At 48.8% G+C, this 143,458-nt stretch overlaps 6 protein-coding genes across 7 annotated transcripts; 4 read left to right on the top strand and 2 right to left on the bottom strand.

Annotated features, from left to right (window-relative positions):
- Positions 1-8,625: 8,625 nt before the first annotated feature.
- CYP8B1 (cytochrome P450 family 8 subfamily B member 1) lies at positions 8,626-10,161 on the top strand (the record flags this gene model as incomplete). The annotated part of the gene is made up of 1 exon (XM_079712612.1): positions 8,626-10,161. One exon carries the CDS (start codon positions 8,626-8,628, stop codon positions 10,159-10,161), a length of 1,536 nt encoding a protein of 511 aa, XP_079568738.1.
- Positions 10,162-16,105: 5,944 nt separating this feature from the next.
- Positions 16,106-62,279, bottom strand: ACKR2 (atypical chemokine receptor 2; the record flags this gene model as incomplete). The annotated part of the gene is made up of 2 exons (XM_079712707.1): positions 62,160-62,279; positions 16,106-17,295 (listed from the first exon to the last, which is right to left on the bottom strand). The coding sequence occupies exons 1-2, from the start codon at positions 62,212-62,214 to the stop codon at positions 16,106-16,108; spliced, it is 1,245 nt and encodes a 414-aa protein (XP_079568833.1). The 5' UTR covers positions 62,215-62,279.
- A 5,360-nt stretch (positions 62,280-67,639) lies between these two features.
- HIGD1A (HIG1 hypoxia inducible domain family member 1A) lies at positions 67,640-74,749 on the top strand (the record flags this gene model as incomplete). 2 transcript variants are annotated; one of them, XM_079712853.1, is made up of 4 exons in its annotated part: positions 67,640-67,712; positions 72,189-72,303; positions 72,926-73,060; positions 73,741-74,749. In XM_079712853.1, the coding sequence occupies 3 exons, from the start codon at positions 72,207-72,209 to the stop codon at positions 73,788-73,790; spliced, it is 282 nt and encodes a 93-aa protein (XP_079568979.1). In that variant the 3' UTR covers positions 73,791-74,749. The 2 variants fall into 2 exon arrangements, with proteins under 2 accessions (XP_079568979.1, XP_079568978.1); XM_079712852.1 differs by lacking the exon at positions 67,640-67,712 and having other exon boundaries at positions 72,171-72,303.
- A 17,029-nt stretch (positions 74,750-91,778) lies between these two features.
- CCDC13 (coiled-coil domain containing 13) lies at positions 91,779-120,525 on the top strand (the record flags this gene model as incomplete). Its single annotated transcript, XM_079712980.1, has 15 exons — positions 91,779-91,999; positions 93,865-94,013; positions 96,370-96,512; positions 98,098-98,187; positions 102,241-102,357; positions 103,596-103,700; positions 105,847-106,008; positions 106,621-106,797; positions 108,650-108,856; positions 110,396-110,535; positions 111,025-111,108; positions 113,324-113,446; positions 117,537-117,691; positions 119,694-119,808; positions 120,366-120,525. 15 exons carry the CDS (start codon positions 91,779-91,781, stop codon positions 120,523-120,525), a joined length of 2,148 nt encoding a protein of 715 aa, XP_079569106.1.
- Positions 120,526-127,691: 7,166 nt separating this feature from the next.
- Positions 127,692-134,802, top strand: HHATL (hedgehog acyltransferase like; the record flags this gene model as incomplete). The annotated part of the gene is made up of 11 exons (XM_079714013.1): positions 127,692-127,797; positions 128,191-128,258; positions 128,807-128,920; positions 129,052-129,246; positions 129,617-129,826; positions 130,057-130,228; positions 130,709-130,853; positions 130,970-131,005; positions 133,745-133,946; positions 134,352-134,493; positions 134,678-134,802. 11 exons carry the CDS (start codon positions 127,692-127,694, stop codon positions 134,800-134,802), a joined length of 1,515 nt encoding a protein of 504 aa, XP_079570139.1.
- Positions 134,803-135,131: 329 nt separating this feature from the next.
- Positions 135,132-142,691, bottom strand: KLHL40 (kelch like family member 40; the record flags this gene model as incomplete). Its single annotated transcript, XM_079712469.1, has 6 exons — positions 135,132-135,663; positions 136,536-136,682; positions 138,900-139,085; positions 139,268-139,375; positions 139,646-139,806; positions 141,534-142,691. The coding sequence occupies 6 exons, from the start codon at positions 142,689-142,691 to the stop codon at positions 135,552-135,554; spliced, it is 1,872 nt and encodes a 623-aa protein (XP_079568595.1). The 3' UTR covers positions 135,132-135,551.
- Positions 142,692-143,458: the final 767 nt, after the last annotated feature.

The following is a 143,458-nucleotide window of genomic DNA, read 5'->3' as shown; positions in this document are numbered from 1 at the left end:
TGGAAATAAAAAAGAAAAATAAACAAATGGGACCTAATGAAACTTCTTATAATTTATAAGACTTCTTATAATTCCTAGCCACTGCTTCATTCAGGATCTCAATCTCCATACTACGTAGGGGCCAATTCTGGTCCATTCCCATCAGTCCTTGCCCGGCAATGTTCTCACAGCAACTTCCCCAGCATTCCAAGGCTCAAAGACTTTGGCTGGCTCACTTCTGCTTGCCTAAAAAAGTCCAACTCCTCTGAACTGCAGACAATTCCAGTCACCATTCAGGGACCCAGCTTACTTCCCAAGGATCATCTCCTGCAAGACCACCCTCATGCCCTATACTGTCATGGTTCCGTTATGAACCCAAACCCTTTCCTTGCCCAGATCTGTATCCTTGGACCTACACCGCCCCCCGTCCCCACCCCCCCTCCACCCCTGGCCTGAAGATCCAGATCCTTCCTCCTACTCCTGCAAGCTCATGTTCTTCTTAAGACCCACCTCAAACAAAAACATCTCTGTAAAACCAGTCGTGGAAATTCTGGCCATTCGTCGCCGCGCACAGCGCTCTGTGCTGGGACACCTCTGCCCCAGAATTGGCTCATGCCTGTGCATCTGCACGTGTGCTTCCCCTGCCGCCGCAAGCCTGGGGGATGTCGAATCCACTCTGCCCCTACCTGTTCCTCCGGGCCTTCCACTCTGGGCTGTACCCCGATTTATCGGTAGCCACACTGCCTCCTCTCTGCCCCTCGTGTGGGCCTAGAGCCCCGGGCAGAGCCGAGCCAGCTTCGTGGCGCCGGCTCAGCGCTCACCGGGCCCGACCGGGGACTGCCCAGGGTCAGGGAGGGACGCTCCAGACCCGGGCGGGCCTGACATAGCGGCCCCCGACCCGGGAGCCGCCCGAACAAGAGCCAGACTCCAAGCTCCAACCAGCCTCAGGCCCAGCTCCCTACTTTCTGCGTGGGCCCGGTCTCCGCATGCGAGAGGCGGAGGCTGCAGCACTCTTGCCATTCCGGCTTCTCTAGGACGGTGGAGGGCTCCGCGTCTCCATGGTACTCCCTTCTCGCCATGCAAAGTCGGGAGGGGAGAGTGGTCCAGCTCTCCCAGAGACACAGAGGGCTCCGGGCGCTGCACAAATCAAGGAGAACGGTAGGGGGGTGGGGGTGGGGGGAGGCTGGGGAGGAGGCTTCCTCTGGGAATCCTTTCCTGGCCCTTTTCTTCCCACTGACCACTCTTATCCACCTCGTTGCACCTTTGTAGGATGGATGCTGGTATAAGGTAGCACATCCTTCACTTGACTATGCCTGTTCACATATCTGCCTCCTTTTACTAAGTTCTACATTCCCAGAGAGCAGACTATGTCCTTGATATGTTCATCTTTGTGCCTCTAACATCCTCCCAACGTCTAGCACCTCTTAAGGCCCAATTTCTTTAAGTGGCATAGAATGTTTGTTGAATAAAAGCATGATTAAATGTTGAACCAGTTTTTCAGTTGAAGAAAGTAAGGCCCAAAGAGAGGAAACGACTTACCTAACATCACACAGCATGTCAGGAAGCTATGCGTTTAAAGAAAGTTGTGGAAATAAAGGAAGACCTCCCAACTGAGAACAAGCAACGGCTATTTATTCAGAGCTTATTATAGCAAGGAAGTCATCCACCATACTTGCATTTGGCAGAGAAGTGGGAAAGCTCTGTAGTAGGAAAAAAAGGGAGGCTTCAGGTATGCTCTGATTAAAGACTATAGGCATGAGGGCTTACTAGAAGCAAAGCATCTTATGTGATTGGTTGGGAAGCATTATTCAAATTTTGGCTGTTTGAGGCTTATTACTACCGGGGTTATTTTGGCTTCCTGGACTGACTGCTACAGATAGTAGTTTGAACTCTTGGACTGGTTACTGTAGATAGTGGGTTGGTTTCCTGGACGGGCTGCTGCAGATTGTGGGTCAGAGTTCTATTTTTCTATATGGTTTGGCCATTGTTCATTTGTATATTCAGTCTCTTGGGTGAACAAGGTAGGAGGATGATGTCTGCTTCACAGTAATTCAAGTCTACAGGTTCAGATGTGTTATAGCTACCCAGGTACTGAGAGCTTACAGATACCATACCTATGAAAAGTCACAGAGCAAAGGAGACCTCAGATGAACTCCCAGGCTTGTTGGTTGGTTGGTTGGTTTCTAAGAGGATACTGGAATAACTCATAAAGGGACACTAGCTGATAGTCTGTGAGTGCTGAGAAGGAAGCAGAGACTCTTAACTTGGGGAAGATCACTAGGAAGGTTGAGCATACAAAAAAAATGTTCCCATGATTTTCTTTGGGACCAGATGGAGAAAACTGAACTGGTGACAAAACAATTATGGGAGTTTTAGCTCAGAACAAGGAGCCCTCAGATAACTGATGACTAAGTCATCGTCCACCTGAAAAAAGGTCTCTTATGACTATGATCAGCGTTTGGTTCAAAATTTTTTAGAAAACTAAAGAGGAGAGGAATAGTCTATCATAATTAACCATATATTTTTACTCTCTCTATTGTTCTTCTGTCAAACACACAGCAGCAGGCAAGGCCAAGGCCAAGGCTAACTCCTAACTGATCTGACCAGTAAAGATACAATATGCCATTTTTAGATTCATATAATATATTACTTACATAAACAGCAAAGGGAAGAGTAGCCAAATATCCCAGTTCCCCAAGTCCTTGTCCCACACACCAAAAACAATGACACGGAAACAAAAGGGGGCTGGACGACTGCAACGTGGGTTGTGGAATACGCCTTGCTGAGGAGACAATTTTAGACTGCAGCTAAACAGCGTTACAGTCTGCAGTTATAACCTGAGGAGAGTGGGGCGGAAAGCCTCATACCTCATCAGAATCTGGGAGGCAATGACAAACTGTCTCATGGCAGCCTCCCACGGGGATAGGGACAGAAGAGGGAGATGGCCTCAAAATCTTGTAAAGTTCCTCTCATCCTCTCATGTTCTGGAATGATCACAAGATGATCTGCCAAGACTCAACTTAGCTATTGTTCAAGCCTATGCCTGCACGGCCTATATAGATATGCGTGAAATTGCCAGGGCACCATGGCAGACACATTCCCCTACAACTTTACCTCCTAACTTCTAACACAGAAAGAATTCTCAGGAGCATAAGTCACCACATAGGTCATCAGATACTCTAATTAATTGTACAGATAGAGGATTGGGCCAAATATATTCCATTTGTCTTAGGTAGCATTGGACAAGAGTGACCAGGATTACGACTCACAGTAGTATAACCAGGCTCACTGGAGGAAAGACCATGTCAGGCTCCACATCCAGAGCCAAGCCAACTAAATGTGTCATTAATCCAGGTGAGAGAAGAAAAACTAGCAATGGCACATATCCCAGCTAAACTGGCTAGCAAAAAATCCAGGTCAATACAATTGTCCATTACCATTCATGCTAGAGAATTTAGAAAAATCACTGATCTGTGAAAAATGTACAAGAGAGTCCAACATAACAGTATGAGGCTAAAGGGAATCACATCAATGTCCATAAAGTTAATCCTGTTCTATTGTTTCTTGATGAGGCTGTTCCTTTCTGGAGTCAATGGCTGTTAGGAGGATTCTGAGAGTTTTTAAACTAAGATCATTTGCTGGCCAGTAGTCAAACTGAGGGTAGTGGCAAAGCCTGGGTTAAATCTGCCAGATATCCCACAGACAAAACCTAAGATAGATCAACGATCCCTCCCTCTGCCCCTGACTTCAGAGTCTGAGGTGTTTTCTTTTTCCCAACCAGGGTTGTTCCTCTCCTTCCACAGCCACATGATCATTACGACCAGTCTCTGCCACAATTACTTCACCTTTTCCCCAATCCTCCCCATGTCTTCCCACACTATACACTTCAGCTCATCCCTAGTTAGCTCAGAAGTTCCTACTTATAAAACGTGTAACACCCTAGACCATCTCCCACCCTCTGACATGTGAGTCATGCCAAAATCACCTTAGGAGTTACCACCTCGTAATTCATGATCATTATAATCATTTTCTATAATTGCCTAAATCCAGCTACAACTATAATTTCCTATCTGAGTACTGATTTCACTATATGCCATAAGTTTTGGTTTTCATTTTCGTTCATGTCAAGGTATTCTCTAATTTCTCTTGTAAATGCTTCTTTCAAGAAAGCATTAGGAAGCTTGTACATGGATTCTTGCAGACTCCATGTGTGTCTTTTTCCCTTATGATTTGGCTATGTATCCTTAGTACACCACTCTAGTAAATCTTAGTCATGAGTAAAACTATATGCTGAGTCCTGTGAGTTCTTCTAGGGAATCTCTGAATGTGAAGATGGTCCCGGAGATCCCTGATATGGGTTATGAGAACTAGATTGCATAAAACATGTAAAGCATTTGGTGTAATTCTTGGCTCATGGTAAGTTCTCAAAATAAGAATGGTAAAATTCTTAAATGGTAAAAAATAAGTGGTCACGGTGGCAATGGGGATGACCAGCACAGGGCCATGAACAGAATAGGCACTCAATGTCAATTATTCCAATCCCCATCCTATTCCTTCATTCACTTCCACTATATGCCCTCATATCTCTTAGCCTCTTAGTGAATGAACAGCCCAATACCTTTAATAATGGCATCTCATTGCCAGCAAGTACCTCAAGTTCAGCCTCTTGTTTGATATAGCAGAACAGCAGGGCCCAGAAAGGTGAAATGAAATGTCCCATATCATGTCGTGAGTTGGTGACAGAGTTGAGACAAGAATCCAGGTTTGCCCTTTAAGTCCTACACTGGCTTCACTGTCACCTGGTACATGAGATGCAGACTAGGAGTAAGGTAATTAACCTGGGGCCAGGCTGTCAAGAACCCAGGTGCTATGGATGGGTTTCCTTCTCTTCCTGGAAAAAAGAAAACTTGAAAGCTAGGGAGGAAGAGGAGCCATAAATAAGCCCAGCTCTAAGTTAAATGAGACTACTTTCTGATCTAAAGGTAGAGTGAAATAATTTTTTTCCCTGCATCTCCATTTCAAAGGTACAGCTGTTGACTCCGAGGGGTGAGGCAGTGGGCAGGAAGTGGCTAGCACTGGGGGAGGAGTCAATATCACCCAGAATTGGAACAAAGGGCAAACAAGACTCAAGGGATAGCCAGGGTATCCGGTCTAGAGCATGCCCAGAGGAACCACAGCAGGTAAAGGAATTCTTTGGCCGGTGCACAGTTGCTTCAAGTTCTGGCCATGTATGGAATGAAAAGACATGAGATCTGACGGCACCAGAAACCCACTTGAGCCCGGTGGGTCAACCCACTCAACCCAGGGACTTCCCTGGTGGTCCAGTGGTTAAGACTCCACGCATCCCTGGTGGGGGAACTAAGACCCCACATCCCACATACGGCGCAGCGCGGCCAAAAAAAAAAAAAGAACTCATCCCACCCTCCGGCCCACCATGTAATGTGCAAATGAGGTGAGCAACAGAGGAGCACAAAAAGTGTTGAAGGATAACAGAAAGGACGGACTCCTATAAGAGGAGAATTCCCAGGCTTGTGGCCTTAAGTGGTGGCTTCTCTCAGCGCGCGCGCGTTGGAAAGAGCAGCGGTCTAAGCAGATAGGTTAGGGGGTCCCCTGAGAAAGAGAACAAAGAATGACTTTCTTGAGAACTCATTCTGGCCTAACCCATTTTGTGATCTAAGCCTGGCTGCAACGCTTGCCCTTGAACAGGTCTCAGTAATTAATGATCTTAAAGGAGGGAATGCAGAAACACGGGAGGACCAGTCAAGAAACCATAGTGCAGCCCTGGGGCAGCCTCCTGGTTCCTCAAGGGATATACATAATAACATATCTTTGAGTTCTGCAGGAACTAAGCCCCCACCCCCAGGTGGAGGATGGAATTAAGATGTCAACCCTCCTGAATTCAATCAACTAAAGCTTGGACTCTGTCAACCTTTGCCCGGATTCTATGCTAAATTCTGCTCCCCTCAAGCCCCCCTCATGAATATGCATGGTAATATGCATGTATCATTAGCTTAAACCTTCCCCAACTTTGCTGTTCAGGGTGACACTGCTTTGGGAAAGAGCTCTGGTGTTCTTACTTGCTGCAAGTAATAATAAAGCCTTCCTTCTCCCGATCACAGTGGGCGGGAAGAAGTCAGCCCTCTCCGACAAGTCTCTCCCCACCCACCCCCACCAGCCCCACTCCATTACTGATTGCTCCGCAGACGAAATGAGAGACACACAGCCCTCTGCGCAAAGATCCGCCGACTTACGGACAGAGGGCGCCTCCGGACTGAGAACTGCCTGCGGCGCCTACCTGAAGACGCCTTTACGGAGGTGGCGGGGGCGGAAGTACGTCATCGCCTTTCCGGCCCTCAGGCCCCAAGGCCGCTCTAGCAGGCCCGGAGGTCGCCTATGCTGATCATTGATCCTCCTCGACTGCCCCGCCCACCATGGTGACTCCGCCCCCACCCTCACCCGGAGGTGCGGTTGGAGTGGGGAAGGCTGAGACTTGACGCCGGCTTGCGGTCCTCACTCTGCCCCGATGGGCGCCGGCCATTCCGGAGGACTGGGAGGGCAGCCGCGTGGGCCGATTTCCCAGGGGCAGGCCATCCTCCACCTGCTGGTATATCTGGCCACCCTTCAGTGGCCCGGACCTAGACGAACGGGTGGCTGGACCTGCTGGCATGGGAAGGGCTCAGTGCAGCGTTATGGGTCAAAGCCGGAAACCGCAATGAGCTGGAGACTCTTCCCCCTCCTCTGAGCACTCCGGCCACATAGGCTCCCTTGGGACGACCCTGCCAAATGCCTTAGAAGCACGTCCCCTACACGCACCCTTACACACAACACACGTTGACCTGGCCTTGTCCTCCGGGTCTCCACTTAATTACCACCTGATCAGTGTGGCCTCCCTGCCTCCCCACCCTCCTTCCCGCTCTGCCCCTTTTTTCTTTTTTAAAATTTATTTAATTAATTAATTTATTTTTGGCTGCGTTGGGTCTTTGTTGCTGTGCGCAGGCTTTCTCTGGTTGCGACGAGCGGGTGCTACTCTTCATTGCGGTGTGCGGGCTTCTCATTGCAGTGGCTTCTCTTGTTACGGAGCACGGGCCCTAGGCATGCAGGCTTCAGTCTTTGGGGCACGTGGGCTCAGTAGTTGTGGCTTGCGGGCTCTGGAGCGCAGGCTCAGTAGTTGTGGCACACGGGCTTTGTTGCTCCGCGGCATGTGGGGTCTTCCTGACCAGGGCTGGAACCTGTGTGCCCTGCATTGGCAGGCGAATTCTGAACCACTGCACCACCAGGGAAGTCCCGGGAATTCCCTTTCTGACCATATTCTAAGGCTAAGGAGAGTTGGTGGAGCTGAGTACTTGCCGTGGTTGCCATGAGCAATCAGAGAGGACTTCATGGAGGCAGAGTAAGGATGTTTTCAGCTCCCTGCTGGGAGGAGCTGCACAAGGCAAAGGGAGCTCCCTCAAGAGGGGATGTAGGAATCTTATGGTCGTCTGAGGACACAAAGTCCCTGTTAGCCGGTCATTTAGGAAGTTAAAGAGTAACTTGGGGGTTATCAGAACTGGTTGGATCAAGTCTGAACCTCATCACCTATTGCAACAATGAGCTAGGCTGCTTGACTAAACCCTTAGAGTCAACGGCACAGCTTTCTCCTTCTTGGGCCTGCTGGCAGGGACCTGGCCTGACATCTCAGAGGTCCCCAGTAAACTGTCAACTCACCTCACCCAAGCTACAGCAGGTGTCAGAAAAAGTCCCTACTACACTCTGAACCTAGATCCTTATTGTAAAATAAAACAGTTTGTTTGAACTCCCTATCATCTCTGACATTTCATAATTCCAAGATTCCCAGTCTGTATTTCTTTTTTTTTTTTTTTTTTGCGGTACGCGGGCCTCTCACCACTGCAGCCTCTCCCGTCGCGGAGCACAGGCTCCGGACGTGCAGGCTCAGCGGCCACGGCTCGTGGGCCCAGCTGCTCCGTGGCACGTGGGATCTTCCTGGACCGGGGCACGAACCCACGTCCCCTGCATAGGCAGGTGGACTCCCAACCACTGCGCCACCAGGGAAGCCCCCCATTCTGTATTTCTTGCTAGAGAAGTATGCAAGCCAGTTGGCGAGAGGCTTGGAGACTGAAGTCTGAGCCTGTGCTTGAAGGGTCCTCTGTCTGGGAGGTTCTGTGGGTCTTTTAAAGATAAGGAAGGGGTGGCTGTGAAACTTAGTAAGTGCTCGGTGCATTTCTGCTGAATGAACTAGCAAATTAATGAATACATGAATTCATGAGTAAATAAAGGAGTGAATAATCAGTAAGTCACGGGGGTGAGGATGGAGTCAAGGAAGGCTTGGCAGAGAAGATGCTGGAGCTGGGTTTGAAAAGGTCAGAACAAAGCCTGAAGCTGGTGAGGGGGCTGTGACCATAGCTAGAGGTTTCCTTCTGGGCTTTTTCCTAGTCCCGCCTCCTCCTCCCACATGACAAGGTCCTAACAAAATCCAGGGGAACGTTTTGCTCCCAGGTACTGTCTCGCCAGGGTTATTTACTGTAACTTGCAGTCACCGGGCAAGGTCCAGGTGGACAGATTTTTCTACCCTCAACTTGTCAAGACCTCCCAAACTCTCTGGCACCCAGAGAACAACGTGTCCAGAGCTCAACCTGGAAGAGCACAGCCATGGTGCTCTGGGGTCTGGTGCTGGGAGCTCTGATGGTGGCCACTGTGGGATACCTGTGCCTGAAGGAGCTGCTCCGGCAACAAAGACCCAAGGAGCCCCCTCTGGATAAGGGCTCCGTGCCCTGGCTGGGCCATGCTATGGCTTTCCGGAAGAATATGTTTGAATTTCTGAAGCACATGAGGGCTAAACATGGGGACATATTCACGGTGCAGCTAGGGGGCCAGTACTTCACCTTTGTCATGGACCCTCTCTCCTTTGGCCCCATCCTCAAGGACACGCAAAGAAGACTAGACTTTGTGGAGTATGCGGAAAACCTGGTGCTAAAGGTATTTGGATACCGCTCCATGCGGGGAGACTACCAGATGATACACTCAGCCAGCACCAAGCACCTCATGGGGGATGGCTTGGAGGAGCTCAACAAAGCCATGCTGGACAGCCTGTCCTTGGTTATGCTGGGGCCCACGGGCCCCAGTCTGGATGCCAGTAGCTGGCGTGAGGATGGCCTCTTTCACTTCTGCTACAACATCTTGTTCAAGGCCGGCTACCTGAGCTTGTTCGGCTACACAAAGGACAAGGAACAGGACCTGCTACAGGCAGAGGAATTATTCGTGCAGTTCCGCAAGTTCGACCGCCTGTTCCCCAGGTTTGTCTACTCCCTACTGGGACCCCGGGAGTGGCTGGAAGTAGGCCGGCTCCAGCGTCTCTTCCATAAGACGCTCTCTGTGGAACACAACATGGAGAAGTACGGCATAAGCAACTGGATCACCTATATGCTTCAGTTTCTGAGGGAGCAGGGAGTCGCCCCAGCCATGCAGGACAAGTTCAACTTCATGATGCTCTGGGCCTCCCAGGGTAACACAGGGCCTACCTCTTTCTGGGCCCTCTTGTTCCTCCTGAAGCATCCAGAAGCCATGCGGGCTGTGAGGGAGGAGGCCACCCGGGTCCTGGGAGAGGCCAGGCTGGAGGCCAAGCTGTCCTTCAACTTTGATGTCGGTGCCCTGCAGCGCATGCCGGTGCTGGACAGCGTGATGGAGGAGACACTGCGGCTGGGGGCCGCGCCGACCCTCCTCAGGGTGGTGAAAAATGACCACAGCCTGAAGATGGCCAGTGGGCAGGAGTACCTGCTCCGCAATGGAGACATCCTGGCCCTCTTCCCTTATCTCTCAGTGCACATGGACCCCGAAATCCACTCGGAGCCCACCACCTTCAAGTACGATCGCTTCCTCACCCCCAGCGGCAGCCGAAAGGTAGACTTCTACAAGGCAGGCAAGAAGATCCACCACTACACCATGCCATGGGGCTCGGGCGTCTCCATCTGCCCCGGGAGGTTCTTGGCCCTCAGCGAGATGAAGCTCTTTGTCCTGCTCGTGGTCACACAATTTGACCTGGAGCTGGTGGACCCTGACACACCCGTGCCACCCGTGGACCCCCAGCGCTGGGGCTTTGGCACCACACAGCCCAGCCACGAGGTGCGATTCCGCTACCGCCTGCGCCTGGGGAGTGGCCTCTGCCCAGGTGGCCGCAAGCCTGGCTAGGAGGTTCCCTCGGGGTCTCCAGCTCCGCTCAGCCTTCTGAAGCCCCAGACCAGCCCTTCCTCTGACCTGCTTTGCCCTCTCTGCTCTTTGGCCTCCTTCTAGGCACCTCACAGGCTTCTTCTTCTCTCTTTAAAACACTGTCTCTCACAGTGGATTCTGCAGAAACTGCCTCTCACAGGAAGTCCAGGGAAGGGGAAATATCTGTGGGCAACTCAGATTGGGGGCTCATACATGCCTTGACAACTCCTGCAGTATAGACACTGGTTACGGTGGGCAATGCAGCATCTTGCAAACGTTAGTCTCCACCCTCCCACTCTGCTTTTGTTTTTTTTCCTCAACACTTATTGTGGAATTCAGGGTTTAGAACAGTGTCATCCTATAGCAGTACGAGGCATGCCATACGCATAATTCTTAATTTCCTAGTTGACACATTTTTTAAGAAGAAAGAGGTGAAGTTCATTTTTTATGCTATATTTTACTTGACCCGATATATCTAAAATATTAGCATTTCAACAGGGAGTCAATATAAAGGTACTAATGAAATATTTTTACATTTCTTTTTCCCTTCAAAATCTGGTATGTACTTTTTAACCCTTGATACTGAGCACATCTCAGTTCAGACTAGCCCCATCCTAAGTGCTCAATAGCCACGTGGGGCTAGTGGCTTCTGTACTGGATACAGCAGCTGTAGAGAAGGGCTATCTTTCATGTAGGAGTTGTTCAAGGTCCCTCCTCCGTGCCCTCCTCTCCCCTCTGCACCCCTACCTTGGGGTGATCTCAACCCCTCACTTGGTTTCCACAACCATCGCTGGGCTCAGAACTCTCTGCTACCTCCAGACCCCCAATCTCCCCACAGGGATCTCACAGCACCTCTGACTCAGTTCGGCCCAAGCAGAACTCAGCATCTGTCCCCCCCAACCTCCGCCCTGAACCACCTGCTTCTCCTGATTTCCCTGCCTCTCTTTGCTCGGGACACCACCATCCACCCCATCCCCCGAGGCAGATACAGAGGAGACACACTGGCTCCTCCTTTTCTCTCCCCCATAGGGAGAGAGTTCTGTCAGCCTGACCCCCTGTGGTGCCACTGAACCATGTCCCCTCCTTCCCCCCGCATCCCCCACTGCCCTTCTCATAGCTCAGAACTCGACATTTCTCTCCACGTGGGGCCTGGGGGCCCTCCATTTACCCTGCTGCCAGAGACTTTTTTTCCAAAAGCACTTCTGGGTGTCCCCCTTTTACTTTTCTGGCTCCCCGTCACCTCCACACACCTGACATTTAAGCTTTGCCACAGTTGGCCCCCAAATTTTCAATCCAATGCAATTCAACTTTGGCAACTTTCTCCAATGGAACTGTCCGTAAAGTACAGGGCTCTCTTTCACTGTTAACCCTGGTGCGAGCTACTCCCGGAAGCCTTCTTGAACCTCGCCCATCCCATCCTCTGACCAGAAATGGCCTCCATCCCCTGGATCTCCCCTACCACCGAGTGTATCACAGCACATCTGTTATGTCATTGCTTTCTGTGTCCTGGTTTCTGCCTCCTGCCCCCTGCTCCAGACTGGAGCCCATAGGGCTTGGTATCTTATTCCTTCATCTCTGACCCCAATTCCCTAAATGTAGATTAAATTACAGAAACATGACTTCCAGACTCGGCTAATTTACTTCATGTCCTCAAATAATTTCCTTCCCCTCCCACCTTCACTCAGCTTTCCGGTCTGTGAAATGGAGACAATCCCTGTTGCCAGGCGTGCTTACCAGGGCTGGGAGAGAGTGAGAGGGTGCTACTGCCAGAGCTGCAGTGGGCTGACGGCAGGGCCCTGGCTGGGGCTGGATAGGAAGGGTAGTGACTGTGGGAGCTGATAGAGGGTCCTGGAGAAGGGAGGCCCAGGCAGCATGGACCCCCTGCAGGGACCACCCGGGGGGCTTCTCTCTGCTATCCCAACCCTACACCTCTGACTGGCCTCTTCCTTTGTCTTAAGGTTGCCTGTTTTGCCCAGAGTTTGGCCAGGATAACAGGCTGTTAGAGTGGGCAGGGGCCGGGCCGGGGACAGGAGTCTGTCCTCACTAGCTGTGTGACTCTGGGCTGGTGCCTGCCTTCTTCTGGGTCTAGCTGCCCCCAAATGGTGACATCTGCCTGGAGCCTCATAGAGCTCTGACTGGCTAGGAGAAGCCAGGCGTCTGACCCCCTTCCACAAGGGCCAGGGGCGCAAGGAGAAGAGCCCCATGGGGAGCACAGGAGACGGAGAAGGGGCCTTGGAGGCCAGGAGGTGTCTCTGGGCAGCTTACCAGCAACCTCCTCCACACAGCCAGGCCCTGTGCCAGAGCAGCTGTGGGAACAGGGGTCAAGACACAGGGCTTCCCCACACCTCCTTGGCCCTGCCCGGACATGGGTGCTGCATCCCTTCATTTTCCACACACCCAGAGGACTGTGGACCAGGAGCCAGGCCTGTAGACAGGCTGGAACAGGGCTGCGGGCCCAAGCCCACTAAGTCAGGACAGAGAGGCCTCAGCTGAGAGTGACCACGTGCAGATGTCCCGGGAACTTCATGGATGCTGTGATCGGTTTGAGGGTCTGCCTGGGACCGAGGGAAGGCTCATGGGGGTCGGGTGTGAGGTGAAGATGAGTGTGCCATCCCACAGCCAGGGATGTCCACCAGAACAACAGCCCCCTCACCCCAGGAATTGGCGAGCAGCCAGGATTAGCCTGTGCACGTGGAGGCCCATGCCCACCCGCTGGCAGAGGAGGGGCCCGTGGCACCTGTAGTTGTATTCCCCCTGGCCTGGGGACTGCTGGACACACCCTCCACAAGGGCACCCTTCCTGCCCCTGCAGAGGCCTCGGGGCAGCGAAAAGACTGAGACCCACAGGGACGCATCTAGTCGCTGCCTGTCCTCACCCAGCAGTTCTGTCTGCGAACCCCTCATTCCTGCACCAAATTTTTTCTCCCTCTGTGTATCCTCTCTGAGGTTAGCTTATAACAAAGCAAGATCAGGAATGACATGCCAGCGGTGGAATTGCAGGCCCCTAGGAAAATAAAGAGATATTTTTCTATAGGCAGTAACTGCTGTGAACGCTCACACCACACTTCACAAGGTGGAGGGTGGGCAGCCCTGTTCCCAAGCAGAGCCATGCCCGCCCTTCTCCCTGGCTCAGCCGGGCGGGAGAGTCTCCCTTGCCTCAGAGCCTGAGGGCCAAGAGAATCCTGGGGGCTTTCCTCAGACCTCAGGTAGGAAATACAGGTATGTTGGGCAGTGCAGACGGGAAGCCAAGCCTCAGGGTGGACAGAGAGTGGCAGGAGGAACCAAGGTCCAGGCTGAGAAGTCAGGTAAGGATGGAGAGGGCACTGTCCTGGCTCTCTCCATCCTGACCTGTGTATGAGAGCCAACCTCCAATTCACTCCCTGACCAGTGCCAGCGAGCCTTCTCGCAAACTGCGCCACACTCAGAACCCTCACTGTGGTCAGCTGTGGTGTATGGCAACTGGACAGTGAGAGGGACCAATGGGCCACCTGCAGCCAGGCCTTCTCCTCCACTTTAGGCACAGGCTTCAGGGCACTACGTGTTATACACCTGTTATTTACAGAGAGCACACACCCACATTTACGCAGCCAGAGAAAGGCACATAGGAACACACGGAAAACCCATGGGCACATACTCAGACACACATGGACACAGTGACACATTCATGCTAGATCCATATACACAGCCATATGTGCTCCACACGGCCCCAACGGCAACACAGACACGCACACAGACCACCCACAGGCACACACGCAAATCCACCAATGCTGGTGACAAGCCCTGCTGGGTGTCCCTTGCCTGGCATACCTTGTCCCATCCCATCTGTGTGTCATGAGCACCCAAGTCAGAGACTCTGGGAACCTAGATCCTACCAGTATGGCTCAGGCTGTATCTCACCAGTCAGGCTGCCATGTGGGCAGGACTGAGGTCCCCTGTCGGGCAAGATTTCAAGAGCTCTAAAATAGAACGTCACCACCCTATCCTCAAACCAACCACCACCTTCATATCCAGAGGATCTTCATTTCCCAGGGGACTGAGTGGGCTCACAGTCCTTCCTGATAGTGGGGAATCTGGGGCCTTGGGGAGAGAGAACCAGAGGCACCAGAGCTGAGACACAGAGGGAAAAATCAGCCAGGTCAACTCAGGCAACATCCAGGGACAGCCCTGCTCATGACACATGTGCTGTGACCAGACCATCCAAGCTCAGGGGAAGAGAAGAAAGAGTGGGCAGGATACTGACCACCGGCTCAATTCTCTATCCATCCAGCTATTCATTCAAAAAAAAAAAAAAAAGGTAGTGAGCACCTACTACATTCCTAGCACTGACTGAAGCATGGGGGATGCAGATTTTACACCAGGCAGAGTCCCTGTTCCCCTGGAGCTTACGTTCACCCAGCCATATGTCCTCCTGGTCTCCATTCTATCCATCTAAATGTTTCCTTCTGAGCACTACTGTCTGCCAGGCTCTGTGCTGGGTTTTGCAGGACAGACACGGCAGGACATGGCAGGTTGTGCCAGGTGGCTCTGGGAGGTAGGAGAAAGCAGTGATGCTTTAGAAGCTCAGGAAAGAGAGATGGCACTGTAGGCCAGGGGCTCCCTGGGGAAAGGCTTCTCAGTGGACATGTCATTGGGCAGGAAGGAGGCCGACCGTGGGAGACATGAAGCACCCAGGCAGGGCATATCCGACAGGAATCCTTAGATCGCAAGTAACAAAACACCACGACCCCAAACTGGAAAGGAATTTATTGGTTCGTGTCACCGTCAAGTCCAGGCTTGGGATGAGCTTCAGCCGTGCCTTGATTCTAGGGCTCGAGGACTGCCCCCAGGATCTGCTCACTCACTGCTGTCACCTCACCTTCTGAAGTTCGAGCCAATGAAGGAGCAGCGCCAGACCTCACCATCCCCTTGGCTTCAGTTTCATGCCTCTGTTCTAGCACGCTCGTCACGTTACATTTCACAAGCTCTGCCTGGGTCATGTGCCCAGCCATAAATGAACCACTGTGCCAGGGAAACACAAGGTCGTCACTGGTCAAAGATCCGTGCTCTACCCGACCTCCACCCAAAGCACAGGGCAGAGTGACTCCGGAGTGGTTTCCCAGAGCAAGTAGGATTCAGTTACACGACAAGGGTGAGGGGATACCTGGCTGGAAAATGATCCTTGTTCCATAAGGGAGCCGGAAAGTGCAAAAGCAAAGACGGGAACGTGCAGGAAAGAACAATGGGTGTGGCAACCAGGAAATGAAAAGGGAGGCAAAGGGGTACAAGGGTGAAACAGTGTATGGGATTCTAACTGTGAAAGCTCCAGCCTTAAATTGGACAAACGTTCTGGACTTGATAGTGCAGAGTCTAGGGAGCCCTGAAGGCTCCTGAGAGGGGGCGTGGGAGGCAGAGGGAGGCAGGTGCTCCTGGACCACCAGGAGTATGTGTTCACTCTGCCTCCCGCCTGCAGACTCCCATGTGTGGAGCACCTCCAGCCCCTCCTGACTGCCAGACCCTGGATCCACCTTCAAGGCTGTGATAGTAAACAATCTTGCAGTAATATTTCCCCAGCTGAGCCACAGGGAAGGCGGCAGTCTGGTGGGTGGCAGGCCTCGGGTTACTCTGAGGGGGATGGGAGAGATGGTGAGGGTGTTGTGGTTACTCTGGCTGCTGGGTGTAGATTAGAAGACCGGAGAGCACGAGGATAGGAAGCACAGAGGTCAGCTGGGCAACTACGGCAGCCATTCAGGCCAGCGAGTATGGAGTCCTGGAAGGCAGTGGAGAAAGAGGAGGGAGAAGACAGGAGACAGTGAACGCTGCTGATGGCTGAGGACCAAGAAATGACTGGTTTAGCAACATGGCAACTGAGAACTCTGAAGGGAGGACTTTTTGGTGGATGCGCAGCTGAGCTGGGTCCCATCTGCTCTCATGGACTGTGGTGTGGCCACTCAGGCTGAATTTTTCCCTGCGTCCCCCTTGTTGGGGGAGTCCTCAGCCTTCCTCTCCCCGAGGTCATTCATGCCAGTTATATCTTCTTGGCCACTGAGCCTACTACTCTCAGAATAGCTGGACGGTGGGGCCTGGGCAAGGTAAGGAGCCTGGTGTCGTCTGAGCACAGTGGCCAGGAAAGCCTTGAGGTACTGGCGGAAGCGGCGGCTGGAAAACGCATAGAGGACGGGGGTGAAACAGCAGTGGAGGAAGGCGATGCTCTCTGTCACCTGCAACGCATAGTCCAGGTGCTGGCTGACCTTGCAGTCCCCAAAGACTCGCAGGTCCAGCAGCGAGTGCAGAAACAAGGTGATGTTGTACGGGAACCACAGCACAAAGAAGGCCACCACCAGGCCTATGGCCATCCTCAGAGCCCGGCTCTGGCCTGGGGGCCTCAGCCTGGCCAGGACAGAGCCAATGCGGGAATAGAAGAAGATCATGGCAAGCAGGGGGAGGAGAAACCCCAGGAGGTTCTGCTGGAAGCGGAGGAAGAGCTTCCAGATGGTCCCATGCCCCCCAAAATCCGCAAAGCAGTCCCACATGCCTGGGGCGTTTTCATGCATCCTCACAAAGACCATGTCGGGGATGGAGACAACCAGGGCCACAGCCCACACGACAGCCGCGAGGAGCAGGCTCTTGGCCCGGGTCCGCAGCCGGTGGTAGGGCTGAGCGCAAACAATCTCCAGGTACTTGTCCAGGCTCATGCAGCTAATGAAGAAGATGCCACTGTAGAAGTTAATGGTGTAGAGGGTGCTCACCACCTTGCATAAGAAACTCCCAAAGACCCAATGCCAGGCCACAGAGATGCCCCAAAAGGGCAGTGTCACCAGAAACAGGAGGTTGGAGATGGCAAGGTTCAGCAGATAGATCTCGGTCATCCGCCTTCGAGGCACATACCGGAGCAGGACCACTAGGAGAAGGAGGTTCCCGCCCAGGCCCAGCACAAAGATCAGGCCATAGAAGAGTGGCAGAAAGACTCTGCCAAACGACAGCACCTCGTCCTTCCTGCAGAGCATGAAGGCCACGTCGCCCAGGTAGTACTCATAGTCATAGAAGGAGCTGCTGTTCTCAGAACTGGCCACCTTGGTGCTGGGTGGCAGAGGAGAGGCGGTGGCGGCCATGGCGGGAGGACACATCCAGTGCTGGAGCTCTGTGGGCCAGAGAGCAGTGTGAGCAACAGGAGACGAATCCACCCTCTCTCCAAACCCACTTTAGCCAGTGCTCTGGGGTATCCAATAGACTCTTCGCATTCACGCCAGTAACCCATAGGCTAGCAAGTACGGGAACAAGGATGAGGAGCCCAAGGCTACCACTTAATAGTTATGTCACCTTGGGTAGCTGACTTAACCTCAGGTGTTCTCACAGTACTCACTTTTTTTTTTTTTTTTTTTTTTTTTGCGGTACGCGGGTCTCTCACTGCTGTGGCCTCTCCTGTTGCGGAGCACAGGCTCCAGATGCGCAGGCTCAGCGGCCATGGCTCACGGGCCCAGCAGGTCCGCGGCATGTGGGATCTTCCCAGACCGGGGCATGAACCCGCACCCCCTGCATCAGCAGGCGGACTCTCAACCACTGCGCCACCAGGGAAGCCCAGTACGCACTTCTTTCACGATGGTTTCTCTTCTTTATTTTCTCCCTTATCATTTATAAAGATTAATAATGTCTTTCATGTTTTTCTTTACTATTTAGGGATACCAATTCACTTATTTATTGTGTACATACTCTTCCTCATGTGTGGCTTGAAATTATTCTTCTTTGTGTGGCTTATAATTTTTTCTTTTTAATGAGAGCTTCTCTTCAGTGGGGCTTGCTTTTCCTATAAATACCTAGTGTGTCTACTCTGGCTTTGAACTCTCTTTACTTCTCTCACTTGAGGATTTCCCTTCCTTTGGTTATTTTAAAAATATTTCATTTATACATATTTAGTTTTATGTCAATATCTTTATTTATAAATATTTAATATTTTAAAAATATTTTATCCACCATTTCTAGGTTTGCAGCAGAAAGGTGTGAACCAGCATGTCGATAGACTCAGAACTAAACCTACTAATCCCTCAGTTTCCCCATCTTTAACATGATATTAATTATAGTGCCTTTTCGTGGAGTTCTTGTGAGGCTTAAATGTTATAATTCAGGCAGAGCATTTCGAGCTCTATGAAGAATGCCCAGAACATAGGAGGCACTCAATAAACATTTGCTTAAATTATTGCTTTGCCCAGAGCTGAGTTCATCATCTTCCAAACCAGCCTCTTCTCCTCTCCTTTGTCTATCTAACTGAACAGTGCCACCAGCTATTCGGTCACCTAAGACTGAAACGTGGGAGACATCACAGACCCCTTCCTCACACCCCTCGTCATCACCCTGTGTGTCTCTACCTCTTTACTGCTATCTCCAGGTTCCATAAAAATACATACATGATAAAAATATTTACATGATACTCTTTTAATAAAATTAAGACAAATGAAATATATATATATATATATATATATATATATATATATATATATATAAAAATAACAACCACCACCTCAGGAAGTATATAAATATATGCTGTGAAGCAGCTCAAAGAGATAAAAGACAGGGGAAAGATAGGCACAAGACTGAAGATGTGGCTGCCTGGGCAGGAGAAGCCAGAGACATGGGATGGGGCAGGTCACTGTCCATGGTCAAGTTCTCTCTGGGCAGCAGTTTCCCAGGTTTTAATTGTATTATTAAACATAATTTTAAAAAGAGAGCCTCACACAAACCAGTGAAAAATGTGTCATGAACCAAGGATTATGCTCAATCCTGTTCTGTGTTCTAAAAGGAGAGAGACTTCATGTTCAGCACATTAGATTGTTCACCAATGGGGAAGAGGGTTTGGGGAGGAGAGAGGAAAGAGATAAAAAAGAATTTGTGGCCCAAGCAGGCAATCATGCACAGCCACCAGAATAAGACCTGTAGGCTGGTGATGATAATGGGCCACAAACCCAGAAATACAAATCAACTCCACCTTGTACCTCTGTATTTTAGTTTTTATTCCTTGATTCAAATGAGGTTGAACTTTTAATACACTGAGTGTATTATTTTGTATGTATGTCTTCTGTGCATGATTTATTGTTTTAATGGGTGGGATTCTCATTTTATAAGAGGTTTTATATAGTAAGGATTTTAGCTTTTTACATATATATTGCAAACATTTTCCCCAGTCCTTTCCTTCCCGGTAGAAGTTTTGTCTTTTTTTTTCCAGGTAGAATTTTGAAAGAAATGTTGACTCAGGTCCTCAGCTGACCCTTCTAGTATCCATGACACCGTGACACTGTGATGGAAATATGCAATTCTGCTGAGGCAGAACCTCTCTCAGGAGAGCCCTGGAGTCCTCCTACTCCTTGAGCCTCTGTCCCACCCTTGGGCTTCTGTCAACTGGTTTCTGAGCCAGATGTTGGGGAAACACAGATATCCTATCCCCACCCCAAGACCTCAGCTTGGCAGGCTTTAACTAGGGCTGGGCTCTGCTCCTGACTGGCCTCGAGAACTTGGCCCTGTGCCTTCCTTTCTCCGTCCTTCACTCCCCTCCTGTGCATCTGGGCTCTCCTGTCCCTGAGCCCCTCTTTCCCGGGCACCAGTATAGGCACCCCCCCACCCCCAGCACATGGCTGGTTTGGGAGTCCATGAGCTGCTGGCGTTGGGAGGAGGGAGTGCCCTTCTGCACTTGGGCCTGATGAGGGCTTATTAGTCAGGAGTTACCACTAATTAAATACCAGCTCTTCTGGTCTGTTAGCACTGACCTTGATCCTGACCTAGCTTCTGAAAGTCTCTGACTTTTGCTTTAACAAACAACCAAGTCTGATAATTGCTTTGATCAAAGCCAGAAGTCAGGGTCAGCAGGCCCCAGGCTGGACCAGGGCACCTTTACAAGGCTCCCTTCACCTGGAACACTCCGTTCTTTTCCCTCTCGGGGCCTCTGGCCTCCTGATCGTTCACCTTGGGAATCTTTCCACATTCTCCGGACCTCTGGGGCCACCAGCCCCTCCCATCACTTTCATCAATAATACCAACAACGATGACAACAGCAACCAGCATGTGTCATATGCACATGACAGTTGGCCAGGCACTTTCATATCAACTCTGGTAGTCCTGGAAGGCAAACCACAAAGGAACTGTCAGCCCCACTTAACCCAGGAGCAAAGTAACTTCTCCACAATCACGCAGGAAGTCACTGGCTGAGCGCATCTGAGCCCCAGGTCTTCAGACTCAGAAACAGTGCCTTGTCCCTGGTCCCATCTCATTCTCGGCCTCTGTTCTGCCCTGTCTAGCACTTATCAAAAGGGGCCACCTGGGGCTTCCCTGGTGGCGCAGTGGTTGAGGGTCCGCCTGCCGATGCAGGGGACACGGGTTCGTGCCCCGGTCCGGGAAGATCTCACAAGCCGTGGAGCGGCTGGGCCCGTGAGCCATGGCCGCTGAGCCTGCGCATCCGGAGCCTGTGCTCCGCAACGGGAGGGGCCGCAACAGTGAGAGGCCCGCGTAACACACACACACAAAAAAGGGGGCCACCTGAGAGAGGTGTGATTTGAGCTCAGGAGGTCTTGCTTGCCCAGGTTTCGCCCTCATTGGCTGGTCCAGCCTTGGTAGATTCCACCATTAATGCCCCCAAGGCTTTATGGAGCCTCCTTGGGAAACGTAGTCTCCCTACAGGTCAACAGAGTAGCCTCCCAAAAATATCCATATCTTAATCCCTGAAGCCTGTGGATATGTTACCTTACATATCAAAAGGGACTTGACAGAAGTAATTAAGGATCCTGAGCTAGGGAGAGTACCCTGGATTATCCCGGTGGGGCCACTGTACTCACAAGGTCCTTTATAAGGAAGGCAGGAGTATCCGAATCAGAGAAGGAAATGTGACGGTGGAAACAGAGGTCAGTGGGATGCGGTTGCAAGACAATGGATGCAGGCAGCCTCTAAAGGCTAGAAGAGGCAGGGAACTAATCCTCCCCTGAGCCTCCGGAAGGAATGCAGCTGGGCTGACCCGTTTTAGACTTTTGATCTCTAGAATTTTAAGATAATAAATTTGTGTTGCCTTAAGCCACTGAATTTGTGGTAATTTGACACAGTGGCAATAGGGTCACTTCCTGTGACCCTTTGTGCCCTCCACATCTCACACTGAGGGAGTGAGAGTGCATGGTGTCCACCTCCTCCAACTTACAGGTGGGGAAACGGAGACTCAAAGAAAGGGAACTACTTGTGCAAAGCATACAGTGAGTCATCTCTGTACGGCTGCACTGAGCCACAAACCCCATGTTTGACTGCCCTTCAGGTCTCTGTTATCCCACCCCTAACAGTCCATCTAGCCCTGTTCTGTTTTCCCTTTTTTTGTTTTTTCACTTTTCCTTATTACCGGAATTCATTTATTTGGCTTACCCAGAAACACCTTGAGAGGAATGAATTGCAGTGTCAGTTATTCACATCTTAGCAGATAGTAAGGCAACCCCGAATGAAGCTCTGTAGTAGAACCTCTGGGGAATCCGGAGAACTAGATAGAGAGGAGGCTGAAAGGAGCAGGGACAGCAAGGGCAAGGTCAGCTGAGCTTCCCGTACAATGAAGCCAAGGGCACAAGGGCAAACTACAGCTTGTCTCTGGGGCAGTAGCATCAACCTGAGGCTGCTGGCCTGGGCTGGCTCCAGCTTTAACTTAGCAAGAATCTGGCTGGAGATTAATGTCTTCTCCTGAGGATCCAGGCCTCCCCTCCCCAGGCCTCTCAGAGAAGTCAAAGTTGAGGCAATAAGAGAGAGGATACTGCTATGTCCATCTAGACAGGAAGGTAGCTATGTTAGTTGAGCTCCTTCTCATTTAATCTTCACCATAGTTCTGATAAGCAGGACCATTATGATCCCCATTTTCCAGATGAGGAAACTGAGGCTTGGAGAGGTGAAGCCCAATTGCCCACAGCTTAAGATCAGCAAATGATGGGCCCAGCATTGGATGGCCCTAACAATACAAGGTAGAACTGTAACAGAGACGAACAAACCTGACTCCACGTTGGCTCTGTTGCCTGGGCTTAGCCATGCAGGCTCTGTACCTTTGTCTCATCCAACAGTAAAAGAATGAGCTTACAGCCTGAAATATACATAATAACCCTTTCTCAAGACTCTGCCTCCCAAGCTTGACCATTAAAGGTGTTAACACTTTTCATTCACATAGAGATAAAAATTTGCAGAACAAAAAATAACATTTGTCTTGTTGAAGGTTTACAGGAACATCTGACCAGTCCCACGTGGTCAGCTGCAGGAACAAAGGATTATCACATCCCCACCGAGGTCTGGCTGGTACCCAGAGGTCTGCAACAACCAGCCACACCCCGCTTCCCTTTTAGTATAAAAGAAGCCTGAATTCTAATAACTCAGGTAAGATGATTCTTTGGGACACGGGTCCCCTATCTTCTTGGCCTGCTGGCTTTCTGAATAAAGTCGCTATTCCTTGCCCAACACCTCGTGCCCTGTCGTGCAGGGGAGCAGAACAAGCTTGGACTCAGTAACAGAACCGGCCCTTTTCCCCCAGCTCCCCTTTTCGACATGAACCAAACTTGAATTTGAAGGATGAGCCTCTGATAGTGGGACTTCTGGCCTCATCAATGGGTGGCAGAGAAGACTCAAAGTCAGCCATATGCTGAGGCTGTCTCGTACCGGCTGGCGAGAGCCAGTAATGCAACATCTGGGAGGCATTCAACAAGCAATCATGGAATTAACCAATTCCACATTCAGTGATAAATCAGTAGCCTGAAATTGATCATGGTGGGAATATTTACACCAAGGCAAATGCTATAAACTGGAGCTTCCCTTCCCTCGCCCACCGTTGCTGAGAATCGGTTGTTAAACCTTTACCACGTACCTCTGATCAGGACCCCATGGAGCATGACCAAACCTGCCTGTCTTGCTGTCACCCACCACCTTCCCTTTACACCTGTCACATCTACCCCATGGCTGCCCTCCTCCCCAGCCAAGAGGCCTTGAGGACAGGGTCACGTGTAGGTCCCCTCCTAGTTGACCACAGCACCCCCATGCTGAGTGTGCTGCCCACAGTGCAGCTGAGACCAGTGAATAAACAAGATCAAATGTGACCCTAAGAGGCCACACCAGCTTTTGTAATATAAAACAAAGAATAACATTTGAGATCACTTTCAGTGGACGATAATTTTGCTGGCTTCCTTGAAAAAAGATTTATATCCTTTAAAATGCAACCTCAATCCTCCCCTCCCAGGCTACCTGGGCCACTGGCCTGGTGAACCCCCTGCCCCAGCCCCCCAAGCACTCACAGAAGGTCACTCCTGGGCTTCCCTGGTGGCACAGTGGTTGAGAGTCACGGTTCGTGCCCCGATCCCGGAAGATCCCACATGCCGTGGAGCGGCTGGGCCCGTGAGCCATGGCCGCTGAGCCTGCGCGTCCGGAGCCTGTGCTCCGCAACGGGAGAGGCCACAGCAGTGAGAGGCCCGCATACCACACACACACACAAAAAAAGTCACCTTTTGAGGATCACTTGCCTCCTCTGCTAGACTGGGGATTCCCAGGCGTTGGAACTCCCCGACACAGGGCTGACATCTGAGAGGCATTCAACAAATGACCACGCAATTAATCAGCACAGTCACCCTCTCCCTCCCTTCTTCTCTCGCCTCCTTTTTCCCTGGCCTGATTTTCTCTCTCCCACACTGGTGCCCTGCACACAGCTGAGCCAAGGCCCTCCTTCTGTGAGTTATTTCCTCAGCTTGGGCAAGCTCTGCCTCAGCAGTCTTGGGAGCCCGTGACCATGGAGTGTGACCGGCCCAGAGCCCCCACTGTTTCCACTTGAGCCAAGTTCAAGGCCACTTCCAGCTGTAGCAAGCCTCCCTGTGGCCGCCCCCTGCTCCCTCCCTCAGAAGGCTCCTCTGACTGCTTTGGGAGGACTAGGGTGGAGACAGAGTCCCAAGGCCTGGACTCCAACCTGGCTCAGCTAGTGATGGGCCCCCCGCTCTGCCTATAATTCTAGCATTCCCATCCTGTATTCCCGGCCCAGCTGTGGCTGGAAAAGTTGAGGCAGGAGTTATAAAGTGACTGACACTCCGACCACAGTGTCGGGCTGTGGAAAGTGCTCTGTTGGGGCACAGGTGGCGGACCTGGTAACAGCATTGGGATCTCTCTTTTCTTCCTACTGGGTTTGGGAAAACACAAGATATTAAACTCTACTGTATGTATAACAATAACAACAACAATACCCACCACTTACATAGCACTTCCTATGGGCCAGGCTCTGTTCTTAGAACCTTACATGTATTAATTCATTTCATCTTTGCAATAACACTCTGAGGCGGATAGTTATTATCTCTATTTTACCTGTGAGGAAACTGAGTCATAGAAGGGCTAGGGAACATGCCCAAAGGCACATAGCTAGTAAGTAGCAGAGCTGGGATTTGAACCTAGGCCCAGAGTCTAGGCTAGCTCATTAAAAGATAGGGGTGAAGGTTGGGGACTAGAGATGGAGAGTGACAGGAGACCAGGCTGCCATTGCTCAGGATGCTTGAATGGAAGGCTGCTTGTGGGACTGATGGTATGTGAATAGAAAACAGGAAAAGGAACTGGGAGCCACACAAGGACAGGAGGAAAGAGGTCCAGGGCCATGGGAATGGCACGCAGGGAGAGAATTCAGGAATGACCAACTCAGGGGGGCAGAGGTGGGTCTCTGCTCCACTGCTCAGTTTGGGATGCTCTTGGGCTTAAACCTTCATGCAGCCCCAGGACAAAGTCAGGGCTTCCATCCTAAACCCTTGAATTCCACGAGGCTGTTTTTTCATCATAAAATAAATAATACTACAGCAAAGGATTTCGTGGGATTAAATGTGGTGCAGTTATTATAATGGCTAACACCATGGAGCCCTGACAGTGTGCTGGGTGCAGGGACAAGGAGCTTCACATATATTATGTAATCCTCATATTTACCTGATAGAAATTAAACATATCATTAGTCCCGTTTTGTAGCTGAGAACACTGAGGCACAGAGATTAGGGAACTGGCCCAAGAGCAAGTGAGTAGTAGACCAGGAACTAAAACCCAGAGTCCATTTCCTTTTTTCCACCATGCAGCATGGCTTAGTTCCCTGACCAGGAGTTAAAACCATGCCCTCAGCAGTGAAAGCGCAGAGTCTTAACCACTGGACCGCCAGAGAATTCCCCAGAGTCCATGCTCTTAAACACTAAATTACGTTGCCTCTCAAAGAAAATAACAAGTGAGTTGTGGTCCCTCCCCCCGCCACTCCCCCACTTGCCCACCAAGCTTTATATGTGTTAAGGTACTTACTGCTCTCACAATGACCTTTTGAGACAAGCACTATTGTTATTCCCATTTTACAAGTGAGGAACTGAGGCTCAGAGAGGGGGAGTAATGTGCCCAAGGACACACAGCAAGTGTACTGCAGGATTAGAAATCAAGTCCCACCAGTTGGCTCTAGATCTGGAGCCTTGAACCACACACTGCGAGCTGCTGTGAGCCCTCGCAGACTCACAGGACCGACAGCTGCCCCCTGCACGGTCCCCCTTGGGAAGCATGGCATTTGGATTCCTTGTGATGATAAAACACAATGCAAACAATACAAACCAGTCCTGACATTTACATGAGGCTCTTTTATACCCTGGTCCTTGCAAGTCTTCCTGGCTTCCCTGTGAGGAGGGGAGCAGGTGTCCCCTCCCTGGTTTCACAGGAAGCTCAGGGCCTCACCACAAACCAGGCAGAGCTGACCCTAGAGCCCTGATCACTGAGTCCTGGACCACTGCACACACTCTCCCTCTTTACTTTTTTAACATGTATTTTTCCTGATTACAAAAGTAATACATGGTCAATGTAAAATGTGAAAATACAAGAAAAAAAATAGAAAAGAGGCTAAAAATCTCCCCATAATCCTACCTCCCTCCAAAATAACCCTTGGGAACATATTGGTGTATCTTGCCTTTTTCATGCCCAGAGCCCCCATCTCCTGCACTAACCTTCCCTAGGTTTGTGGAGTCACAGAGCCTGGCTGGAAGAAAGTGGCCTTGTCCGGTCCCCACCAGGCAGGGGGCCCCTTGCAGCCTCCTGATAGACAGGCTGCCTCCTACTCCCTGGGATCCCTGAGGCCCACCCACTCCCCCACTCCCTGGGATCCCGCATTACTCCATGTTTCCTGGCTCTTACCAGGAAACAGAGATGTTTGTGACATTGATGAAATCATAAGAGCAACCCCTCCTCCCAAAGTTTGTTTCAATTAATAAAAATTAAGCAATTTTAGAGCCCGACTCTTCAAGGAGCTGCTGCTGAAGATTTTCACAACTTTCCTGAATTATTTTTGCCTTTTTTTGGGCCTCTCTTGTTGTTGCCCAAAATGTCGCTACTCGAGCTCCTCGTGTTTGCATTTCAGCATTATGCTGGCGTCAAAATGAAATACCCACTCCACCGCCACCACCCCCAGGGAGGGTGGTACACTCAGCATGGTGCAGCATGGAAGAATAGACTATAGATTGGTCCAGTTCTTAATGGCTGAGTAACCCTGGGCAAATTACTTAACCTCTCTGAGCCTTAGTTTTCTCACCTATAAAATGCTTCCTGGTGGCATTTTTATAATAATTAAATAAGTGCCTAGCACATAACTATTGGTTCCCCTCCAGACCCTAAAATGACACTTGGCTCAAGCTGGGATGAATAAGAGGGGATCCTGGGACTGTTTGGGGCAGATGGAGGGGCTGAGAACTTGGCAGGAGTTGGGGGTAAAAAGAGAGGATGGGGGGGTGCATAAGGAGAGAGTGTGGATGTGTGCTGGGAACCTCAGCCCTGGGAGGGGGACCCTTAAAGGCCATCTCATCTGTCCCCATCACAGTACAGCCCAGAGAGGAAAGGGAATGCCTGAGGTCACCCAGCCATGTAGGTACCAACTCGCAGGGATTTCCAGAATCCACGAAGCAGATTCTCAGAGCCGGAATCAAGGGGGCAAGGGGCCAGCAGACCACCTTACTCCCCAGCTGCTGGGGCAACTGCTCCAACAGCTGCCCTAGAGACAGAGCTCCACACTCACCCCGCTTAGCACCTGCCTCTCCCCACACTGTCCACACTCTCCAGGCCACTAGATCCAGTCTCAACCTGTGGCCCCTGCGTAGGGCCCACCCCATTCCGAGAGTTTCAGAAACCTACCAGAGCCAGCCCCACTTGCCTAGGGATGTCCACCTCGCACCCAGGAGGAGAGCAGTAGCGCCTGGGTCCTTCTTCCTCAGGGAAGTGCAGAGGGAGTGATTCTTCATAAGCTCTTCCCCTCCCTGGACAGCTTCCTGCACACATCCTGCCTTCCGGCTGGAACAAAGTACCTCTTTGCGCCTGCCCCAGACCCACCTCGGCTGCACAGCCACAAGCTGTTTCCCTCACTGAATATGAGTCAAGCTCAAATGACTGCCCCCATGAAAGAACATCTCCCCCAAAGATAGACTAATTACTTTGGAAAACACGTGTCCCCAACCACACTTCTCTGGAATGATTCCCCTGCAGCTGGGCCAAGGACATGAACTGCCTCAGTCCAGACTTTCAGGCTTTCGCTTACCCTGTCCCCTATCTAGGTGGCCTTCCCAGCCTCCAGCTTCATTGGTCCTGGATACCTCCCCAGCAGGATTCTACCCACTCCCTCATTCACCCCCAACTCTCCTTCTCTGACCATAACTCCCTCCATGCAGTGCTGTGTCTGTTCCACCCACAGTGTCAGCGATATTCTCATCTCCTAGACTTTTTAGACCATATTCCCTCTTTCCCTTTCCCTACTCCCCCTGCCACTCCCATCATGGCATGAATCTCCGCATAGCTAGCTGTCTGTTCACTTGTCTGCTCCCCTACTGGGTCATGAGCTCCCAGGGCAAGGACCATATCTGACCCACCAGCCTGAGTCCAGGGCCAGGCAAGAGCAGACTGAATGAACGAATATGTGTGCGACACACTGCCTGCCATATGCTTGGCAGTATGAGGGTACCTCTCCGCTAGGATGGCACCTGTGGTCCAGGGTCAATGTCTCAGCCACCTTCACCTCCAGCCCCACTGCCAGCCTGACACACAGTAGTTGCTTGGTGAATGCTCATTGCCCCTACCTGAATTGAGCAGTAATAGAATAATGTCAGGTGGTTACAGGCACTGGCAATAGGGTTACACAGAGCTGGGCTTGAATCTGGCCATGTACCTGCTGTGTGACCTAGAGGTGGTGGCTTCACCTCTCTGAGCCGTGGTTTTCAGATCTTTTGGCGGTGTGGGGATGGTGCCTCCCTCAGACAGGCATGAGAACTGAATGTCCCTAGAGAGGTGGACAAAGGCAGACATCTGCCTTTCTCTGGCATCGACAGGCCACAGGAGGCCAAGACCGTGATGGGTTCTCACTCCCACGGAGGGAAGCAGGGGACCTTCCTAGTGGGTGGGTCTCCAAGTCTCTCCAGGCCAAATGCTAGTTACCAATAGGGAGAATAAGGCCATAGAGTCCTGCTTCCATCTTGGGGAACAACTAAGTTCTAGAACCTGGGCTCCTTCCTCACCCCCTTTTTAAAATTTTTTAATTTAAAAATAATTTTTAGACTTGCAAAAATTGTGCACAGAATTCCCGTTAACATCTTACAGAGCCACAATACAATAATCTGAACCATGACACAATACAATTAACTAATCGGCAGACCTTATTTGAATGTCACCAATTGTCCCACTAATGTCCCTTCTCTGGTCCAGGATCTGAAACAGAACCCCACCCTGCATTTTGCTGTTGTGTCTCCTTGGTCTCTCCATTCTGAGACAGTTCCTCAGTCTTGCTTCATCTTTCATGACCTGACAGTTCTGGAGAGAACTGTAGAATGTCCCTGTATTTTGATCTGATGCTTCTTCATGATTAGATTGAGGCTATGCATTTTGGGCAGGAACACCAGAGAAGTGATGTGTCCCTCTCAGCGCATGATACCAGATGTACCTGATTTTAATATGGCTCATTACTGGCAATGTTAACTTTGATCACTTGGTAAGGTAGTGTCTGCCAGGTTTTTCCACCATGAAATTACTACTTATTCCTTTGTAATAAGCATCTTGTGGGGAGGTACTTTGAAACTATGCAAATATCCTGCTTCTTATCATACATTTACCACTAATTTTAGCATCTACCAGTGATGCTTTCTGACAACGATTATTACTGTGGTGTTTGCCAAATGGTCACTTCCTATTTCCATCATTCTTTATATATATATATATATATATATATATATATATATATATATATATATATATATTTTTTTTTTTTTTTTTTTTTTTTTTTTTTTTTTGCGGTATGTGGGCCTCTCACTGTTGTGGCCCCTCCCGTTGTGGAGCACAGGCTCCGGATGCGCAGGCTCAGTGGCCATGGCTCACGGGCCCAGCCGCTCCGCAGCATGTGGGATCCTCCCAGACCAGGGCACGAACCCGTGTCCCCTGCATTGGCAGGCAGACTCTCAACCACTGCGCCACCAGGGAAGCCCTCTATAATTTTTAATTGGAATTTTACTGTAAGAAAGTTAGCCTTCCTTCCTATTTATTTATTTATATCAGTATAGACTCATGAGTATTAATTTTATTTCATTATTATCATTATTTCTTTTGCTGTTCAAACTGTCTCATTCTCTTTTGAAATATCTCAAACCATCTGCTTCCTGCTGACTTGATTTCCCAGCCACAGCACATCAAACACTCCCTGGTGGGCAGGGCAGGTTATGGGGGCAGCTCAGAGTCTTTGCATGAGTGGTCAGGTTTCCCTGGAACCCACTGAGGCAGCTTTCCAGCAAGAGCTGGGCCTTTTCCTGGAACAGGCATGTTCCAGTCAGGGGAAGTCAGTCATGGTTCCAATGCCAGGGAGTTCCAGGAAGGGCTGGCCAGGTAGGCCCAGGTCCTTCCATTCCTCTCCAGTCTGTCATCCTGCTCTCCACCCCAATCCTGACCCGGCCCATAGCTACACCGGCCAACCTCATGCCCTGAGCTTTTCGTTCTTGACTTCCCCTTCTCTGCTCTGCTGCAGTGACAGTTGCTGAGAAGCCCAGGTGGCAGACAGTTGGGCAACACTTACTCAAATTCATACAGAGGAACTGCTCTCCACCCAAGAGAGAGCTACCAGCTGTCTTCCACTGGCTCCAAGGGCAGCCAAAACAGTGACTGCAGTGCACTGCAGCAAGAGAAACTAGTCAGGGGGCAGCAGGACTTTCCCATGTGGGCTGCAGGGAGAGGGCTCTGAACTCATCTTCTCTGCTCTCTTTAAGATGTGCAAAGATTATCTTCCCTGGGAAGGGAGTAGACCCAGCCTCTGAAGCCACTCAGCCAGGATACACAGGCCTCTCCCACAGGACACAATGCCCTTAAACTACAGGGTAGTGACCTTAAAATCTTTACTATTCTGGCATACTCCTAACTCACAGGGCACGTTTACTAATTACAGTGAAAAGCAGCATCACGTTTTCAAAACACCTGCTTCTCTCTTCAGCCAAGGACTGACTGTGAATCTGTCAAGCTTTTGCCTGTAGTCTGTCCTCCATAAGCCAGCTCCAGGCCTGTCTCCCCCCAGAAGCCTCCCCAAGTCTCTCCAGGCCTCCCTGATGCCCTGCCCTGAGCTTCCCGAGTCTGTAAGGGAATTATTATTCAGGGGCAAATCTGTCCATCATTCTGAAAATTCTCCAAGGTCAAGGGCCTTGTTCCTCTGCACACAGAGTATCCAGTGCTACCCACACAGAATAGGAGCTAGAGAGGCGGCCAGTTGATTTGCTGATGGAGCCGACCCAGCACTTGACAAAGTGGCTTTTAGATGAAAGAGCCCCGGGTTGGCCCTGCCTCAGCCTCTGTCTCACTTGCTGTCTCTTTCTTTCTATTTCTCTGTATTCCTTGGGCAAAGTTCACCCCATTCTGGGCTGAGCCCACAAGAGGGTCAGTCTGGTCCATCTCCAGGGTCTTAAAGTTGGAATTCCTAAATCAGAAACTTGCCCCACAGTTTAGAAGTTCTGTTAGTGCCTGTGTCTAGTCACTTTGATTAGACGTGTCAAAATCTCAGACCGTTTCTTCCTATTATTCTCCATTGACGGCACAGCAGGAAGGAAATGTTCATCTCACCTCTTCCATTACCTCTTTCTGCGCCGCCCCTGCCAGCTGGCCCCCTCCAGCCACCCCAGACATGTGTTGTCTCCCCTTTTGTACATCTGCCCAGGGTCTTGAGCTCAGGGCCTTGGGAAGGGGCTGCTTTCAGCTAAGGTGGCAGGGGGTATGTAATCTTTTTGCCACTTACCAGTCCCTTGCTGTGGTAAAAACATACCTGTTTGAAATCAACATATTTATTCATTTATCAAAATACCTTCAACCATATATTACATGAGCTAATGTAGTGGTTCTCCAGATGCCTTCTCTGTGGGTTAGGCCAAGCTGAGGTTATCACACCCATTTTGTAGACAGGATTGCCAAGTGTCAGAGAGGGAAAGTCACTTGCCCAGAAACCCCCAGTTGATAGGAGCCCCTGGACTGTCTGATTCCCATGGCAGTGCTCTCTTGTCCATAACATATGTGAATATTCTGTTTAATTCTTCGCTCCTTCCTTCTCCCTTCCCTCCAACTCAGATCTAGTTAGCTATTCTAGGACAGAAATTATTTCTTACTCATCTGCGAATCCTTCACGGAAAAGCCCAGCCAGGGCTTGACATGCAGCAGACATGCAATACAAGTGTACTGAGTGAACATATGCTTCAACATTGAAAACTCCACAGAATTACTTACTTTTACCTAAGAATGCTCCCAGTGCTGCTTGGACACAAAGACTCTACTCCCTGGGGCTTCTCTGGAGAGCAGTTGTAGAGGGTTGGACCCGATGACGTCCATACTCCATCAGTTGGCACACTCTGTTGTTGGCTCTGGGACTTTGCCCATGAGGACATGACTGAAGCCAGGATGCCTGGCCAGCCCGAGGTCAGGGACGGCAAACAGCAGCAGCTTGCATGTACCCTCAAGTTCCAAGCAAAGACGACATCGTGTAGGGCTTGGAAACTGGTGCTCACAACAGAGCCTGTAAGTAGGTGGGAGGCATGGATGAGCTGAGCAGCCAGCCTTCTGTGGCCAATTTTGTTTCTGTGGAATTATTTTCTTTTAAACACTTGTAAGGTCTTGGAAACTGAGGAAGCTGACTGTTAATCAACAGTTGCGAACTGAAAGGCTTGCCAACCACTCCTTCACCTTTTCACCCCATCTGCCCATCCAGGAGGCCCTCCCCACATGTGTGTCCCAGGCCCAGGCAGCCTGACTCCTGCACTCCCACTCTCGGCCTCCAGCCAGTTGGCTGATTGCACCTTCCTTCAAAATCCAATGTTTTCTCCTCACCACATATGTTTTATAGTCTTATTAAGTTTTTTTTATTATGGCAATTTTCAAAAATACACTTTGAGAAAGTGCCAGAATAGTATAAAATAATTCCCATCATCCAGCTTCAACGATTATCAACTAGTGCTCAATCTTTTTACTTACACTCCCACGCACTTACCCCTTCCTGGGTTATTTTGAAGCAAATACCAGACATCACACCATGTAAGCTGTAAATATTTCAGTGTGTGTCCTTAAAAAATAGGGACTTTGACCACTGTCACACCTTAAAAAGTTAACATTAATTCCTTAATATCAAATATCCAGTCACTGGTCTCATAAATTTTTCCCGTCACCGTTTGTTTCTTTGATTCAGAATCCATATAAGGTCCACGCACCGTTAGTGGTTGATATATATTTTAAGTATTCTTAGATCTGTAGGTTCCCTCTCTACCTCTATCATTTTGCTTTTCCTTGCAACTTGGTTGCTCATCCTGTACGTAAAGTTCCCAGCATCTGGACTGTGCCGGTTGCATTTCACGGTGCTGTTTAACACGTTTCTCTGCTCTCTGTATTTCCTGTGAATTGGAAGTCAGAGGTGTGATCAGATTCAGGTTTGCAACTTCACAGGTGGTTCTGTTCTTCCCTCAGGAGGCAAGCACTGTGTGGTCCACTGCCTTTCTTGCGAGGTGAGCAGCACTGATGCTCAGTGCCCAGCCCCATTCATTCTTTAGCACTTGTATAATGGTGCTGGCGCACCTGTGACAACTTACAGTCTCCTCCTGCACTCCTGCACGCCCCTGACCTTGTTCAAGCGTCTTCCTCCTGAATGGCTTCTTAGCTCCTGGCATTCCTTGGCCCTTGGCCACCAGACTCCTGTCAAGGACATACAGTATCACACAGAGCTGAGCATAATAAGCAAGGGACAGCACAAATTCCACCTGAAACATCCCAGGTAGGGGGATGTTCTTGGGGGAAGGGAGGCCGAGCTATCATCACAATGTGAACCCTGGCTCCTCCTACTAAAATAAGAAAATTCTCAGAGGGCGGACAGCAGAAGCAAGAAGAAACACAATCCTGCAGCCTGTGGAACAAAAACCAGATTCACACACAGAAAGACAGACAAGATGAAAAGGCAGAGGGCTATGTACCAGATGAAGGAACAAGATAAAACCCCAGAAAAACAACTAAATGAAGTGGAGACAGGCAACCTTCCAGAAAAAGAATTCAGAATGATAGTGAAGATGATCCAGGACTTTGGAAAAAGAATGGAGGCAAAGACTGAGAAGATGCAAGAAAGGTTTAACAAAGACCAAGAAGAATTAAACAACAAACAGAGATGAACAATACAATAACTGAAATGAAAACTACACCAGAAGGAATCAATAGCAGAATAACTGAGGCAGAAGAACGGACAAGTGACCTGGAAGACAGAATGGTGGAATTCACTGCTGCAGATCAGAATAAAGAAAAAAGAATGAAAAGAAATGAAGACAGCCTAAGAGACCTCTGGGACAACATTAAATGCAACAACATTCACATTATAGGGGTCCCAGAAGGAGAAGAGAGAGAGAAAGGACCAGAGAAAATATTTGAAGAGATTATAGTCGAAAACTTCCCTAACACGGGAAAGGAAATAGCCACCCAAGTCCAGGAAGCGCAGAGAGTCCCATAAGGGATAAACCCAAGGAGAAACATGCCAAGACACATAATAATCAAATTGGCAAAAATTAAAGACAAAGAAAAATTACTGAAAGCTGCGAGGGAAAAACGACAAATATCATACAAGGGAACTCACATAAGGTTAACAGCTGATTTCTCAGCAGAAACTCTACAAGCCAGAAGGGAGTGGCATGATAGTGCCACTTAAAGTGATAAAAGGGAAGAAACTACAACCAAAATTACTCTACCTGGCAAGGATCTCATTTAGATTCGATGGAGAAAGCAAAAGCTTTACAGACAAGCAAAAGCTAAGAGAATTCAGCACCACCACACCAGCTCTACAACAGATGCTAAAGGAACTTCTCTAAGTGGGAGACACAAGAGAAGAAAAGGACCTACAAAAACAAACCCAAAACAATTAAGAAAATGGTCAAAGGAACATACATATTGATAATTACCTTAAACGGGACTGGATTAAATGCTCCAACCAAAAGACACAGGCTTGCTGAATGGGTACAAAAATAAGACCCATATATATGCTGTCTACAAGAGACCCACTTCAGACCTAGGGACACATACAGACTGAAAGTGAGGGGATGGAAAAAGATATTCCATGGAAATGGAAATCAAAAGAACGCTGGAGTAGCAACACTCATATCAGATAAAATAGACTTTAAAATAAAGAATGTTACAAGAGACAAGGAAGGACACTACATAATGATCAAGGGATCAATCCAAGAAGAAGATATAACCATTATAAATATATATGCACCCAACATAGGAGCACCTGAATACATAAGGCAACTGCTAACAGCTATAAAAGAGGAAATCAACAGTAACACAATAATAGTGGGGGACTTCAACACCTCACTTACACCAATGGACAGATCATCCAAACAGAAAATTAATAAGTAAACACAAGCTTTAAATGGCACAATAGACCAGATAGATTTAATTGATATTTACAGGATATTCCATCCAAAAACAGCAGATTACACTTTCTTCTCAAGTGCGCACAGAACATTTTCCAGGATAGATCACATCTTGGGTCACAAATCAAGCCTCAGTAAATTTAAGAAAATTGAAATCATATCAAGCATGTTTTCTTACCAAAACGCTATGAGATTAGAAATCAATTACAGGGGAAAAAAACGTAAAAAACACAAACACATGGAGGCTAAACAATACATTACTAAATAACCAAGAGATACTGAAGAAATCAAAGAGGAAATCAAAAAATACCTAGAGACAAATAACAATGAAAACACGATGACCCAAAACCTATGGGATGCAGCAAAAGCAGTTCTAAGAGGGAAATTTATAGCTATACAAGCCTACCTCAAGAAACAAGAAAAATCTCAAATAAACAATCTAACCCTACACCTAAAGGAACTAGAGAAAGAAGAACAAACAAAACCCAAAGTTAGCAGAAAAAAAGAAATAATAAAGATCAGATCAGAAATAAATGAAATAGAAACAAAGAAAACAATAGCAAAGATCAATAAAACTAAAAGCTGATTCTTTGAGAAGATAAACAAAATTGATAAACCATTAGCCAGACTCATCAATAAAAAGAGGGAGAGGACCCAAATCAATAAAATTAGAAATGAAAAACTAGAAGTTACAACAGACACCGCAGAAATACAAACCATCCTGAGAGACTACTACAAGCAACTCTATGCCAATAAAATGGACAACCTGGAGGAAATGGACAAATTTGTAGAAAGATATAACCTTCCAAGACTGAACCACGAAGAAATAGAAAATATGAACAGACCAATCACAAGTAATGAAATTGAAACAGATTAAAAATCTTCCAACAAACAAAAATCCAGGACCAGATGGCTTCACAGCTGAATTCTATCAAACATTTAGAGAAGAGCTAACACCCATCCTTCTCAAACCCTTCCCAAAAAATTGCAGAGGAAGGAACACTCCCAAACTCATCCTATGAGGCCAAAATCACCCTGATACCAAAACCAGACAAAGACTATGAAAAAAAGAAAATTACAGACCAATATCACTGATGAATATAGATGCAAAAATCCTCAACAAAAAACTAGCAAACATAAACCAACAACACATTAAAAGGATCATAGACCATGATCAAGTGGGATTTATCCCAGGGATGCAAGCATTCTTCAATATACGCAAATCAATCAATGTGATACACCATATTAACAAATTGAAGAATAAAAACCATATGATCATCTGAATAGATGCAGAAAAAGCTTTTGACAAAATTCAACACCCATTTATGATAAAAACCCTCCAGAAAGTAGGCATAGAGGGAACTTACCTCAACATGATAAAGGCCATATATGACAAACCCACAGCCAATGTCGTTCTCAATGGTGAAAACTAAAACCTTTTCCTCTAAGATCAGGAACAAGACAAGGATGTCCACTCTCACCACTATTATTCAACATAATTTTGGAAGTCCTAGCCATAGCAATCAGAGAAGAAAAAGAAATAAAAGGAATACAAATTGGAAAAGAAGAAGTAAAACTGTCACTGTTTGCAGATGACAGGATACTATATATAGAGAATCCTAAAGATGCCACCGGAAAACTACTAGAGCTAATCAATGAATTTGGTAAAGTAGCAGGATACAAAATTAATGTACAGAAATCTCTTGCATTCCTATACACTAATGATGAAAAATCTGAAAGAGGAATTAAGGAAACACTCCCATTTACCATTGCAACAAAAAGAATAAAATACCTAGGAATAAACCTACCTAGGGAGACAAAAGACCTGAATGCAGAAAATTATGACACTGATGAAAGAAATTAAAGATGATACCAACAGATGGAGAGATATACCATGTTCTTGGATTGGAAGAATCAATATTGTGAAAATGACTATACTACCCAAAGCAATCTACAGATTCAATGCAATCCCTATCAAATTACCAATGGCATTTTTTATGGAACTAGAACAAAAAATCTTAAAATTTGTATGGAGACACAAAAGACCCCAAATAGCCAAAGCAGTCTTGAGGGAAAAAAACAGAGCTGGAGGAATCAGACTCCCTGACTTCAGACTATATTACAAAGCTACAGTAATCAAGACAATATGGTACTGGCACAAAAACAGAAATATAGATCAATGGAACAAGATAGAAAGTCCAGAGATAAACCCACGCACCTATGGTCAACAAATCTATGAAAAAGGAGGCAAGGATATACAATGGAGAAAAGACATTCTCTTCAATAAGTGGTGCTGGGGAAACTGCACAGCTACATGTAAAAGAATGAAATTAGAACACTCCCTAACACCATACACAAATATAAACTCAAACTGGATTAGAGACCTAAATGTAAGACCGGACACTATAAAACTCTTAGATGAAAACATAGGAAGAACACTCTTTGACATAAATCACAGCAAGATCCTTTTTGACCCACCTCCTAGAGTAATGGAAATAAAAACAAAAATAAACAAATGGGACCTAATGAAACTTAAAAGCTTTTGCACAGCAAAGGAAACCATAAACAAGACGAAAAGACAACCCTCAGAATGGGAGAAAATATTTGCAAACGAAACAACGAACAAAGGATTAATCTCCAAAGTATATAAACAGCTCATGCAGCTCAATATTAAAAACAAACAAACAAACAAAAAACCCAATACAAAAATGGGAAGAAGACTTAAATAGACATTTCTCCAAAGAAGACATACAGATGGCCAAGAAGCACATGAAAAGCTGCTCAACATCACTAATTATTAGAGAAATGCAAATCAAAACTACAATGAGGTATCAACTCACACCAGTTAGAATGGGCATCATCCGAAAATCTACAAACAACAAATGCTGGAGAGGGTGTGGAGAAAAGGGTACCCTCTTGCACTGTTGGTGGGAATGTACATTGATACAGCCACTATGGAGAACAGTATGGAGGTTCCTTAAAAAACTAAAAATAGAACTACCATATGACCCAGCAATCTCACTACTGGGAATATACCCAGAGAAAATCATAATTCAAAAAAACAGGGCTTCCCTGGTGGCACAGTGGTTGAGAGTCCGCCTGCCGATGCAGGGGACACGGGTTCATGCCCCGGTCCAGGAAGATCCCACATGCAGTGCAGCGGCTGGGCCCATAAGCCACGGCCACTGAGCCTGCGCGCCCGGAGCCTGTGCTCAACAACGGGAGAGGCCACAACAGTGAGAGGCCCGCGTACCATAAAAAAAACAAAACAAAAAACAAAACAACACATGCACCCCAATGTTCATTGCAGCACTGTTTACAATAGCCAGGTCATGGAAGCAACCTAAATGCCCATCGACAGAAGAATGGATAAAGAAGATGTGGTACATATACACAATGGAATATTACTCAGCCATAAAAAGGAACGAAATTGGGACATCTGTAGAGACATGGATGGATCTAGAGGCTGTCATACCGAGTGAAGTAAGTCAGAAAGAGAAAAACAAATATCATATATTAACGCATATATGTGGAACCTAGAAAAATGGTACAGATGAACCAGTTTGCAGGGCAGAAATTGAGACACAGATGTAGAGAACAAACGTATGGACATCAAGGGGAGAAAGCGGTGGGGGGTGGGGGTGTGTGTGTTGAACTGGGCAATTGGGATTGACATGTATACACTGATGTGTATAAAATGGATGACTATCAAGAAGCTGCTGTATAAAAAAAATTAAATTAAAAAAAATTTTTTAAGAGATTTAAAAAGCAGAGGAATAAACAAATAAGAAATAAAATAAGAAAATTCTCAACCAGTGAGGTCAAGTGTAACTCAGAGTCAGCTGAGATCACCCTGTCCTTTGCAATGGAATGAAATGGGCTTGCCTCCAGCAGGGAACTGCCCCTGCTAAAATTCCCAGGAGCGGGTTTCCCTGGTGGCGCAGTGGTTGAGAGTCCGCCTGCCGATGCAGGGGACGCGGGTTCGTGACCCGGTCCGGGAAGATCCCACATGCCGTGAAGCGGCTGGGCCCATGAACCATGGCCGCTGAGCCTGCGCGTCCGGAGCCTGTGCTCCGCAAAGGGAGAGGGCACAACCCGCATACTGCAAAAAAAAAAAAAAAATTCCCAGGAGCTTATGTTGTCACAGTCACTCCGAGCTCTGAGTCTTTGTATCCTTGAACTCCCCAGCCCACTCACAGGTCACCTCCCACAGCTGTTCCCTGCCCCAGCAGATCCAGGAGTGGGACTCACCCCTGTCATTCGACTTTGTCTCCTCAAAATCACTCACATGACTCATTTGTGAGCATGACAGATATTCCTTAGGTTTGGGGCAATGGTTGGGTTTCAAGTTGCCATGTGCCTGGGCCATTCTTCATCCTCTGACTCCCCTCCCCACAGACACACTCCCCTCATTAGTGAAGATCAGCGTCTGTAATGCCTCAGGTCTCACCCAACAGCACAGAAGACCTGGCAGAGGCTCTGAGATGCCACCCTACCCTGTCCCCATTCTCACCCAGTTCCTAGGGGTAGAAGGGAGTAATGTGGCGATACATATTCCTCCCCCTTAGAACTTCATTTTTTGTGACGATAGATTTGTGGGCAACGTGGCAAAGCCTTGGACTCCCTCTCAGAATAATGTTTTTAAAAACACAAAACAAGATATGTTAAAAATGAATTGTAGCCCAGAACTAGAAACAATCCTAATTGCCCTTCAGTGGGCAAATGGTTCAACTAATTGCTAATGTGTCTACCATGGAATACTTCTCAAGGACAAAAAGGAACACACTATTATCTACACAATTTGGATACATCTCAAGGGAATTATACATAATGAAAACAAGGCAATCTCAAAAGGTTACACACTTCTACAAACTTTTGAAAATATGTAAACCTCAAAAGGGTAGAGATTTCATTACATAACATTCTTGAAATGACAAAATTGTAGAGATGGGGAACAGAATAGTGGATGCCAGGGCTTGGGAAGGGAGAGGGAGGCAAGAGTCTGCCTATGAAAGAAGAGCATGAGGGGTCCTTGTGGTGATGGAGTTGTCTGGGGGCACACATATCTACACATGTGATAAACTGCATATAAAACTGGTGAAATCTGAATAAGGTATGTGGGTGGATATAGCAATGTCAATTTGCTGGTTGTGACAATGTACTATAATTTTGCAACAGGTTATACGGGGAGAAACTAGGTGAAAGGTATACAGGATCTTTCTGTATTATTTTTTGCAAATGCAAGTCTACAATTATGCTAAGATAATTTTTTTTAATGTAAAAAATTATTCTGAAATGCAGTTCTTAAAGTATTTTAAAAACACATTTATGATATAGTAATATATGCATTTCATTATTGACACATTTAAAAAGATCTAGCGACAAATCTTACAACTACCATGACAGTGATGAATATAAATGATATTTTAAGATACCTGTGACAAGGTCCTGCTAATACTACTGTTTTGTTGCTTACATTCACAATCAAAGATGTTAATTTTGTCAGAGGTTAATGAAAATAAAAACGTAAATTTTCTTCCTATCCAAATTCAGGTTTCCCTGAGTCATATCATGGGCCCCCAAGTTAAGAACTCCTGCCTTGTTTAAAATGGCAACTTGCCTCCTCCGTTTTACAAGCTATAATGAACACAGAGGGCAAAGAGTAGCAGAGGGAGCATCTCTGGAAGAGGTGGTGGTCACACCGCATTGGTCATGGCAGGGTGGGGCATTTTTGAAACGTTAATTGATGTTTCCCCCTATTGACTTTCCCTCCACTCAAATAGCCAGAACTTAGGAAAGATCTTTCAATTTTCCTTGTCCTTAGGGTACAGGAGTTTGAGGAAATTAAGGTTCTCTTTGTATCCTACATCAAACTAAAATATTATTCCCCAGGCTGGGGAGAAGATGAGAGGCCTGAGGGAAGCACGTCAATCTAGACACTAGACTGACCCTGTGCCCTGCCTCTCGGTCAGAGACCCGGGGTTTGTGCAATCCAGGGGAAGAGAGACATGGCACACGGTGAGTCCAAGGTGAGTACGGCCACAGGCAGCCCCATCCCATTCCCTAGCTTGGCACAGAAGCAACAAAATGAACTGCCAGGCCTGAAGGTGCTGGTGGACCATACTGAGTGTGGACGTATAGGGCTGGTGACCAACAAGGAGGCAGGAAATGATGTCTAAGTGGAGGCCCATGTGGACAGATTCTACCAAGAACCACGTGGCACAGTGCTTGCCTGGGCCTTGGCACTGACTGAATCTCTTAGACCTGATGCAATTCTGGGCAAAGGGTGCCCCTCACACTGACTGATATTTATTTTCCATTATCCTGTGGATCGGAGTCTCAAAACAGAAAATAAGTTGTTCTAGAAAATATAATCCTATTTTCTTATATACTTGAGTTTGTGGTCAAGAGCTAGCGGCATAGCTCCTGCAGCAGGTGCTGTTGCTGGTGCTCCTATACTCTACCCTCACTTATACCTACTTAGTATACACTGGCTGACTCCCGACTGGAAACACCCACGCTGCTTTGTCTGAGGGCTTGCTCTGTCTAACAAAGCCTGTTTCACCCCTGCCCACCAGTGCCGCACGCCAGAAGTTCCAGGGAAGTAGTGCCTCTCGCTGCTTCAAGAGCCCTCAACCAATGGCTGTGGTGAGTTGTTACAAATATAGCCCACATCCCTTGCCCTTTGGGTGAAATAACTCTCAGGTGTATGGTCCATTCTGTTTCTTGAATTTCTCCAAAGGGATTACACTCCAGCTAGCCACAGATGTAACTGGGTTGATAACACATCCTTTAGGTGACCTTCCCTCCCCTGCCTCACTTCCCCACTATCCTGTCTGTGTCTCCATCTCCCAAATAAACTACTACCTGAACCACATGACATTGCCAATGGCTGACCTTCTTTGCCTTATTAAAAAAAAAAAAAGGCAACTTTATATAGTTCAAACTAAAATTTAGCTCAAATCTCTGTCTCTGGGTCTGCTAAGACATTTATCTACATACTCCATCCAAGAACTGTCCCCTTGAGTTGCCACCCAGCCACCTCTGTGGTGGATCAGTGGGAGGAAACTGCTGAACCAAATCCAGGAGAATGAAACCCTGAGATCTAGAGAGGACTAGTCTGCCTCCTCAAGTTCCAAAGGACAGTGGGTCTCGGGAGAGGTGAGGCAAAACAACACAGAGGTTGCTTCAGGTTGGGGATATGCTCCACCCAGATATTACATATCATAGTGGGAAGTGTAGCCATAAAATGAGGAAACCATGAGATAATAAAATGCTATAATTGGAAATGTGATGAAGTGTTTGGAAGCAGAAGACCTGGGTGTGGGCTGAAAATCTGCAAAAAGGAACATTTGTATGATCTCAGGAAGGCAACTGTGAAAAGTACCAGGGCCCTATTTGGCCTGATTCCAGGCCTGCCTCCTAGAGAACTCAGTCCCTTGGAGGTGGAGGGCTCTGGGCATATAAATGGTCTGGAGAACACTTTGGCTAAATCAGAACCCCGAACATAGGGACTTCCCTGGTGGCACAGTGGTTAAGAAACTAAGCCCGTGCACCACAACTACTGAGCCTGAGAGCCACAACTACTGAAGCCTGCGCGCCTAGAGCCCGTGTTCCACCACAAGAGAAGCCACCGCAATGAGAAGCCCGCGCACCACAACGAGAAGCCCGCGCACCACAACGAAGAGTAGCCCCAACTAGAGAAAGCCCGCGTGTAGCAACGAAGACCCAACGCAGCCAAAAATTAATAAACAAACAAACAAATAGAGCCCCGAACATAACATAGCACGTTAGCCACCCAGCAAAATTAATCTGCCTCCATGGCTCAGAGGGTGTGGGGACCACCCTACTAGGTAGCAGGGCAGGAGCAGAACTTGGACCAGAAGCCAGGCCTGTTTCCACCTGAGCAGGTGTTTTTGCCTGTAACCCACAGGAGGAAAAGCATTTTACCTAGCAGTCCACTGCACAAGTTACACAAAATAATAATTACCCCGACTACCCATAATGCGCTTTGATATTTTCAATTCTATTGTTTCACATTTCTTAAATGCTGGACATGACACATTAACTGATTTCACAACTCACTTCTGGGTGGTGACCCACAGTTTGAAATACTGCCCTTGAATGTATCCAGAAATGAAAGGATGTGGACAGTAATGCTAGACTTCTCCTAAATACTGTGTATTTACCATCAGCCTCCATGTCCCATTCAAGGCTGCAGGGAATGCTGGGCTGGGCCACGAGAGCCTCTAAATTTCTGTAAAGTGGACATACAGAACAGACTTGTGGTTGCCAAGGTGTGGGGGGGGTGGATTGGGAGTTTGGGATTAGCAGATGCAAACTATTATAGATAAACAACGAGGACCTACTGTATAGAACAGGGAACTATATTCAATATCCTGTGATAAACCATAATGGAAAAGAATAGGAAAAAGAATTGTATACATATGTATATATACATACATATATGTGTATGTATATGTATGTATATACAGCTAATCACTTTTCTGTACAGCAGAAATTAACACAACACTGTAAATCAACTATACTTCAATAAATTACAAAAAATAAAATTCCGTAGAGTTAAGGTGGTTCCTATTTCCTAATCCAGTGATTCAAACCAGGCATTGCCACTACTTTCACATTCTTTGCCACATCCCATACCACCTGTATTTCGGCACTTTTTAAAACTTAAATACTCACACTAGCCTTGTCTTATGGAGTACTACTGGTGAAATCAAAGGTTTGAAGTTATTCCCTGATGCAAAGTAAAACAAAAACACAGTGATGAAAATAAAACATGCCTTCTGTGTTCCACGTTAAATCATAGAGCTAGTGGCCCTCCCTCCCCTGCTCTTTTCACAAGAAAATAATCCAGCCTCTGTATAGTTCAAGCTGTCCTTAACCCCTAGAAAGGCTTTGTCCTTCTGTCTGTCCACCTCTCCAATGATAATCAGCACTATTATCATGGCTAATGACATTTAAACTCATTTAATCTTCACACCAGCCCTATGAATTTCTCGGGTCACTCCACTTTACAGATGAGGAAGCAGGTATGGAGAGATCAGGCAGACTTGCCCATAGCTAGGAAGTGATGGAGCCAGGTTTCGAACACAGGTCGTCTGACAGCAGAGCCTATGTGCCTAACTACTACGCTGTACTGCCCCCCTCTGAAGGTGCCCATCCCTAATGTCAGCCCTAGTGTTGCCTCTTACAGGAGAGCTTCCTGGACTACCCGTCCCAAAATATTGTTCTTCCTCTATTCCCAAAGCATTCACTTCTTGCCTGTTTAATTCATTTGAAGGTTAATCATAAACTACTTGGAGACACTGCCTCTACCAGGCTGGGAGCCTTGAAAGGATGGCTACATGTTATTCTTCTGTGTATCTCTGCGTCCAACAGCCTGTCTGAGGCATTGGAGGCCTTCAGTGTCTCTTGGGCCCTGTGATCTCTCCTTGTTATTTAACAAACGCCCAGCACTCTTTGCAAGTCTCCAGCTCACAGGCTGGTTTCCAGTAAACCCTGGGAACAGTCAAAGGGTAGGGAAGATGAGTCAGAGACAATAGAATCAAGGGGTCTTAACCTGGGTCCACAGATTCCCAATGGACCCACGCCTAGTACGCAGGAGGTCTCTGAACTTAAATGGGAACAAGATAACATCCTTATTTTCACTGGCCTCTGATGGAAATTCAGCATTTCCTTCAAATGGAATTCGACCTGTGACTTTGTCACCAGTAAAGTCACTGATAGTTTCATTTCACGTCACTATTATAGCAGACAATCTCAAAATATTTATACTCATAATTTCCTGGAAATTCTGGTCGTTTTCAGACTCACTGCTATATCTTGTATTTAAGACATCAGTAAAGAAACACATATATAGCATATACCATGCCACAGTAGGAAAAAATAGCTTAGATCTGTATTTTAATAGGATTGGCATTTCTTGGCAATTTCAATAGGATCAGTAATCTTATGTGTTTTATTTTAGACTTTTAAAAACATTACTTTGAGATGGGCCCATAGGCTTTACCACACTGCCAGCGGAAGCCACGGTACAAGAAAAAGGTTAAGAGCTGGGTTTGGAGCAAGACAGATCTGAGTTCAAACCTTAATTCTGCCATTTACAAACCAAGTTACCTGGGTCTCAGTTCCCTCATCTGTATAATGGGGATTACTACCTACCTTACTGAGCTAGCATCTAGCATCTGAATAAAGGTGATATCCAAACCCAGCCTAGACTGCCTCGTGAGGCAGACAAAGCCTGGGGATAGTGGAGCCCTCAGCTTCCCACCTCTCCTGTCAGAGAAGTCATTTGTCCCCCTCAGTGTGGCTGAGACCAAATCCCTGTGGCATCACAGAAAGGCTAACTTCAGACCCTTCTTAGATACTCTATCCCATTTCTGAGCCCAGAATCTGCACCCCACTCCCCAGTTTGGCTGACATTATGAGACTCACTGGAGGGGCCAGTCACCCTCCTTTAAGCACTGACATGCATTTCCACACTTTTCCACTGGGTGGGGCTGGTTCACACTCTTAATCTGTCAGCAGGACCAGGAGCAGAGCCAGAACATTTCAGAGTTGGGACCATCCCCCAACCCAGCCCCTGCTTCCTGACGCTCCCCCCTCCCCCGCCCCCAACCACCCTAATTGAGCCTGACGTGCAGAAAAGTGCCCCCTCTGTGCTCCTTTCCAGTAACCCACTACTCTTAGAATGGTGGTGATTATCCTTTTAATATCATAGATTAGTTTTGCCTGTTTTTAAACTTTATTTAAACATAGTCATATTGCACATATTCTTTTGTGTTTGATTTCTTTTGCTCAACATTATGTTTGTGAGAGTACATGCCACTGTAGTTCATTTATTCTCATTGCCCTATAGGTTCCATTGGGTGAATATTCAATAATTTATTTGTCTGTTTATTGTTGAGTCAGCATTTGAATAGAGTCCAGTTTAGGGTTTGCTTTGTGGTTGCTCCCTGGAGGATGGTATGCATGCCTCCACCCATCCAAAATTGGTTTGGAACTGGAGACTAATGACACAATACACTCACAAGAGGATCTGAAAGATTAGTCACATAGCAAAGCTTTCTGGGGAGAGCAAGGCCCACATTCAAACCAGCCCGCTTGGCTTAAGCAGAAGGGGCAAGTGGCTCTAGTTTTTACAGTGGTTGGGAAGAAGACTCCCTCTCCCACTGGCTGAAGTTTGAGTGGTCTTAATATCCCACTCATGTCAAGGAAGCAAGTACCCGGGTTTTCTTATTGGCATGTCCAGGAGTGGGGCAAAAAAAGGAAAAGGGGAGTGATGGGGCTTGCAGGCTGTCATGATCAAACATCAAAAATAGAATCAGAGGGCTTCCCTGGTGGTGCAGTGCTTAAGGATCTGCCTGCCAATACAGGGGATACGGGTTCCAGCCCTGGTCTGGGAAGATCCCACATGCCGTAGAGCAACTAAGCCTGTGTGCCACAACTAACTGAGCCTGTGCTCTAGAGCCCATGATCCACAACTACTGAAGTCCGTGAGCCACAACTACTGAAGTCCGTGAGCCACAACTACTGAAGCCCGCTCGCCTAGAGCCCGTGCTCTGCAACAAAAGAAGCCCCAGCAATGAGAAGCCCATGCACCGCAACAAAGAGTAGCCCCCACTCACCGCAACTAGAGAAAGCCCACGCACAGCAACGAAGACCCAACACAACCATAAATAAATAAATAAATAACAAAAGTAAAATAAGGTACTAAAAAAAAATAGAATCAGATTCTTTATTACACCATTACTACAAGTAGTACTGCTATGAACATCCTTGTAGAAGCCTTTTGGCAAATATTACTCGTTTCTCATGGGTGTCTCTAGGAGTGCAGTTGCTGGGGAATGTGTTTGTCTTGGGTAAATACTGCCAAATAGTTTTTCAAAGTGACTGTACCAAATTACATTCCATTCAACATGCCAGTTTGTCTATCCATTCTGCAGCTGAGGGACATTTGGCTTGTTCCCCGTTTTCTGTGATTACAAATAAAGCTGCTATAAACATTCATATGCAGGTTTTGGGGTGAATATAGGTTTTCATTTCTCTTGGGTAAAAACTAGGAAAGAAACAGCTAGGTTGTATGGTAAGTATATGTTTAGCTGTGTAAGAAACCAGGCAAATCGTTTTCCAAGGTGGCTGTACCATTTTGCATCTCCACCAGCAAAATATGCGAGTTCTGATTGCTCCACAATCCCCTAAGTACTTGGATTGGTCAGTCTTTACTTTTAGTCATTCTACTAAGTGTGAAGTAGTATTTCATTGTGGTATTTATTTGCATTCCCTTAAGAACTAATGACATTGAATACATATGGATGCCAACTTCCCATCCATATATCTTCTTTGGTGAAGTGTCTTTTCAAATCTTTTGTCCATTAAAAAAAAAAAAAAAGGCTGTTTTCTTACTACTGAGTATAGAGGGCTCTCTGTTTATCTTGGATATAAGTTCTTTATCAGGTATATTGTTTGCAAATATTTTCTCCTAGTTTGTGACTTGTGTTTTCATTATTGTAACAGTGTCTTTTGAAGAGCAATAGTTCTTAATTTTAGTGGAGTACAAACAATTTTTTTCTTTTATGGGTTGTGCTTTTCGTGTCTTATCTAAGAAATCTTTGCTTACCCTCAGGTCACAAAGATTTCCTCCTATGCTTTCTTCTAGAAATTTTATAATTTCAGGTTTTACATTTAGGCCTGTGAGTAATGAACCTATATTACCAAGACTTCATAAGATATTATTTGAAAGGGGGTTCTGATAATGGACATATTGAAAGAGGTCAGAGTTTATGTCCAGTAAAACACTGAAGATATATAAGGAGGGCCATAGTTTCTGTGCATAGAGTCAAAAGTTAAGGATTTCTGCTAATCCAGAGTTTATCTTTCAGAAGAAATGGCATGAAGCTCTAGGGGTGATGGGGGCTGCTTTCCTCCCTGTGTCCTCCCTTTAATAGATGTACCATCTACATGTAGTACATAGTTGGTAGCCTACAAATATGCCCTTTCAGGCTATAAATAATGTCAGTCTTGGCTTTGTTTCTCTGCTCCTCAGAGAACCATTTGTTTGGCCTTTCAAAAAGTTAAGAGTTGGGAGGGAGACTTGTTTAATGTAACATGACAAGCAAACCCTAAGTAGCATAACAAATACATAGAGAGTTCATCTTGCAATCAGGATAATTAATTATTTTTTTCCAATTCTTGGCTGCGTTGGGTCTTCGTTGCTGCGCGTGGGCTTTCTCTAGTTGCGGCAAGCGGGGGCTACTCTTCGTTGCAGTGCACGGGCTTCTCATTGTGGTGGCTTCTCATTGCAGAGCACAGGCTCTAGGCACACAGGCTCAGTAGTTCCGGCACACAGGCCCTACAGCATGCAGGCTTCAGTAGTTGTGGCATGCAGGCTCAGTAGTTGTGGCGCATCGGCTTAGTTGCTCTGGGGCATGTGGGATCTTCCCAGACCAGGAATCCAACCCATGTCCCCTGCATTGGCAGGCGGATTCTTAACCACTGCGCCACCAGGGAAGTCCCAGGATAATTTGTAATGAATAACTTTTAACAATTGTCTACCAATGTCCAGGATCTACCTGAACCAATAGAAGTATTATTCCTCTTATGGAGTGAAGAACCTGGGATACTTCTTTAATTTTAGAGGTTATTTTTTTCTATCTACCTTGAGCCACAGTTAAAGTTCATGAGCTATTTTATTCTTCCTTTATACAGGCAAAAGACAACTTGGTTTGTGAAGCCCCAATGGCATTAGTTGCATTAGGCCTTGTTCTAGAATTCCCATAGGTTTTACAATGGGCTTTGCAAGTTTAAAAAAAACAAAAAACAGTTCCAAGGATTAGCACTAGAAAAAGGACATAAAACCAAATGTTCCTATAGGTGAGTAGTTCTCTATATTACAAAGTAGCTAACCAGCAAACATGCTATGTCAGGGAGGATCCATGTCTTACTTAGGTAGCCTTTAGGTGAGGGAAATTTTTATAGCATTTAGCACACTGTGTCCCAAAGGTGGAATAAGCAGCAATCAGAGAACTTAAGAGACAATGTTAAAGTCTGTTGTGCACCAACTACCAGGTGGTCATGGGTCACCACTGAAAAAGACATTTGAAGGAGAAGCTATGATGGAAAGGGGCAGGGAAGAGGGACCCTCCTCATATGCAGCAGTAAACTATGGTGGTAAGCAAGGTGAGGACTGAAGAATCCTATAGTACTAGCCCGGCAGTCTTCTCTTTCACACACTGGACCTGAGGGTATTTATCTGGCATCTCCACACAGTCCCACACTTTGTGGTCTTCACTCAGTGCATCTTGAATGCCACAAAGTAACCCCCTTTTCTTTCTAGGCTAAAGCTTCCCAGGGCTTTGGTGGTCTCTATGAATTGTATCCAGATTTACCTTGTTTGCTATCAGTTTTGATGTAGTTGTGGCTGGTCACCCTTGCACCCTTGAGGATGGTCTACAGCCTCACAGAGCCGTAGGGGTGGCCAAGAGAACATCATAGGGCTCTTTCCATCTAGGTTCTTTATTGAAATTCCTTTTCATAGACCCTGTATCCTGCTGGAACATGCATGCTATATGGATTCTAGGGTGGCCTGGGCTGCAAAGGAACCCAGGACATAACTGAGTACTTGACAAAAAGAATGCAAAAGACAAGTAAGAAAGCTCTCAAGGTTGGAGTGACACTACTGGAAAACCAGCTAGATAACAATGTTGATATGGCTTGAGTCTCGAGATCTGGTAGACTGAAGAACTGCAGTGTCAGAGTTCATCTTGATCTTGGAAGGGTTTCAGGCCATGTAAAGCCCCCTTGTTGCTGTTTTATTTAGTTTTGCTTAGCGCCATAATTTTGCTTCTAGCTCACCAGAGCTTTGGAAGTTGGAAGGGATGTGTGGTCTGTAATGTATACACATTTGAAAAGTTGTCGCATAAAATGAGAACATTAGTCTGAGTTTAGATACAAGTCTATCTTTTTCCAGACAGGAATGCGTTTTTCGAGTTCTCCTGACTGTGGTAACATCTGCCTTCCACTAGGGGTCGCCTCACACCACCCAGAGAATAAGCCTAACAACTCAGATCCAGTGGACAACTCCTAACGATTGGATCATCTTTTTTGGGTGCTTTCCCCCAATACCAGTGACAGATGAAAGGCAGTGTACATAAGAAAAAAACCAATAAATTGGAAAACCCAAGTCAAACCTAGCATTTTTTATTCTATCATGCTCTTCATTTGATAGGCAGGGAGGAGAAGGAGGGACTTGCGACCACAGGTTGCCCATCCTGGTGGAGGCTATAAATAGGTAGCACAGGATAGGAACCTGCTAGCATGTGGGCAGCCTTTTCTGTATCAGGACCCCATTTTGTAGAGGCTCTTCGGTGGTTCTTACATTGGAAAGTGACAAGGGGCTAGAGATCAGAACAGCGAGCTTATAAATGTATTCACACAATGGCCTGCTTCATCTCAAGCATTTCCCTTTATGTACTTCAACTGCTTTAAATAATAAACAAAGCTTTCCTGGGGAGAAATTCATACTTATAAATCCAATACACTAAACTTTAAATGTTTAGGGATCTAAAGGTCTCTTAAATATTAATATATTTTATATTAATATATTAATTAATATATTAATATTAAGAATAATTTAGTAAGATTTCACCTTAGAAAAATGTATATTGCTCAAACATTTCAAACCAGTTACAAAGCTGTCATTCTACCAGACCAAACCCACCCTTCCTGTGACAAATATATAAAGCATCAAATATGTAAAGCCACTTACTTACTTCACACACAAAAAATATTAATGCTAATGGGTCTCTTCCCTTAAATAATTCGATGCTTTACTCTGAAGCTTCCCAGGTTAAAAGATGTTTACCTACCTAAGGAAGGAAGTTACTATACCAGTGTCTGCTAGCAGACTGCTGGGCTGGGAGGCTGAGAATCTTATTGAGAACCCCTGGGCAACACTAAACTCTATATATGATTATGTTAATGACTCCAAAATGTCAAAGTGGTAATAACTGGGTGAAATAATATAATATAATATAATATAATATAATATAATATAATATAATATACAATATCTTGGATTTTCTTTAAAATACTCTAGGAAAAAAAGGAAAATGTTGGGACTTCCCTGGTGGCGCAGTTAAGAATCTGCCTGCCAACGCAGGGGACACAGGTTTGAGCCCTGGTCCGGGAAGATCCCACATGCCGCAGAGCAACTAAGCCCGTGCGCCACAACTACTGAGCCTGTGCTCTAGAGCCTACAAGCCACAACTACTGAGCCCGCGCACCACAATGAAGAGTAGCTCCCGCGTGCCGCAACTAGAGAAAGCCCGCGCACAGCAACAAAGACCCAATGCAGCCTAAAATTAATTAATAAATAAATAAAAGAAAAAGTTAATACATAAATATATACCTAAATACATAAATAGGGGAGTGATCATCTAGTCCACTTCCCTGGGTTCAAGTTTTATGTTATGCATTTTTCTCCCTAAAAGTCCACAGCTCTTAGCCATGTTGATTTTTTGACTCAGTTTCAAAATCTTAAGATACATAAATGTATATATGTTAAGATATGTAAATACCTTTACATAAATATCTCTAGAGACCCTTGAACTTGAAGACCTGATGGAACTGTGCATTCTTTCATATTCATAGGACTATGTAACTCTTGAGGATCTTTAAAATTAGATCCAATTGGATTTTGGATATTTTATGTATATACATATATATATATATATATATATATATATATATATATATATATATATTTTGGCCGTGCCACGCGGCATGCGGGATCTTAGTTCCCCAACCAGGGATCGAACCTGTGGCCCCTGTAGTGGGAGCGCGGCGTCCTAACCACTGGACTGCCAGGGAAGTCCTGGATTTTGGATATTTCACATGGTTTTCTTCTGACTCAAGGACAGAACGTATAGGTTCACGCTACTAATATCCCCTTTGAGTCAGAAAATGTCACCTAACTGCTATTTTTAACAGTTTCTGTATTCTTCATGACACCAATAAACGAGTTAATAACATGATTGAGTAGCAAACTCAACAGTAATGCTCAACAGTGTTTCTACTTAAATTCTTGATTCTGTGATTGTACTTCCTTTTCTTTTATACTGAAAATCTTGATTCCTAAAATAATACACACAGTCACTAGTATGTTCATTCTAACACAAGAAAATGGTTTAAAAATACCATATTAATATGATCAATAAAGCTACAGAATAAAGTCTAAGAGTTTTTATGCAGTTTCTTTTTCAAACTGTCTCCGGAAGTGTCACTCCCATTAAGTATGTGTGGGTAAACCATGTTCTAGAGGTGTGCTGTCCAATACAGTAGCCACTGGCCACATGTGGCTGTTGAGCACTTGAATGTCCGAATTGAGAAGTGGTGCAAGTATAAAGCACACACTAGATTTCAAAGACTTAGCACAATGAAAGAATGTAAATATCTCATTAATAATTTAATATTGATAATATTTTCAATATTTGGGCCTTGACTGGCAAGCAGGACTGCCCCACAACTGGAGTATTAGTAAGCAGAAGGTAAAGAAACCACCCACTCATGCAGATGAAATTTGCCCTCCAGCACCCCCTACTGATAGACTTTACCCTGAGCCTGCTGACAGGAAGAAATGTTCTAATATCACAGGCAAAGCAATGAAGGGTGGATTTGGAATAAGGAGGCATCAAGTGACAACTGGGACACCTCTAAAGGTAGGAGGGCTTGATCTTTTGCTATCAAGGGCTTTTTACAGGTACATAAAAGACTTCCCAGAAAAGAATTTCACCAATAGCCTTAATGAGCTTTTGCCACTTCTGCTGGGTGGAAATTTCCTTGTTTTCTCACAGATCTCTGACTCAGTCTGGCAATGATGAGAGTTTGTTTGTTTTGCCTTAAACATTTCGGGAAATTATGGTCCCAGGATCAGTCTTGGAACTTCTGGGCCATCTCTGGTATAACCAATTCCAAATTATACAAAAGAGGGACCAAGATGTTTTAAATTAACTGACTGGAGAGTTGTTGGAGTTTCCTTCCTGACCCAGACAGGAGCATCCACAGAACATTTATCTAACCTAAGGGGAAAGAGAGTACACCTGATTTTGAGGGGTCTGAGAGGAGAGGGTTACAACAGACGTCAAACAGATAGACCAACAGGTTTCATTTATGATGCTTGCCGGAAGCTACAAAACCTTTCTGAAAAGTAAACCAGCCCAGGGACAGACCTTAGGTACAGAATGACCAGGAGTGCAAGGCAAGGGAGGAGAATATAAAAGTAAGACATTCAGGGATCTCATGAGCTGGGCACCTGCTGCTTCATCCTACATCATACCTCTGCTCTTCTGCTGTGTTGCTCTATATCCTGTTGACTATGCCAAATCGTCAGGGGTGGCGGAGTCACAGACAAAATTTCAAAGCAAGATGTTGTCACTTGTAGGGACTACATTGCAGAAGAAAAGAAGGGAGAATAGGGTCATGGTAGATGGGCCTCTGCCCCAGACTCCTCCTGCCTCTCCTTATGTTCCCTGGGGCACCTTATGGTTGAGGGACACCACTTCAAGTTTCTGCCATGTCCTGTTCTGTATCCCTTTTGCCTCTCAGTTGACACAATGGGGAGACGACTCAAAGAGGAAAGCCACGTGGTGAAAGGACAAAGTGCAGGGGGGCTGGTAGTCAAGAGGCCTTTCTAGTCCCAACTCTGAAATTGGCGTTTTGTAGGAATAAGGCCTCTCTGGGCTTCAGGGCTTTTATCTGTAAAGTTAGAGCTGTTCCAACTCCAGGGCCCTATCAGAAAAGTCAAAGGATGAAAGAGCTGACAGAGCTAGGATTTCGGGAAAAGGTGAAGGGAATAAACAGCAGAGACACAAGCCCTTGGCCTGATCTTCTGCTATTAGCATTGGGGAAGGTGACTCACTCTGGCCCACCCAGAATTGCCCATTATTCCTGGCTCACCACTCCCATTTTCTCCCCTGACCTCCTTGGGAAGAGAATTTCTGGTAAGTCATAGACAGAATGCCTTAGTCATCAACTCAATAGGTGCTATTGCCTAGAGCACAGTCACATGGATGACTTACGTGCACTTAGTAAGCTAATCTTGTTCAAAAGCTGTAAGACTCCTGACACACCTATGTGGACACGAAGACAGCAATTTTGCTGTGCCTTGCCTCTACCAAAGCCCAGGTTTACAGCCTCCTAGGTACTCTGCACTGGTCAAATAACGTGTCTTATACATCCAACCTCTGTGGCCCTCTCACCAACCCTCCTCTCTTCTCTCGTTCTGTCCACCCAAAGCTTGCCCATTCTTCCACCCTGCTCAAGTCTGTTATCCCCCAGACCAGTTCCGTCCCTTCTCTAATTCTCCAATATCAGGTGGCTTGAGGTTCCCCTCCCCCAGGAGTGTTCTGCCCAGCAGTGTTCTGACTAGCTATCAATAAATGGGACCGTGGGGCTTCCCTGGTGGCGCAGTGGTTGAGAGTCCGCCTGCCGATGCAGGGGACACGGGTTCGTACCCCAGTCCGGGAAGATCCCACATGCCGCGGAGCAGCTAGGCCCATGAGCCTGTGCGTCCGGAGCCTGTGCTCCGCAACGGGAGAGGCCACAACAGTGAGAGGCCCACGTACTGCCAAAAAAAAATAAATAAATAAAAATAAATAAAATAAATGGGACCGTGAAGATTGTAACAAAGATATTACTCATTTGGTCAACTATTACACACAACTATGGGCCAGCCCTTATATCATCCTCCTATTTTATTTAGTGTGCACCACCAAAATTGTAGGTACTTCATAATATAATTTTATTTTCTAATGTAATTCTATTTTCAGAGGTTTCTAGAGAAAACAGTTTACATTCTGGCTTGAAAACCTTCCTTACTACACTGTATTCCTGACAAGAAGACTCCAGAAATACCCTAATTAGCCCCTGAAATCATTGGTCTTTAATCCTAAACTAGACAGAATAAAATATCTAACTGGTCTGTGGGATGAATTCACCTCTCCAAATCTCGTAGCCTCAGACCTTCCCAGAACATTCATATATAGGTGGGCTCTGGGAAAATAATAGGCCTCAGAAAATAATTTATTTTGGTTCTGCCAGAAGTGACCCTTCTCGGGATGAACTTGATCTGACTTTCTTTACCTGACATCAAAATGTAATGTAAGTATCCTGTGACCTATCCCACTGAGATTAAAGCTTCTGACTAGAGCTCTTTCCCTTCCTTATTGACTTTACACATATTCTTTCAGGCTTATAGTTTCTTTTATGGGAAAGATTGAAGGGTGTTTGGTAGCTAAAAAGCAATTCAATTTCTCCTTGTTGCCCAAAATTGGCAAACAACCATCATCAAGTCCTTAGTGGGCCTCCTCCCTGTGGGTGAGGGTGTCCAAGTGGAAGCTGGGTGATCAGCTGCCAGAGGATTCCACACTGATCGACAACTGGGAATCAGGAGTCCTGAGGGTTGTTCCAACCTCACAGCTCTGTGAGTCTCTTTCCCACGCACAGAGAGAGACAGAGACAAAGTGGACAAGCCCAACTCCTAGAGCCCTTGTATTGGCACTTGGTCAGATCCTGTGTTAAAGGTTTCTCGTGCAGATATACTGTCTTCTTAACTAAGCTGTAGGTTCCCTAGAGGTAGAGTGCCCTGCCTTTCTTTTCCTGTTCCACTCTCTACAGTACACAGCCTAGGGTTCAATATTTAAAAGGTATTCAATAACCCCCAAATTCTCTCATCCTTTTAATGTCATGCTTTAAAGTCACTAATGAATACTCCATATTAGGGATATGGAGATACAGTTAAGACTTGGTCCCTGCACAAAAGAAACCCATAACATCAGCGTGTAGAAAGACTGACTTGTAATAAAGGCTATATCACAGTTATGGGTGTTGGCTTATCTATATATCATAGTTATGGGTGACAGAAGTTCAAATGAGGAAATTGTACATTTTCGCTGGTGAGATGGATGAAGAAAGACTTGACAGATGAAATCCTTTGGACCTGGGACTCAAAGGATGAACAGTGTTTTACCAGGTGAAAGTGAATACCTAAAAACTTGGATAGAACACTCCACTCAATGATAGCAGGATACACATTCTTCTCAAGTGCACATGGAGCATTCTTCAGGATAGACCATATGTTAGGCCGTAAAACAAGTCTCAATAAATTTAAAAGAACTGAAATCAAACAAAGTATGTTCTCTGACCACAATGGAATTAAATTAAGTCAACAACAGAAGGAAATTTAGGGGATTCACAATTATGTGGAAATTAAACAACATACTCCTAAGTAACCAATGAGTCAAAGAAGAAATCACAAGGGAAACTATAAAATACTTTGAGATGAAAGAAACCAAAAACAAAATACAAAAAACTTACAGGATACAGTGAAAGCAATGCTTAGAAGGAAATGTATAGCTGTAAATGCCTATGTTAAAAAAGAAAAAAGACCTCAAATCAAGGAATTAATCTTCCACCTTAAGACCCTAGAAAAAGTAGAGCAAACTAAACCCAAAGCAAGCATAAGGAAAGACAAAACAAATATTAGAGCAGAAATAAATGAAAGAGAGAACAAAAATACAACAGAGAAAAAAATTTTTTTAAGTTGTTCTTTGAAAAGATCAACAAAATTGAAAAAATTAAAAAAAATAGGAAGAAGGAAAAAAGGGAGAAGACTCAAATCACTAAAATCAGGAATAAAAGAGGGATTAAGAAAGGAATAAGAAGGATTGTAAGGGAATACTATGAACAATTGTATGCCAACAAATTAGATAATTTAGAAGAAATGGACAAATTTCTAGAAAAAATACAAACTACCAAAACTGTCTTAGAAGGAAACAAAAAATCTGAATAGACCTATAATAAAGGATTGAATTAGTAATCAAAAAACTTCCCACAAAGAAAAGCCCATGATCCGATGGCTTCACTGGTGACTTCTACCAAACATTTAAAGAACTACCACCAATCCTTTCAAAATCGATCAAAAAACAGAAGAGGAAGGAACACTTCCCAACTCATTCTATGAGCCATTATTACTCTGATACCAAAATCCAACAGACATTACAAGAAAAGAAAACTGCAGACCAATATCCCTTGTGGATATAGTCTCACACACACACACACACACAATTCAACAAAATACCAGCAAACCAAATCTAACAACATACACTACACACCATAATAAATTGGAATTTTTTCCACGAATGCAAGGTTGGCCCAACATGTTAAAATCAACCAATGTAATACACCATATTACTAGAATAAAAGACAAAAGCACATGATCATCTCAGTAGATGCAGAAAAAAGCATTTGACAATCTTCAACACCCTATGATATGATAAAAGCATGAAATAAACTGGATAGACACTTTTCCAAAGAAACATCAAATGGCCAATGAGCACATAAAAACATACTCAACATTATTAGCATCAGGGAAATGAAAATCAAAACCACAATGAGATACCTCTTTACACCCACTGGGATAGCTCTAATCAAAAAAGATGAACACTAATATGTGTGGATGAGGATGTGGCGAAATTGAAACCCTCATTAACTGCTGCTGGGAATGTAAAATGGTACTGCTCCTCTGGAAAACAATTTGGCAGTTCCTTAAAAAGTTAAACATGGGGGAATTCCCTGGCAGTCCAGTGGTTAGAACTCTGTGCTTTCACTGCCTAGGGCGTGGGTTCAATCCCTTGTCAGGGAACTAAGATCCCACAGCCAAGTACCATGGCCAAAACAAAAAAAGTTAAACATAAAAGTTACCATATGATCCACCTAGGTATAGGTATACACCCAAGAAAATTGAAATTATATATATGTCCACAGAAAAAACATGTACATGACTGTTCCCAATAGTTTTATTCATAATAGCCAAAAAGTAGAAACAATCCAAATGTCCATCAATTGATGAATGGATAAACAAAATGTGGTGTGTGTGTGTGTACATATATGTGTGTATACACACACACACACACATACCCACGCACTGGAATATTATTTAGCCATCAAAAAGGAATGAAACACCTATACATGCTACAACATGGATGAACCTTGAAAGCACTGTGCTAAGTGAAAGAAACCAGATACAAAAGTCCACATATTATATGATTCAATTTTTATGACATATCCAGAATAGGCAAATCCACAGACAAAGAAAATAGATTAGTGATTGCTTGCCTGGGCGGGGGGCTGGGGGGAGGTTGGGGGGAGACAGAGGGCGACTGGGCATGATAGTTAATGGGTATCACCCAGATTTGGCATGATAAAAATGCTGGTCTGGAATTAAAGCTGACCGTTATACAACTTTGTGAATATATTAAAAACCACTGAATCGTACACCCTAAAGGGGTGAATTTTTTGGTATGTGAATTACATCTCAATGTTTTAAAACTTAGTAATCTGAAGCAGTGTGATATACTTAGCATAGAACAAAGTGGAACTAAACTTTGACTTTTATTTGATCATTTGTTGCAATAATGTTAAGGAAGAAAAGCAGAGCACAAGATTCAATAGATTGTAGTAATTCATTCTGCAAACGTTGAATGGAGTTCTTGCCATCCTATGTAACTATGCTAGTTGCTTCAGGGTGTACAAAGCTGAATGGTGCTCAGCTCCTCTCCAAGTGTCTTAGAAGTTAATGGAGAGGTTAGAAGAGGATACAGTGGACTGATAGCCCAAAGAGGGCTGGTTCTGCTTGTCTACTCAAGCATTGCCTATGTCAGAGCAGGCCACCAGGCTTCCATTTCTGGGAGCCCCAGACAGGCCTCCCTGGAAAGACAATGACTGGTGAGATGAAGGCTAACAGGCTGCCCCAGAGACACCTGATGAAGTTACAGAATGAAATCACACCTTGATCTCTCAGATGAGAGAGAGAGAGAGAGAGAGGGAGAACGGGAGAAGGGAGCACAAAAGCACAGCTGTGGGCCCTTCTGTCCAGGGCCCTTGACTGAGAACAGGGAAGGATTGGGTCAGATTATTCTGACCCCTGACTTAGCTTAGTACAAGTTCCTCTAGACAAGTGGGTAGGGAAGGGGTGCTGTAAGACAGAAAAACTCATACATATGAGTTGTCACACAACAGGTTTTATCAGAGATTAAGAAAACAAGGGGAAGGGGTAACTTGTACGGGTTGTACTTGAAAAAGTACAACCTGGGTGGGAAGAGATGTCCTTCCTCAACTTCAACAAAGTGAAAAAGAACAGAGGCACAGCCTGGACTGTATGGGGCCTGATAGAATAATGGGGCATAGCTTAGCACCAAGTGATAGGAGACGGGACAGCATCATGCATAAACACGAGAGTGAGCATGACAGTTGACTCATGTCATGGGTACAGCAATGTGGAGGAGACACAGCTAAGATCACAGGGATGAAAAGAGATGTAAGACTGGCATATAGTGGATATAGCAGGAAGATCCTAGCTTTCTTGACGGGAGCAGATTGGAGTAATAACTCTTCTGTTACCATTTTTATTATTAGGTGTGCTTCCCTGACTCTTCATATCTGAGTGGGGCCCCGAGAAACTAAGGTTACACAGAATACAAAGCAAAGTGCTAAAAATGACTCAACAAAATATAAAGTGCTAGGGAAAGGGAGTGTGTTTCAAAATAAAAATGGGTAGCATCAGGGAATTCCCTGGTGGTCCAGTGATTAGGACTTGGCACTTTCACTGCTGTGGCCCGGGTTCAGTCCTTGGTTGGGGAACTAAGATCTTGCAAGCCACACGGCCTGGGCAAAAAAAAAAAAAAGAAAGAAACAGAAAAAGGAGCAGCATCAGCTTGAAGATCAGGAAAGATTTTTATTTACAAAGGTAGTAGCATATGAAGTTGAAAGGATACAAAAGACTTTAAAAAGTGTTTTCTGATCACAATAAATTTGGTTTGATAAATACAGAAAAGAAAAACACAGAGAAAAAAATGAACATCACAAATTATTATTCTATACTCAGATAAAACCAGCATTAACATTTAAGGGGTACTTCCCTGGTGGTGCAGTGGTTAAGAATCCGCCTGCCAATGCAGGGCACACAAGTTCGATTCCTGGTCTGGGAAAATCCCACATGCCGCGGAGCAACTAAGCCCTTGCACCACAACTACTGAGCCTGCGCTCTAGAGCCCATGTGTCACAACTACTGAAGCCCGCACGCCTAGAGCCCGTGCTCCGCAACGAGAAGCCCGTGCACCGCAACGAAGAGTAGCCCCCGCTCGCCGCAACTAGAGAAAGCCCGCGTGCAGCAACAAAGACCCAACACAGCCAAAAATAAATAAATAAAATAAATAAATTTATTTTTAAAATAAATTACATTCCCCTTAAAAAAAACCACACATTTGGGCTTCCCTGGTGGCGCAGTGGTTGAGAGTCCGCCTGCCGATGCAGGGGACACGGGTTTGTGCCCCGGTCCGGGAAGATCCCACGTGCCGCGGAGCAGCTGGGCCCGTGAACCATGGCCGCTGGGGCCGCGCGTCCGGAGCCTGTGCTCCGCAACGGGAGAGGCCACAACAGTAAAAGGCCCGCGTACCACAAAAAAAAAAAAAAAAAAAACACACATTTGAGGGGTACACCTTTCCTCATTTTATTTATTTATACCTCTATTTATAAATATCTGTAATATCTATAAATATAGATATACAGATATGAAAGTGCATGTGTTTGTGAATATATACATACATATATAGATATACTTACATACACACACACACACACATTTCAAAACAAAAGTTGTGATTGATAAGGATTCTAACAGGGAAAATGGAAGGTAAGAGAAAGACCAGGCACAGGCAAGGAAAAGAAAGCACAGAGGCAATGGAACCTTCCAGAAAGAGTATGAGCTAAACAGGACTGGATTCAAATCCTGCCTCTGCTTCTATGGAAACATAAGCAAGTTACTTAACCATGCTGAAGCTCAGTCTCCTCATGTGTAAAATGGGGATAATAATATTTACTTGATCGAGCTGTTTTAATGATCACTTGAGTACATTAAGTACGTAGCAGTGTCCCCAGAGAATGGGAGGCGCTGAGCGTGTGCTGGTGTTGTACAGCAGGCTGTCTGGGTAGCTGCATGTGGTGCTGCTTGTTTCTGATGTAAGATACTTGCAGGTAAGAGGGAGGGCCAGGGACACTCTCTCACTATAGCTCAGGGATCACAAGGATTCCAGATCCCAGCTAAAGGAAAGAGCGAACTGCCCTTAAGCAACAACTCACCCAATTTCAGGAGAAATCATGATCTGAGCAGGGCACTTAATGCTTAGCCATCTCATGGCCTGTCATTTCCCTCTAATCAGACATACTGTACTAGGCGACAGGCCAAGGTTATGAGGTCACTTTTTCTAGTTATTTTAATACTCATCATTCTAGAAACTCTTCTGACTCTCATAAAACAAAGTAGCAGAAGGACTTTGATGGTTAGCACTTGTCTGCTGATTCACTGAGTGAACTTGGGTCAGGCACGTAATCTTTCTTTTCCAGGTTTTCCAGAAACAGGGTAGGCAGGTTCCTGTCCCTGAGCAAAAGCATCAGCACACGGACGGTAATTCAGGGCCGCCAATTTGGGTGAAGTGTCTGCATAATCCATTTTTCTCTCAGAGTTACAGAAGTAATTGTCCATCCATCTCTGGCAAAGGAGACCATTATCCTGTCCTTATTGAGATATGGATCTAATTTAGATGTTGGCTACGTTTATGAGCCCTCAATTCATTAAGCCATCAAGACAAACAGATGGTGCCTCACAATCAGTGTCACGGCAAAATGACGTGGAGGGCCTGGAGATGTCAACAGAAACCTATTTGCAGTGCCATTGAGTATGGCAGTGCCTTCCGTAAGAGGCACCTCATTCTCGGAGAATTAGCAGGCTGTAAAAATAGCCCTAAATCATTTTTGGGAGAGACAGAGTGGGGGAGGCAGAGAGGCCGTCAGTATCCAAGGCAGTGGGGGAGAGGAGAGGAGGGTTCTGAAAGGGAGACTATCAATGGTGGGTGATCACGAGAATTAAGAAGCCACGGGAGCCCACAGTCCCTGCCCAGCTACTGCAGCCCCAGTAGCTGAAATGCAGCTAGAGTCCCTGAACTCAGGTACTCACCTCTGCAGACAGACAGTCTTGAGTCAACAAGTATTTTCCATGTGCAGCACACCATCAGGTGCTGTGGGCGAAAATGTTTAAGAGGTTCTGATGCCAGGGTGCTTGTAACCCAACGTTCATGCATAACCACGGTACTCTCCATCATACCAAGTACCAGGAGCCAGCTGGGGAGCCCAGATGGAAAATCATGTTTATCCTTTCTGGTGGAAAGAGCTGTTCACCTGTGGTGAACAGAAAGCTTTTGCTTCCAGTGATCGATTCTTTCTTTGCGCAATCTAGTCAAATTACCTGTACACATACAGATTATAAAAATAAGTCAATCTTTTCAGTTATATAGCTTATATAAGATTACAAATTCTCTAATTTTTAAAATCAGTATATAAACGACATAAAACTAAAAGACCAAATTCTGCTTACTCATTCTCTACTAAAAGACACATTTAATAAATTATATAGGATATAAAATTATATAAATTTTTTGGTCATTGTATGATTTGCATTACCTTTTTCTTTTTTAATTTTTATTGGAGTATAGTTGATTTAGTGTTGTGTTAGTTTCAGGTATACATAAAATTATATAAATTTTTAAGACGAGATGGTTGTGTTGTTAATTCCAAATCCAATTATCTCCAAAGCAAGGGAATGAGGCAGGAGGGCCTCAGCTCAGTTAGAGAAGTTCTGTGCCCACCCCCACCAAATAACTAACAGGAAGAACAAAAAGGAATTCTGAGGAGCTTCAGTGAATCCAAGATCCATTTTTTAGTGACAACCGCACAGCTTTTTGTTGGAAAATATTATCAGTGAACAGTCTTGCATCAAGCATAAAATGATGCAAATGTATTTCCTTATTTAATCTGTTTAAGTGCTTTCCTGTATAAATGATCCTCTCAACATCACTGGGCCAGTTTGGTCAGAGCACAGTACTATGAGAGTGAAGGCACAGTCTCACCCTGCCACCGATCTTCAGAAGGCTGGCCCCTTGTCATTCAGTTATCTGCCCACATGTCACTGGCTACGTGTGCACAAAAGTAGGAGTAGTGGGCTTCCCTGGTGGCGCAGTGGTTGAGAGTCCGCCTGCCGATGCAGGGGACACGGGTTCATGTCCCGGTCCAGGAAGATCCCACATGCCGCAGAGCGGCTGGGCCTGTGAGCCATGGCCGCTGAGCCTGCGCGTCGGAGCCTGTGCACCGCAACGGGAGAGGCCACAACAGTGAGAGGCCCGCGTACCGCAAAAAAAAAAAAAAGTAGGAGTAGCATCAAGGATTAACCCAGGTTTCATGTTCAGTTAGTGGGATGGAAAGCAGTTCTACCAACCAAGTCAGGGAATTTAAAGAGAAAGTACAGGATTATGAGGAAGGGGTGTCCAGAGCAGGGGGAAGGAGAAGACAGAGATAATTATGTTCAGTTATGGACGTGCTGTGGAGTCTGGAATTTTATGATAGCCTGGACCCTAGTCAATTCTCCCTGGAGACTGGACTGTATGGACTATTGCTACTTTAAAGCAGCAGGCCTTGTCAAGGTGGTAGAGGGATGACACTACAGCGTGTAGCAGCCTTCCCTATCCTTAAGACCCAGGATATGGCTTCAATATAAAGAATATAATAAGCTACATACTGAATAGTCTTGTTTTCTGGCAGAGAAATGCTGGCAGTCCTTTTCTAATGCATTCAACTTCACTACCAAGTACCTCAAATTCACTCCGCTCTTGAAACATCCTGCTCCAAAACCTTCAAGGGCCAACTAATATAATATTGTCCAAGTTCTTTGATTAGCATTTAAGGTCCTCCCCAGTGACCTTAGGCCTACTTTCCATTATTCTCTGACTCTGCTTTAGTCACAGATTTTTGCCTTTTCCCCACTCACTGTCCTCCATGCCAGAGCTACAATCCCATAGTCTACCTCTATTCCTCTGCCCACTGTTTCCTTTTTCTGGAATATTCTTTCAATTTATTTACATGCTAGTCATCCTTCAAAGCCCACTCATTCAAGCCCCTGTCCCAAGAAGCCTTCTTTGAAACCGCTCACTCACTATGATATCTACCTGGATTTCCATTCAAAGCACTTATCACAGACTGTTTTTGATACTTTTCTATACCTGTTCCTTTGACCTAATCAGATGATAAATTATTTCAGGGAAGGAACTGAGTCTAATTTCTGAGTCCTGTACAGGGCACAATATACATGTCCAGTATTTGCTGTGACTCTCAACTGTAGTTTGAAAAGTCAGAGATATTACCAATTTTCTCAGAAGTTTTAATATTTGTTTTAGACAAAATTCCACAAAGATCACACAGTATTTTTTTTTTTTTTTTTTTTTTTTTTTTTGCGGTACGCGGGCCTCTCACTGCTGTGGCCTCTCCCGTTGCGGAGCACAGGCTCCGGACACACAGGCTCAGCGGCCATGGCTCATGGGCCCAGCCGCTCCACGGCATGTGGGATCCTCCTGGACCGGGGCACGAACCCGTGTCCCCTGCATCGGCAGGTGGACTCTCAACCACTGCGCCACCAGGGAAACCCCACACAGTATTTTTTTAAGGATGTCAAAAAACAGATAGTGTAGCTTTAAGCTGAGCCTTAGCCCAAATCTGAGTTTAGAAGCCCATTTCTCTTATAGTGCATATGACCATGTGCCGACAGCTACTTGGAGCATGAGAAGTTACAGAGGCTCTCTAAAGAGGGGAAATTAGCAAAGCTGTCAGAGACTTCTTGTGCTGCCTTCCTATAAATTACAGGTGGATTAATTTAATACATGAGAACCCAAATAATTTTTTAAAGTCTTCTGCATCAATATTATACTTTGAAATAACACAAAGAAGAATGGAATAATATATGTTGTACATGTGTCACCAATGTCTTATGAAAATTTTAAGTTTAATCAGCTGTCACTGTTGTTTTCTTGTAACATGATACTGAATAAAGTACAGCAGAATAATCTTTAAAAAAAAACTTCTGCATCATCTGATACAGATAGGCATCATCACCATTTACCAAGATTTTGGTTTCTACATATGATCAGAAAGAGATCATTTCTTAAACAAATAGGGCAGGGTCTGCATCTTTCTGCACAATGCATGGCATAGGAATTTTTAAACTAATAGCTAACACTCTACATTTATTTCCCCATTAACCACCACTTTTTTTTTTTTGCGGTACGCGGGCCTCTCACTGTTGTGGCCTCTCCCGTTGTGGAGCACAGGCTCCAGACACGCAGGCTCAGCGGCCATGGCCCACGGGCCCAGCCGCTCTGCGGCATGTGGGATCCTCCCGGACTGGGGCACGAACCCGTGTCCCCTGCACCAGCAGGCGGACTCCCAACCACTGCGCCACCAGGGAAGCCCCACCACCACTACTTTTATCCCCACTTTACAAAGGAAGAAAGTGAAGCCCAAGGTCATGGCTAGTATGTGGCTAAGTTGGGACCAGCACTGGTCTGCCTGACCCCAAATCTCATTCTCTGGAAATTAGCAAATTAGCTAACATTAGTTTGATTCATATAAATCCTCTTCAGAAATGAACATGCTGTGGTCACTGCTGCAGTTAGCCTTTTTTTTTCCAGAATCAAGGGACTTCCGCTTTACTTTTTTTTAAATTAATTAATTAATTTATTTATTTATTTTTGGCTGCGTTGGATCTTGGTTGCTGTGCGCGGGCTTTCTCTAGCTGTGGCGAGCGGGGACTACTCTTCCTTGTGGTGCATGGGCTTCTCACTGAGGTGGCTTCTCTTTGTTTTGGAGCACAGGCTCTAGGCGCGCGGGCTTCAGTAGCTGTGGCACGCGGGCTCAGTAGTTGTGGCGCACGGGCTTAGTTGCTCTGTGGCATGTGGCATCTTCCCAGACCAGGGCTCAAACCCGCATGCCCTGCATTGGCAGGCGGATTCTTAACCACTGCCCCACCAGGGAAGCCCTTGCTTTACTTATGCATATGACTTTCATATTCAAATCTGTCAGGCTCTTTTCGCTTTAATTACTCTAAATGAGTTCCTGATCTTCCTACTTATCTTTTTTTCTTTTTTCCATTTTTTTTTTTTTGGCCGCACTGCCCGGCACGCAGGATCTTAGTTCCCTGACCAGGGATCTACCTGTGCCCCCTGAAATGGAAGCGTGGAGTCCTAACCACTGAACCGCCAAGGAATTGCCCCCTACTTATCTTTTTTAAGCCCTCCAGCTACTGCATCAGTTGTCACTTCTTTTTTTTTAATAAATTCATTTATTTTGTTTATTTATTTTATTTTTGGCTGCGTTGGGTCTTCGTTGCGGTGCGCGGGCTTCTCATTGCGGTGGCTTCTCTTGTTATGGAGCACGGACTCTAGCACGGGCTCAGTAGTTGTGGCTCGCGGGCTCTAGAGCACAGGCTCAGCAGTTATGGCACACGGGCTTAATTGCTCTGCGACATGTGGGATCTTCCCGGACCAGGGCTCGAACCCGTGTCCCCTGCACTGGCAAGCGAATTCTTAACCGCTGTGGCACCAGGGAAGCCCCTGTCACTTCTTCTTTTAACATTATTGAGGCCCTACTGAGCTCAAAGACAGCGTTCAAGGAGATACCTGCATGAACCAGACAAAATACGTGCCCTCAAGCAGCTGGAAGTACTCCACATGACTAAAGTAAAGGGTTTTTAATTTATCGTACTCAGCATGAATGTTTCCTACCAGTGTTTTAACTCAATTATGAGACAAAAGATTTTCAAAATCCTGAGCCTAAGACACTGAGCTTCTACCTGTGGGATAAAGCACTTGGCAGTCTGCCTCGTTTCGTGGTTATATCCAGAGATTCTAGTTTAGTTAGAGTCCCCACGGTAGCGCTTGATGCTCTGCACTAATTCGCCAGGTAGCTATCGATTGCTCTACGAACAAATTTGGGGCTCTGTCCCGGGAAGTTCACTGCCACAAGGGACCTCTGACACTTCTTTCCACCCCGATCTAGGTGGAGTCACCCGTACTTGCAATGAGTGGCTTCCTCCCACTACAGTGTAAGGGCCAAGCCGGAGGCCGACAGCGCACGTTCGTGGCGCCAGGGCTTGGGAGTGGCTCCAGCGCCCCACCGCCGCCGGCGCCCCCGAAGGCAGGAACGTGCTCCCTCCTCACCCGCAGCCCCCCAAGGACCTGCCGCGGTTGAACCCCCTGATCCGCGGCCCCGCCCGGCCGGCGCTCGGGACACCGCCTTCGCGGTGCTCGCTGCCGCCGCCGCGTCCCGAGAGGAAAAGGGCGAGAGTAATCTCAAGTACCACCGGGCCAAGGGCCAAGAATCCTCCAGCGTCCTCCGCGGAACCCCGGCCGCCGACCTCTCACCTCTGGCGCGATCCCTACGTCAGAGCCGGGGACGCGGAGTCACCGCCCGCGCACGTCGCCCCAGCCAATCCGGAGCTCGCTCCGGGCCGCCCCACCCACCGCGTACAGGCCCGCACTCACCCGCCGGCACGGACACCGGCGTACCAGCCACTGGCTTCTGATTGGCTGAGGCCGGCTGTGGGCGGGACCGGGAAAAGCCGGGCCGACTGCTGGTGCGCGAGGTGGGTCAGAAGCCGGTAGGAGCCTGCGACGTTGTGCAGTTGTCTGTAAGTGATGCATGCCGGGGTTTTGGGAGCGGGGGACGCCGGGCCGTGGGATGGGAAGAAGTGAGGCCGCGCTGGGCCTGGCTGAGAGCACCTTGGGAGGGTTGGGGATCGCAGGACTGGGAGTGGGGGCGATGCCTGGGTTGAAGGGGGCGAAGTCTGGTTGGCGGGGCTCAGGCCCCACCTCGCGGTGCAGGGGAGGCTGGTGAGGGCGTACGGAGCCTATGAGGGGATGCAGCAAAGGCTTGAGGAGCGAAGCCTCGCGGATGGAGCTGGGGAGGGACGGTGCTGGGGCCGACTTCGGGGAACTCGTAGAGCGGGGTGGGTGAGGAGGGATTGAGAGGGCGAGCGCTCCGGCCATGGAGTCCTGACAAGGTCACAAGAAGAGAGGGGAGGAAAGTTGAAGGGTTGAGAGGAGGGCGTAAAACCAAACGACCTTCCTGCCATCGGCTTCATCTTCTCCCCAGGCCGCTATTCCCTTCCACCTTTGGCGACCCCCTTCGGCCCTAGGAAGGTAAGAAGGACCCGGGCATGTATCAAGCATCTCTGACGTAATTTACATTTCTCCCGAAAAAGTAAACCTGCCAGATTAGAAATTACAAAACATAGCACGGGATTAGTATTGGGAGCAGCCGAAATGATTCGGCAGGTTTATTCGCCTCTTTTATTTAACCGGTGCGGGAAGCAGTTATTTCCCTCTTCGGGGTAATCCCTAAGGAAGGAATCTATGCTTTCGGAAGTACCCAGACCGGTTTGGATAAAAAGTTATGATGGATTGAAGCGGTACCAGGCCCCAGCATGATAATCGTATTTGAGTTTTGTATACCAGGGGTTCTCTTTCTTCCCTGTGCACCAGAATCTCGTGAAGGGGTCTTCTTAAGATACAGATTCCTTGGGCCCTGCCCCAGACCATCTGAATCAGAATCTTCGGGGTGGCGCCTTGCAGCCATTTTAAACAGGCTGACGGGTAACGGATGCAAAATCAAAATTTGAAACCATTGTCGTTAGATAGTAGTTCCAGTGACCAAAATGACGGGCTGTGAAGATCCTTAAATCTTTTACATCACGTGATGCTGAGCAGCTCCAGTTCCCTTATGCCTTTTCTAGGTTCCCATGCATTTGGAAAGGTCTTCAGTAGTATCTTACCAAGTTTACAGACTACTTCGTGTTTTCCAAACTGGCTTTGAGTATCTGGTTATAGGTGCCTCTTTTTGTACCTGTTCAACTTTCTGACAGAGATCTGGGTCAGCTGCTGCAGGTGGATGACAAAATGATAATAAAGGAAAATTCAGAAGTGGCACTAGGGAAAAAAAAATCTTCAAATCACACTTGAAATCATTAGATGAATTAAGTCACTGGGAAAGAAGGTTCCATTTAATTTTAGGCATGACTGACATTTTTTACAGTTCAAAGAAAGAGATGTGGGCTCCTGTTAAGGAGTGGATTTTAAATGTTTTTCAGATTAAATACATACCAGCATTATAAGACAGATGATTTGGCAATATATTGTCAATCAAAAGAACCCACAACTGTGTATCAGGAGAGCTGGGTTCTAATCCTACCCTGCCAGAGATGTATTCCTGTTGCTGAGCAGTTCATTTAACCCTTCATAACCTTTTTTTTTTTTTTTTTTTTTTTTTTTTTTTTTTTTTTTGCTTCTGTAAAATAAGCCTATTGGCATGGATTAATAATCTGGGTTTTTACTCTTTTTTGTGTGTGTGTGCGGTACACGGGCCTGTCACTGTTGTGGCCTCTCCCGTTGCGGAGCACAGGCTCCGGACGTGCAGGCCCAGTGGCCATGGCTCACGGGCCCAGCTGCTCCACGGCATGTGGGATCTTCCCGGACCGGGGCACGAACCTGTGTCCCCTGCATCGGCAGGCGGACTCTCAACCACTGCGCCACCAGGGAAGCCTTGGGTTTTTACTCTTAAGTTATATGATCTGTACTTACTGACCCTGATATTTTAAAAGTGAACCATTTTGTATTTAGGTGGCTATAAATCATGAATACTTGGGAAACTTCTAGGTGATCATTAGGAAGAGAATTATCAAAATCTTTTACTCAGGGAGTGTTGCAGATATATATTATGCTAGATATATAATTTGAACCATAGAGTAACAAATAACTTTGTGATATATTGGACTTCTAATATTCCCCTTTATTTTATCCTGAAATGTGCACACAAGGTGTTCTGGATCAGAGACAGATTATCATTAGTCACTTGAGACATAATGACCACATGGTTCCCTCACGCCCTGATTCTTTCCCCAGGGACTACTTTCTGAAAGCCAGATCTAATGTCCTGTCTGTACAAACTGCTGAAAGGTGATCCTCCTCCCCGCTGAAAGGAAGGAGAAGGGAACTTTTGCTCCATTGACCTGTTGGACAGTTAAAGTTATCCAGATGTGAGAGATTAAAGGAAAAACTACCAACTTTCTTGCTTTTAAAGACAATTCCCAAATGACTTCTTAGTTTAGGAATAATTAAGGCAGAGGAAGAAAACATGATTTTATATATGTAAAAGAAGGCGCTAGTTTTTAAAAGTGAATTGTGGTATATAATGGTTTTGTCTCTTGTGGTTGCAAGGATCCAAGACCTACTCAGGTTATCATGTGTTCTTTCATAGATACAATATAAGAATTAAAAGAAAAATAAGCACTTATGTACAAACAGCTTGACATTTTTATTACTGACTCTACAAATGTGTATAATTGTTAGTTTTCACTAAATATTCCTAATTACCTGAGAATAATTTTAATTGTTGAAAATATTACTTTAAAATTTATTCAACAAACATTTTGTGGTCTACTTTATGTAATAAGCATCATGCCAGGCTATGGTATAGACAAAAGCAGGACAGGTGTAACCTCCTGACTTCAAGGATTCTAGTGAGAAAAACAGTTAAACTTGCATTTATAAGAAAGAGTTATTATAGAGAAAGCATCGGGTCCTATGGGACTGCGTAACCAAAGCACTTATCATAAACTTGGAGAATCAGAGAAGAGTTTCCAGAGCAGGTCAGTTAAGGCAAAAAACCGAAAAATGGGAGGACTTAGCCCAGAAAGAGTATCTGAAGGAAATGAAAAGGGAAGAAACGTTTTAGGCAGAGGAAGTAGCTTGTGCAAAGGCTTGGAGGTTTAGAGAGCATCTCTAAGAAGTTTAATGTGATTAGAATATGGGGTTGGTGAGGGAGGTTGAAGGAGGAGTTGTGATAAAAACAAAAGTTTTTGAAACTTTTGCCTTTGGGAAGTTTAGATTGGTTATGAAGGAAACTAATAAATATACTGGCCTAAAATAAATACAGTATTTAATATTACCATCTATTACATTTATATAGTATCTTGTTGCTGGGGTTTTTTTTGTTTTGTATGGTTTTGTTTGCCACACAGCGTGGAGGATCTTAGTTCCCTGACGGGGGATTGAACTCATGCCCCCTGCAGTGGAAGTAGAGACTTAACCACTGGACCGCCAGGGAAGTCATCATTTATGTAGTATCTTGAAAGCCAGTCTCAAATATTTCTCTGAAACTTCCCAAACTTTTTTATCCAAAAGACATCACACTCTAAATTCTCATTTTCTCTGTTGGCAAAGTGATCACACTCTGGCATGTCTATTTTAAAGAATCTAATTTGTGAAACATTATTTCAGTGTTTACATTCTATCTCTTCACATATATAGTGAGCATCCTGAACCTTGAGCTTGTTGAACCTTGTATATAATAAAAGCTCAGAGAAAGTAAGGGTTTATTCAATTAGCAGGTAATGGAGCACAAAAAAGAAGAGAAAGTCTAGTCCTAATTTCTTCTATCTAGCTGTGTGATACTGTACAACTCATCTGGATTAAGGTTTTCTTCTCTGTCAGATGACAGAATTGGACTCTTTCCAATGAGGACGGGGGCTTGGAGGGACAATCTCACTTTTCAAACTAAGCACTAAGCCTCCCCTCTAGAGTTGGATTTTCTTTGAGGACCTTGACTATTACTAAACCCCTTGAATAGCAAAGTGTTGAATGAGAGCTATTATTACTGAAGGGAGTATGACGCACATGAAAAACCCAGAACCTAAGGTAGGACTATATGGGTAATGGCAGTTAACTTTTGAGTTTATTGTAATTGACGTCAATCAGAGACTTGTGCAGTTATATACTATGTTTGACTCCCTTTTTTATCTACGGGTAAAGTTTATAGTCTGTTCAGCTCAGTCAGAAGGAAGTATGTACATAGTTGCTGTGACTAAGGTGAAATTGAATTTGTTATTACTTTATTGTGATGAAATGCCTACTAGCGTCCTGTGTAAAAAAATTGACCAAAAAGGGAGAATGGAGCCTTGGTCCCTTTGTGATAGAAATGAATCTTTTTTTCTGCCCTCTAATTCATATAATCAGGCTTGTATCTTGCCTTTTTTGGTACCACTTAAAGGAATAATCTTATAAAAGAAGTATGCTTTTAACTGCAGAACCTCATGGAAATTCTGTTTCAGGAAGATTCTTCAATCACTATGTCAAGTGACACAGATGTTTCTCTTTCTTCATATGATGAAGATCAGGGATCTAAACTTATCCGAAAAGCTAGAGAGGCACCATTTGTCCCCATTGGTAAGTTTGACTTTGATGGTCTAATAAGCTATTGTAAGCTTTAACACAGTAGAAGTGTGGTAAACTTGTTTGGTTCATCAAGAATTTCCTGAAAGCATTTATTTTTGAATATTTTTTCATATCTTGAAATATGCTTAGATTGGTATGATGTAGCTCTCATTATAAAAATTCTTCTCTGTATTCAGACTTCTTGTTTTAGTGACTTATTTCAGTGAATGTGTTGGGACCCCAAGACTACCATCAGTCTCAATGATTTGCTGGAAGGACTCACAAGACTAAGAGTTGTTATACTCACAGTTGTGGTTTATTACAGTCTCTACTGTATTAACTGATTGCCTTTGGGGATGGAAGTAAGACAGAGAAGAGTTCCCCTGGCACTCTTAAAGGAATTTATTTACTGGCTTCACAAGCCCACATTTTAAAGATGATCTTAACTTTTTGGATCTGCTACTGTTTGCTTCCAATTGTGGATTTTTAGTTCTGAGGGGGAAAAATTAAAAATTCAATTTGTATGTTAGCCAGTTAATGGTCTCCTAAAGCATCCTTACAAAAAAAATAGAACGTTGATTGATGATACCCTGCCCCCATGCATCTGACATACTTGTGACTGTCTGTTTTACAGGAGTGGCAGGTTTTGCAGCAATCGTTGCATATGGATTATATAAATTGAAGAGCAGGGGCAATACTAAAATGTCTGTTCACCTGATCCACATGCGCGTGGCAGCCCAAGGCTTTGTTGTGGGAGCAATGACTCTTGGTAGGTTCCTACAGGACATTTCAAATTTGTGGTTCCCCATTAATGGATTTCTTTGTAAATAAAACAAGGTAGATACTTTTAGCTGACTTTGAAGCAGTTTGCAAATATCACTTATATTCATTTTCACATAAAAACTGAATTAATAAAAATAGTTCAAGTAGTGACATAGTTTTACTGTCTATGATATAATCTTACTAAGATTTTAAAGAAAGAAAAGATAGTACTGTCCATCACTGAGTTTATAATTTCGTTGAAGAGTCTAGATATGTAAATAGGGTTGGTAATAAGATCCATCATCTGGGAGAGACATGATTGCTGTTTTATTGAGTTTTTGAAGGTGGAAAAGATATTACATGCTTTTATAGGCTTTATAATTAATTGACTTTATCTGGTATTATATAGCAAGAGTAACTCCTTTTAAAGTTGCCAGATAAATATTGATATTTTAACAGTCTGAGCTAGTCATACTGGCCTTGAGATACTTGGGAAATTGTGTAAAAAGAATTTTAGAAATTTGAATTGTTTAAGAAAGCAAGAATGTAAGCAGCCTAGTGCCTTGTTCCCCTTGTAAATATTGTATGCTAGCAAGGGTGCTACTTTTAGCTACTTTATGAACTGTTTTTAATCCTTTAATACTGAAGAAAATATTTAAATGCTTAACTAGCATTCTTTTTCTTTAGGTATGGGCTATTCCATGTATAAAGAATTCTGGGCAAAACCTAAACCTTAGAAGAGGAGATGCTGTCTTGGTCTTGGTGGTGCTTGCTTTACTTAGACATCTCATATTGAGGTTATATGTTTATGTTGAAAATAAAATTCTGTGGGTCGGACAATAACATAGTAATTTGAATATTGGCTTCCTTTCTTGCAGGCTTGATTTGCCTAGTGACTAGTTCACTCGCTAGGTCATTCAGGGGAGTCGGATTAGCACAAAAACATGTCACTTTTAAATGCATTTGATAGTGGTACAGTGTCCACCTTCTTAAACTCTTCTGATAAAATTACTTGTAAAGAGGACAACATGCCAAACCTGAAAATGCTCCCAGTTGTTGCAGAATATCATATGCTTTTGATGTAATGTAGGAATCCTATTTACCCCAGTTAATTTAACTCTTTCTGACTGCCTTGTGGACTGAGTACTGTTTTTAAGGCCTGGTTGGCTCTTGAAGGACCTTTTCAGAACACTGCACGGAATAATTATAAACCTCCCAGCAACTATGTGTGTGTTTTTAAACCAAACCTAAAGAGCTGGTAACGGCTGCTTTGAAGTAGTATCTGTTTCAGAATCATAGTTGTAAAGATGAGAATAACTTAACTGTAGATCCCCGTTTAGCTGTTTTGTAATTGCAGAATTATAGTTTGCTGCTGTTATATTAGAATAATTTTTAAATGGCATTTTGAAATAGAAATGTGTATTTTAAGTGCTAATGCAAAGGTAAATGAAAAATACTTTTTAAATGTGTGCAGTCTGTTTATTTTCTCTGAAAGAATCATAAATGTTAAACTAAATAAATTGCCTGTAATGGAAGTGATTTATGAGCAAGCTGGTTTGGTCAGACACTATACAAACTTTGGTATACTACAGAATGCTTTGTTGTACTTGTGAAATTCTCTTGTCTAACCTGAATTTACATTCCATGGTGATAACATGGTAAATGTAGTGTTATTAAAGTAAGTGAACACATCAAATGTCTTGTATTTATTTCAATTTGGAAAAAACTATCATTCTTCAAAGTAGTACAAGTAGTTCCAAGAAAAGAGGGAGAACATTTTATGCCTTTTGTAGGAGCCATAGTTAAAGACCATTTAACAAACAGGAATAATAGCTAATGTTTATTGAGCACTTACTGTGTGCCACACACTGCTCTAAGCACTTTTCATGTATAATGTCATTTAAGTTTCCTAACAACCCTAAGAAGTAGGAGCTATGATCCTCATTTCATGGAGGAGGAGACTGAGGTATGAATAGTTTTAAGTAATTAACACAAGGTCACATAAGCTAGAGAAGGTTGTAGGTTTGGGACTGGAACCTGGGCAGTCAAGCAGTAGATGCCAACAGAGACTTGAAATGTTGGCCTTTGTGAAGTTAATGCTGAGTGGCAGCGGTTATCATAAATTAGTACTGTTAGACAAGAGGGTGCAGCATGGTCTCGGCTCACTGCTCCACTGACTATATAACCTGGACCAATCAAGGTTTTCTCAGTTTTCTGCTAGTTAGAAATGAGAGATTGGACTACGTAATTTCTATAGTCCTATCTAGTTTATAGATCATTACATGGGTCTATGGGAAATGTGCTTTAAAAATACAAGCTATTACTAGGAACTCTTCTCAGCCTCCAGTAGACATTATAGGAGTTGCTTGTAGGCAGTCCTAACAATTATTTCATGAAGGATAAGCCTTCTATAGAAGAACAAATTTGTGAACAAGTTTCAGAAACTTTCTAATGGATGAGTACATTATTGATTTTGTTAAGTAAATACTAATTTGAAAGAAATTGATCTAGACAAATGCCAGAGGATAGAAGAACAGGAGCAAAATGTTGAGACTGTAGTGAGCATGTTAAGTGATTAGGAGACAATAAGTAAGGGTGCTTGCCTGAAGAAGACAGTGGTAAATTAGGGTGGATGAAGAGGCTGGCATCGGATTATGGAAGTTCTTAAAAGTGGCTCAAGTGGATGTAACACTGCTTTTTATTGAGTCAGACCTGGGTTCATGGTTTTGCCACTTAGGAGCCGAGCAGCCATGGTTTCCTCATCTGTAAAGTGGGGACAATGTCAGTGGCCTAGGGTTGCTGGGAAGATAAAATGCAATGGTGAACATAAAAGGGCTTAGCATAGCACCTGATGCATTAGTAATCTGAATGGTTGCTGTTACCATTGTTACTGTTAGGCTTGGGAATGTGGCAGCACAGAAGGTGTGTGGGCCCTCCTCTCACAACTTACAGTTTAGCAGAGAAGGCTGGCGTTAGATCAGTGATTTCGAAGAGCATGATGAATACTAGGTACAGGATGCAGCAGACGAGGTACCTAACCCAGGGCTGGAGTCTGAGACGGTATCCCCAAGGAAGTGGTGTTGTAACTTAAGATGATTTTTCATCTTAAGTTAGAACATCACCTTAAGACACTGATGAAAGAAATTAAAGATGATACAAACAGATGGAGAGATATACCATGTTCTTGGATTAGAAGAATCAACATTGTGAAAATGACTATACCACCCAAAGCAATCTACAGATTCAATGCAATCCCTATCAAATTACCAATGGCAGTTTTTACAGAACTAGAACAAAAAGTCTTAAAATTTGTATGGAGACACAAAAGATCCCAAATAGCCAAAGCGGTCTCGAGGGAAAAAAATGGAACTGGACGAATCAGACTCCCTGACTTCAGACTATACTACAAAGCTACAGTAATCAAGACAATATGGTACTGGCACAGAAATAGAAATACAGATCAGTGGAACAGGATAGAAAGCCCAGAGACAAACCCACTCACCTATGGTCAACTAATCTATGACAAAGGAGGCAAGGATATACAATGGAGAAGACAGTCTCTTTAATAAGTGGTGCTGGGAAAGCTGGACAGCTACATGTAAAAGAATGAAATTAGAACACTCCCTAACATCATACACAAAAATAAACTCAAAATGGATTAGAGACTGAAATGTAAGACCAGACACTATAATACTCTTAGAGGAAAACATAGGAAGAACACTCTTTTTTTTTTTTTTTTTTTTTTTTTTTTTTGCAGTACGAGGGCCTCTCACTGTTGCGGCCTCTCCCGACGCTTAGGCTCAGCAGCCATGGCTCACGGGCCCAGCCGCTCCGCAGCACGTGGAATCCTCCGGGACCAGGGCATGAACCCCTGTCCCCTGTATCGGCAGGCGGACTCCCAACCACTGCGCCACCAGGGAAGCCCAGGAAGAACACTCTTGACATAAATCACAGCAAGATCTTTTTTGATCCACCTCCTAGAGTAATGGAAATAAAAACAAAAATAAATAAATGGGACCTAATGAAACTTAAAAGCTTTTGCACAGCAAAGAAAACTACTACCAAGACGAAAAGAGAACCCTCAGAATGGGAGAAAATATTTGCAAACGAATCAATGGACAAAGGATTAATCTCCAAAATATATAAACAGCTCATGCAGCTCAATATTAAAAAAACAAACAACCCAATCCAAAAGTGGGCAGAAGACCTAAATAGACATTTCTCCAAAGAAGACATACAGATGGCCAAGAAGCACAAGAAAAGCTGCTCAACATCACTAATTATTAGAGAAATGCAAATCAAAACTACAATGAGGTATCACCTCACACCAGTTAGAATGGGCATCATCAGAAAATCTACAAACAACAAATGCTGGAGAGGGTGTGGAGAAAAGGGAACCCTCTTGCACTGTTGGTGCGAATGTACATTGGTACAGCCACTATGGAGAACAGTATGGAGGTTCCTTAAAAAACTAAAAATAGAATTACCATATGATCCAGCAATCCCACTACGGGCATATACCCAGAGAAAACTATAATTCAAAAAGACACATGCACCCCAATGTTCATTGCAGCACTATTTACAATAGCCAGGACATGGAAGCAACCTAAATGCCCATCAACAGATGAATGGGTAAAGAAGATGTGGTACATATATACAATGGAATATTACTCAGCCATAAAAAGGAACGAAATTGGGTCATTTGTAGAGATGTGGATGGATCTAGAGGCTGTCATACAGAATGAAGTAAATCAGAAAGAGAAAAACAAATATCGTATATTAACGCATATATGTGGAACCTAGAAAAATGGTACAGATGAACCGGTTTGCAGAGTAGAAATTGAGACACAGATGTAGAGAACAAACGTATGGACACCAAGGGGGGAAAGTGGCGGGGGTTGGTGGTGGGATGAATTGGGAGATCGGGATTGACATGTATACACTAATATGTATAAAATGGATAACTAATAAGAACCTGCTGTATAAAAAAATAAAATAAAATTCAAAACTTAAAAAAAAATAAAAAGTAGGTTTTTGTATTTTTATATTCAGGATCCTGCTATTCCCGGAAAAAAAGTTATCAGCCTATTTCTAGTTAATGAGCAATAGTGACATCTGGTGGTGACAGCTGCAATTTGACTCCACACATAAATCCCCAAAGTACCCTCTGCTTCTGTACCACGGAGTCAGAACTTTGGAGCAGAGGACTGGTCATGCAGACCACGCCTCTTGCCTCACCGATGAGGAAACACTGCTCAGAGTTTCAGGAACTTGAAATTTAGGCTCTACCCCCATTAAATTTACAGCCCATCAAAACAAAGGCCAGAACAAAGCTGAATGAACATAAAGTATTTTAAAGTTCTCATGTGTCAAATAGTGGAACTGCCAATTATTTATATACTTAATCCTGTAGGAAAGCTCTTCAAATTGAACGGGAAATTGGAGAAAGGAAACCAAACATGCACCAACCATGACTTGATTGCCACTTTCTTAGTGAATGATTTACCTGCTATAAGTTCATGTAAGAGCCACTAATACTCATGCATCCTGGCTTTATTCTTAGATAAAGAGAGCTTACTTTCCCCTTAGTCACTGAAATGGGGCAAAATAATTTGTTTTTAGCAAGACAAAAGTTAGGAAATTTTCTCCTAAATTCAGAAGTGATAAATAGTTCCAGAGTGGAGGCCAGCATCCAGTTGGTCCCCGCAGAGGAACCCAGGAACAGGTCCTCTCTGTAGTATCCTGAGCTTCTTATAACAGTGGTGTTAGGTCTTTTTCCTGTCCCCAGTGTAACTCTGAAGTGTCACAGAGTGACTAAAAGTTTACAACGTGAGGTAGAAATGCCATCATCATACCTTTCGGCTAGAGCCCTATGACCTAAACTCAGCTTATCTGCAGCTATACTTACTGTCTTCCCTACTGGTGCTCCTTCTGAGATCACCCGTTCCTGTCAGGGATCTCCATCTCACACTGTCACACCCTGGGCTCAAACTCTGAAGTGTCTTTCCTTCCTTCTGTTCATTTATCACTATAAAGCCAGCCACCAAGTTCTGCCATTTTTCATAAGCAGAGTCCTTCATCACTCAGATTTGTTCTTTTCTTTTCCTTGTTGCCTAGGCCCTTCACCTCCTGTCCTGCCACTAGCTCCAGCAGAGCCACTGATGCAAAAGCCCTGTGCTCACCACTGCCCCTGACACCTCTGCTTGGACTCTAGTCCTTTCCTGAATGTTCCCCCTTCCTGACAATTCAGTGCACTCCTTAAAGACCCAACCCAATTCTACTTTTGGTAAACTCTGAACTCTCCCAGGCCATGGTGAACTTTACCTTTTTACAAATCTTGCTATATTTGAGTTTAAAACACAATGCGTGTTCCACTATGGTAACACTTTGTATAGTACTTTGCTGTATATAAAGTGCTTTAATACTCTTTAAATTCCCTCACAAAAAATGAAGTATGTATTATCCTGACTTTTTCCATGTGGAAAGCTGTAATTTACTCAACTTCACACAACTGAAAAGTGACAGAGCTGGGACCCAAATCCAGAACTTGAGACCCCTGGTCTCATGGAAAGACTGCATGATGGAACAGAAGGCAGGTACATAAAATAATGCCTGTCCAAGAAATACTTGTTCTTCCCTTCCCTTCATTTCCACCTTCCACTGCACACACATGCACACTTACTCCCCACTTAGGTCCCAAACCCAATACTTTTTTCCAATATACTGTAGCTGCTTTATCCTCAGGTTTTTTCATATATATAAATCCTCAGTCAGTATTAGTTTTGGTCTTTATATAAGAAGGAAGCTGAGTGGATGCAACTAGAGATTATCATACTAAGTAAAGTCAGAAAGAGAAAGACAAATACCATATGATATCACTTATATGTGGAATCTAAGATATGACACAAATGAACCTATGAAACAGAAACAGACTCACAGACATAGAGAACAGACTGGTGGTTGCCAAGGAGAAGGGGGCTGAGGGAGGGATAGAGTGGGAGGTTGGGGTCAGCAGATGTAAACCTTTGTATATAGAATGGATAAACAACAAGGTCATATTGTACAGCACAGAGAACTATATGCAATACCCTATGATAAACCATAATGGAAAAGAATATTTTAAAAAAAGAATGTATATATGTATAAATGAATCACTTTGCTGTACATCAGTAATTAAAAGAACATTGTAAATCAACTATACTTCAACTAAAAAAAAAAAAAGGAAGTTGCGGAGATTCCCACATAACCATGGTCTTACTGTGGAGGCAGTAATTAAAATTAAAAACGAGTAAGTACACAAGGCATTGGAGACCTAATCACCAGGGGAGAAACCAGTTACCACTGAGACAAGGTGACTTTCATCCAAGTGTTTTGAAAGACCATGATGTGAGCCAAGAGTGAAACTGAGAAATTTTGGGGGAAAATAGAAAATATATTACCAATCCATTATGCTTGGAGGAGACCCACGGTAGATCTCAGCCATCAGAGAGGTCCTTTGGAACTAAGGACTAATGAATCTTGGCAGAACACTGAGTCTTCTAATAAAGTCAACATATGATGAATGAGATCACCATATATACAAACACATCTTAGACAAAATTGCTCCATAGATAAAATAGGACTTGACTATAGCCAAAATGGTGTTAAGTTAAAAGGCACAGTGTGCGGGGAGCAGGGGAGTCTGAGAGGCTGGCAGCCAAAAAAGAAAGCCCAAATCCATGGGGATATGAAGAGGCAGAGCTGGCAGTGTGTATCCAGCACCTTTTAGCAAGAGGGAACTTGAACCTGGAGACCATGGACAATTTTTATCTATGGGCGCTTCTGACTGTGAAGTAGAATGTTTAATAAGGCTTAACCCTGGGTCAAAAATATTTCAACTCAGTTTGCTTCTGTTTGCTCTGAATCACTCACAATATCTTTCTGATGACTCTTTTGGCTTCATGGGTGTCTGATTCTGGGAAAGGAGGAGCTCTGGATATGGGTCACAATCCCCTAGTGTAAACTAGTGCCTTAGTGTTCTTGTTTACACATTAATCACTTAATACTATGGCTGGCATAAGTCTGGTCCCAAGAGACACTCCAGGTTTAATGACCAAATTAGATTTTGGACCTGCAAAGCTGAGGTCCATTAAGAGGAGAGCCCTGAAATGGGGAGAGCCAAATGGAGCCTTCGTTTTAAGCTGCAGCAAAGTTCACTTCCATTTTGAGGCAAAACAGCTAAGTCTGTATAATGCATGACAGCTGAAGAGCATTTCAGTTTACAAAGCACTTTCGTGACCTATTTGTTATCACAGGAATAAATTTACTATTGCTATTTTAAGAAGAAAGTTGGGATTTGTGACTTGACTAATGTGAGAGAGTTAAAGCCTAGGTATTCTTACTTCTGACAGACTTTAGTCAATTCAATTTTGCTTCTCATAGTAAGAGGAGAATCACTAACTGCTTATGTTATATTTACTTATTTGTGGGAGAGAGAATATTATTTCAGTGAAGGGAAATCCATTTGGTGATCTTATCCTCTTAAAAAAGATAAAGGTCCCAGTTTAAACTTGGAGCTACATTAAACTGTGGGAAGGACGTAATTTAGCGATTAGAAAAAAGAGCAGTTAGACCCAAACAAATATGCTCAACTGATTTAAAAATTTTTTTACTGTAAAACATACATAGCAATTTACTATTTTAAACATTTTTAAGTGTACAGTTCAGTGGCACTAAGTATATTTAAAATGCTATGCAGAGTCTGCCCTCGGGGCCTGGCGCTTGTCTGAGCCATGTGGATGACAGGCTCTTGGTGCTCCAGCCAGATGTCAGGGCTGTGCCTCTGAGGTGGGAGAGCGAATTTCAGGACATTGGTGCACCAGAGACCTCCCAGCTCCACATAATATCAAATGGCAAATATCTCCCAGAGATCTCTATCTCAACACCAACACCCAGCTTCACTCAATGACCAGCAAGCTACAGTGCTGGACACCCTATGCCAAACAACTAGAAACACAGGAACATAACCCCACCCATTAGCACAGAGGCTGCCTAAAATCATAATAAGGCCACAGATACTCAAAAACACGCCAGCAGACGCGGTCCTGCCCACCAGAAAGACAAGATCCAGCCTCATCCACCAGAACACAGGCACTAGTCCCCTCCACCAGGAAGTGTACAAAACCCAATGAACCAACCTTAGCCACTGGGGGCAGACACCAAAAACAACGGGAACTACAAACCTGCTGCCTGCGAAAAGCAGACCCCAAACACAGTAAGTTAAGCAAAATGAGAAGACAAAGAAACACACAGCAGATGAAGCAGCAAGGTAAAAACCCACCAGACCTAACAAATGAAGAGGAAATAGGCAGTCTACCTGAAAAAGAATTCAGAATAATGATAGTAAAGATGATCCAAAATCTTGGAAATAGAATGGAGAAAATACAAGAAACGTTTAACAAGGACCTAGAAGAACTAAACAGCAAACAAACAATCATGAACAACACAATAAATGAAATTAAAAATTCTCTAGAAGGGATCAATAGCAGAATAACTGAGGCAGAAGAACAGATAAGTGACCTGGAAGATAAAATAGTGCAAATAACTACTGCAGAGCAGATTAAAGAAAAAAGAATGAAAAGAATTGAGGACAGTCTCAGAGACCTCTGGGACAATATTAAGCACACCAACATTCGAATTATAGGGGTCCCAGAAGAAGAAGAGAAAAAGAAAGGGACTGAGAAAATATTTGAAGAGATTATAGTTGAAAACTTCCCTAATATGGGTAAGGAAATAGTTAATCAAGTCCAGGAAGCACAGAGAGTCCCACACAGGATAAATCCAAGGAGAAACATGCCAAGACACATATTAATCGAACTATCAAAAATTAAATACAAAGAAAAAATATTAAAAGCAGCAAGGGAGGGCTTCCTTGGTGGCGCAGTGGCTGAGAGTCCGCCTACCGATGCAGGGGACACGGGTTTGTGCCCCGGTCCGGGAAGATCCCACATGCCACGGAGCAGCTGGGCCTGTGAGCCATGGCCGCTGAGCCTGCGCGTCCAGAGCCTGTGCTCCGCAATGGGAGAGGCCGCAACAGTGAGAGGACCATGTACCGCAAAAAAAAAAAAAAAAAAAGCAGCAAGGGAAAACCAAAAAATAACATACAAGGGAATCCCCATAAGGTTAACAGCTGATCTTTCAGCAGAAACTCTGCAAGCCAGAAGGGAGTGGCAGGACATATTTCAAGTGATGAAAGGGAAAAACCTACAACCAAGATTACTCTATCCAGCAAGGATCTCATTCAGATTTGATAGAGAAATTAAAACCTTTACAGACAAGCAAAAGCTAAGAGAATTCAGCATAACCAAACCAGCCTTAAAACAAATGCTAAAGGAACTTCTCTAGGCAGGAAACACAAGAGAAGGAAAGACTTACAATAACAAACCCAAAACAATTAAGAAAATGGTAATAGGAACATACATATCGATAATTACCTTAAATGTAAATGGATTAAATTCTCCAAACAAAAGACATAGACTGGCTGAGTGGATACAAAAACAAAACCTGTATAAATGCTGTCTACAAGAGACCCAGTTCAGACTTAGGAACACATACAGACTGAAAGTGAGGGGATGGAAAAAGATATTCCATGCAAGTGGAAATCAAAAGGAAGCTGGAGTAGCAATTCTTATATCTGACAAAATAGACTTTAAAACAAAGACTAATACAAGAGACAAAGAAGGACACTACATAATGACCAAGGGATCAATCTAAGAAGTAGATACAACAATTGTAAATATTTATGCACCCAACATAGGAGCATCTCAATACATAAGGCAAATACTAACAGCAGTAAAAGGGGATATCGACAGTAACACAATCATAGTAGGGGACTTTAACACCGCACTTTCACCAATGGGCAGATCATGCAAAATGAAAATAAATAAGGAAACACAAGCTTTAAATGATGCATTAAACAAGATGGACTTAATTGATATTTATAGGACATTCCATCCAAAAACAACAGAATACACTTTCTTCTCAAGTGCTCATGGAACATTCTCCAGGATAGATCATATCTTGGGTCACAAGTCAAGCCTTGGTAAATTTAAGAAAATTGAAATTGTATCAAGTATCTTTTCTGACCACAACGCTATGAGACTAGATATCAGTTACAGGAAAAAATCTGTAAAAAATACAAACACATGGAGGCTAAACAATACACTACTTAATAACCAAGAGATCACTGAAGAAATCAAAGAGGAAATAAAAAAATACCTAGAAACAAATGACAATGAAAACACGACAACCCAAAACCTATGGGATGCAGCAAAAGCAGTTCTAAGATGGAAGTTTATAGCAATACTATCCTACCTTAAGAAACAATAAACATCTCAAATAAACAAACTAACCTTACACCTAAAGCAATTAGAGAAAGAAGAACAAAAAACCCCCAAACTTAGCAGAAGGAAAGAAATCATAAAGACCAGATCAGAAATAAATGAAAAAGAAATGAAGGAAATGATAGCAAAGATCAATAAAACTAAAAGCTGGTTCTTTGAGAAGATAAACAAAGTTGATAAACCATTAGCCAGACTCATCAAGAAAAAAAGGGAGAAGACTCAAATCAATAAAATTAGAAATGGAAAAGGGGAAGTAACAACTGATACTGCAGAAATACAAAGGATCATGAGAGATTACTACAAGCAACTCTATGCCAATAAAATGGACAACCTGGAAGAAATGGACAAATTCTTAAAAATGCACAACCTTCTGAGACTGAACCAGGAAGAAATAGAAAATATGAACAGACCAATCATAAGCACTGAAATTGAAACTGTGATTAAAAATCTTCCAACAAACAAAAGCCCAGGACCAGATGGCTTCACAGGCGAATTCTATCAAACATTTAGAGAAGAGATAACACCTATACTTCTCAAACTCTTCCAAAATATAGCAGAGGGAGGAACACTTCCAAACTCATTCTACGAGGCCACCATCACCCTGATACCAAAACCAGACAAAAATGTCACAAAAAAAGAAAACTAAAGAGCAATATCACTGATGAACATAGATGCAAAAATCCTCAACAAAATACTAGCAAACAGAATCCAACAGCACATTAAAAGGATCATACACCATGATCAAGTGGGGTTTATCCCAGGAATGCAAGGATTCTTCAATATACGCAAGTCAAACAATGTGATACACTATATTAACAAACTGAAGGAGAAAAACCATATGATCATCTCAATAGATGCAGAGAAAGCTTCTGACAAAATTCAGCACCCATTTATGATAAAAACCCTTCAGTAAGTAGGTATAGAGGGAACTTACCTCAACATAATAAAGGCCATATATGACAAACCCACAGCCAACATCGTCCTCAATGATGAAAAACTGAAACCACTTCCACTAAGATCAGGAACAAGACAAGGTTGCCCACTCTCACCACTCTTTTTCAACATAGTTTTCGAAGTTTTAGCCAGAGCAATCAGAGAAGAAAAGGAAATAAAAGGAATACAAATCAGAAAAGAAGAAGGAAAGCTGTCACTGTTTTCAGATGACATGATACTATACATAGAGAATCCTAAAGATGCTACCAGAAAATGACTAGAGCTAATCAATGAATTTGGTAAAGTAGCAGGATACAAAATTAATGCACAGAAATCTCTGGCATTCCTATACACTAATGATGAAAAATCGGAAAGTGAAATTAAGAAAACACTCCCATTTACCACTGCAACAAAAAGAATAAAATATCTAGGAATAAACCTACCTGAGGAGACAAAAGACCTGTATGCAGAAAATTATAAAACACGAATGAAAGAAATTAAAGATGATACAAATAGATGGAGAGATATACCATGTTCCTGGATTGGAAGAATCAACATTGTGAAAATGACTCTACTACCCAAAGCAATCTACAGGTTCAATGCAATCCCTATCAAACTACCACTGGCATTTTTCACAGAACTAGAACAAAAAATTTCACAATTTGTATGCAAACACAAAAGACCCCGAATAGCCAAAGCAATCTTGAGAAAGAAAAACGGAGCTGGAGGAATCAGGCTCCCTGACTTCAGATTATACTACAAAGCTACAGTAATCAAGACAATATGGTACTGGCACAAAAACAGAAAGATAGATCAATGGAACAGGATAGAAAGCCCAGAGATAAACCCACGCACATATGGTCATCTTATCTTTGACAAAGGAGGCAAGAATATACAATGGAGAAAAGACACCCTCTTCAGTAAGTGGTGCTGGGCAAACTGGACAGCTACATGTAAAAGAATGAAATTAGAACACTCCATAACACTATACACAAAAATAATCTCAAAATGGATTAAAGACCTAATTGTAAGGCCAGAAACTATCAAACTCTTAGAGGAAAACATAGGCAGAATGCTCCATGACATAAATCGCAGCAAGATCCTTTTTGACCCACCTCCTACAGAAATGGAAATAAAAACAAAAATAAACAAATGGGACCTAATGAAACTTAAAAGCTTTTGCACAGCAAAGGAAACCATAAATAAGATGAAAAGACAACCCTCAGAATGGGAGAAAATATTTGCAAGTGAAGCAACTGACAAAGGTTTAATCTCCAAAATTTACAAGCAGCTCATGCAGCTCTATATCCAAAAAACAAACAACCCAATGCAAAAATGGGCAGAAGACCTAAATAGACATTTCTCCAAAGAAGATATACAGATTGCCACAAACACATGAAAGGTTGCTCAACATCATTAATCATTAGAGAAATGCAAATCAAACTACAATGCGATATCATCTCACACCAGTCAGAATGGCCATCATCAAAAAATCTTCGAACAATAAATGCTGGAGAGGGTGTGGAGAAAAGGGAACCCTCATAACTGTTGGTGGGAATGTAAATTGATACAGCCACTATGGAGAACAGTATGGAGGTTCCTTAAAAAACTAAAAATAGGGCTTCCCTGGTGGCGCAGTGGTTGAGAGTCCACCTGCCAATGCAGGGAACATGGGTTTGTGCCCCGGTCTGGGAAGATCCCACATGCCGCAGAGCAGCTGGGCCCGTGAGCCATGGCCGCTGAGCCTGCGCGTCTGGAGCCTGTGCTCCGCAATGGGAGAGGCCATAACAGTGAGAGGCCTGCGTACCACACAAAAAAAAAAACCCCTAAAAATAGAACTACCATACAACCCAGCTATCCCACTACTGGGCATATACCCTGAGAAAACCATAATTCAAAAAGAGTCATGTACCACAATGTTCATTGCAGCTCTATTTACAATAGCCAGGACATGGAAGTAACCTAAGTGTCCATCGACAGATGAATGGATAAAGAAGATATGGCACATATATACAATGGAATATTACTCAGCCATAAAAAGAAACGAAATTGAGTTATTTGTAGTGAGGTGGATGGACCTAGAGTCTGTCATACAGAGTGAAGTAAGTCAGAAAGAGAAAAACAAATACTGTATGCTAACACATATATATGGAATCTAAAAAAAAATGGTTCCGAAGAACCTAGGGGCAGGACAGGAATAAAGATGCAGACATAGAGAATGGACTTGAGGACACGGGAGCGCGAAGGGTAAGCTGGGACGAAGTGAGAGAGTGGCATGGACATATATACACTGCCTAATGTAAAATGGATAGCTGGTGGGAAGCTGTTGCATAGCACAGGGAGATCAGCTCGGTGCTTTGTGATCAGCTAGAAGGGTCGGATAGGGAGGGTGGGAGGGAGGGAGACATAAGAGGGAAGAGATATGGGGATATATGTATATGTATAACTGATTCACTTTGTTATAAAGCAGAAACTAACACACCATTGTAAAGCAATTATACTCCAATAAAAACGTTATAAAATAATGCTATGCAACCATTACCATCGTCTGCCTCCAGAACCTTTTCATCATTCCAAACAGAAACTTCATAGTCTTTAATAATAACCACCCATTTCCCTCTTCCCCTGCTCCCTGGCAATCTCTATTCTAGGAACCTAATATAAGTGGAATCATACAATAGTTGTCCTTTTGTGTCTGGCTTATTTCACTTAGCATAATGTTTTCAAGGTTCATCCATGTTGTAGCGTGTATCAGTACTTCATTCCTTTTTATGGCTGAATAATATTCCATTGAATGGATAATAGCACATTTTGTTTATCCATTCATCTACAGATGGACATTTGGATTTTTTCCACCTTTTGGCTATTGTAAATAGTGCTACTATGGACACTGGTGTACAAGTATCTGTTTGCTTTCATATTTTGGGCATATATTCAGAAGTGAATTTCTGGATCGTACTCTATGTTTAAATTTTTGAGGAACTGCCAAACTTTTCTACAGTGGCTGCACCATTTTACACTCTTACCAGCAATGCATAAGGGTTCCAATTTTTCCACATCTTGGACAACACTTTTTATTTTCCATTTTTTAAATAACAGCCATCCTAATGGGTATGGAGTGGTATCCCACTGTGGCTTTGATTTGCATTTCCTTAATGGCTAGTAATGTTGAGCATCTTTACATGTGCTTATTACCTATATGTATATCTTCTTTGGAGGAATTTCTTCAAGTCCTTTGCCCACTTTTGAATTGGGTTGCTTTTTGTTTCTGTTTCTGAATTTACACAACTGATTTTTGACAAATGTTCAAAAGCAATTCAGTTGAAGAAGGATATCTTTCAATAAATACTGCTGAAGCAATTGGACAGCCATAGGTCAAAAAAAAAAAAAAAAAGAGGGGCTTCCCTGGTGGCGCAGTGGTTGAGAGTCCTCCTGCCGATGCAGGGGACGCGGGTTCGTGCCCCGGTCTGGGAGGATCCCACATGCCGCGGAGCGGCTGGGCCCGTGAGCCAGGGCCGCTGAGCCTGCGCGCCTGGAGCCTGTGCTCCGCAGGGGGAGAGGCCACAACAGTGAGAGGCCCGCGTACCGCAAAAAAAAAAGAATCTCAATCTAAACCTCACATCTTACATAAAAATTATGCCAAAATAAATCATGAACATAAAACTCTAATGCTTTTAGAATATCACAGGGGGAAATCTTTGGGATCGAGGGCTAGGCAAGGAGTTCTTACACTTGACACCAAAAGAAAGAAATTGGTAAATTGGACCTAGTCAAAATTAAAAATTTTTGTTCTGTGAAAACCCATGTGAAGAGAAAAGGCAAGCTACAGAATGGGAGAAAATATTTGCAAACTACAATCCAACAAACGATTACTATCTAGAATGTATAAAGAATTCTCAAAAGTCAACAGTTAGAAATTGGGCAAAAGACATAAACAGACACTGCACCAAAGAGGATATACAGATTGCAAATAAGCACCTGAAAAAAATGTTCAATATCATTATCTATCACGCACATTATAACCACAATTAGAAGTCACTACACACCTATTAGAATGGCTAAAATAAAAAATAGTGAAAACATCAAACACTGGCAAAGATATGGAGAAAGTAGATCACTTATACACTGCTGGTAGAAATGTAAAATCGTACAGCCACTTTACAAAATAGGTTGACGGTTTCTTACAAAACTAAGCATGTTATTCTCATACAACTGGACTCTTGGGCATCTATCCCAGAAAAATGAAAAGTTAAGTTCCCACAAAAACCTATACATGAATGTTTATGTCAGCTTTATCTGTAATAACCCCAAACTAGAAACAGCCCTGATGTCCTTTGACTGGCAAATGGTTAAACAATTTGTGGTACATCCATACCACAGAAAACTACTCAGCAATAAAAAGGAACAAACTGACATGTACAACAACTTGGACGAAGCTCTGGAAAATTATTCTGAGTAAAAAAGTCAGTCCCCAAAGGTTACATATTATATGATTCCATTTATATAACATTTCTGACATGACAAAATTTTAGAAATGGAGAACAGATTGGTGGTTACAGGGATTAGGGCCTTTGGGGGTGGGGAGGGAGGGAAGCGGGTGTGGCTACAAAAGCCCAAGAAGAAGAATCCTTGTGGTGATTTAAGTGTTCAATATCTGAGGGTGGTGGTGAATATGCAAGCCTAAGCATGATAAAACTGTATAGAACTAAACACACACAAAAATGAATACAAATAAAACTACCAACGTCAATATTATGGTTGTGATATTGCATTAGAGTTCTGCAAAATGTGATCTGGTGCCCCACCTTCAAGCACGTCTGTGGGTGAATGCCTTATGAGGAAAAAAAGAAAGAAAAACAACCGTGAGATATCTGAAGACTTTCTAATTATAAAGACCTGTATATAGCAGTGACTTAAATTGGTAAGTGTCTTTTTAAAAAACCCAAACATACAAGTGTTTTCCACTTTGAAAATAAACCATGTTCACTATATTTTAAATCCTCTAAAATGCAAAAATAAAAACACAGCACTGCAATTCCAGCACACGAATACAACCATTTTTAACTTAAATATTTCTATGCATTCCTCTGCAGTCTTGTTTCTGTTCCTAGGGGTTTTTAATTTTGTTTTTTGTTTGTTTTGGCCGCGCCATGCAGGGCATGCGAGATCTTAATTCCCCGACTAGGGATCGAACCCGTGCCCTGCAGTGGAAGCGCGGAGCCTTAACCATTGGACCACCAGGGAATTCCCTCCGTTCTTAGTTTTTAAAAACACAACTTCATTTACTTAGCAATTACTATTTCGTGTCCTGCCTTTTTCACTCACCGTCACAAAATAACCTTTCCCCCCACACTGTTGCACATTTTCCAAAGACATTCTGAATGGCTACGTTAAATTTCTTGGTGGGATCATTCACCTTAATTCCCCCCAGCAGGACTGCGGGATGCGCATCTCTGCGCAGAACGTTTGGCCCACAAAACTTTAAAAATATGTTCCAGAAGCGGACCACTGGGCCAACTTTAAAGTCTCATACACAAGACGCCCTCATCCGTCAGCCCACCTCGCGTATGTACTTACCGCCTCAACCCGGACCATCTGCGCCCCTGTCCTTTTCCGAACTCCCGAACTCCCGGCGACCTCTTTGCTGCCGTAGGCTCGTGAGGACGTCACGCAGCGGCGTGGCTGGTTTCCCTGGTGACGGTTGCCGGGGCAGCGTAAGAAGGCGTCTGAAAGAGGCGCCCGGTCTGCTGCAGCCCAAGAAGGCAGCAGCGGAGTGACCACTGTAAGTGCGGTGGGGAAAAGTACAGAAGGGCCCGGGCTGGAGCTGGGGGAGCCGGCAGCCACCGGGTCCCTGGCCGGAGCCAGGGCTGCATACCTGTGTAAAGATTTATTGAGCTGTACACTCAGGACTTAACGCACTTTACTATATGTAAATTATAATTCAACCTAAAATTATACCTTAGTTAAAAACAGTAATGATGTCTGAGCCCCATTCCTAGGAATTAAGATTTTAAATGGTCCAGGGATGTGCCCCAGCATTTCTATATTTTAGGAACTCCTAGGAGATTCTAATGGTCAGCCAGAGTTGAGAGCCACTGTTTTTAGGGACAGGAAGGAGTGAACTGTTGAATCTGAGTGATGGGGGGAGTATTCTGATGCCATTCGAGGTCTGGTGGCACATTCAGGCATGCGAGGGTGTGTAGAGCTTAGCTCCTCTCAGCTTTGGCTTTCAGGGGACCTGAAGTGAGGGTGGGTCTTCCAAGCTTCCTCATGCACACATGAAAAGATAAGCAGCCAACTCCAGGCTTGGGGGTTGTAGACAGGGCTGACTATGTGCTGAGCACTCTTGGGAAAGGAGCAGTTCGTGGAGTTTGCTTAGGCTCAGGCTTCTTTTCCTACTCCAAGGGCAAGATGGCAGAGAATGAAGGCTCAGAGGACACCTTGAGGCTCCAGTTCAGGGCCATGCAGGAGATGCAGCACAGAAGGTTACAGAAACAGATGGAGAAACGGAAGGAAAAAGAACTTAGCCTCCAAAGCAGAGCTGATGACCAAAAAGAGCCCCTGGAGATCTCTGATGGCCTCAGCGTCCTCCAAGCCGGGGAGCAGAACTCAAAAACCAGCTTTGAGCAGAGGTAAATGCAAGTTTGGACTCTCCCAGGAGCACTGCAGGGAGGTAGGGAAGGTGGGGGAGAATGATTGCAGACAGTTCAACAGGCAGGTTGACCAGATGTGTGTTTATCAGCTGAGACCCAGAAGTTTTGACACAGAGATTGTTATTGAAGACTCTTGCATTGCATAAAGGGACATAATTTGACCTGAAGTGTATTCAAAAACCACTTAAAGTCAAATGGAAAAATTGAAACTCATCAAGGTGTAGTTTATTCACTTGAATTTTCTTACGTAGTCTCTCTTTCGTGAAAAATGTGTTTTGGTTTTTGAGGAGCTGGTTGGCTGGCTCTGATGATTCACAGGTGATCACTACTCCAAACCTCAACTGGGGCTGTTCTCCTGTGTCAATTTCCCTTCCCTGACACATAAAGACACATAAACATACCTGTCCTAAAGAAGCAGTTTATGGATTCCTTGCTTTTATATGGTTGGTGAAACAGTTGAAAGGAGTCCAGAATCTTCTCATTTTGCTTTAAATTTGCCAATGTCACACAGATGCATTGATTTATATTGGTTAATAGAAGCAGGAGTCTGGATTGAAACAAAATCGTTTGCTAGTCATTTTGCAAAAAAAAAAAAAAAAAATCACAGCAGTTGTTGAGCTATCTCTTTGCTTCTGGTTTCACCCAGAATCTATCTTCTCCATCTGCAAATTCTACTTTTCATGGTTTCTCGATTTTCACAATGTTCTACTGAAAAATGCTAATTAGGAAAAAATAAAGATTTCTCAATAATTGAAAAAATTCATACGGCTCCTAAATATTAGCTCTAAGTTAACCCCAGACCTATTCCCAAATGATCTTTCCCCAAGTCAGAGAAACTGGAATTTGTGGAGACTTGAGCTGTTGGTAGAATAACACCAACAATAATAATAGCTGTTAGTTAATAATTACTGTTATCTATAATATCTGTAACTTATTTACTTCCTGAGCAACTGCCTCTATGGAGCTGGCTCCATGCCTAATGGTAGAAGTGATCACAGACCCACCAGTCACATATTTCTCATGTTTTAAAGTTCTAAAAAAAATGACTTGCAAGACAATTGTAATATACAAAACTAGCCACCTATTCTGATTTCCTGTTGGGTTTACCTGAGACCCAGAGACCTGGTCTCAACTTAAGGCTTAGACAATTCCTCTTTGGTCTTCTAATATACATATGCAATTAAGGCTATAAATTTCCTTCTAAGTATCACTTTAGCTGCTGTTCGCAAGTTTTCATACATATTGCTTCTACAGTCAATCCATTCTAAATGCTTCATAATACAAATTATGATTTCTTCCTAACCCATAAATAATTCAGGAGTGTGTGTATGTGTGTGTGTGTGTGTGTGTGTGTGTTTCAGTTCCAAGCATATGATGGGTTTGGAGTTCTGTGTTTTATTTTATTTTTGTTCTCTTTTTAGTATTGATTTCTAATTTTAGTCAATTGCCATTAAAGAAAATGGTCTGTATAATGTCCATTATTTGGAATTTGCTAAGGTTGCCTTTGAAGCCTAAATTATAATACATCTTTATGCATGTTCCATGGATGCTGGAAAGGAGTATGAATTCTCTGGGTGGGGTTTTATATAGCTCTGTTGAATCCGTAGTAAACCATGTTATTGAAAACTTCTTTCTCCTTTCACTGTGTGTGTGTGTCCTTAATAGTTCAGTTTTGAGAACAGTGTGTTAAAAATCTGCTCACTGAGATTCCCTTAATTTCTCATTCCTATTTTGTACAGACCAGTTCTTATCTCCACCCAGAGCCCAACCAGGTACAGCAAACGTGGGCTGTGGAGGCCTGACCCCTGCCCATCGGTTCCTGTGATTCTGCCTTTGCCTTGCAGGATGCTTGAAGACGAGATCGAACGGCTTCGGGATCAACTCAGGGAAACAGTGGATGAGAACGGGCGATTGTATAAGTTGCTGAAGGAGAGGGACTTTGAAATCAAACACCTCAAAAAGAAAATAGAAGAGGACAGATTTGCCTTCACAGGTAGCTCCACTGCTGTTGCGACAGCTTCTGCTCTGAAGTCCAGGTCGGCTGGCCCAGCTGCCATGGAGCCTACAGGGCAGGAAAAACAGCAGGTTCCAGAGGGCAGGTGCTCAAGAGACAGTGCAAGGTTCCGCTGTGCTCAAGCTTGTCCAGATGAATCCTGGAAATGAGGGAGAGGGGAGAGGAATGGAGCAGGCCAGGTAGGCCAGCATGCTGGGAAATGGAAGCACGAGAACAGCAGGGGCAGAAGACGCATTCCAGGCAGTGTGGGTGACCCCCCTGGGACTCATGACAAGAGTTCTCAGTGATGCTCGCTACGTGTTCGGTGGGCCAACGGCACCCATTCTATCTGGATGCTTTGGCTCAAACACTATCATGGACGCGAAAAAGCCCCAGTGGAAGTAGGCATTTACTCTACACCACTTGCTGCTGCTGCTCCAGAAGGGTGGACAAGACAGGGGAGTTCGCTGTTCTGGGAGGATTTCCTGGGATCCAGCAGCATGTACAGTGGACCTTGGCCCTTCAGGTCGGAGTTGGACCTTGGTTCTGTTGCTGGAGACCTTGACCCTGTGGGTCTGTTAGGGACCTTGGCTTTGTGGGCCTGGAGATGACTTTAGCCCTGTGGGTGTGGGCTGGACATTGACCACTGACCCTGTGGTTATGAGCTAGACCTAGATCTGGTGGGGACCTTGGCCCTGATTGTCCTCTGCTCGATGTACGCCTGTTGAGCAATTCCCAGGTGGCTGACTGAGAAAGCACAAAGTCAGTGTCAGCAATCACAGAGGGCATGATGCCTCACCTGGAATCTGCCAGAGCGTCTCTCTCTGCCTTTGCTAGTAAATGACTTTAAGAGTAGGTGCACCCAGAGGACCAGTGCTGAATTAAAAAGCAGGGGGAATCTGGTATCTTAAAGGCCCTTGGTAGCCTGTTGTGCTTCCCTCCATTCTTTGGCCTCTTCTGTCTAAAACAAAACCACACTGAAGAGAAGATAACACCTAACCTGGCTCGGGGTTCAGATGCGAAGGGGCAGCTTTTGCAAGGGTGTTGAGAAGTTGATGGGCTCCGGGGACAGCAGGAGATGCCTCCTCACCCCAGGAGACCTGGGAGACAGGGCCTGTTCCCTCTTCTCCAGCCTGCCCCACATCCTGTCTTCTGCTGCTTCTGCTGGCATGCTCATGGCCTCATCTGAGTGCCAGCCCTGAGCCTCCCTCAAGACCTCTTAAATCCAGTCCTCACTCAGAAGTCCCCATTTCTGATTTCCAACTTCACGGTTTTTTGGGGGGGGGTTGTTTTTTTTGCGGTACGCGGGCCTCTCACTGCTGTGGCCTCTCCCGTTGCGGAGCACAGGCTCCTGACGCGCAGGCTCAGCGGCCATGGCTCACGGGCCCGGCCACTCCACGGCATGTGGGATCTTCCCGGACCGGGGCACGAACCCGTGTCCCCTGCATCGGCAGGCGGACTCTTAACCACTGTGCCACCAGGGAAGCCCCCAACTTCATGTTTTGAAGAGAATAGTCGGACAGTCTCAGTTCATGTTTTTAAACCAGGCTACAGTGACAGGCTGCTGACAGCTAATGAACTGGTTTTCCTTTGGGTGGACTTTTAGTGTTTGCTTTAGTTTAGTTTTTCTAGTTCTTTGTACAATTTTTTTAGTGATTACGCTAGTGCTTACAACACACATCACTTTTCATGGTCTACTTAGAATTAATATTTTACCACTTCAAGTGGAATGAAGAAACTTTACCACCATATAAGTCCCTTTACCCTCCCCCCTTATATTGCAGCTTTTATATGTATTATGTCTGTATATGTTGAACATCCCATCAGACTATGCTATCATATTTGCTTTCAACCATTATATGTTTTAAAAAACTGAAGGATGCAAAATAGTCTATTATATTTACCCAGATATTTTAGCATTTCTGTGCTTGCCCATTCACTGATGCCCCCATTATAATGGGGTTGCAGCTTCAAGAGTGGGGCTTGTCTGGAGACAGAGTTGGGAGAGAGCCCTGGCTCGCTCTTAGCCCCACTTCCTGCCCTTCGGACTAGAGAGGGCTTCTCTTAGACTTCTTTCTGATGTCTAGTTCCAGGATTTGTAATGCTTTTGGGTCCTGGGAGGAAAACATAACCAGAGAACTCACCACTGGACCATTTGTATTTCTAGGTTTGGTTTCCTTCCCCAGGTTCTTTCTCCTTTCTCCTGATGTGTCCTAATCCTCTTCAACAGACAGGAGGTGGCTGAGGGCAGCTACTCAGTTGCCCAAATCGCTGCTGGCCCAGGCCAGCAGCAGCAAGCCTGTTCAATGTGTGGGCCTGTGTTTTTAATTGATCTTACCGTTTTCCTTCATTTTAGGGACGGCTGGTATGGCTGGGGATGTGACTGCCACCAAGATCGTTGAGCTGTCCAAAAAGAACCGGGTGCTGATGGCAGAGTCCGAGGGTGCGAAGACCAGAGTGAGGCAGCTGAGCAACCGCATCCAGGAGCTGGAGCAAGAGGTGAGGGGCCTCAGGCGCCCCTGCCCCGGGCTCCCCGTACCCCACGCCACTCCTCCAGAGAGGGAGCACACTTAGATGCTGTAGGTCCTTCCCAAGGACTGGTGGGTCAGTGTTTGCAGTGAGTCCCTCAGTCTCTGTCATATCCTGAGAGGGGAAAGTGTCGGGAAGCAAGGAGGACGCAGGCGGTGGAGAGAGAGCCTGACGTAGCAAGGAGGACGCAAGCTTGGAGCCTGACCACCTGGGTGTGAATCTCAGCTCCACTACTGACTTGTGTTGTGACCTTGAGCCAGGTATAAGCTCTCTGTGCCTCAGTTTCCTCCACCTGTCACTTGCCAGTTATAACGGCACTCACCCCAAGGTTTTCTGAGGGTTAAAGGACTTAACACTGTAAAATGCTTAGAACAGTGGCTAGCAGGTAGTTAGCACCAGAAAGGCATTGTTGGATAAGTTAACAGGGATCCTTGCTAATCTGAAGCTAGAGCCAGGAGCATTCCACCAGTTCGTCTTGCTTTTGTCCACCTTCCTCTTTCTGCTGCCCCTACCTTCCCACAGCTAATGACAAACCCCTCCAGTCAAGAGAGGGCACAAGCCCCAGCGGTTCATGGTCCCTCAGGAGCTAGAGCGAACCTACGCAGCTTCTCCTAATATGGCTGGAGGAGCCAAGGCTGGCAGAGGTTAAGAGGCTTTCTCAAGTCACTCAGCATGTGGTGGTGCCGGATTTCACATCCAGTTCTGTTGCTCTCCAAAATCCTCCACAGTCATTACACTTGGCATTGAATTAGACCTTCTTTATTCTACAATGTATTTTTTGAGAACCATCGCAGGCTCTGGGCCAGGCCCTGGGGAGACCGTGGGGAGCAAAATAGGCCTGGTCCTTGCCCTCCTGGAGACACACCAGCATCGAGGGCCCCTTAGAGGGGGGAGTATGCACAGTGGGTCCCTGGAGGATGAGAAGGGGCCAGACTCAGAGGGGTGGGGGAGAGGCCTTCATGCAGAGGGCCCAGCAGGTACAAAGTCCCTGAATAGGAATAAAGGCCTGAAAGGGGACCAATGTGGCCGAGCCTGGAGCAAGATGAGGTCAGAGAGGTGGGAGGGTGGGTCATGCCCAGCCTTGTCAGACAGGAATGGTCTTTGTGTGAAGGACAATTGGGAAACCCTTAAAGGATTGGTTGGCTGTCTGTATACAGCAGTGGTCTTGGCCACCAGGCCATGAGCCTGAGTGGCAGGTTTCTCAGTGTCTCTGACCTTGTCTCCTCAACGGTAATGTGAAGTCCGTAGTTCCTTTTCTCTCCGCCTCCCAGGCTGTTGTTAGATGCAGACGATGGTTGCAGAATCATTATTTACTAAGCTGTTCGTGAATCCTAGGCTGCGACTGGGGAGTGGGGCAGACAATCAGTTAAACCCTCTCCCATCGCAGAGCGCCTTGTAAAGGAGAGTTCTTCCATTCATGGGCCTTAAAATGAGCTGAAGGGACGGACTGCTGAGATCCGTGACCACACATCCGACAGCAGCACCAGAGCCCTTCACTCAGGCGCCACAACTGCTGAGCAGAATTAAATATTAAGTGCCAGGTTTGCTTTTTCAGCTGCAGATGGCCCTGGCCAGGCTGCCAGCCAAGGAAGCCACCAATGCAGGAGCCAAGCTGCCGAAGGCCCAGGTAGGAGACAGAGCCTTGGTATGAATTCTCTTCTGTGCTGGGGAGTGTGTGAGGCAGCCATGGGCTTGGGCCTCCCCTCTTCCCTGGGGGCGTAGGTGCCTCTGTCCGGCATCCACCCCATTGCTGAGCCAGTGCCACCATTGCAGCATCCTCAGAGTAGCCATCAGGTGACAGTGACCAAGTCTACTGTCTGGGGCCAAGAATGCCCCAGTGAAGGCTGGTGAGGGGCTAACTCTGATTTAGTCCCCAGAGAGGGAGGTCAGGAGGGGCCTGAGGACCCTGGAATCCTAGAATTTCAGGACCAGGAGGGAAGGAAGACCTGATCCAATTAGCCTCCTGCTCTCAGCCAAGCTGTAAAGGATGTCCATTACAGCATCCTTACTGGGGAGACATCCAGCCTCTCTACCTTACCCCAGGGACAGGGAGCTCACTCCTCAATGGATCCCTGGTTTTTGCTGGGGCAATCCATATTGTAAGAAGTCTTCCCTTTCTGGAACTCCAAATCTACAGCGTAAAAGTGACTATTGGGAATGGGGCTGTTCCCAAGATTCCATTTTTTCTAAGCCAATGAGCCTCCATGAAACTCAGGGCATGGGAATTGCAGCTCCGTGAAAGGAAGGCAGTCTGACTCAGTGGGCTACCGGGGAGGAGCATGGAGCCCAAGCCAGACAATAAATAGCTCAGAGTCTCAAGAACATCCCAGGAGGCCTCCCCTTGGCTTTCTTTTCTTTTCTTTTTTTTTTTTTTTTTGGCCATACCTCACGGCCTATGGGATTTTAGTTCCCCGACCAGGGATTGAACCTGGGGCCTTGGCAGTGAGAGCGCCAAGTCCTAACCCCTGGACCACCAAGGAATTCCTCCCCATGGTTTTCTTAAGAAGCCAAATGAGTTGGTGAAACGGAATCCAAGCCTCAGGACTCCTAGTTCAGTGCCCCTTTTCCACCCAATCCTCCCTGTTGTCTATGACTCAAGATCAAGCCGCCTCATGCCTGTCTTGAGGAGAATACTGCCCTCGAGTGATGGGCCCCTCAGGTTCCAGGTCAGGGGTGAACATGTCTCCTGAAGGCTAGTCTTGTGTAGATCTGTCTCATTGCTGGGGAGGCAACGGAGGGGCTCCACCCTCAGCAGATGCTAGACTGAGTGTCGTTCAGTGCCTTTCCCAGCTCTGAGGGACACTTCTAAGCTACCCCTCGTTTATCCATACCTCTGACTGGGGCTGTCCTAAATGGGAAACTACTTGTTCAGTCACTTGTTGAGCCTGACAGAATGTTCTGAGCCCTGGAACACAGAGAATCAAAGACAGGCCCACTGTCCACAAGGGGGCTCAAGAGGGGAGATGAGTAAGCATACTAAAGGAAGGAGGGGGACAGGGCCTTCAGAGAAAGCCCCTAGGCTCTGAGTTCACAGAGGGAGCACACGCTCCACCTGAGGCAGCCAGGAGGTGGGATGGATGAGGGCTTCCTCAGGTGGCCTTGCTGGAGCAGGAAGATGGGGGTGGCCCTTCCAGCAGAAGCGGTGCAAGCTCAGAGCAGGAAAGCGTCAATATTCCTATTTTGTTTGTTAGCTGGGCATCAGCTGGATAACGTTTGGCTGCAGCCCAGGGGCCCTGACGAGGAAAAGGGGAACACATCCAAACAAAGCTGGGGCGGGGTCACCTGTGGAGGGAGGCCTTGATGGTAGCTGGGGTAGGAATTCCAACTTCATTCTGTGGCTGCAGGGAGCCTGGGAGTGTTCTGACGGAAGAGTGCATGGCGGGTTGCAGCCTCCATTCCTCAGGACACGTGTTTTCCCGGGCATCTTCTGATCAGAGAGAGGACAATAGCCATGTCCCCCTCGTTAGACTGTTCAGGGCGACCCAAGCCTGGGCCATACTCCGGAGCCTGCAGGCTCACTCCACATCCCAGCCCAGAGCTCCAAGCACATTCCAGAGTGGAGCTGAACGCCCTCACTCCGCGTGGGGCCTCGTGAAGCTGTGGTGTGAGCGGCCTTTGCGCTATCTGCTCCCATGGACACCATTTCCAGTATCGCCTCAGAGGAAACAGCCCGGGGTGGGGGAAGGGCGTGCCCAGGCCCAAGACACCCACACAGCCTGTGAAATCTCACTCTGGGCAGAAACAGCTCTGAAATGTCAGGCAGGTAGGGTTGGCTCAGCTTCCTGGGAGGGGAGGTCTGGGGCCTGGCAGAGCAGAGGGGGTGATGCCTTCACCAGAACACCATATGGCCCTCAGCCGCCTTTGCCAGCTGCCCACCCAAGCCAGGTTATGCCCCCAGTATCGCCCCCCGTCAGAATCTGCCCCAGATGGCACCCTTTACGTGCGTTATCCCATCGACACTCACATGTACCCCGGAGGCTGGCATAACGTGCCCCCATTTCACAGAAGAGGAAACGAGGCTTTGGAGACAGTCGTTGCCGCCTGGGTCTCAGATCCGGATCCAGTCGGTGTGCTCTTTCCGTGCCCTCAGGCTCCCAAATGCTCTTAAGGCTCCTGCACCGCCAACCACCAGAGCCAGCAGGGGGCTCATGGCACGGAAGATCTGACAGGCAGGGACTGTTGCTTCCCAACCCAGGGCAGATTCAAAGCAGCACCTTAGCAGGGGAGCAGACAGGCTCCCAACAGCAGTGGGGAGGGATGGCATACAGCCAGGCGGTGGAAGGACATACAAAAATATAGATTAAAGAAAGATGCATGTATGTTTTATGTAAATTCCCAATTTGCAAATTCTGCTCACACTGGTTACTCTGTTTAGCCTCCTGGGGGTGCTGTGAAGAAGCAGCCACTTCCTAGATGAGAAGACTGGATGAGTCCAGGCCTTCTGGGCCCTGTGTGCAGGTCTAGTTTCCTTGACCAGTGGTTTTCAGCGGGGCTGCCCAGAGCCTCTGGGGTCCATGGCACTCCCCAGACCCAGTCTTCTGGGATCTATCTTTCACACTAGCGTTCACAGGAGGTTCTGTCTGTGGCTACTAAGGAAAGTTCAGAAAGCCACTGCAGTACCCATCCTGTTTCCCAGAAGTCTAGTCCACCTGATCTGTTGGGACAGGAGCAGATGGTCTTAGTGTCATTGCCTGATGGGACACTCAACCCACCAACCAATGTTTCTGTCACCACGATGCCATGGCATCAGCAAGAGCTTATATTGGGAGAATCAGCCAGTGCAAAGAAAGGACCATGCCTCTAATCCCACTTCTGTCACCCCAACCAGCTGTGTGCCTGTGAGGCCATGCTATTTCCCTTCTCTGGACCGTATCTGCATCACCTATGGAAAGGGTTTCAATGGGCTGACCTTGGAGTCCCTTTAATGCCAAAGTTCTGAGGGTTTCAGGAACTTCTATTTAAGTCATAAATGGGGAACACATTTGAGAAAAGTTTCATCCAAATAGTTTAAATGAAATATTTTTTTTTAAAAAGACTTTGCTAAGTGTTCCAGCAGGCAGTTTTCATGGTTCCTGCAGTCCTTCAAGCCACAGAAATAGAGCATTTGGGGATTAAACTGGGTCCTTATTTCTATTCAGTGAGCTCATTGCCAGGAAAGGGAGCCCAAGGCCCAGTCTGACAATTCTAGGAGAGGAAGGCCCCAAGTTGGGATGGTCATGGCCCTCCTGCCAAGCTGGGGCTGCCTTTGCTAAAGGAGCCAGTGCCCCTCTTCATCCTGAGTGAGGATGGATTTGCTAGGATGCCAGTCTCTGAGCACAGCAGAGCCCACAGCCTGGGAGTGTCTGGGAGTTGGGAAGCAGCCTCCTCCAGATGCTCCCTGTCTGCGGCCACCATCCACGTCCACCTGTGTGCGCCACCCTCGGAGCACAGGGCTCAGCCCCCAAAGCTGGGCTGCCGGGATCCACATCCACGCTCCCCCTTACCTACCAGGTCCCCCAAGCCGAGGGGTCACCCCCTTCCAGCCTCTGCTCTGCATCGGTAACGGAACCTACCCCAAAGGGGTTGTGAGGATGAAATTAGTTCCTCCTTGTCTAGCACTTCGTGTGGTACCTGCACATACCTGGATAAACGGGGGCTGTGATTATTGTTACTATCTAGGCCTCAAGTGACTGCTCTCCCTCCCGTCTTTCCCAACTAGCAGGACAGCCCAGAGGTGAAGGTCTTGCAGGACAGGCTGGCGGCCACAAACCTGAAGATGAGTGACCTCCGCAACCAGATCCAGGCTGTGAAGCAGGAGCTCCGGATGGCCCATAAGGTATTTCCAGGCCGGGGTTCAGGTCCTCGTGGGTGGGCCTGGGACTGGGAAGGTCATGGCTGGGACAATGGCTTCCATTCAGGAGCTTGGCCCTGTGAGCATCATGCTGCTTGTTCTGGGTTAAGGCTCAGATCCAGTAACTTCCTTCCTTGAAACAGACCCATCAGGTGAGGGGGGTTGCCGGCTGCCTGCAGGGCCCTGCATAGAGGCCCTTGTGGTGCCCGCCCAACCCTGGACCGAGGAAGACAGTGCTGTCCACCCTGGAGAGGCCCTTAAACCTTCCCTGTGCTATGTGCACCCCAATAGACTCTGGGCATCTCCTTAATAAGGCACCTTGGACTTGGAAGCCTACCAAGACCCATCTCCTGCCCTCTGCTGTCCGTAATATTAGAAAATGTAAAGGTTGTTTGTGTGTTAAAGGCCCCTTTCAAAGGAAAATGCTCGGACTTGGGAGGCAGGCCCAGCTGGTTCATTATTTATTTTTATTTACATAGTGAATTCTCTGGCATTTGTACCACCAGCAGCGGTTCCTGCTGGAACCACTCAGACCAGCCAAGATTTCCAAAACAGAGTTCTATTGTGGAAACAAGCACTAGAGACTTGGTACGCTAGATGGGTTTCCATGACAGGCTGCACAGGGGCCCAGGGCACAAGCTGGGGTGTACTGTTTCCACCTCAAAGCCTCAAAGTTGGGCCTGAACACCTCTCTGCAACAGCCACAAAGCTGGGCCCTTCTGGAACCACACATCCCCAAGTGACATTCGGCAGCACCCCCCTCCTTGCTGCACTCAGACATGGCCCCTTGTCAGTGGCTTTGCACGGAGGGTGAGGCCCTGTGGCCATGTCCTCCCTGGAGCCATCCAGAATGATCTCAGTTCTGGGTGACAGGTGAACAAATTTGGAGCAGGTCTTGGTCAACTTTGTGGTTCACTCATTCCAGAATGTGTCAAGGGCAAGGGGCCGCCACCTGGGCATTGTCAGCAGTTCCTTGTCTGCTCTAAGCATCACCAAGAAGTGCTGGGGATGATGGGTTCACTGCTTTCCCAGCGAGTGCTGCTCTTGGAGCGTGGTCAATTGGCCTTTGAGGCGGGGAGCGGGGGAAGGGGGAAGGTTGTGCAGGTGGAGGCCGGGCCTTCGGAGAGCCCCATGCACCCAGCACTGTTTCTGCACGTGCAGCAGCTTTAGGGCTCTGGCAGAGCCCTCTCTCCCGGCCATACTGAAGGCCTCACCTTTTTCAGGTTTTGACCAGTGAGGTTGGGGAAGATGTGAACATCCAGCAGCTCCTGTCCTCGCCTGGGACGTGGAGGGGTCGAGCTCAACAAATTCTCATCTTGCAGAGCAAGGTGAGTGAGTCATCAGACTTCTCCCGGCCCTGAACGTTAAGGCTTGAAATGCCCCAGAAAGACCCACGCTGACCCACATTAGAGACACAGAACCCAAAAATGGCCTTTAGGTTCTGCAGAGCGCACTTGCAGGGCTGTTGTTTTACATTCTCTCCAGCCAGCCTGATTTTCATTTGTTATTAAGTGAACAAGCATTTATATAACACTACATACCAGGCACTGGCGCTCAACAAATGCCAGAGCCTTTGATTTATTTTACTCCAGGCAGATTTTTTTCCCCTGGTTCATGTAAATTTGCGTGACTGTTGTACTCGTAGGCTTTTTCCAGTTTTGTCCAGATGCCTGTTGGCTTTTGAAGGTTTTAATTACCACCCCCCCAAAAAAAAAACTTAGCCTGTCTCCCTCTTTACGCTCTAAATATTTTGGAGCATCTCTAGAGGCTAGGAACAGGGGCTCTGCAGCCAGACTGCTTGGCTTCAAATCTCAGCCCACTACCCACCGTGTGGCCTTGGGCAAGTTGCTTCGCCTCTCTGTGCCTCAGTTTCCTCCTCTGTGTACTGTGGATAATGACAGTGCCTACCCCACAGCGTTGTTGGGAGGACTGAATGAGCACAGATGTGTAAATTGCTTACCACAGTGCTTGGCATGGAGGAAACACCATCCGAAGGTTAGCTGTACCAAGAAACCAAGAGTCACACAAATAGGTGTGTCGTTTCCACTATTTGCCAAGTGCATTGCCTTCATCCCCAGGTTCCCAGGTGGCTTTTACCCTCAGGGTCTCCTGTGGGATCCCTGAAGCCAACATGAAGGGGAAGAGGTCTCTGAAAAAACTGTGGTTTAATGACCAGTGTGTGGCCTTGTGGTTCAAGAGACCTGAGTTTGAATCTGGCCTCAGTCACTGGTCTATAAGTTTGGTGTCTTTGGGCAAATCTCTTCATCTCTCTGTGTCGCAGTCTCCTCACCTGTAAAGTGGAAATAATAATGCCTTCCTTGTAGGGTTGTTGTGGGTTAAACGAAATATCGTTTGGGAAGTGCCCAGCACAGTGCCTGGCCATAGTAAACACTCAACACATTAGTTATTATTGTTAGTGTTGTTAAGCTGCGTAAACAAACGGTTAAAAGTAATAGTACTGTGTTCTTTAACGTTTAAATGGCATTACCACACAGTGCCACATGAGGGCACTGAAATGTGCTTTCAAAGCCATACTGAGGCCCTTTACCAGGGATCCTAGTGAATTTTGCCCCTGGCTCAGGTTTACCCAACTTTGTTCCATCATTTATGTTGTGTTGACGTGGAAATCAGGGTTAGAAGGACACTAGGAGTTATCCACTTTAAACCCAGTGTGATAAAGCCGTGATTCTGTCGGATGGCATCCACCTCCCCTGTGCTGAGGGCTTCACCCAGGCCATTTTGGGGTTTCTCAAAGTTGCCTAATCCCAGAAATCACCTGTAGCACTTGTTTAAAATGCAGATCCCCGAGTTCTTCCCCTAGAGCTCTGACTTGTTGGTATGGAGTGGGCCCCAAGATTTGTCATCCCAAGAAGCGTCTTGGGGATTCCCAGGCTCAGACAAGTTCAGGGCACTGAATTCTCATAACAACGTTATGCAGCGTGTACTCACAGGCCTCTTCACAGATGAGGGACCTGAGATTCAGAGAAGTTAAGTAATCTGTGCACAGTCACACAGCCAGCGAGGCTTTGAGCTGGTCTCCCGGCTTCCAAACCCTGCCCGCCCTCTGCAACATCTCCTCCAAGTGGCCAGGAGCCCGTAGCCTCCCGAGAAGCCCGCCCAGGCTTGGGTGGCCTGTCTGTTAGCTCTTCCTGGTACTGAGACCTGCTATCCTTTCCCTCCCAAGTTCCTGGGGCTACACATCTGCTCCTTGGCCTCAGAGATAGGGTGATTTTTCTCATTTACTTTGAAGTTTCTCTTTTCCAAGCTAAACCTCCCTAGTGTCTCCCCTTGTTTTGCTCACGATGCAACCGCAGATCCCTCCCATCCCTCCCCGACCCCAGTCCCTCTCCTAGGGACCTCCACGTCTATCTGGAACCGTGTTGTCATCTGTCTAGTGGGGTCTCCTGACACATCACAGGGCGGCCCCTCTGAGGGTCGAGTCTGACTGCAGACCTGTTGTGGAACCACCCTCAGGTTCGAGAGCTTGAGAAACAGCTGGGACAGACTCGGAACCGGCCGGTAGAAACAGCCAGTGATGGGCTGTCTGTCTATCCCAATCCAAGGATGCTGTCGGCACAGGAGAAAAATCTGCTGAGGATCCACAACCTGGAGAGGGAAAAACAGGAAAGCTGGGAGGTAACATGTGCCTGGAAGGAGGTCAGGGGCGCCTGGGGCCAGGAGACCACGACCACCTGTGAGGACTTGGAGGCTCTGGGGTTTGGGGTCACCTCTGTGCATGTTCCTCACGTCCTATCTATCCACCTTGAGCTGCCTGACTGGTTCCTCATCCAGAGCCCATTTCATGAATGTCGGGTGGCCCCATTCTGGCTGTTTTGGAGATGCTGGACCTGAAACTAGCTCTTGGTGGAATGAGGCACTTCAGTTTGAACCCTAGGCTTGGTGCTGTCCACTGAAGCATGGCTTTTCTCTTTTTGCCTCTCAGGCAGGGATAGAGGGTCCTCGGGAGGACACACCCAGCGTTGGCCAGTGGGTTTCCTCTCGTGTCCGAGTCTGGCCCCTGTGTTCTCGGGCTGTCATCCATCTGGGTCACGTCCATCATGTACTTGGGCTGCCTGACACCCCCGGAGGCCGAGGCTGGGAGTCAGGGCTCAGGCTCCACTGACTTGCTCTGTGACCTCAACAAGTCCCCTCCCAGCTCTGGCCTCACCAGCGAGTGAGAGCAAGGGCTCAGCCATGGCCCCAGTCCCACTCAGCCCTGCAGCCCGTGACCATGCCCTCTGGTTACAGAAACTTGAAGCGGAGCGGGATGCCCTCCAGAGAGAGCTCGAAGAGCTGAAAAAGAAGTTTGAGGGCGTGAGGTCCCGGAATAAGGTGCTCTCAAGCGAAGTGAAGACCCTCAGGAGTCAGATGGGGACCCTCATGGAGAAGGGCCGGCATGACGATGAGCTCATCGACGCCCTCGTGGTACAGCCACCTCTGGGACCCCTGCCCCACCCAGAGACCTGTGACCCAGACCCAGCCCCCCCAGAGCCCTCCCTCGCCCCAAAATGCCACCTGCATAACCCGGGAGCTCATTGCCTCCACTGGGCCCAGCCCCAAAGCTTGGCCGCAAGTACTGGAGCAACTCAGAGGCTGCCCGAGGGCCAGTACAGGTCGTGTTGTGGAGGTTGATGCCGGGCACAAGCCACTGCACCTGTGGACCCCAAAGGAGAAAGAAGAGGATGAGGGGGCAGCAGATGGGATTACACCCTGGGATATTTCTCATGGAGGAACGGAAGGGACAACTGAGGGGGGGCGCTGGTGCATATCCTTGTCTGTGTGACAGCATACAGCACCCCTGCTTCTGGGCACGTGGGGTGTGGTTTATAATGGTTAGTCACCAAGATAACCCTTAGGGACACATAATCCCATTTCACGGATGGGGAAACCAAGGCTCTAATTGGCTAGATAAGTCATCGAAGGCCACACAACTGAATTCAAACCAGATTTATCTGATCGTAGAACCTCCTTTGATTAACAAAGCCGTCCTGCTTTCCTGACCCTAGCCTGGACTTTTCTCTCTGGGGCCTGAGCCACCCCAGGGTTTTGGTCTCTGAATTCCAAGCTGTGCCCACAGGCCGCTGGGGTGGTCATGACTGGCTTGACGGTGGTGCAAGGGGGAACTGATGCTGGCTTAGGCATGCCTTGGGCCATAATAATTCACCAGGCAGGGTGGTGGGCAGGGCACAGAAGACCTGAAATCTGGGCCCCCTCTGTTCATACCTCACTGTGTGATTCTAGGCTAGTTGCATCCCCTCTCTGAGCCTCAGGTCCCAGTTTTTATTTTATTTTATTTTATTTTTATAAATTTATTTATTTGTTTATTTTTGGCTGCGCTGGCTCTTCATTGCTGCGCGCGGGCTTCTCATTGCGGTGGCTTCTCTTGTTGCGGAGCACGGGCTCTAGGCGCACGGGCTTCGGTAGTTGTGGCACTCAGGCTCAGTAGTTGTGGCTCACAGGCTCTAGAGCGCAGGCTCAGTAGTTGTGGCACACGGGCTTAGTTGCTCTGCAGCATGTGGGATCTTCCCGAACCAAGGCTCAAATCCGTGTCCCCTGCACTGGCAGGCGGATTCTTAACCACTGCGCCACCAGGGAAGCCTCAGCTCCCAGTTTTTAAATAAGGTGTGGGCTGGATGTCCATTGAGGTCCCTGGGGCCGCTATTCTTTGTCACTGAAGGTGCATGGTGAGAGCTGCAAAAAAGCCCTAGCCCTGCCATTCACCAGCAGTGTGTCCTGGGCTCTCTGGGCCTCCATTTCCTCCACAAAGAGGTGAAGACAATGCCCTCACCTGTTCCAGATCGCCAATATGGTCCTTCCCAGCCCCCAGGCAGGAAGCCTCCACCCCAGAGGTCTCCTTGGGAGCATCTCCAGGGATGGGGCCTCCATCAGGTGCTGAAAGATCCGTGGTGAGGGGTCCAGGTACTGCCTTCAAAGGTGGTCTTCCAGCACAGTGGGATAGGGCTTCTTTTTACCCACTGGCTGAGGGGCCACCATCTGAGCCGTTTTCTGTTGTCCTGAGAGCCCCTTGGATGTCCTTCTTAGCCCCAATCTCAGGGAGAAAGAAGTTGAGGACAGGAAAACCTGGTTGAACCCCCCACTGAGGACAGGCAAGGTGTTCCTCCTGCTTCTCAGGGAAACACTAGCGTCCCACTGTTAGGTTCCCAAGGGAGCAGGGAAGGGGTGGGAGCTGCAGGTGGGAGGAGGCGGTCTTCTCTCCTGTCCTTCTTTATCCAGGGCCGTGGCTGACCTTCGTTCACCCTCCCACTTGGCCCCGCAGGACCAGCTGAAGCAGCTACAGGAGATTCTGGGCAGCCTGCGTCTGCAGGAGGAGAAGATGCGAGTGTCCCAGCACCACTTGGACCAGCAGCTCAACAGTGAGGCTCAGCAGAGCATCAGCCTCGTGGCCCAGCTGCGGGCCACGGTGGCTGAGCGGGAGGCCAAGGTGCAGCAGCTGGAGGTGAAGATCGAGCAACTCAGTATGCAGGTGAGTAGGGCGCTGGCTCAGCCCAGCATCCATTCCCAAGTCCTGGCAAGTCCATCCAGTATCCAGAGAAACCTCAGCCACCTCCACTTCTCCCCACCTGCCTTCATTTGGGCTGCGCCACGTCCTACCTGGTCCCACTTTGGCCCCCTGCTTCCATCTGGCTCCCTGGCCCATTGTGCACACACCTTTCCTCTCAAAGGGACACACCAGATTGTCTCCCTGCTCCACATAAAACCTGTCTGTGGCTCCCCATCACTCTCCGCCTCACCCAATCCTCAAGGGTTCGGGCTCCTGCCAGCTCACCCTCTCCCTCCCCAGCTGTGGCCTTCGTCCTCATGGTCCAAGATGGTGGCCACAGTGCCAGCCTTTACGTCCACATTCCAGGCAGTGGGATGGCAGAAGGGAAGCCACGCTCCTTCGTCCAGTTTGCAGGGCACCATGTGACTAGCTCCTGCTGCCCGCCCCCCTGCATCTTCTCTTCACTCCCCAATTTCCACAACTCTGGCCATGCGGAGGCCATTTAGCTCCTCCATGGCCTCACTTTCTCCCCACTCTGGGCCTGTGCACATGCCTGAAGCACACACCTTCCCTTTCCTCCCCCTCAGCCTTTAGATCTTATTAGTCAAGAGCTCCTCCAGGAAGTTCCAGGGCTCCCATTCTGGGTGATGTGCCCCTCCTGGGCACTCTCCTAACTCCCTGTACATTCCCAAGCCAAACTTTGGTCATGCTGTGATCAATTTCCTGTTTTCTCCCCCAACTTCTCCTTGAGGGGGAAAAGACCATGGTGCCTGGCCCAGGACTGAGCACACAACAGTTGCTCAGTCAATGCTCGTCTAAGGAGTGAGCTCCTGAAGATATTTTGCCTTGGCAGAGGCCTGGAAGGAACAGCATCTTCACCTCACCACTGTCCTGGCTCCAGGCACACAAAAGAAGACTGATTCTCACCTCAGAGGCCACCGGACAGCTGGGGCCAAGCACTACCCACCAGACAAGCTGGCACCCACCGAGAGTTTTCTCAGAATGGGCAGGGCTTGGGGGACATGCCAGGTTGTTTGGGGCTCACGCCAACTGGCCCACCGTTGATGGCAGCCTGACCTCCTGCAGGGGGTCCTCCAGTGCTCCTCCTTTAGCCGGCCCCACCAGCCATCTGGAAGAGGGAGGGATGGGGGAAGGTCTGAGTGTCTCCAGCTGACAAAGGCCAGTGGCCTCAAGTCACACCTGGCATTCATCCATGTGGGTGGGGCTACCTAGAGAGGTGGGCCTGTCCCCATACTTCCCCCTGGGACCTGAATGTGGAACAACTTCCTGGCCTAGTCACCCTCCTTTGGCCATGAAGCTCCCTTTCTGAAGAGAGGCATTATTAGCTGTCATTATAATGCAAGGGGCGCCTTCACCAAAACAGGCCTCGCTTTGCACTCCTGAAAAGAAGCCTCTTTCATAACCCCTGAAAGCCCCAAAATCAAGCCAAGGCCCCCTCCTGCCTTCTCCAGGCCTCTGAGCCAAAGCCCTGAGAATGGAACCCACATCTGTTCCCTGCAGTATCTTCGGAATAAAGGAGTAGGCGAGGGGTCCCGTGGGCCCGAGGTCAACCCGGCCTCTGCCAAGTCCCCCGAGGACCCAGGCCTGACCACTTCCCCGGCCTCAGCAGGCGATCACGCTGGCAGGCTTGGATCTTCTCGGTAAGAAAAAGTGGGATGGAGGGGTTGGAAAGTGAATATTAATTATTCAGAAGAAAGGATGGGAAGCCACGGGTGTAATTTTACGATGTCTGTGGTGTTGTCCTTCCAAAGTGGGGCCGGGGGGTGGGGGCTTCCGTCAGCCCTGCATCTGCGTGAAGGAGCCAGTTAGGTCTAGATATTATTACTTCAAGAGCGTTTGGTTGCAGCTCCCTGTAAAATCCTCTCCCAGCTGGCCTCGAATCTCACCTGCTTCTAGGATTCTCAAACACACCTGTGTTGGATTGTTTGAGGCTCTGATGTCCCCTGCTCCTGTCTTGTTTTGAGCAAGCAAGAGTTCTGGAAAGGAGGGCAGCAAATACACAGGGCTGCTGCAAGGGCCGGTGCTGGCCCCCTCCTCTGGCTCCCCAGTTCCCTGCTGGCCCCTGCTCCCCTCCCAGCTGGGCCCAGCCTGCCTGCCCGTGGTGATGTGCCCGTTCTGCCTTCGCACAGCTCCGTGACCAGCCTGGGCCACACACTGGTGGAACCTGCTCTCACATGGCCTTCCCCGCACAGTCCTCACAGGCCCTCACCCAGGTAGGAACCCAGGTCCCCCCACCCCCGGGCCCTCACAGGCCTTCCCATCCTTGACTGCTCAGTCGGTATTGCCATCCCATTACAAGGATGGGAAACCGAGGCCAGGCCAAGTCCAGGGACTCTTCCAAGGTTCCATAAGGACATGGAGGGTCAGGGAGGTCCAGTGCCTTATCCAACGTGATAGGACAAGCGGCTTCAGAACTAGAGTCTTGGTCTAGCGTTCCTTCCTGCTACCACAGAGTTAACACGAGGAATCTTCCAGGCCTGGAGCACAGCACCTTCCCTTGCCTCCTCTTGCGCATTGAGAGTCCATCTCTAGGGGGAGAATTTCACGTCATATGGGTTCCCACTTTCAGCCACTGATATCCCCTCAGCTCTCTGGCCCCCTCTTTGTTGATAGAATCAAGCCTTAGGGCTTAAATGGGCCCTTGTTCTTCCTGCCAGCTCACAGACAAAGGGTGGCTTTGTCCTGCCTCAGAGCCCTGTCCCGAGCCCTACCCACTGTCCACTGGAGCCATGCTCCTGCTGTCAGCTGCTTCTCCCACCCCTCAGGCAGGTCAGTTCAGGTTCCGGTCGAGCCTCTGAGGGGCCCTCTTCTCACGTTTGACTTGCTGCTGTGTGGCTCCGGCAAATTGGTCCTCCTTGGGCTGCTATTCCCCAAGAAGTGCTTGGGATACTTCTGGCCTGACATTCGGTAGCACAGGTACCTGTGGGCCAAGGCCACCCCTGCCAATGCCCCATCCAGCAGCCTGGGGTCACAAGGGCACTGGGAGAGAGGAGCCCAACTCTGAGCCTCAAGGGCCCATGCCACACTCTTCCCACACCACAAGGAAAACAGACAGGCTCTGTCACTCCGAGGTGGTTGTCACAGTAGTAGAGGCAAGAAGATGGACAAGATGCCCCCAAGGTCCCTTCCAGGCTTATGTGGCCATGACCTTTGCACTCCACAGGGATACAGGAGCCGACGTGCCCTGGGCTGCCCAGACTGCTGGTTCTTAAGCTTGTTTCTTCCACCACACACAAATATTTACTGAACCCAGCCGTGTGCGGGCCCTGCCCTCACGGAGCCTACAGGGCTCTCCTGTCAGTGACAGGACAGACGCTCACGGGGTGGGAGTGACCCCAGAGAGTGTGTCTGTCAGGGCTGGCATGGCGGCTCTGATGGGGTGCCTGGGAGGCAGGCGGGGCAAGGGGATCAGCTCCTCCCCCACCACGTGAGCTCACAGGGGTGACCGGCGCAGGGTTCCCCGCTGCGCTGTGCACACGAAGCAGCTGAGGATCTGCCAGGTTGGATGCAGGTTCTGATCCCGCAGGTCAGATCCTGCAGGAAATGGGATCCTGCAGTTCCAACAAGCTCCCAGGTGATGCCACAGTCACTGCTTCCAAGACCACACTGAGCGGCAGGGCCTTAGCGTATATTTAGGAGCCAGAAAATGGAGGAGCCTGTAGTCCTCAAAGCCCATCTCAACCAACCCCTGTCTAGAGGGAGGACTGCGGCCCCGCCCTCCCCATGTCCTGTGATTCTGGAAGAGCAAGTCAGCATCACCGGGGTCTCCCTGGGAAGGGTGAGGGCAGAGCAGAAAGCAGCTTGGCACTCGCACCTGGGCTCTGGGGGCTTGTGGGGGGGGCAGAGCTCACCTTGGGTCCCAACCCCAGCCAGGTAAGGCCCAGTGGTGAGGCGGGAACCGGTGATGGGCTGGATCAGGGCTGGAGAAAACTGACCAAATTATAAAGCAAGTGTCCAGGGTCCAGGAAAGTGGACTGGGCTTGGGGCCATGCCAGGAGATACAGGAGGGCCAGGACAGGCTGACAGGGAGACAGAGGCTGGGCCTACCTGACACTGAGAAGGGCGGTCAGGTCCCAGGCCACACAGGTTCCCAGGGCACCCCCAGGTCCCCAAGAGCCAACTTCCATAGCCACCAGGCTAATTCCAGGCCCCTACAGGGACTGGATGGACAAAGGTGCTGATGAAACTATAGCCCTGCTGGGGTCTGGCTTTGGAGCCAGCTAAGTGAGGTCTAGAGACTTCAGCAGGGCCCGGAATAGTAAATTGAGAAGAAGCCAGCAGAAGAGGCCAGGAGGGGCTGGATTGGCTTCTTCTCTCTGGCTCCCTCTGAGGACCCGTGAATGTCCTTCCAGCCCCTCCCACCACCACAGGGATAAGCATCTCTTCAGGTAACCCTTAAATGACCTCTGCCCGCACCTTGGTCCCCAGGTTCTCGGACTCCCCAGAACAAAAAGCCTGGCAGACACAGGTGACAGAGTTCAAAGCCCTATGGCAGGCCGCTGAGGTGGAGCGTGACCGGCTCGCCGAGTTTGCCACCATTCTGCAGAAACGGTAACACCTGGCGCCAGGGATGCACTCTCACGGGCCTAGGTGGGCTGAGGGTGGGCAGCCTGGCCCAAGGGCATCCCTCTTGGACAGAGGCCAGGCCGCGTCCATGACTGGGTCCACCTCACTGGTGAGTCTGGCTCCCACAGTGTTGGCCCCGGGCATTCCCAGCCACATCTCACGTGACCCTCAAGTGCCCCTCAGTCTCGGGGACCTGTTGTCACACTTGTGGTTTGCCCTGTCCTACGTGCCCCCCGGTAGGACAGTTGCATGCAGGTGGCTGTGAGGTGGGCATCTCAAGGGAGGGACTCTCTGCAGTAGGTAAATCAGTCAGATCAACTCACCAATAATGAAGATCTAGGATGAGCATGGCACTGCACTCGGTGTCACTGGCGGCTTTGGCGGGAAGAAGTCCCAGGCTAGACTGAGGTCTGGAATTACAAAGAGGAAGAGAGCCACTGATAGATGGGGAGCTGAGACTTCCTTGGTTGGGGGAGGAAAGTATGTGGCCCAAGGCAGTGGACCAGGGGGTTTGGTTTCCTCCAAGGGGTTGTTGACAGATTTCTATTCAGATAAATCAGTGTTCCTCGCTCAAGTGACCCTTTTGGCAAGAGCTGTAGGTGCCCAGGCCAACACATGGCCCAGCCATGTGACCTCCGCACTGAAAAATATAAAGGACACCACTGAATGTCTGCCTGAACAGGCCGTATCACATGTCAGTCAGGGCTCTTTGGTGACAGACAATAGAAACCAATTCTGGCTAAATTAAGGGAAAGGAGAGTGTGGGAAGGTGCTGGCCGACTCCAAAGTACTGCCCTCCTTTGCAGGGCAGCAGAGGAGCCCAAGAAGATCCAGGGACCTTGGTAGCAGGAACCCTTGAGTGGTCTCTCCTGGGCCACTGGAACGATGTAAGCCCAATGGCTTTCAGTTCTTGTGCCAGCGGGTTCTAGGAGAGAAGGTCTAGCTGGCCTGGGGTGGCTCACACGTCCAACCCTGGACATAGGTCAGGCACCCTGACTGGAAGGACCTCCAGGTGCTGACATAATGGAGGAGGGGTGGGAATTCCCTGGCGGCCCAGTGGTTAAGGCTCCGCACTTCCCCTGCAGGGGGTGTGGGTTCAATCCCTGGTTGGGGAACTAAGATCCTGCATGCCATGCAGCGCAGCCAAAAAGAAAAAAAAAAAATGAAATGGAGGAGGGGCAGCTTGCCAAAGGGAAAGATGGAGTACAGTCACCCAAAGAGCTGGGGTGCTGGGATGGCCACTCCCTAAGCAGTGAGGAGTGATCAGCTTTGATTTCTTTTCAGTAGAAAAGAGAGGATATGAATTTCAGACATGCTCAAGCAAATGAGAAAAAGTAACATTAATTCTTTTTCTGTCACTGAAATATAATGGAGGGCTTCCCTCCATTATATTATATGGTACAGTGGTTAAGAATCTGCCTGCTAATGCAGGGGACACGGGTTTGAGCCCTGGTCTGGGAAGATCCCACATGCCGCGGAGCAACTAAGCCTGTGCACAACTACTGAGCCCGCATGTCACAACTACTGAACCCCGTGTGCCTAGAGCCCATGCTCCGCAACAAAGAAACCACCGCAATGAGAAGCCCGTGCACCGCAATGAAGAGTAGCCCCCGATCGCCGCAGCTAGAGAAAGTCTGTGCGCAGCAACGAAGACCCAATGCAGCTAAAAATTAAAAATAAATAAATTACTAAATAAATAAAAATTAAAAATATATATATAATGATAGTACAAGCCTCTAGCCTATCCAATAGAAGAAACATACCCAATTATGACTTTCTCTCCCAATTCCTTTGAGTTTCTTTTTTTTTAAATTAATTAATTAATTTATTTTGGCTGTGCTGGGTCTTCGTTGCGGTGTGGGGGCTTCTCCAGTTGCGGTGCAGGCTTAGTTGCGGTTTGTAGGATCTTAGTTCCCTGACCAGGTATCAAACCCCGGCCCCCTGCACTGGGAGCACAGAGTCTTAACCACTGGATCACCAGGGACGTCCCTCCTTTGCGTTACACCTGAGTTTTGGGGCAGTGGATTTGTGCATCAAGGTGACTTGGTTATCTACTGCTGCACCATCCCAAACCCAGTGGCCTCAAACACGATGGTTTATTCTTTCTTACCATTCTGTGGGTGACCTAGGTAATTCTGCTTCACATCATGCCACCTGGATCACTCACATGCCCCGTTCAGCCAGCTCAGCAGGGGCACCTCCATTCTCCTGTATGTGGCCTCTCTCTCCATGTGGTGCCTCATCTTCCAGGGCCTCTGGGATGAGGGTGGGGCAAGCAAGGCACCTAGGGCACAACATTAAAGAGACACTCACTCTCAGAGTCATGCGTGTGTGATTCTCGGCTGATACCCTAGAGCTTTGGGGGAACTGAATTTTATTTAGTTTTCATTAGTTTTTACTTGAATAGCTACATGTGGACATGAGGCTGCAGCCACTGTGTTGAGCAGCTCTACTCCATCATGTTCTACCATATTTCATGGTGTGAATATGTTACCCTTCATGTGGTCTTTCCCCTGTTGATGGACCTTTAGGTTATTTTAGTCTTTTGCTTTTGCAAATAAGTTTCAAGGAACACGCTTGAACAGGTTGTGTTAGTAGCCGTATACTATGCTGGCATACAGTTTTGTGTTGGTAGTTGTATTCTTTTCAAAATTGTTACCATTCTGTTCCTTCTTGACTCTTCACCAAGGTGGGAAGAACACTTCCTCCAACACTGCACGTACATGTCCAGGCTTCCACTCTGATTTGCATGTGTGTATGTACGTATGTAATCCTTTGCTTAGGTGAGATCTCTTGGGACAGTCCTGGCCTTCTAGCTGAGACTTCAGTATCACAGAGGTCTGAAATGCCATGCCTAACCACAAGAAGAACCTTAGCCCCAGCCTCGGTGAAATTAATCAGATCCTTTAGTGAAATAACCAAATAAAAAGTTCTTCAAGGCCCATGAATTCATGACAGGCATATAGAGAATAATAATAATAACAAACGGAAAGCAATCACTAACTCCAGGAAAAGCAAGCAAATAAGAAAGAAAATGTAATCATGAGTATACTGCCTATCTGAATAATCGTCCTAATGTAATCGTCCCCTGTGGTAGACAGGATTTTGTCTGCAGTGCCCTTCACCCCACTCTTGTGCCTCTGAATACTTTATGTTATATGGTAAAAGAGACTCTGCAGATGTAATGATAGTTATGGACCCTGAAATAGGAAGATTATCCTGGATTACCAGGTGGGCCCAATCTAATCACTTGAGCCCTTAAAAGCAGAGAAATTTCTCCAGCCTGGGCCAGAGAGATGCTTCAGAAGTTAAAATCAAAGCATGAAAAGGGTATCTGGCTGGCTTTGAAGATGGAGGGGGCCAAGTAGCCTCTAAAAGATGAAAGTCACCCAGCTAACAACCAGCAGGAAACAGGGATTTCAGTCCTTCAGTTGGAACTGAATCCTTCCAACAACTTGGATGAGCCTGGAAGCAGATTCTCCCCTAGAAACTCCAGGTAAGAGCCCAGGTCAGCCAACACCTTGATTTTCTGAACCACGGAGCGATAAATCTGTGGTGTTTTAAGCTAAGTTTGTGGTAATTTGTTACATCAGCAATAGAAAACTAATACACCACCTAACACTAATGGAGCCAAAAAATGGTAATATAACTACACTGGGAGGTGGAGAGGCGATTCTGTTTGGCAAGGAGAGAGTACTAAAATAAAACTAAGTTCTCATGTTGCCTGACAGGAAGTCAAAAGATTATATTTAAGACTTAAAAAATAGCAGCATAAGCATTTGTAGAAATATGGCAGTAGTGGAAGAAACAGCTAAAAGCGGTAGAAGTGGTTGCTTCTGGAGAGAAGAAATTGGGAGTGAGGAGGGGTGGGGAGAGGCTGTGTGTTTTTTTGTTTTTTTTCATTTTAAGTCTTGGAGAGAATGATATGGTTTTAAACGCACATTCCTATATTACTGCAATAAAAATCAGGAAGAATGAGTCCCATGCCCACTGGTGTAAGGTGTGCCCACCCCTCTGAGAGCCTGAGCAGGTGGCGTGCCAGGGCTTATGGCAGCCCCTGCTCTCTCATCACCAGGGTGGAGGAGGGCAACAGCAAGCTTCTGGAGTCAGAGAGGAAGCTGCAGGAGGAGCGGCACCGCACCGTGGTGCTGGAGCAGCACCTGGAGAAGATGCGCCTGGAGACTGGGAGGACGTCAGCTTCTCGGAGAGCAGCCCCCAGGAGCACAACAGGTAGGGCTGAGGTGGGGCCGGCCCGGGGTCACATTGGGCCCACGGTGCTCTGGGGCTCCTGGTTCTGACTCGGGGGCCAGGGAGGAGAGGACACACAGCAGCAGGGGCAGGCAAAGCTCCACCCTGACGGAGGGGCTGACCGTCAGCCCCTGATTGGCTCCTCCCTCTTTCCTGAGCTCCTTACCTTTCAAGGTTGCCTGTGTCACTTATGCTTTCATCCCATTGGCCAGATCCTAATCACATGACCACACCAGCTCCAGAGGACGGTTCAGGTGTCCTAAATCAAACGGTTAGTTCTACTGCTCTAACACAGTGGTTCTTAAGGTACAGTCTCCAGACCAGAAGTGGCAGCATCTTGTGGGGCTGGGGAAGTGAGGGTGGGGGATGCCAGAACCAGAAGCCATTTCTGGGGAGGAAGAACCTTCAGTGTGAAGAGGATGAGCCTGCCTCTCTCCAACGTCCCCATCCCAACCCCTACAGGCTCGGGAGTGGAGGTGTTGCCCCCCCACTTCCCTGCTTCTCAACTCCCCAGTACTCCCCCACCCCCAGCCAAGGGCACTCAGATTTTTTCCCAGCGCAGAGATCAGAACGTTTCAGGAGGACATTCCAGAAGTAGGACACAGAGGGGGAGTGGTGCCATTCTCCCACCAGCAGGGCCAGGGCTCCAGGGACCTTCCGGGAGCTGCTGAGAGTCCAGGCTGGGGAAGGTCCTGGGCACTTAGCCCTGCTGGGCTTGCAGAAACAGGTCCCTTAGGAATGTAGTGTCTCCAGGCCATGGACTCACCTCCTGCCAAGTGGCCAGGCTCCCAACTAGGGATGGCTAAGCCACAGCAGGAAAAACCACTTTGGTCCTGTCTGGACAGGGAAGGGCAACTGCCTGGGGAGAAAGTGACCATGTGGCTTCTGTCCATGCTGGCCTGTGACATGGGAAGAGCACCACCCCTCTTGGGGGCATAGCACACCCCTCCACCTGTACAATAGGGAGCCTGATTGTGCAATGTGGTCCCCCGTGGCAGTTCCATGCCAATGGGGAAGAGAACAATAAACCAGTAAAAGATGGTAGGTCAGGTGGAGGCGGGTGCTGTGGCTTACAGCTGAGTATAAGAGGACAGGAGGTACAGAGAGCAGCTGTCTTCTACGGGGCGGCCACCCTAACTGATGAGCTGATGTCTGAGCAGAGATGGTGGAAGGGGGTGAGGATGTGGCATAGATACCAGAGGGAAGAAGTGCGAGGGCCCTGAGGTGGGCGCGTGGCTGGAGGCTTGGAGGTAGTGAGACTGGATCATGGCGAGGGGGATATGTGGTGAGGTAGGGAAGTCACAAGGTGCTGAGGAGGTGGTCCCATCACACAGGCCTTGAGGGCCAAATGTGTATTCACTGTGGCCTCACAGAGCTCTAGAGGCAAGAACTATTATCCTCACGTTACAGGTGAGGAAACCAGCTCAGAGAGGTTGATGATTTACCTGGGGCCACAAAGTAGGAAGTAAAAGCCAGGTCTGCTGGTGCCAAGTGATTTCCCCTGCGCCATGCCACCACTGAGGGCCTGTTCAGCACAGAGGTTTTCTGATGCTGTGACAGTGCTCGAGTTCCCCACCAGGTGGGCTTTGATTTCTTTTTCTGAGCACTCTTTGTCCCCTGGCCCCAGCCACGGTGGATCCCCTGTGCGTATGGATGGAGACTGCAGGTGGGGGACCCAGTGGTAAGAGGGCATCAGATGCGGTGACAGCCTAGACTCAGACTCAACATGCAGGCCAGACCTCAGGCCCAGCTGCCTTCCAGAAACTTATAAAGTGCAAATATGGAGAGAGTAGTGAGAGGAACCACTTTGGTACAAAGCGGGCAGTCAGAGCCTGGAGGAAGGCAGCCCTTGTCCTGCACCTTGAAGGAGGTCTAATGTTTCAACAAGTGGAGAAGCAGGAAGTGGACAGTTGGGGGTGGGAGAAGGAAGTGTTAACACAGGGCCATGGCCTCACCACAGAAAGTGGCTGCTGCTGCCCCACAGGTGTGCCCACCTCTAACACCAGGCACAACCCAAAGAAGAGTGAGAGGAAGGACCCACCTTCTGCCCAGACCTCCGGTGTGCCCTTGGAATCCCAGATGGAGGAGCTGACCACCAGGTGCTCCCTGCCCCGTCTTCCTGAAAGGGTGGTGTTGTCTGGGTGGAGGCGTTTTGATAGGCAGGGGGATCATGTCCCTCCCCCTTTGACTTCTGTTTGCCCAGAAGGCTGGTCCTGCTGGGTCCTGGGTTCTAGGCCTGCAATTCTGTAACTGGCCATCAGAGGGCAGAGAAACCCAGCCATAACCCTAAAGAGCCCATGGTCCCAAGAGAAGTTTTATCAAGTGTGGGTTACTGAACCCACTTTTCTCATTCGATTAAACCTTTTAAGGTCAAATGCAGTGGTGGGAAAGGGGGAACCTCTATAAATTAGTACTCATGCCTGAGGCAGCCAACATTTGGGGGAACGACTGGGTACCAGGCCCAGTAGCTATGGCTGGGCCCAGACAGGAATCCCACATGGTATTCCCCCAAGGGTCCCTGAGAGGAGTTCAGAGAGTACCCTGAGTCTGAAGAGCAGCCGAGCTGGCAGCCATTCCCAGGGCCCTCTACACGCATGCACACACACTCACGTGTGCCAGCTCAGCCGCGCTGAGCCCTCTTCTCTGTGTGGTCTAGGCTGGCCATCCAGGTGGAGGAGAACAAAATGCTGAAGGCTTCCCTAGGCAGTGCCCTCCAGGGAAAGAAGGAGGACTTCCGAATGTACCATGAGACCCTGGGCCAGGTGAAAGGGATCTTCCTGCAGGCCCTGCGGCAGCAGAAGGCGGACAAGCACTAGGATGGCGGCCCAGTGTCAGCCTGGCTGGATGGGGCAGCCTTAGGCCTTGAGAGGACGAGGCTCTATCTGAGGACTCCATCTGCTCCTGGAAGCCAACCTGGAGCAGCCAGCTGGGCCCCTTCTCCTAGAAGAGGCTCTCCAAGGGAAACAAGAGCCAACATCCCATGGCAGGAGGGCAAAGGAGAAGCCCTGGGCACGCTTAGCGATGGCAAGGGAGGAGGCCAGCAGCCTGTCGGCATCAGCAAGAGCTCTGGGATGAGAAGCCAGCTGTGAACGGACAGATGCAGTCCCTTGGGCAGGTGCTCACTGCCCTTGTCCTAGAGCCTAGCGGGGGACCCTGCATGCCCACAGGGCTCCACATGTGCAGGAGAGCCCAGAGGGCTCCAGGCTAGGAGCAACCCCCAGGCCGCCCAGCCCTGCCCCACCTCCCTCACCAGAGCATCCTCACACCCCACTCCTACCTCCATTGCTCTATCTGTGGGCATCCCCACCCTCTACAGACTTGGGGGCACCACACTCCTAGCCACCTTGTCAGCCCACCCCTTAGGGTTCTTCCTTAGGTGCAGACCCTCAGGCTTGTAATAATAATAATGATTTTCATGATCACCACAGCTCCCAGTGAGTGGGCACCTACAGTGGAAACCTGACCCCATCTAGACCTCTAGTAGCCCAGGGGGTTGTCACCCTGTTTTACAGATGGAGAAACTGAGGCTCACAGAAAGACACAGAGCTAATATTTAACCCAGGCCTGCCTGCCTGCAAAAGCCAGGGTCCTCCAGCAGATCCGATTACCCAGGGTGGGCGTGCCTACCCACTGCTGGGCAGCTCTGTCCCCCTGCCAGCTGCTCCAAGAGGCACCTCTTTTTGCTTCCAAAAGGCTGCAGCTGGTGGGTGCTGGTGGCAGAGGGCAGAGGTGGGGCCAGCTTGGAGCTCTGGGCAGGGGGATTTTGAGGCAGTGGGTCCAGGCGAAGGCATAGTGTACCTGCCTCACCACAGCACAGGGGTGAACTGAGGGGGCTGCTGCAGGAGAGCCCCCAGGCCCCTCCGTGACTGCCGCAGTGTCACTCCTCTCAACTGCAGTTACTGCCATGGGGAGGGGTGGCTCCATGGAGGGTAGCCACACACACCGACCCCAGACACCCTGGCCACACCTGTGCACACAGGGGCCCACACAAAGACACAGATGCACACAAATACCTAGACTCAGGAGCATGAATCATATGTAGACACACATGTGCCAGCAGACAGTGCTGACTCCACACTCACAGGCCCTGCCTGGCCATTTCCCTTCACATGGGATCAGAGAAAAACTTCCTTCACAGGAAAACTGAGGACCCTTTCATCCTGATGGCCTTCACTACACTTGCTGGGGGTCTCTAGACCTGTCACCCCATGCAGGGTTGGGGCTCCGAGTAGGGGGGCCAGCATGGAGTCCCTCCTCAGCCCCATCCCCGAGGAAGGGCTCGAGCAGACAGGGTCCCAGAAGCCCCAGGTAGCTTCCCCCATAGAGAGGGTTCACGGTATGTATGCCGCATTTGTGAGTCGCTGCACAAGTGACACAAGTGACCGGTCTTCACGAGCAGGAATGTGCATCTACACACACACACACACACACACACACACGTGTGTGTGAGGAGGAGCCAGCTTAGAGCAGGTCTGCTCCATTCCCCCAGCAGAATCCCTCTTCAGGACTCACTGAGTTAAAAGGTGCCAAGTGCTAGTGCAGTGGCTGGCACACAGTAGGTGCTCAAAAGACATCAGCCCACAGTATCACCTCTATTAGTTCCACAAATACTTGTTGAGCAATTACCCTGCCCTAGGCAAGGGGGTGCCAGGTGAGGCAGACTCAGTCCCCGAGCTCCTGGAAGCCCCAGATCAGCTGGGGAGACAGATTCCCAGGCCACCATCTACCGAGCCAGCTGGCCATCAAGCAGTCATCGAGTGCCAACTGCATACCAGCCTCTCCAGGCCTGTGAGGGGCCCGGAGGCGAATCTGACTTGCTGCTGCGGCCTTCAGGGAGCTGCTTGTCTGGTCAGAGAGGCATGGGAAATAGAGCGCCGCGACGGGGCGGGATGGGTTGGGGGTATGCAGAGACGGAAAGCCGCATCTCAGAGCCTCCCACCTTTCCTGCTGGCTTCCGGGCTCAATGCCCAGGTCTGGGTGGGGTGAGGGCTGTCCTTCCAATCTCCCTGCGGTGTGGGTGGGGGGAAGGCTCAGGAGAAGAAAGGGTTGTCAGAAGGACCAAGGGCTGGGGCCCTGAAGGATCTAACTCAGGTGGGCCAGGCACGGAGCGCGGCAACCTGGTCTGTCCAGGTTAGTGCCTGTGGCCCCTCCTGAGCAGCACCACCTGTCTCTGCGGCCCTGAGGAGGACCTCCCAGCCCTCAGGCAGGTGGGCAGCAGGTGGGCTGGACCTGCCTTTCACAGATGGGAACACTGAGGTCCCTACCCAGAGGCACAAGGTGGTGGGAACGGGAGACAGGTGCCTGGAGAGTGGACGAACAGCAAGCAGTGAGGCCGGGGGTGGAGGCGCCTCACGTGAGGACTCTCCCTGGCTGCACCCCAGGCTGTGGGCCTGGGCGCTCAGGTTCCCACACTGACAGGTGAGACCCGGCTGAGCCATGGGTGTGGCTTGGCCACTGTCCCCTTGGGGGCCTTTGGGGCACCACAGCTGAATTGGACAAGGCTGCAGCCTGGCTCAGGCTGATTCAAGCCCCAAACACGTCCCCATGTTCCTGCGCCCTCCCCTGCTCTCAGGAGCCCAGGTCAGGGCGGCCTGCAGCAAGAGGGCTCCTCTGGGCCCTCACATCCGGTGGCCAGAACTAGCCTCCCCATTCCCTCCTCCAGCGAGCTCACGGCCACCCCACAAGGAAGTCTCTGCCCACACACCCCCTCTCCTGCGCACACACACACACACACCATAAACAACATAGCACACACACTTTCCCCGACTTTTTACTTTGAGCAACAACAAGAAACAAATGAAAAGGACTTTGAGACTTGAGAGAATCGGCCCCCTGCCCATCTTTCCCAGTAGCCCTCGCTGGTCTTAGCCCAGTCATTTCCTGCCCCTCGTTCTGTGGGCACCAGGTGCCCTCCCCTCACCACCCCTCACTCGGGGGAAGCTGGCCTCAGGCTGTCCAGCCCCAGGTCCAAGGGGCCTCCCTAGCCCTCTACCCACCTGCCATCCCCACAAGCCAAGCTCCCTACAGACCCCACCGCATGCGGCCCGCCTGGTGGACCCCTCCTCCAGCTGTGTGTGAGTGCTGCCCGTCTTGGCCTCTGGAGCGAGGGGTCTCAGCCTAACAGCCTCTCTTTATGAGCAGTTCAGTGAGCCAGGCCCTGGCCACGGAGTGAGCCGTCGAATCCCCCCAAGAGCCCAGTGAGGTCAGGGCCGGCAGTGTGCCCATCTACAGATGAGTATCTGAGGCTCAGAGAAGTGGGTTGCCAGCAAGGCGGAGCTCAGGCTCAAGCCAGCTGGCTGTACCTGTGCTCTTAACGGTGAAGCCAGACCACCCCGTCCGCCTCCCAGAGCCATTCTCTTGGAGCCTCATGAGGGCACCAGCTGCATGGCCGGCTCAGGCTGGTCTCAGCCAGCACCAGGTGTGGGTGAGCTGGGTTCTTGCCCCTGCAGGGCAATCAACTCCAGAAGCTCATACGGCTGACCCAGTGACTTCACCTAACCTCCTGTTCGTCAGTTTCCTCTTCTATCATCCGGGGAAAATGGTAACAACCACTTCCCTAGAGGTTGTGGTGACATTAAAAAGAGTTAATCCAGGTATAGCCTTAGAACTGTGATTAACTTATTTCTCCTCTAACAACCATTGACTCTACCTCAGGACTCTACTCAGGTGCCCCACCTCCTCCAGGAAGCCCTCCCTAACGCCCACAGTCTGGCTCAGGCACACCCCCTCCCCGACGCTGGCCTCCTCTAGCACCCATGATCCATGACTGCAGCCCGCACGCAGCCCCTCCAGTGCAGTAATCACCATTCATGCTTCTCAGAGTCAGGGACCTGCCGTGCAGGCCTCCGTGTCACTCTGTGGGGAGTGTGTGCTGAGAGGAAGCTCAGCGCCTCCAGGTATTGTGGGAAGGGAGGGCACTCTCCCTCCCAGGCCTTGCTCAGGCCCCGGAAGTGCCCCTGCTGTGGGTCGGGGTAGGAGAACACTTCTTCCTCCTCTAGTCTCCGCTGAGCCTATGACTGGGCTCAGAGGGTCAGCACGGGCTCCAGGACCTGTCCTGTGACTCATTATAGTCACACAGCTCCCTCTACCCCCCAGACCCTGCCCCCCATGCACATGCATAAACAGGCCCTCACAGACTCTGAGATCCTCATCCCAAAGGACCCCAGAGTGGCTGGATCCCTGGGTGGCACTGGCCTTGGGGAGGTTGTGAGGGACCCTGGCACACTGCCCACCATGGAGCTCCGAGGTCCTGCATCCAACCATGCATCCGTCCAACCAGCTGGGCTCTGAGGCCACGGTGGGGTGGCCTTCAGGATACCCCTCTGCATCAGGTAGTCTGGGCTGAGGCCTCAGCTGCCCCTTCCCAGAGTGAGGGCCCTGTCCCCCGACTCCTCTCCCCCAGAGGAGTCCTGGTTGCTTAGGAACACTGCTGTCTGCCTCCACCCTGCCGTGGAGAGGATGCCAGCCACTCCAAGGACCCACTAAAGTGACCCTGCTAGCTCCCCTCCACCTGGTCAGCTCCCTATGGGACAGGGCTGGGGTACAGGGCCCACATGTCTCTTGCCAGTTACAATCTCACTAGGCAAGTCAGTCCTCCCCCAGGCACCGATGCCTGGCCAGCCAGGATTCTCTGCATGATGAAATGGACCAGGGCAGGGGGCTAGGTGGGCGTGCCGTGGGACAGCCGTTGGGAATTCACATGTAAAGGTGTGCGCTGGAATTCATGGAGCTGCACATGAAAGTGTGTGCATGGTATGAGTGTGTGTCTGCATGGCGGGGGCAGAGCTCACAAGCCTGGAGAGGCCAGCAGGGGCCACCTGGAAGGTCTCCTGGAAGAGGAGAGTCCTGGCCAGCAGTGAGAAGGAGACACAGGCTCTAAGGACCTGGGGAGGCAGGTCGAAGTGAGGTCCAGGTGTCCCTGTCTGAGCCTATGCCAATGGCCACCCCTTCTGCCCCTCCCCAATCCTCCCTGCAGCTCCCTGTGGCCAGCAGCTCTGCAGCACTGCTCCACTTCACGCAGCTCCGCTCCAGAAAGGCCACCTCCTCCCTGCCCTCCTCCTCCCCCACCCCTCCTGCTGTCACCACTCACCGTTCACAGCCTCCAGGGCGTGGGGACCCCAGGGCTGGACACACCGCACCGGGGCCCCAGAACCCAGCTGGTCGGACGGTCGCACGGTCGGACGCAGGACCCCAGAGCCCCGAGGTGGGCAGTGTGCCAGGGTCCCTCACAGCTTCCTCAAGGTCAGTGCCAGCCAGGGATGTAGCCACTACGGGGTCCTTGAGACCTGTAGAGCCCACCCCAGGCCCCTCATCGCAAACCTCAGGTCCCAAAGTGGGGTTTACTCCAGGTGTACCTCAGGCGGGCAGGTCAGTGGGCAGGGGGCACTCCTCTGTCCACAGGCTGGCCCAGGTCTGGGGGTCTATCAGGAGAGGTCGCAGGCTGGGGGCCAGCCCTGGCCTTGTTCACAGAGGCCTCACAGGGGACACCCGGCACCCGCCATGGGGAGCTAAAATTGGAAAGTGGCGAGTGGGAGGCAGCTGACAAAGCTATTTCGCAGGCTCTTCTCCGTGCTCCGGTTTCAAGCTTCTGCTCCCTTAACCCGATCCTCAGGGCCTCCCTACCCCCGCCCGGCCCGTGGGGAGGTGCCTCAGCCCTCAGGCCAGCCGTGTAGAAGTCAGCTCCGGCAGGCCGCTGGTAGGGGCAGGGGCAGCGGACAGTCTTCTCCGATCAGAGACTGCAGGGGGGCTCACTGAGAACACTCAATCCTGTCCCTGGTCTGCTGTGTGACCTTGACAGGTCCCTGCCCCTCTCTGGTCCGTGAGCCCTCCATCTGTGTAATGGGGAGAATGCCGACTGTGGCGGCCCAGGAGAGCTGGTTTCAGAATTGGTGAGGGAGATTTAGAGGATCTGGGGCAGGAGAGAGGGCCATGCCAGCCATCTCTTGCTCAGCCCAGCCTGAAAGGATGCCCAGACATGTTCTTCCCTTCAGTTTGGGCCCTGAGTCTGCCACCCATGCGGCCCTTGGGAAGGCCACGGGTCAGGCTGGAGCAGGATAGAGAGGGCACAGGTGCTAGCTTAGGTCCCAGGGATGACCCAGGAGGACTCCTGGGGATAAGCTAGGCCCTGGCAGGAGGGAGTGGCCAGGCTCACCCTGAGCCCAATACTGGTCAGCACCTTGGGCAGCGGCCAGCACACTCCCTGGTGTCTGCCTGGCCCAGCCTAGCCCCACACCCACTACCCCAGGGCACTTCTTCAAGTAGCACAGCCTCCAGCCGGCATCCAGGGCCTGGATACACAGAGCACTGAGAGAGTGGGCAGGTGTGGCCACGGACACAGGCAGGAACAAGGGACGTGGCAGGCTGGGGCTCAGGGGCTGGTTGGCGTAATGGGGGTCAATGAGAAGCTATAGGCTGAGTGAGAGAGATGGAGGTTTGGTGCTGGGGTAGGACCTGGGGAGGTCACGGGAAGTAAAGGCAGCTCAGGAGGGTATGGAATCAGAGAAAGGGGCCTGGAGGGGGCGGTGGTGGTTTGTCAGGAGTTGAGAGAGACTTACTGAGGGGAGTGGGAACCCTGGGGGCCAGAAATATGATGGAGGTGATGCAGAGGGAGTTTCTCCACAAGAAAGTCATCTGAGACCTTGGAGGAGCAGTTTGAGCAGAGGGTGGGGACCGGTCCACCTGAAAGGTATGGAGGAGTGAATGAAGGCGAAGAAGGCAGGCTGAGAGTGAAGACAATGCTTTCAAGAGCCTTCAGTGGGAAGGGCGGGGGCGAGAGCAGCAGCTAGGACGGGGCACCAAATGGCAGGGGGCCTGGGAGGAGTGGGAGACGGGCGGGGAGAATGATGGCATGAGATGCCCAAGGGGCTGTCTCTCTTCAGAATGGGGACCCCATCACCTCAGTGGGGACCATGAACTGGGCTAGGCAGGGCCGGGGGGCAGCAGTGCCCTCACCCAATCTGTCTCTCTCAGCCCCATCCAGGCTATGGGCATCAAGACAGCCTTGCCCGCGGCAGAGCTGGGCCTGTACTCCCTGGTGCTGAGCGGGGCCCTAGCCTATGCTGGCCGGGGCCTCCTTGAGGCTTCACAAGGTAACAGCTGGGCCCCGGGACAGAGGGGTGGGACCATTCTTCCGCTGGGGGTCTCAGGGCTCCACCCAGCAAGGCCAGAAACTTAGAGGCTCCAGACTCAAGGGCAGTCCCTAGGCCTTGGGGCTGGGGGGTTGAGTCAGATGCAGCCACAGGGAGACTCAAATGCAGAAGCACTGACAGAGACCTGGACAGAGCTAGAGAAAGAGAGAGAGAGAGAGTGTGTCTCAGACACTCAGGGGTACAGAGACCTGACCCCAGACACACAGTGAAACCCAGAGAGAAGCAGAGGCAGAGAGAGACCCAGACCCTCTCCCCTCCCCCCAGGGTGGCATCAGCCTTGCTGTAGAGGCAGGTGTGGGTGTGAAGCGCCCTGAGACCAGACTCTGTTCTCAGGTGGGGCCCACAGGAAAGCCTTCCGGGAGTCTGTGCGACCCGGCTGGGAGTACATTGGCCGGAAGATGGTAGGTCCCTCGCACCCCAGGGTCCCTGACCGGGGTCTCTGATCCCTGGCCCATCTCTCCTGTCCCAAACCCTTCCCCGCTCTCCCCTGTTCCCAATGGTCCCACATAACAGAGGGCTCGCAATGGGGAAGGTCTCTGGCTTGAATTTTCAGCATCTTCAGTTTCTCCACTGGCCCCTCCTCTGTCCTCCTGGGGCCAAATCAAGCCTGCCTCAGACCCTGCTCATTTAGGAAACAAACCGAGACGGGCTTCCGCAGGGCCTCCAGCACCATCCTCCCCAGGAACAACGCGATAATGGTGGAATGTCAGGCAATGTGCTGGACAGAGGGGGAGCTCGGAGCAGCAGGGCGGCCCACGTGGTGCCCCTCATTCCTCTCTACCTACCTTCCTGGTACTTCCCTCAGAGGGGAAGGCAGGGACCTCAGCCATTGCTCTCCTCTAATGCACAAGAAGACTCTGGGGGCAGGGAAGGGGTTGAGACTCTGACCAGCCCAAGTGCCAGCCCACCCTGCCCCCGCCCCACCTTAACCTGCCTGGGCCTGCCCCAGGACGTGGCTGACTTCGAGTGGGTGATGTGGTTCACCTCCTTCCGCAACGCCATCTTCTTCGCTCTCTCCGGACACGTGCTGTTTGCTAAACTCTGCACTATGGTTGCCCCCCAGGTGAGCTGGACCTGAGCACCACCACCCCCGCCTCCCCCTCCCCCTCAGCTACAAGGGTTGCGGGGAAGCCATCCTGGGCTCCTACCTCCGTTCACATGGAGAGGTAGACGAAGCCTTCTCCCTGTCCACAGCTCCGCTCCTGGATGTATGCTGTGTACGGGGCCCTGGCGGTGGTGGGCACGATGGGCCCTTGGTACCTGCTGCTGCTGCTTGGCCACTGCGTGGGCCTCTATGTTGTCTCACTCTTGCACCAGCCCTGGCTCTGTCTCGGCCTCGGCCTGGCCAGCCTTGCCTCTTTCAAGCTGGACCCCCTCATCTCCTGGCAGGTATACACTGGGGCGGGGCAGGGGTGGAGGGTGCAGGGATAGGACCCCAAACCTCTCACCCCATCCAAAACGTTTGCCTCCTAAGTCTCCCCAAGCATTTCCTTCACTTTCCCACCCGTCTTCAAGCCTTCGACCACGGAGCATGCTCTGCCCACAAGGTGGTCGCCTCCACCGCAGCAGAGACATGTCCAGCTCCTTCCCTGCTCTGCCCTAGCACTTAACATGAAATTGGCCCTCGGTGGCCAGTGTTGACGGGCGCTGGCAGAGAGGGAGATGGCAGGACCAGGCTGGGCCCCTGCAGGAGGCTGGGTGGGCTTCCCAGAGACAAGGGGCACCCTGGTGAGCCGGCGGCCTGTTCTCTCCCATCCAGAGCGGGTTTGTAACAGGGACTTTTGATCTTCAAGAGGTGCTGTTTCACGGGGGCAGCGGTTTCACGGTGCTGCGTTGTACCAGCTTTGCGCTGGAGAGCTGTGCCCACCCTGACCGCCGCTACTCCCTAGCTGACCTGCTCAAGTACAATTTCTACCTGCCCTTCTTCTTCTTCGGGCCCATTATGACCTTTGACCGCTTCCACGCTCAGGTGAGGGGACACCCTGTGGGCTCCCAAGACAGGACTGCGTCCCCCCCGGGCGGAAGTGAACCCCCCTCAGGCCCCAGAGGGGCCCGTGTCTCCACTCTCAGGGTTGCCAGGACGAAGCCGCGTCTCCCCTCACCCTCGCATCCCCAGACAGCTAGTTCGGGACTCACCGCTCAGACAGGGCTCTTCGCGCAGGTCTTGCCTCCCCCACTCAGACACTAGCCGTCCCTCAGGTGAGCCAGGTGGAGCCGGTGCGGCGAGAGGGCGAGCTGTGGCGCATCCGGGCCCAGGCGGGCCTCAGCGTGGTAGCCATCGTGGCCGTGGACATCTTCTTCCACTTCTTCTACATCCTCACCATCCCCAGTGACCTCAAGTTCGCCAGCCGCCTCCCGGACAGCGCCCTCGGTGGGTGTGCGCCGGGCCCAGAACAGGGATGAGGACGGGGCCGCCACTTCAGAAGGACGGACCCTCTGCGCCCCAATGGCGGCGGAGTCACAGCTGGGGAAGCTGGCGCCCCGGGGGACAGCACCTATCGCAGGGTGGGGGAGCGGGGATTTAGCCTTTGAAACGCGTGGGACTTGGAGGTAGGTTTGCCCCGTGAGGGCCCGGAGTGGTACCCGACAGAGGCCGCCCACCTCGCCGGGGCCTGGGGCTGATTTAGGGTCTCCGCCGGGTCAGCCCCTCCCCCCAGGACGTGGGGGCGGGGCCTCCGTGGGGGCGGCCGGGGCGCAAGGACCTCCCCCCCCACCAGCTTGGGAGAGAGTGTCCGTAGGGGAGGGCAGGGCTCAGCGCCTCCCCTGGATTTGGGAAGACCCGGGGCGCGGTGGGGGACGGGGGGAAGGTCAGTGTGACGCCCCCCGGGCCGTGACGACCCCTTGTCCCCAGCTGGCCTAGCCTACTCAAACCTGGTGTACGACTGGGTGAAGGCGGCCGTCCTCTTCGGCGTCGTCAACACCGTGGCGCGCCTCGACCACTTGGACCCGCCCCAGCCTCCCAAGTGCATCACAGCGCTCTACGTCTTCGCCGAGACGTGAGTGCGAGGTCCGGGGACTCGCCTCCGGGATCCCCACCTCCCCTTCGCCTCTTGCCCCAAGCCCCGGAGCTCGGCTCCTGGCTGATTCCCACCCGTCTGCTCTCCTCCCACAGGCACTTTGACCGTGGCATCAACGACTGGCTTTGCAGGTGAGTTGGGGTGGGGTGGGATGTCACAGCCATGCCCCAGGTGGCTGAGCAGGGCCGTGGCCAGGTGGGTCCACGTCTTCAAAGATCATCCCTGGGCCAGAGGAAGCAGGGACAGAGGGAGGAGGTCATGGCAGAGGTCGAAGTGAAAGACAGAGGTTTGGACTTGGGTGGGGCCCCTGGAGGTGAGAGAAATGGAGTGGAGACACACAGCAGGCAGCCTGGACAGCACTTGGCCGTGGATTGAGGGCATCAGGAAGGAGAGGGCGATGACTCCCAGGAAGTCCTGTGCCCGGAAGGACTCTGGTTGAAGGAGCCGGCAGAAGGGCCTGAAAGGAGCTCTCAGAGCAGCAGGAGAACAGGCAGGACCGTGGGACACCCTGGCAGCTAAGGGAAGACCATCCTGGCATGGTAGGGGCAACTGGGTCAGATGCTGCTGGTCAAGGAAGCCAGAGACTGAGCATGAGTGTGGGTGGCATGGAGGTTCTCAGCCTTTCCCTGGAGAGGCAGGGGCAGGGAGGAGTCGGGGCTGGGGGCGTGGGGGACAGAGGAACCGCAGGGTAGTTCCGTGTGGACAGCTCCTGGAAGAAGCCTGGTACTGAAGGGGGACACCCAGAAGTGGCCGAAGTGAGAAGTGGGTGTTTTAAAGACAGGAAATAATGGGACATGCTTGGGTGCTGAGGGGAATTATTCAATAGAAAGGAGAAAGTTGGCAGCACAGGATAGAGGGGTGATTGATGGAGTGAGCTCCCTGAGAAGGCGGGGGAGGCGATGGAACCAGGCAGAGCTCTGGCTTCGGGACACGGAGGAGGAAGAAAGGCTGGTGTGGATGCAGAAGAATGGCCGGTGAGTGTGGAAAGGTGAGGGATTCCTCCTGAAAGCTTCGGTTTTCTCCATGAAGTAGGCAAGGTCATCAGCTGAGAGATGCAGGGTTGGGGGTGGAGGGAGGCACACAGATGCTGCCTCTCTCCTCCTGCCTAGATCACCACACCCATTCACACTTGCAGGAGAGATGAGGTGGAGTAGCCACTGCAGAGCCTGAGAGAAGATGCTGACCAGAGAAACCGTGGCACTGACAGCTCAAGTGGGGTTGGGGGTAGTGGATTTATGGATTCTAATATGTGAAGGTGTGGGGTTTTTCCCATCAGGGCTTCGCTTCTTGGGTGCAGGTGAGGAGAAAGTGGGTGATTGGGCTTTCCCAGATGGGTGAGAAGGAAGAAGTGAGGGAGAAGGGTTTTTAGGTTATTTGTAATGATGACTCATTGAATACAGTTAAGAAGGGTGGTAAAAATAGGAGGGGGTCACAAGATGAGGAAGGTGGGGGGAGGTCAATGAGATTGAAGAAGTGGAGCTAGGGAGTCAGGTCAGGTGGGGGGGCAGGGTGAAGCATGGGAATTAGGAAGGAGTCAAACAAGTGGTGAAAAAGTTGGGGTGTGGCCATGGGAGTGGGTGACTGAGGTGGAGTGGAAAAGAAACCATTAGTGAAATGAGGAGGTCAAGGAACAGAGAGGCTGGTTATGCAATGGGTCTTCTACTGAATTTATTTAACAGATATTTATTGAGTACCTACTACATGCCAGGTACTGTTCTAGGCACTTGGGATACAGCAGTGAACATGGCAAAGACCGTGAACTCATGGAACTTACAGCCTAGTGGAGAGAAACAGACCATAAACAGGTTAAAAAAAAAAGAGATAATTTTAGAGAGTGGTAAGTGTTATGAAGAAAATAAAAGAGCGTAATGGGGTAGAAGCTTCTTTAGTTGGGGTTCGGGTAGGCCTCTGTGAGATGAACTGAGACTTGAGTGATAACGAAATTTGGAGAAGAGAATTCCGGGCAGAGGGAACAACAGGTACAAAGGCCTTAAGACAGGAACCAGCTGTGTGTGTCTGAGTATCAGAAAGACCAGTAAGGGGAGAGCATAGTGAATGAGGGGAGAATGGTGGGTGATAGGTCAGGGAGGGAGGCAGAAACCAGATGACGTGGGATCGTCTAGCCACAGGAAGGTGGTTGAGTTTATTCTAATTGTAATGAGCTATTGCCAGGAGGGTGTGATTGTGGAAGTGAGGTGATCTGGGTTACACTCTTAAAAGATGCCTCTAGCTGCTGTGTGGACAACGGACAGTAGGGGACAGAGGCAGAAGCAGGGAGATGACTTAAGAGGCTCTTTCAATAATCTGTGTGACGGAAGATGATCGCCTGGACTAGGGTGGTGGTAGTGGAGGTGACAAGCACGTGCTCAGGACCAAGTGGAGCCCGTAGCATTTGCTGGTTTGGATGTGAGTGGAGAGGGGAATTGAGAATCCAAGATGGCACCAAGGCTCCTGGCCGGCAACTGAATGGATGGTGGTATCATTAGCTGAGATGGGAATGAAGTGGGTTTGGGCAGGGATGGGGGAGTTGGTCATTCATGTGAGGTGTCTGGTAACAGTTGGATATATGAGTCAGGAGAGAGACTGGGCTAAAGAGACAGATTTGGGGCTTGTCAGCATAGAGACAGTATTCAGAGTCTGAATGAGATCACTTGGAGAAATGAAGGTAGCTAGAGAAGACAGGAACTTCAAGGCTGAGCCCTCCACGTTTTGAAGTTGGGTAGAGGAGGAGCAGCCACCTGAGGCCCAGAGTGTTGAATGTGCCCAGGAGGATAGCGTTGAGGAAGCTGCCCCCGTTGTGTATCCTTTCCCCGTCTCCCACCTGCCTTTTCCCGCACTCCCACCGGCCCCTTTTCCCGCCTTGCCTGCAGGTACGTGTATGACCACATTGGTGGGGAGCACTCTGCGGTGATCCCAGAGCTGGGGGCCACTGTGGCCACATTTGCCGTCACCACTCTGTGGCTCGGACCTTGTGATACTGTCTACTTGTGGTCATGCCTTAACTGCTTTGGCCTCAACTTTGAGCTCTGGGTACAGAAGCTGGCAGAGTGGGGGCCCCTGGCACGAATTGAGGTGAGCAAGGAAGGTCTGGGGCTGGGTTGTCTGAGGCACTGGAGGGGGTGGTACTACTGCTCTCTGGAGTCTTCCAGCCACACTTGGCTGCCAGTCCAGAACTTTCTCACTACCACCCCACTCCGGGTTGTCGGGGCAATGGCTCCCTCTGTGGGTACCTGGCCCTCCCTTCCCTTCTGCAGGTTCGGGGGGCACCCGGGCCTGGCTGTGTTGTTCAGGCCCTGCCCTCTCTCCAGAGTTCAGTTTCCCATCTTTTAACAATGAGGGAGAGCTGACCAGGGACTCTCAGGGACACAGGCATATCCCCAGGACCCAGGTGGCCACATAGGCAAGGCCTCTGACCCGCCACGTCCTCTTTCCCCTGGGCCTCTTGCCTCACTGCCTATGTTTTCCTGGACCCAGCAGGCCTCTCTGTCGGAGCAGATGTCCCGCAGGGTCCGAGCCATCTTTGGGGCCATGAACTTCTGGGCCATCATCATGTACAACCTTGTAAGCCTGAACAGCTTTGAGTTCACAAAGCTGGTCGCCCAGCGCCTGCTACTCACAGGTGAGGGACGGGGCATACGGAATATGCCAGGTATCAACCTCAAGGACTGTGACCTCCTGAAATGTCCCCACCCCACCGCAATTCCCCAGGGACTCAGCAGGGAGGGACAGTCAAGCGGGGAGAGAAGAGTCACCGGGGGAAAGGGGAGCTGCTTCCAGGCGCCCATGACCTCTTCCCCACACAGGGTTCCCCCGGACCACGCTGGCCGTCCTGTTTGTCACCTACTGTGGTGTCCAGCTGGTGAAGGAGCGAGAGCGAACGCTGACGCTGGAGGAGGAGCAGAGGCAGGACAAAGAGAAGGCCGAGTAGGGGAGAGGGGAAGAGGGATGGGCACTGCTCAGCTCTTCCTGGGAGGGGCCTGACTGATAGAATAAAAGCCTTTTTACCGCGCTTTGGCTCTTCCCTGCCCCTTCCTCCAGCAGTCTCCTGGCTCCCTGTCCAGGCCGGATGAGGAGCTGGAGGTTCAGGGAGGGGGCTCAAGCTCTTGGCGCAAACAGAACGTGTAGGAGACACACATGGAGGGCAGAGACCACCGACCTTGGCAGCCCAGCAGCTGAACACGGAAGCCCCAGGTCTTCAAACCACCTGGTCACTGACGCTTGGAGCACCTGATCCCAGACCCCGAGCTGCTTGCTCAGAAGGCACTTTATTCTTCTTACAGGAGACTTACCCAGGCTGCAAGGTGCACTCGATGGGGACCCTCCCCACCTGACAGGCGAGGAGACTGAGTTCTATGGGGAGTTTACGGGCACACACAGCCAGGCCGGGGCTGGGCCAGGATGCAGCCTGACCACCCCCCGAGGTTCTGCCTCATGGACCAAGAACACGGGGGATATGGAGACACCGGAGAGGCCAAAAGTTTCTCGTCCCTGCCCGAAAGGCTAGCTCCAGGCAGCGATTTCCCTTTCCTGGCTGAAGCGGCCCCCCGGGCACTATGACGGGATGGGATACAGGTGGGCTTTGCCTCTCCCAGACTCCTCCCTGGAGCCCCCATCCCGGAACGCCGGGCCTGTGTGGGCTGCAGCGTGGGGGGCGCGTAGTCAGGTCCTCTGGGCGGGTCACAGCTTGGTCAGGCGCAGCACATTGAGCCGTACAGGTAGGAAGGTGGCGCCAGCGGCATACGTGACCTCCCGCAGGACCCCCTCCCACTTCTTCTCCTCCTCATTGTACCTGGGGTGGGAGGAGTGGAGACAGGGACGAGGAGCTCGGTCAGCCAAGTCCTGGGTGGGACCCAGCAGGGAGGGGTGGCTGGGTGCAGTAGGCCACCCCTGGGGAGTGCCGCCCCCCAGCCTCAGGCCCATCTCCAGGAAGGTCAGCTCCTGGAGAGCGCCCACGCTCTGGGAAAGGGGTCCCACCCCCAAAGAACACCTGCCCTACCTTCCAGGAAGAGCCCCCTCTCAGGAAGCCCGCACTCCTTGAAGTCCACCTCCCTCCAGGAAGGTCTGCACCTCCCCAAACCCCTCCTCTTGAGAATTTCTGTACTCAGCTCTCCGAGAAGTCCCCGCCCCCCCCCACCCGGGTCCCGCTCTCCCAGCAGCACTGCTCTCTAGAGGCTGCCTGCAGCACTGGGCATCACTGAAGGTTCAGAAGCTGCCCCAGGCTGCCAAAACCTCTCCCCTCCAACCCCAGCTAGGACCAGCCATAGAAGCAATGGCTCTGAGAAGCTGGGATCCAGGTACTTCTCAATCCCGTCCCAGCTCTCCCGCTCAGGAGCGGGGGGAGAGGAAAGAGCTGGCTGCCTCTCAGGGCCTGCTCTGCTCCCTGGGGCCCGGTTCTGTGGGTCTGGGCCCTAACCTTGGCACCAGCTCCTGACTGACACTGTCGATGCCCCACAGGGCGGCGTGGTGCCATGTGTGCAAACCCAGACTTTCCCAACAAACTGGAGAGACCCTGGGCTGAGCAAGGCATGTCTGCTGCCCTGTCCCCACAGGATTTCCTGGAAGAGGGATCAGCTCTGCCCACAGATGAGCCTGCTGGGCGCTGCCTCGGTGCCCAGCTGGCCTTGCTCACGATTCCTCTCACCTCCCTAGGGCCAGGCTCACCTCCAGATGTCGTTGAGCTCTGTGGGAACCAGCTCCCCGGACTCAGTCTCCAGTGTAGCAAAGCCGCCGATGGCATAGAGCGTGCCCGCCAGGCTGACCAGGCTGAGCGAGCTGCGCTCTTGTGGGAAGGCCTCAAAGGGTGCCCACCTGGCAGGAAGGAGGGGGCGTGAGGAGGTGCCTCACCCGCCCCCGGGGGGCCGCAGAGAGCCCAGTGACTGTCCCCCGCCAGCACTCACAGCTTCAGCTGCACCCTGCAAAATCCGACTCCCAGGCACCCGTGCTCCCAGCACAACCTGCTTCCTGACCTCTCAGGAATGCCCTCTGGTCTTCACTTCTTCCCCATTCTCTTGCCCCTCCTGTTTCCCTCCACGGTCCGCTTGTCATTCCATCTAACCTGCCCCATGAAACCCAGCAGGGCTCTCCCCAATGTCCCGCCTTTGCTCCTGAACCAACTCCAGCTTGCTACCTCAGTGACCATTGAGACCGTCCCTTGCACTCCTGCCCCGTCCCTTTTCTCCCCTTCATGGCCCAGTGACTCTCAAGGTGCCTTCACTCCCCTCCCTGGCTCCCGAAGTTGGGTCTTCATCCCTCCAAAACTGCTCTCGGGTCCCCAGCCACCACCCTGGAATCCAGGGTCCACAGTATGCACTTCTGCTGATGTGACTTTCTTCACTTCCCACCTCCCAGCCTCACCTCTTGGGATTCCTTGCTGAATAATGTATCTGCCCCTGCTGCCCCCAGGGCTTGGGCCTCGGCTTCTCCCACTAACATCTTCTCTCCTGAGGGAGGCTGTCCCCTCCGCGTACTGTCTCCACTCCCCAGATCTCACCCTCGAGCTCTCTCTTTGCCCTAGTGGGCTCCTCCTGGACACCCAGGTGCCTCAAATCCACATGTTTTAACTCGACCCTCACTTGTCCTACCTAACTCCAACAGTTCTTCAACAAATGACCTCCTTGGGACTTCCCTGGTGGCGCAGTGGTTAAGAATCCGCCTGCCAATGCAGGGGACATGGGTTTCGAGCCCTGTTCTGGGAAGATCCCACATGCTGCGAAGCAACTAAGCTCGTGCGCCACAACTACTGAGCCTGTGCTCTAGAGCCTGCGAGCCACAACTACTGAGCCCGCGTGCCACAGCGACTGAAGCCCGCACGCCTAGAGCCCATGCTCCACAACGAGAAGCCACCACAATGAGAAGCCCGCGCACCACAACGAATAGTAGCCCCCGCTCGCCACAACTAGAGAAAGCCCGCGCACAGCAATGACGACCAAACGCAGCCAAAAATAAATGAGTAAATTAATTAATTAAAAAAAAATAAATGACCTCTCACCCTCAAAAGCATCCACCTCTCCCTCTCACCCCCACCATCCAATCAATTGCTACATGCTATTTCTTCTGTCTGCTAAACTCTTGCTACTGAATATGGCCCATGGACTGGCAGCATCAGCATCACCAGTGGGTTTATTAGAAATATACTCTGAGGTCCCTCCCCATACCTGAGAATCAGAATCTGCATCCAAAGCATGATCCCCAGGGATTCATGGGCACATGAAAAGCGCTGGCCTAAGTCTTTCTCCAGTGCATCCTCTCTGCCCCATCCCTGCTGTACCCCCAGCTCTAGACCACCATCACTTCTTGTTATACAGCTGTACCCCTGCCTCCTAGGAAATCCCTAATCTCTTCTCTACGTGAGCTGCCATGAGGCATCTTAGGAAAACACAGAAGGGAGCTTAAAACCCATCAGAGGCATTTCATTACTCTCAGGATAAAGTCCCTCAGCCCGAATGCACCCTCTCCAGCCCCAGTACCCACAATCCCCACCTCCCTTCACCCACCACACTCCATCCAACCTGACCAATGCCCTCTCCTCCAATGAGCCTGCCTTTTTTTTCTCCTAAATGCCTTGGCACCAGCCTTCCTTTGCCTTTGGGCATCCTTCTCCCACCACCCCTTTAGCTGGCTGAGTCTAACTGGTCTGCCAGCTCAGTTTTCTTCCCGATCTCCCAGGGCAGGGCAGCTTCTGTCTCAGTCACTGCTGTATCCCTAGCACCAGGCCAGTGCCTGGTACTGCCTGGTACGAGTCTCTGAATGAGGAACCTGGCATCTCCGGGGAGCTCTCTCCTGCAGACCAGGCTGGCCACAACCCTTGTGGGGGAAGCCCACCTCACTGCTGATCAGAGTAGAGGGGCTAGTTCTGTGCTGATGTCCAAGCTGCACAGTGGAGACTCAAGACAGAGGCTATGTTTCCTGCCAGGGCAGACACAGAGAGGGCTGACATAGGCCTAAAGCCACACAGCTGGTACAGTGGGGCCCTTTGTCCCTGGCTGTCCAGTGGAACGGGGGCAGGGAGGGGGGAAGCAGCCATACTTGCCGTCCACGATGTTGTACACCTCAGCTGAACTGGTCAGCCCTGTGTCTGTGACCCCAGCAGCCACAAAAATGCGGCCGTCATGGATGGTGGCCCCGAAGAGTGAGCGGGCAGTCTTCATGGGGGCCAGCTCCCTCCACTCGAACTTCTTAGGGTCATAGACGCACATCTTGTTCAGGCACTTCCTGTGGGGGTGGGCAGTGAGTGAGAAGGAGGAGGCGGGAGCAGAGCCGCCTCTTCCCTTGGCCCAGTCCCTCCAGCTGCCTCGCAAGGCAGTCAGGACAGACCCCTGACAGCCTCGGGGAGACTCTGCTTCCGTTCTACCCGCCGACCCGGCTGCTGCACTCCTTCCTGGCCCGCGCCTCACCTGTCGCTACCTTTGCCGCCAATGACGTAGACAAGGTCCATATGGGAGAGCACAGAGTGGCCGTACACGGCATAAGGCAGCGGGTCCGATTCGCCCCATTTGAACGACCTAGAGGGGAGGGGAGTAGGGCGCTCTCAGCCCCCGTCTCTGCATTCACCCACCACCCAACACATATTGGGATGCCCCCGATTCGTTACCGGAACTCCCAGACCTCTTAGCTCCTCGCTCCCACCCCACCTGCCAACCCCACCCAGCCCCTACCCAAGCCCGCCCCCGCCACGCCCCGCCACGCCCCGCCCCGCCGCCGTCCTGGACCAGCCCCCAGGCCCCTCGGCCCCGCCCCCAGGCTCCTCGGCCCCGCCCCCAGGCCGCGCTCACAGCCTGTCGTAGCACATGACCGAGTCCAGGCTGCGCTCGTCGTCCTTGAGTTCTCGGCCGCCGACCACGTAGATGGAGTTAAGAGCCTCTCCCAGGCCGAAGAGGCAGCGCGGCGAGGGCAGCGGCGGCATCCCCAGCCACTCTGAGTCCAGGTGGTCAAACTGCGGGCCGGGTGGCCAGTCAGCGACCGCCCCCCCACGTCCCCCACCAACCCCCCGCCCCAGTCCCAGCCCGGCCCCACCGCAGCCCCGTCTGGCCACCCCCAGGTCACAGAGGAGTCCGGGTCTCCAGGTAGGGCCAGCGCAGACTGGAGGCGGTGCCTGGAGACAGTGCCTCTCCTCCTATCAGGCTGAGAACAGCCGACCGTCCCACACCCCGTAGGTGCCGGGAGACCACCGTTATAGCACCGTGATGGGGCATCCCATACAGAGCTGAGAAGGGGCCTCTGAGAGGGAGGCGCAGCTGCCGTCCTGGACTTCCCCAGTACAACTCCTGAACTGAGGCCTGCCTGCTCCCTGTTTTCCACTCCATCCCACTGCACAGGAAACATCCAAATACAACCACTCACCCCTTAAAATCTACAGTGTAAGTCTGCGACCCCGTGTACCCCAACAGGGTTTTCTTTTCTGGCGCACCCCTGCGGCTTGTGGGATCTTAGTTTCCCCACCACGGGTTGCACCGGCACCCCCGGCAGTGAGAGTGGAGTCCTAACCACTGGACCGCCAGGAAATTTCCCCAACAGTCTTTTAACTTTTTTTTTTTTTTTTTGGTACGCGGGCTTCTCACTGCTGTGGCCTCTCCCGTTGCGGAGCACAGGCTCCGGATGTGCAGGCTCAGCGGCCATGGCGCACGGACCCAGCCGCTCCGCGGCATGTGGGATCTTCCCAAACCGGGGCACGAACCCGTGTCCCCTGCATCGGCAGGCGGACTCCCAACCACTGCGCCACCAGGGAAGCCCCCCAACAGTCTTTTAATAACCATACTAGGGGCTCATCTTTTGGGAGAGTTTTCTGAGGGCTGAGCACTGTGCTGTTGAACACTTTATAACCATCAATTAACCTTCAAACAACCGTATCAAGCAAGGAAGAATAATATCCCCATTTACGAACAGAGGCCCAGAGAGAATAAACAATGTGCCCATGATGTGCCTTGGCTGGTAGAGATGCCCCCCCTCCCACCCGCCCCAGCTTAACCCTGGCACCACACTGCCCCTCACTGCTCTCAAAACTGGTCAGGCCTCACTAAGCACACCACTCACTATAGGCTCCTTCCCATCTCCGTCCCCTGCTCACTGGTTCCCAGCCAGAAGCACTGCACCCTCCCCTCCATGTCTCCAAATTCAGCCAACTAGCAAGCCTCACACCTACATGGCCAGTCTCCAGAAAACCATTCCTGCCCTCTGAGATCCCACTGTCACATTATAACTTGGACTGGGCACTCCACTCTCCTGGTCCTTCCTGGGCCTCAGTTTCCCCATCTGTGCAATGGGAAAGCAAGGGAGGATGGTCCCTTTGTTTGAGACACTCCGTTCCACATTCCAGTCCCGGCCTCATGCAAAGTTCTTGGCCAGGACCCCTACACTGACCTTATTCGTCCTTCTCACTGTCCCTGACCCCACCCGCAGTGCAGAGCTAGGGCCACCAACATATCAGACCATCCTGAGGCTGACATCTCCCTGAAACTGAGACACCAAAGTTATGCATCTTATTGTCAACTGCCTATAACTATCTTCAGCCTTCAGGCAAGTGGCTGTCAGTCATCCTCCCCGGTCCGCATCTCAGCCTAGACCCAATAACATTCCCCAACAAGTAGACACAGGCCTCTCCTGGGCCCCAAGGCTGCCCAGAAATCAAAACTGGCCACGCCCCTCCCAAGGCTGGCCAGGCACCTGCAAGAAGTAAGCACTCATGGGGTCCTCTTTGTTGTCCTCATTGTAGAAAAGACCCCCAGCCACGAAGACCTGGTTCTCCTTGGTCACCAGACTGATGTGGTTCTTGGGGATCTGGGTGGAGAGGGAGGCACAGTAGCACTCGTTGGCTGCCGGGTCATAGGCCACGGCGCCCTCCTCACTGATCATGAAAATGAGGTCCTGTAGGAACATGCCAAAGCGCAGGGTGTCATTGAGGATCCCGGGTAGGACGCGCTCGGCCTCCTCTTCTTCCTCCTCTGCCTTGGCTTCGGCTGTGCCCTTGTCAGTGGCCTTGGCCCCGGCTGCCTCCTTCCCCTTCTCCTTCTTCTTGCGCAGCACGGTGATGCGGCCCTCGTGCGCATCCTTCACCATCTGCACCTTGCGCAGCAGCTCGGGCTGGGCACGCACGAGAGGGTGGCGCTCCACGCGGCTCTCTAGGAAGGCGCGCGGCAGCAGGCGGAAGCGCACGCTCTCGAAGACGGTGGGCAGCGAGCGCTGGCGCTCGGCCTGCCCCTCGGCGTCGCCGCTGCTCGCCCATCTCATCACCGCCTCGAAAACGGCCTCCTCCTTCTCCACGTTGAGGCCATCGCTGGAGATGATGGCGATGAGCTCGTCAGCTGAGAGCCCGAGGAAGTCGGCGTCGCGGGCCACCAGCGAGAAGCGCGCGCAGATGAAGTCGCGGGCGGCCACGGCAAGGCGCGCGCAGTCGAGCAGGAGGCCTAGGCGGAAGACCGCCAGGCAGTTGGCGAGGCACAGGCGCTTCTGCAGGAAGGACACGCAGATGGTGAAGATGGATGGGATCTGGAAGCGGTGCGCCGCGGCGAACAGGTCCTGCACGCTTGCCTCGTCCAGCGCGATCTCTGACGTGTACAGGTAGTGTAGCACCTGGGCCACCACGTCAGGGGACACCTCCTCCAGGCGCAGCTCGCCCGCGCGCTCGGGCTCGGCCAGGAAGTGCGCCCGGAAGTAGGGGCTGCAGGCAGCCAGCACCAGGCGGTGGCATGGGAACTCGCGCTCACCCACCCGCACCACGCAGTCGAGGAACTTGCCGTGGTCCAGCATGTCCTTGAGCCCGTCCTGCAGGAGCGTCTGCTGGTACAGCCGCTGCTCCTCCGCCTGCTCCAAGCCCAACGCCATGGTGGGTGGCCTTCTCTCCGCACTCCCTGCCTTCTTGCTGGGTCGAACACAGTCTATGCAGCTGTCCGAGCTGGACTATATATAGAGGTGGACTGGGCCCTGTAAGGCGAGCTGCCTGGCCTCCTGCACATGACGCAGAGGGGACAGCTGGGCTGAGGCCCCCTCCCAGAGCAGTCTTGACTCAGCCCAGGGGCTCATGGGATGGGGGTGGGGTGTCTCTGTCCTCCCTGAAAGATGAGGGCCTCGCTGTCTCATTTCTAAACGGAGCACAGAGAGGCTTTGACGGCTTTCCTTGGTTGGGTGATACCTCTCGGGGAGGGGATGACCCAAGCTCCGCCCCTCAGTCCAAGGAGAGGGAAGCCTTTGAGTCCCTCTTCCACGGTCTCCCTTCCTTCACGCCTTCTCGGCCTTTCTGCCCTTTGTGCCTCTGTCCTCCTCCTTGGAGTGTATCTTGCTTCAGCCACCCCTGCACGCAGTGTGCTTGGGTTTCCAGCTCAATGAACTTGGGCATGGGGACCCTGTTGCCTCAACTTTAAAGTGGGAAGACTTTTCCCCTTTCTGCCCCAGCTCTGAGAGCCTCCTTGGACTGTGCAAGAAAGCAAGAGGTACTTAAATAAACAAGGGCACCACTTTCCTGTGGGTCCTGGGAAAGCCAGATCATTCTGTTGAGCCTCAGTTTCCCTTCCTACACAGTGAAGAGATGGGCGATTTTAAGGGCCTCATTTCTTCTGAGATTCAGAAGCACTGAGGTTCTGTGTCCCTGCGAG

The sequence above is a fragment of the Hyperoodon ampullatus genome (assembly GCF_949752795.1).
Source record: "Hyperoodon ampullatus genome assembly, chromosome: 10".
NCBI classification, from domain to species: Eukaryota; Metazoa; Chordata; class Mammalia; order Artiodactyla; family Ziphiidae; genus Hyperoodon; species Hyperoodon ampullatus.
This window is presented reverse-complemented; position numbering and strand designations above follow the sequence as displayed.